The following is a 144179-nucleotide window of genomic DNA, read 5'->3' as shown; positions in this document are numbered from 1 at the left end:
TTTGTGACAAAAAGTGACGTCTGCAAAATACTCACTATACCTCTCAGCAAATAGCTTGGGGTGTCTACTTTCCAAAATGGGGTCATTTGGGGGGGGGGGGTTGTGCCACCTGGGCATTCCATGGCCTCCGAAACTGTGATAGGCAGTGAAGAGTGAAATCAAAAATTTACGCCCTTAGAAAGCCTGAAGGAAATGCCCTACAGATTAAAATGGTGGGTGTTTCATTTTTTTTTTCACACAGTATTTGCGCAGCGATTTTTCAAACACATTTTTTGGGGAAAAAACACACTTTTTAAAATTTTAATGCACTAAAACACACTATATTGCCCAAATGTTTGATGAAATAAAAAAGATGATCTTAGGCCGAGTACATGGATACCAAACATGACATGCTTTAAAATTGCGCACAAACGTGCAGTGGCAACAAAATAAATACATTTTTAAAAGCCTTTAAAAGCCTTTACAGGTTACCACTTTAGATTTACAGAGGAGGTCTACTGCTAAAATTACTGCCCCCGATCTGACCTTCGCGGTGATACCTCACATGCATGGTGCAATCGCTGTTTACATTTGACGCCAGACCGACGCTTGCGTTCGCCTTAGCGCGAGAGCAGGGGGGGACAGGGGTGCTTTTTTTTTTTTTTTTTTTTTTTTTTTGCTTTTTTATCTTATTTTTAAACTGTTCCTTTCATTTTTTTTTAAAATCATTTTTATTGTTATCTCAGGGAATGTAAATATCCCCTATGATAGCAATAGGTAGTGACAGGTACTCTTTTTTGAAAAAATTGGGGTCTATTAGACCCTAGATCTCTCCTCTGCCCTCAAAGCATCTGACCACACCAAGATCGGTGTGATAAAATGCTTTCCCAATTTCCCAATGGCGCTGTTTACATCCGGCGAAATCTAAGTAATAAAATGCTCGTAGCTTCCGGTTTCTTCGGCCATAGAGATGTTTGGAGACACTCTGGTCTCTGATCAGCTCTATGGTCAGCTGGCTGAATCACTGGCTGCATTCTCAGGTTCCCTATTGAGACAGGAGAGCCAGAGAAAAACATGGAAGACGGTGGGGGGGGCATTCCCTCCCACTGCTTGTAAAAGCAGTCTAGAGGCTAATTAGCTGCTAGGATTGCTTTTACATGAAAGCCGACCGCTTTCATGTGAATGGCATACCTGAAGACAAAAAAATGGTTAACAATAAAACACAGTAAACGGTATAGTATAAAAAATTGCATACCTGAAACATAAATATAAATATTATTATTATATAAAACATAATAACAATAAAACATTGCAGAATAGAATACAGTAAAAAAGAGCAGAACAATAGAGAGAGAATAAAGAGAGAGAGAGAGAACAATAAAACGCCAACTATTTTTTTTTATTTTATATTTTTTTTTGTGTTTTTTTTTTTTTTACACTTTTTTTTGTAACTGTAACTTTTATAACTGTAACCGGTTCCAGGTTCGGGTCTCTCAAAATGCAATGGCATCTTGGGAGACCCTGTGAAAGTGTTCCTAGTCTGTGCAATGCTGTACGCTACGCTAATACTCAACTAGTGCATGGTAGCGTTCAAAACATTCACCAATGCAAAGACCAGGATTGTCAGAACAGGAGGGACAATAATAGCGGGTATCACGCCTATATCCGTGCTTGCTGCAGACACGACATCTTTTTTGGGGGGGTTCGTTGGGTAGGGGTACTCGGGAGGACATAAAGAAAATGCCTCTCATGCAGCCAACTGCATTTGGTTGGGGATGTGAATGGGGGAAGTACAGACGCTGCAGAAGTGGTGGGTTCCCAATTAGGATTGGCGAATGCAGCAGGAAGGGCACTATGGGCACGACGGGCCTGTTTGTCTTCTTCTTGGTGGCAGCGGGACACTACTTGTGCTTGTCACCTCACCAGCTTGAACTGCACTTATGGGACTCGCCACGTCACCAAGTGTTACTGCAGTGCTGGTTTGACTACGACCGGGGTGTACTAGGCCGCTGGCGCTTGCCAGTTCACCAAAATGCTACAAAAAAAACTGTTAGCGATCACAGGGATCAGGCCTGACTCTGCAAACGCTCCAGTTATGCGTTTAGTGTTTTGTAAGTGTCAGTGATCGATCAATACTGCACTTGGGTGGGCTGGGGTGGGCTGGGCTGGTCTGGGCAGAGGGGCAAAACGCAGGTGCTAGCTGGTATCTGGGCTGATCCCACTAACACTGCGTTTTTGGGAACCCTAAACTGCTGGGGAAGCTAGTATAGATCTGATCGGATCAGATATTGATCCGTTCAGATACTATACCACTAAGGGAGGTGTACGGTGCGTGCGTGGGTGTTAGCGGTACTGGCGCTAACCTGACGCTGCCTGGGGCTGGTGCTTGCCAGTTCACCAAAATGCTACCAAAAAAACTGTTAGCGATCGCAGGGATCAGGCCTGACTCTGCGAACGCTGCAGTTATGCGTTTAGTGTTTTGTAAGTGACAGTGATCGATCGATACTGCACTTGGGTGGGCTGGGCTGGGCTGGGCGGAGGGGCAAAACGCAGGTGCTAGCAGGTATCTGGGCTGATCCCGCTAACACTGCGTTTTTGGGAACCCTAAACTGCTGGGGACGCTAGTATAGATCTGATCGGATCAGATATTTATCCGTTCAGATACTATACCACTAAGGGAGGCGTATGCTGCGTGCGTGGGTGTTAGCGGTACTGGCACTAATCTGACGCTGCCTGGGGCGATGCATATCACCACCGGGCAATCAGGGGGATAAACCTTTATTCGGTAATAAACGGTGGGTGCCCTGACACTATAAAAAATAAACAAACTAACCAGCGTCACCCGTAACAGTTATACGGTGATCACTGGTGAAAGGGTTAACTAGGGGGCAATCAAGGGGTTAAAACATTTATTAGATAGTATATGGGGGTCCCTGTCGCTATAAAACGTTGACGGCGAACCTATATATTTACCTCCCTAACTAGCGTCACCAGTGATACTAATACAGCGATCAGAAAAATGATAAACTATATGGCGTTAAACTGGCAGTAACGCACGCAAAACGATATGGCATTAAACTGGCAGTAACGCACGCAAAACGATATGGCGTTAAACTGGCAGTAACGCACGCAAAACGATATGGCGTTAAACTGGCAATAACGCACGCAAAATTATATGGCCTTAAACTGGCAGTAACGCACGCAAAACTATATGGCATTAAACTGGCAGTAACACACAAAACTATATAGCGTTAAACTGGCAGAAATGCATGCAAAACTATATGGTGTTAAACTGGCAGTAATGCACAAAACTATATGGCGTTAAACTTGTAGTAACGCACCCAGAACTATATGGCGTTAAACTGGCAGTAATGCACGCAAAGCGATATGGCGTTAAACTGGCAGTAACGCATGCAAAACTATATGGCATTAAACAGACAGTAAGGCACGCAAAACTATATGGCACTAAACTGGCAGTATGGCACGCAAAACGATATGGCGTTAAACTGGCAGCAACGCACACAAAACTATATGGCGTTAAACAGGCAGTAACGCACACAAAAATATATGGCGTTAAACTGGTAATAGCACACGCAAAACTATATGGCGTTAAATTGGTAATAGCACACGCAAAACTATATGGCGTTAAACTGACAGTAGCGCATGCAAAACTATATGGCGTTAAACTGGCAGTAACGCACGCAAAACTATATGGCATTAAACTGGCAGTAATGCACGCAAAACGATATGGCATTAAACTGGCAGTAACGCACACAAAATTTTTTTTTTTTTTTTGCATAACAGTTTTTTATTTATTGAAAAATAAATTGCTTCCTTACAATTCAGGTTTGCAATATTCACATCAAATTGTCCTTATTTAAATAAGCTTCATGTAACTTAGGAACATATAAATATCCAACCTGGTATTCACTCAAAGATAGATCTACACATACTAGACATCTCTGTTGGACCATTTCTTTTTTAATTCTCTATAGCTTGCATGTCTCCAAATGTTTATTCTAGATTCCTTGAGATGTTGTGTGATAATATAGTTACCTGACTTATGTGCTATCTTAACAATAGAGAAAAAATCATAAGGAGAAGAGGGAAAACGGAAGGAAAGAAAGATTAAAAAAAAAAAAAAATTTTAAATATATCAAGCGTGGGGAATAACACTCGCCTACTTAGATACTCCTTTCTTGACCAATCAGGGTTCATAACTGTTAATTAATTATTCATACAATATCAGTTCCGGTATTGTTTCCAGCTGTACACTCTGTAAAGGCTGACGAGTATTTAAAAATCGTCCATGGTTGCCATGTTTTATGAAATCTTTCTACCTGTTCATTGGACTGTGCTAACGTGTCTTCCATTTCATAAATTTCTGCAACTTTGTGGATCCACTCTGCAATCGAAGGGATCTTAGTGGAGTTCCAGTGAATCGGAATAAGTGATTTCGCAGCATTCAATAAATGTTTTGTAAGAGAGTGTTTGTATTTCTTTAGTGGCCAAGATGAAATGTGTAACAGGCAACAAGCCGCGTCAGGTGTTAAGGTGGTTGCTGTAATTACTGAAATTAGCTCTTTTACCTTGTCCCAAAAAGGAGTAATTAGGGGACACTGCCACCAGATATGGAATAAGGAGCCCGTGTCTGACGTGCATCTCCAGCACAAATTCGATATCTGAGGGTTCCACTTACTCAGCTTCATTGGAGTTAAGTACCAATGAGTCATTAACTTGTATGCTGTTTCCTGCATTTTAGTGCTAATTGAACACTTATGTGATAAGATGCATGCATTCTTCCATTGTTTGGAAGAGATATTTACCTGTATTATCTCGGACCATCTCCTCCTGAGTCTGTCATCTGTTGGTCTTTTAGCTTCTTGTAAGCAGGCGTAAGTTAGCGAGGTTGTTCTTTCAACCTTCTCTCCAGAGAGACACACCGACTCAAGTTCCGTCAGAGGCCTGGAAAAATTTCCTAGTCTACCTCTGCTGTGAAGATAACTTCGGATTTGAAGATATGCCCAAAAAGGCATCTGAGGTAAGTTATCTTCCTTAAGGGTGGAAAGGTCTTTAATTCCACCGTTTTTGTAACAGTCTCTGGCTAAAAGTGGTTTATTGTGACTTTGTGACCTGAGTTGAGGGTTCCTCATCCCCGGGATAAAATCAGGATTATCTAATAGCGGGGTAAGCGGTCCCGGTATAGAAGAGGTCATCTTCTCTCTATTTAGCTCATGGAACAATTTTAAAGTGGTTCCTGTTAGGGGGTGTTGTTTTAAATCAATCGGATATGCTGACCATGGTATCCAAGGCGCAAATTGCAGCTGGATAGAGTTAAGATCCTTTTCTAAGTTAACCCAATCTTTAGATTCTTGGTGGCAATGCCAATCGATAATCCTCGCGAGATGGGAAGATAAGTAATAGTCTCTAAAGTTGGGCAGACCCATCCCTCCATGCTCTTTTAGTCTTGTTAAAGTTGTGTATTTAATTCTTGGTTTTTTATGTGCCCAGATGAATCTCAAGAGCATGGAGCGTAGACTAGCAAACATACTACTTGGTAATTTAATTGGTAAGGTACGCATGAAGTATAAAAGCCTAGGGAGGACAGTCATTTTAACAATGGCTGCTCGGCCAAACCAGGAGAAGGTCCCAGCATGCCATTTGGCTAAGTCCCTTTCAATGTTTTTAATTAATGGAGGGAAATTATGTTCGTAAATTGACTCAATTTTAGGTGTCAATTTAATACCTAAGTATTTCAAGGACTTAGAGTCCCACTTAAAGGGGGAGTTCTCTACTGTGGACCTTAGTGTGTGTTTTCCGATAGAGTCACGTTCATGGCCTCTGATTTGGAGTAATTTATCTTTAGGTTGGAGATATATCCGTAGTGTGTGAACATTCTAGATAGGTTGGGAATAGTAATATGGGGGTTGGTTAGAAAGAATAATAAGTCGTCCGCATAGGCAGCTATCTTGAACTCCCTGTCCAATACCCGGAAGCCAGTTATAGAAGGGTCAGCATTGATCATTCTGATAAAAGGCTCCAATGACAATATAAATAGGAGAGGTGAAAGAGGACAACCCTGCCTCGTCCCATTAGTAATAAGGACCTTCTCGGAAAGTGTGCCATTTATTTTTAGCTTCGCCGTTGGATTTTGATACAAAGCTGAGATCCACGCCAACATCCTCGAGCCCAGACCAACATGTCCACATGTTGCCAGCATGTAGTCCCATGCCACGCGATCAAAGGCCTTCTCCGCGTCCGTTGACAGGAGAAGGCCTTCTGTGTCATGAGATCTGGCTGAGTGAATTAGGAGCAGTGACTTGATTACATTATCTTTAGCCTCGCGACCTGGCATAAAGCCTACCTGTTCTGGTCCGATCAGCTGTTGTAGAGGGGGTCTCAATCTGTTGTCGAGTATCTTTGCAAATATCTTTATATCCAGATTAAGTAATGAGATGGGGCGATAGCTTGCACACTCCGAGGGATCCTTACCAGGTTTCGGTACTACCGTTATGAAGGCAGAGAGCAAGTCTGGGGTCACTTCTCTGGGTTTGGACATGGAGTTCAATGCCCCTACCAACGGGTCTGTCAGTAAGTCTATGAAAGTTTTATAGTAAATGGCTGTGAAACCATCTGGTCCCGGGCTCTTGCCCAGTTTCAGGTGTTTGATAGCGTTTCTAGTTTCTGTTGAATCTATCGGGCGTTCGAGAGCATTAGCGTCTATTTCGTCAAGTGAGGGTAGTCCACTTTTATTCAGGAAATCTTGTATGATCTGAGTTCTGTCTCCTATCATGTCTGGTTGTCTGTGTTGTCGTGGAAGGTTGTAAAGATCGGTATAAAATGAGTGAAAGTGTTTTGCAATTGCCTCTGTGGTGACATCTAATGTGCCTTGTTTTCGTTTGATGCCCGTAATGGTGTTGCCATACTTATGATCTCGTAGAGCTCTGGCTAAAGCTCTCCCTGTCTTGTTGCCTGACTCATAATATATATATTTTTTTTAAAACAGGAAGCGTTTAGTCCTGTTATCAAGAATTTGCTGCAGTTCTTTCCTAGTGGCTAACAACTCCGTGGCGGAATTGACCGATAGGGATTGTTTGTGTAGAGATTCAAGATTGTGGATACGCTCAGATAATGTTTTCATTTCTTTTTCTCTTTGTTTTTTACGTTGAGAACCCATTCTTATCAATTCACCCCTTACTGTGCATTTGTGGGCCTCCCAGATTATGAGAGGATCAGTCTCTGGGGTGTTGTTGTGAGTGAAATAGTCTTTGAGAGTATCAGTCAATTTGGGCAGGAGAAATGGATCAGACAGTATGGAAGAGTTTAGTCTCCACATCTGAGGTTTTGGCGAAGAATTAATTAGGTCCAAGGTCAAAGCTATGGGGGCATGATCCGAAATGGACTGTACCCCTATATGGGCCTCTGTAAGGACAGGAAGGTCAGATTGTGTGATAAAGAGGTAATCCAGCCGGGAATATTTCTTGTGTGGATTCGAGTAAAAGGTGAAATCTCGACTATCCGGGTTGAGAAATCTCCAGGAGTCCACTAGTTGAAGGGAATGTAAGAGTGTTTTAATACGTTTAAGTATCCTATATCTGATGCTAGTAGCGCCATTTGAGGTGTCTGTCAAAGGATTCAGAGGGATGTTGAAGTCTCCTCCCAATATTAAACAGCCGGAGGTGAACCCCTGGAGCTGGTGAACCACCTTTTTACAAAAAGTTAAATGGGCCTTGTTTGGGAAGTAGACATTTGCTATAGTAATAGGAGTACCTTCATATTTCCCTTTTATGAACAGAAATCTGCCTTCTGGGTCAATCATTTGTTCCGTCAATTCAAAGGGAGCGTCCTTGCTCACTAAAATAGAGACTCCCTTTGACTTGGCACAGTCATTAGTAGCATGATACACTCTTGTGAAAGTTGAGTCGATGAGTCTAGGTATCTGGTGTGTCTTAAAGTGTGTCTCTTGCAACAACACAAAATGTGGCTTACCTCGCTTAATTTCCCTAAGTAGGGTGGTGCGCTTTTCTGGTATGTTTAATCCTTTGACGTTGTGAGAGATCACTGTTGGTCGGCATCCCAGTGAAGTGTATGCCATGATGAAGACTCAGGAGTGGTCCAGTCCGAGAATGTCTGAAATGTAAACTGAAATGCTAATTAGACTTCCTGTAATAAACTAACAATGTAGTTAAGTATAACTCAAAAGGGAAAGGAAGAAAAAAAAAAAAAATATAGAGAATTATGTTTTATGTCTAGATAGAGCCCTATCTAGAATTCGGTAATGGAACCAGAATCTGAATCCTTCCCTAGATTCTGTTCACTTTGTGGGGAAAGTAGGAGGTGGCTACTCAGAGAGTAATCAGTTAAATGTACTGAGAACCAACAAATATTTGTAACCTCCAAAAATATCAACTCACACAGCCTAAATATAAACTTATACTATATGCTTAAATTAATCTACCTGTTTGATCGACGTCTCCGCTACCCACCCAATCTGTGAGCGACCGAGACGTCCATCTCCTCCAAAGTGTAAAACTCTGTCGCTCTAAACCACCCTCTCCGCCCTCACCCCCTCCAGCCCACACAGATCCCCATGTGTACAGCTGGTCTCCCTTCCCAACAAAAATATAGAAGTATGGAACTTCAGTTACACTGGGGACCTCCGCAGTCGAGATGGAGTCACCTATCTAATCGTATAAGCATAACTAATATTATTGAAAAGTAAAATTTAACTTAACAGACATTAGGCCCATAGCCCAAGCTTAACATATGAGTCCAGCGGTCGCAAGTATTCTCTCTCACATTTCTGCCTTAGCTATATATTCCAAGCAGGGTGTATATTTATGAACAAAGTCAATGTAGGGTATATAATTACATTCAGAGCCAGAGCAGGGTATATAATTACGATCTGAGTCCTCAACCTCTGCATTAGCTAGCTGTCAACATTCTATGACTAAAGTCTGACTTATGTCATATCATAACTTGAGAGAGAGTTCATAATACCCACGATTCTCTTGGTCACACACGGAGAATAATGTTCCAGCTCATACGGGTGATGCGGTGGGGTTCGCTGAACTTTATCCTTCTGCTTGCTCCTGGACAAACCTCTGATTTGGTGTGCCAGCTTTGGGTCCTCCAGTCTTTTCATGCTTCATCTTTTTGGGGAGTCTCTTTTCCGGCGTGGAAAATGGAGAATGAGTTGGACTCCTATCATCATGTGGGGGCAGGGTATAGTCTGCATACCAGTCAGGGAGTTCCACTGGATCTAGTCCCAGACCTTCACAAAAATCCAGAAGATCCGATGGAGTACGTAGGATATGTTGGTGTCCGTTTGCAGAAACAATAAGTACGAAAGGAAAACGCCACGTATACTTAAGATCTCTGTCCCTGAGTTTTTCAAGTAGAGGTCGCAGGGCCCTGCGATTTTTCAGCGTGATTTGTGACAAATCTTGAAACAGCATTATGGTTTCACCGTTAAAAATAATTCTGTCATTTCTTCTAGCTTTACGCATTATGTCCTCTTTTAGTTGGAAGTTCTGCAAACAGCAGATTATATCTCTCGGGGGTGCCGTTTCTGGGCCCCTAGGCCTAAGAGCTCTGTGTGCTCTTACGAATTCAATTGCTGCATCTTCTGGACGATCTAGTAAACTGTTAAACATTCTCTGGAGGGCAGGGGCAATCTGATCGCTCTCAACTGATTCTGGGACCCCTCTGACCCTAATGTTGTTCCTCCTGCCGCGATTATCGAGGTCCTCCAGATGCCTGTTCATATCAATGAAATGTTGTGCATGGGAGACTGTAACCTTGTCCAGTCTATGGAGTTCTTTATCTCTTTGCCTCCCTGCATGTTCTGTTGCTGCTATTTTTTCTGTGAGGACTACTAGGTTAGTTTTTAGGTCTGTAATTGCTGCAGAGAATGCGGATTTTATATCCGCTGTAAAGCAGGACATGCCCGCATAAGTCAGGGGTTTGTTTGATCTAGTTTTCCCCCTACCTGTGTCCTCCTGTGCTGACTTCGAGTCGCCACTGAAATCCTCCTCGTGTTGTGCACTGCGCTGAGTCGGCGCCATCTTGAGACCGGCCTTGCTGCTGCCCGCTGATGAATGCAATTTAAACAGATCTGTGATATCTCGAGCAGCGGATGGCGGCTGTCCACGGCGGGGACGGGTCTGGGGAGTGCTATACAGCTTTCTGCCCAGCATTGACGGCTCTGAGGACGGGTATCAGGCTGTAAGGCTGTGTGATTAAGTGGAGCTCCTCTACTGTGCTTCCATCTAAGCCGCGCACCAAGCCAGGCCACACTAAGTCCCACACAAAATTATATGGTGTTAAACTGGAAGTAACGCACAAAACTATATTGCGTTAAACTTGTAGTAACGCACAGAGAACCGTATGGCGTTAAACTGGCAGTAACGCACGCAAAATGATATGGCATTAAACTGGCAGTAACACACACAAAACTATATGGCGTTAAATTGGCAGTAACGCACGCAATACGATATGGCGTTAAACTGGCAGTAACGCAATCAAATAGTGTTCAACCGTCACTACACTGAAGCTATCTGAACTGTCCCTACTCTAGCTATATACTAATGTCAAGATTACTGACATGGTCTCACTAAACTACATTGAAACTATCTGAGCTGTCCCTACTCTATCTGCACACTATGAAAAGCTGAATGATGGTCCTCCTCACTACACTCACACTATCCCTAGACTGACACTAAACTAATATTCTCCACTGACAATTGAAGCAAAATAGCACAGTATAGCCCACTAACTAATAGCACTGAACAGAGCCCTGTTCTATCTCTCTCCATGCCAAAATCACGCTGAAAATGGCTGCCATTGAAAGAATACTTTTTTACTGTGGGGTGGGAATGAGCCATGATTGGATAAAGTCATGATGACAGTGTACAATCATGACTCAGGGCACAGTTCTCTGTGCCCTGATTGGCTGAAGCTTTCACTGCTTCAGCCAATCACGGCTTGCAATGCACTGTTCAGTACCACAATGCCTTGTGGTCGGTTCGGGGGGCCGAACAAACGGTCCAACGACCCGTTTGTTCGGCTGTTAGCCGAACGTCCGAACAACGAAAGTTGGGCCCGAACTTATGCTCAGGCCGAACCGTTCGCCCATCCCTATCTATCACCTCCGACCTCCAGCTCTTTTTGGATGCATCACGGAAAACTTTTGATGAGCCTGGCAGAGTGTCTTCGGCTGCTGGGGCCCTCCTTTGTCTTCGGCAGCAAGGAAGGACAGTCGGCCAATACGCAGTTCAATTCCGTACGCTGGTCGCTGAACTCAAATGGAATAATGAGGCCCTTACTGCTTATCTGAGCATGTCAAGGATGAACTCGCTGGATGCACCATTCCTACCACATTGGATGATTTAATCTCATTGAGCATTCAAATAGACATTCGCTTCCCAGAGCGGGTCCTGGAGAAATCCAGATACAGTAATTCCCCTGCTAGCCGTCCAGTGCAGGTAGTTCAAAGACCTGTGGAACCCTCTCCGTCTTCAACTTCTCACACGTGGCAAGAACCTATGCAGCTTGGGCGAACTCGCCATACTCCGGAGGAACGTGCCCGATGCATGGGATTCGGCTTGTGCCTTTATTGTGGCGATAAAGGACATCTTTTGAACTCCTTTCCAGTCCATCCGGGAAACTCCAGGGTCTAGGTCACTCGGAGGGAGGTGATCTAGACTGATCCTTTAATTTTGTCTGCTTCCCTTGTTTCACCCATCCTGTGGCTATCCACTGGGCTCAAAATGTCTATCAACTCTACGTGGACTCTGGTGCTGCCGGGAATTTCATTGAACAATCTTTAGCTTCCGAGTTGGGCATTGCCTTTGTTGCCTTGGCTATACCCCACTCCGTGACTGCAGTAGATGGCTCCTTTTTGCCTATGAGCCCCATCCGGTTTAAAACACCTCTATTGTCTTACGCTTTGGGGTTTTGCATGGTGAGGAGATCTCTTTCCTAATTTTGCCTAAATCCTCCAGTCCCATCATCCTGGGGCTTCCATTGTTGCAGAAACACTCCCCGCATCTTGACTGGAATTCTGGACAAGTATTGGCTTGGGGTCCTTCGTGTCAGCAACAATGTAATTGGTGCTACCTCCTCCTTGCATTCCTCTGGCTGAGACCTCCACAACTCCCATGTTGCCTTCCCAATATCAGTCTTTCCGAGATGTTTTTTGCAAAAAGTCCTCTGATCGCCTTCCTCCTCACAGAGACTATGACTGCTCGATTAATCTGTTACCTGGGACCTCTCCTCCCCGAGGCCATAAGCCATGTCTGAATACATTTGGGAAAACCTGCAAAATGGTTTCATCAGGAAATCTAACTCACCTGCCGGAGCCGGGTTCTTCTTTGTAGCGAAAAAAGATGGTTCACTTCGTCCATGCATCGACTACAGGGGCCTTAACGCCATAACCGTGAAGAACAGATACCCTCTTCCTTTAATTTTGGAACTCTTTGACAGGCTGCGAGGTTCTCATGTTTTTACCAAACTGGATCTTAGAGGGGCCTACAATTTAATAAGAATCCAGGAAGGAGACGAATGGATGACCGCCTTTAACACCAGGGACGGACATTATGAATATCTTGTGATGCCCTTTTGGCTTATGCAATGCCCCAGCGGTCTTCCAAAATTTGGTTAATGAGATCTTCCGCGACCTTCTGTATGTCTGTGTTATTGTATATCTGGATAATATTCTTATTTTCTCACCAGACTTACTTACCCATCGTCTTCATGTGAAAGCTGTGCTATAGCGTCTACGGGACAATTGTCTATATGCAAAATTGGAGAAATGTCTATTTGAACAAACACAAGTTCAATTTCTGGGCTACATAATCTCATCACATGGCCTCCTCATAGACCCAGCCAAACTTCGGGCCATCTCTGAGTGGCCCCAGCCCTCTGGTCTTAAAGCCACCCAACGCTTTTTGGGCTTCACCAATTACTATCGCCAATTAATTTGTAACTACTCCACCTTGGTGGCCTCCATTACATCTCTCACCCGCAAGGGTGTCAATGCCCAGCTCTGGTCCCCTGAAGCCATTGATGCTTTCCTCAAGGCCATTGATGCTTTCCTCAACTCAAGGCAGCTTTCCTCTCCGCCCCAATTCTCCTACATCCAGACATTACGAAGCCCTTTTCTTTGGAGGTTGATGCCTCTTCTGTAGGAGTTGGTGCTGTTCTACTCCAAGCTCAGAAGGGCAAATCTCAGCCTTGCGGATTCTTTTCCATTGTCTTGGGTTCCTACTACCGATGTCTCAGCCCCACGTTTGGTGACCAGATTCCATCGGACATTTCCCTCCAAGCCAGCCCCCAGACATGTAGGGGGACCTCGTAAGAGGGGGGGTACTGTCACAGATCAGCTGCAGAGCTGATCTGTGTCTCACCTTTACTTCTGTAGGCCGGCTGGCACCTGTTGTTCCACTAACTTGTGTTCAGCTCTGGTGCACTCTGCAGCTATGGGTGTCGCCGGCTTGCCTGTTGCTTAATATATCATTCCTTCCTGCTACTTCCTGTCCAGCCCCTCATGTGCTTCTCTATTTAAATTCCTCTCAGACCAGTTCTCATTGCTTGAGCAACATTTGTTTCTGAGCTCCCTTCGTGTAACCTGTCTTAACCTGACCTCTCGTGAACTGATCTCTTGTGTACCGACTCGGCTTGTTCTGATTACGGTGTCTGCAGCCCGCCCTGACCTTGGCTCGCTATCCAGCTCTCCTTTGCTTCATCCATCAATCCTTGTCTAACAGTGTTTTCTGGTACTTCCCTAGCTAGCAGGGTGAACCCGGGGATCGTGACCTGGGGTCAGTACACAGCTAATCCCAAACCCTTGTGAGAGGGTCCCTGGCAGAATACCAGCTGGCCCTTAGACTCCACGCCCTGGGGCATCCCGTGTCACCTGCTCGACTGTGGGCTCACTGTAAGTAGTACCATGACAGTACTGGTTTGTTGCTGGACTGTGAGTGGTTATACCAGAATGATGCCTGCAGGTTTAGGTATCATCTTGGTATTATTCTTTTCAGCCAGCGGTCGGCTTTCATGTAAAAGCAATTCTAGCGGCTCTAGACTGCTTTTACTAGCAGTGGGAGGGAATGACGCCCCCCTCCCCCACCGTCTTCCATGTTTTTCTCTGGCTCTCCTGTCCCAACAGGGAACCTGAGAATGCAGCCGGTGGTTTCGCCAGCTGACCATAGAGCCGATCAGGGACCAGAATGGCTCCAATCATCTCTATGACCTAAGAAACCGGAAGCTACGAGCATTTCATGACTTCGATTTTGCCAGATGTAAACAGCGCCATTGGAAAATTGGGAAAGCATTTTATCACACCGATCTTGGTGTGTTAAGATGCTTTGAGGGCAGAGGAGAGATCTAGGGTCCAATAGACCCCATTTTTTTCAAAAAAGAGTACCTGTCACTACCTATTGCTATCATAGGGGATATTTACATTCCCTGAGATAACAATAAAAATGATAAAAAATAAAAGGACGTTTAAAAATAAAATAAAAAAGCAAAATAAATAATTTAAAAAAAAAAGGACCCCTGTACCCCCCTGCTCTCACGCAAAGGAGAACGCAAGTGTCGGTCTGGCGTCATATGTAAACAGCAATTGCACCATGCATGTGAGGTATCACCGCGAAGGTCAGATCGAGGGCAGTAATTTTAGCAGTAGACCTTCTCTGTAAATCTAAATTGGTAACCTGTAAAGGCTTTTAAAGGCTTTTAAAAATGTATGTAGTTTGTCGCCGCTGCACATTTGTGCGCAATTTTAAAGCATGTCATGTTTGGTATCCATGTATTCGGCCTAAGATCATCTTTTTTATTTCATCAAACATTTGGGCAATATAGTGTGTTTTAGTGCATTAAAATTTTAAAAAGTGTGTTTTTTCCAAAAAAAATGCGTTTGAAAAATCGCTGCACAAATACGGTGTGAAAAAAAATGAACCACCCACCATTTTAATCTGTAGGGCCTTTGCTTTAAAAAATATATACAATGTTTGGGGGTTCAAAGTAATTTTCTTGCAAAAAAAAAAAAAATTTTATGTAAACAAAAAGTGTCAGAAAGGGCTTTGTCTTCAAGTGGTTAGAAGAGTGGGTGATGTGTGAGATAAGCTTCTAAATGTTGTGCATAAAATGCCAGAACAGTTCAAACCCCCCCCCAAATGACCCTATTTTGGAAAGTAGACACCCCAAGCTATTTGCTGAGAGGCATGTCGAGTCCATGGAATATTTTATATTTTGACACAAGTTGCGGGAAAAAGACAATTTTTTTTTTTTTTCACAAAGTTGTCACTAAATGATATATTGCTCAAACATGCCATGGGCATATGTGAAATTACACTCCAAAATACATTTTGTTGCTTCTCCTGAGTACGGGGATACCACATGTGTGAGACTTTTTGGGAGCCTAGCCACGTACAGGACCCTGAAAACCAAGCACCGCCTTCAGGCTTTCTAATGCCCCGTACACACGGTCGGACTTTGGACATTCCGACAACAAAATCCTAGGATTTTTTCCAACGGATGTTGGCTCAAACTTGTCTTGCATACACACGGTCACACAAAGTTGTCGGAAAATCCGATCGTTCTAAACGCGGTGACGTAAAACACGTAACGTCGGGACTATAAACGGGGCAGTGGCCAATAGCTTTCATCTCTTTATTTATTCTGAGCATGCATGGCACTTTGTCCGTCGGATTTGTGTACACACGATCGGAATTTCCGACAACGGATTTTGTTGTCGGAAAATTTTATATCCTGCTCTCAAACTTTGTGTGTCGGAAAATCCGATGGAAAATGTGTGATGGAGCCTACACACGGTCAGAATTTCCGACAACAAGGTCCTATCACACATTTTCCTTCGGAAAATCCGACCGTGTGTACGGGGCATTAGAGTGTAAATTTTTTTTAATTGTTTATTTATAAGGTTTTGCAAGTCATACAAAAGAAGATACATGTAAAACATTAATATTTTGAAGTAATGCAGGTATACATTGTCTTTGAGAACTACAAGGCACGCATAAATTGTACAGATAAAGGAATAGCGATGTGATTGAACTGTTAACTTGAGTGGGGGAGCAATGTTCAAACCCATAAAAAAAAAGTCGGAACATCCTCCTACCTTATCCGAGAAGGAGTTGTAGGAGCTATATAAACCTACTGGATAACCACATATAAAGAACTATATAAAAAGATAAGTAATTAGCGTGCCCTTACACAAACATATGCACGTAACTGGGATTAACTAACTAGGTTCAGTACCTTCAGAACCATACATAAACTCGTCCCATGCTGACCATGTTTTAGAAAATTTCTGCTCCGTGCACTCCACTACAGCCGTCAGGTGTTCCATTCTACGAATGTCAGCCACGGTTGTGAGCAATTGTGGGAGAGTTGGGGGAGGGGAGGTAGATAACAATAGCCTAGGGATGACCCATTTGGCAGCTAGCAAAATGAAAGACATCAGTCTGCGCAGAGCCTTAGAGACACCGGGGAAAGGGAGACCTAACAAATAGTGCATGGGCGTCAGAGGGACGGGGCTACCAACCAGTGTTTCTAGTAGTTTCTGGACTCAGAGCCAAAATTGGTGAACTGGGGGACTTTCCCAGAAAATATGGTAGAGAGTGCCTACAACATTATTACATCTCCAACATTGTCTTGGGATTGCTCGATTGCAAGTGTGCAAAATATCTGGGGTCCTATACCAGTGCATTAGGACTTTGTATGCAGTTTCCTTATGAGTCACACATTGAGAAATCCTGGAAGTGTGCTCCCAGATGCTCCCCCAGTCCAACAAGGAGATATCATGCTGCAAGATCTGAGACCATTTTCTAATGTAATGGTGGCAGTCAAACGTCATAGAAACAGCCTCATGCAACATTTTATAGATGGTAGAAATCATTTGGGGCTCATAAGGACCTTTAGCGCGTATTGCCTCAAAGTCTGTTGGCTTCTCCAAGGTCAAAGAAGGGGATCTAGTGCAGAAAAAGTGTCTAATCTGCAAGTATGAATGTAGAAGATTTTGGGGAATCTGATGTGAACTTTGCAAATCAGGAAAGGTCAATAAATGTCGTGTCACTGGGTTAACAAAATGTCGTAATTGGAAAATTCCTGCCTCAGTCCATGGTAGCATATAAGGAATATTAATTAGGGGTAGAGGGTGCTACCTTACCAGGGTACCTTGATTTTGTGATATAATAAACCTCAAAGGAAAAGGGGACAAGAAAAGATGAAAGTGAAAATAAAATTAAAACCAACCCCTTATTCACTCATTTAGGTAGTGAATCTAATTGTCCAGTGTTACCTAAATGGACTGTGCTACCAGGTGAGTCTTATACCTAATATGCAGGTATACACCGTGTGGCTAATCAACATAGATTAATAAAGTGACATTTTGTAAGAATTATGACATTCCAAAAAATAAAATAAAAACTAAAAAATAGTTATAAAACACCACGGATTGAAACCTATATTAATATCCAATAATGTCCAAATGTGCTTTTATAAGAGGTGAGTTAGATGATCCCACCATTAGGCATATAGTGCAGGGCTGCACATTAGATTAAATAACCAGGTGTGAAATAAAATAAGTGAAAAGTATATTAAATAAATTTAAATTAATGTATCAAAGTCCAGTATCAAAAAGTAAAGACGTCTGTGGTAAGTGACTTTCGTGATAACCAGCTGATCAAATCCGGTGACTTGCGGTGCTCCCCCTCAAAGATCCCCACTCACCAGCTCCCTGCACCCCTGCAGGGGTAGTAGGCGTGTAGTAGCAACCAGCAGTGTGATGTGTATGGGTCCTCAGGGTCCACCGTTCCAGCTGTGAAGTATCCTTCAATGTGTCCTCATATAGAAGAAACAGGGCTCCATAGTGTGATACGTTTTAAATAGTTTATTGGCTATCATAACAGCACAAAAATAGGCAACTAAAAAGTTACTAAAATAGGAATTAAAAAAAACAAATAGTCACACAGCGTGTGTTCTTAATTCGTATGGAGAGTGCAGTGTGTGTAGAACCATCAGCTGCTGCGTTCCACACTCTCCTACTTCCGCGTGTGACGTCAGTGCGTAGCTCCGTGGAGTAAGAGTAAGAAGAACGTTGTTTGCGAATAAGGATAATATATTCCATGTGTCTAAGACGAACGCCTCTAATGTCAGGGCATTCCCATACGGCCGCAGCCAAAGGCTCTAAACTAAGAATAAAGAGCAGCGGCGATAGGGGGCATCCCTGTCTCGTTCCATTGCTGAGGGAAAATGGATGTGATAGGTGGAGCTTGAATAAAGGGGCCTGAGAATCCATAACGAGTTAGTATTGCAAACATGAATGGCCAACTAAGATGATCGAACGCTTTTTGGGTGTCTAAACTAAGTATTAAGACAGGATTTTTGTTTTTGGTAAGCAGGTCTATAAGGTCAATTGTGCGACATGTGTTGTTGCCCGCGTGTCTCGTGGGAACAAAACCCACCTGGTCTCTATGAATTAGTGCTGGCAGTAGCAGGGAGAGTCTGTTCGCTAAGATCTTGGTGAAAATTTTATACTCTGAGTTTAATAGGGCAATGGGACGGTAGTTATCGGGAAGGGATGAATCTTTACCCGGTTTAGGGATAACAGTTACAAAAGCGTGTAGGAACGAGGAGTGCGGTAATTTGCCCTGGAGTAACGAGGAGTACAGGGATAACAAATGTGGGGTTAGGGTTGGTAAAAACGTCTTGTAATAGGAATATCGAAGGCCGTCTGGACCTGGAGCTTTATGTGAGGGAAGATTTTTGATTACTTCAGTTAATTCTTCCACAGAAATAGATTGATTTAATGAGGAGTGTTGGTCTGGTGACAGTTTTGGAAGATGTACAGAGGACAAGAAAGAGTCCAGTCTGTCTTGTGAAAACTGGGCCTTTGAATCTATGCTCAAGCAGTTGTAGAGTTTATTATAATACTCTCCAAAAACTCCTGACATGGTCTGAGGACAATGAGTAGGTGTGCCATCTAATTGAACTATATGATCAGGGATGGATAGAAAAGGTCGGGGCTTAAGCCTGTGGACAAACATCCAATGCGGTTTGTCTGCATACTCATAAAACTTTTGCTTAGACCATAGCATTGACTTTGAGAATTTATTCATATCTAAAGACCTAATAGGGTTGCGGATAGCAATCACTGTGCGCAAGCGACCCGACCGTTGGGAGGCGGAGTAGCTGTGCCTCCGCAGTCCCCAGCTGGGCCACAAGCTCTGATCTCAGCTGAATAGAGTCACGCTTCAAGCGTGAGCTGGCTGAAATGCACTTGCCCCTAAAAACTGCCTTATGGGCTTCCCACACAATAGATGTATCAGAGACTGAGCCTACATTTAAATGAAAAAACTCCTCCAATTTCTTAAGAAGCCTGTCCTTGGTCGCAACATGTCGCAGAAGAGATTCATTGAGTCTCCAATGACAAGTCCTGGGTGATGTGGTGTTAAGCACCATACTCAGAGTTATGGGGGCATGATCAGACCACATAATAGGATCTATCTCTGAAGAGACTATGTTGGGTAACAAGGGGGCGGATATTAGAAAATGGTCCAATCGAGAATATAGCTTATGTGGAGGGGAGAAAAAGGTATATTGACGCTGGGTAGGGTTCTTTACTCTCCACGTATCGAAAAGATTGTTAGAACAAATTAATTTGCGAAAGGAGGTGAACAATTTAAGAACTTGGAGGGATGGAGTTTGTTGAGATAAGGCATATCTATCCATACTCGGAGACATACACATATTGAAATCTCCTCCCACGATCATGAAAGGCTGAGAAAAGGAGCGCAGCCAATCAAGAAACCAACTTGTCCCATATTGGGTGCATAAATATTAGCTAAAGTGAAGGAGGTATTCAGATGTGCACACTTCAGGAGGACAAACCGACCCCGGGGGTCCAAAGTTGAGGCTAAGATACGTATAGGGATAGAACGTTTAATTAGTATGGCCACTCCAGCCTTCCTGGACGGATCTGAGGCCATATAAACTGTGGAGAATAGTTTGGAAGCAAATTTAAAGGAACCCCCTGGGTGGAAATGTGTCTCCTGAACCATTACCACATCAGTTCCCGAGGATTTGAAATCCTTCAAAGCCAACCAGCGTTTTCGTAAGGAATTTAAGCCCTTGACTTTACAAGAAACTATCTTTAAAGCCATGTTACAGTCATAGAGTGATAAGCAAATGATATTTTAACATAACTTATGGGTAAGAGACATTCCAATCCAAGGAGGACTATAAGGTACTTATACACATCAGCATTTTTGAACATCAAGACAATGTGTGGTAAGTTTATAACCTGCAGCAAAACAAAACAACAAAAACAGGTCAAAAAAGGACCTGGTAAAAATTTGAAAGGTTTAGCAAGAGCAAAGCATAAGCAAGGAAAAATAAAAAAACAAAAAAAATTTGTTTGGGGACCAAGGCAGGAGACCTTGGACATGTAGAAGAACATGACGGTCGGCTAGATCGGCAGACTGTGGCCCGCTCCTTTAATAGCTAGACTCGAACAGTTAACGGTGTTCAAAACATAACACCACAGATTGGAGCTGCAATGAGGGCAAAAAGGAGAACAGAAGCCTTCAAAAATGAAAAGAGACATATGTGAAGGAAAAAAAAAAAAAAATAGACATAAAAGTTAGAAGCTGGGCTTACTGAGCATGTCAGAAAAAGGAAGAGAAATAGGGGAGAACTCTCCCCGCAGATACCTGTCAGCCGAGATCCTAGGTATCTGGGAATCAAAAACATGGGGGTGCAATTCAGGTAGACCTTGGGGCTTCAGGTGGGGTGTCTAGGCAGATTGGAGCGTTGTGGTGTAGAGAAAGCCTTCTGTTGTCTCCGGTGTACTGGTGTCCAGATTGCTGCGGGGGCCTGAAGGGGCTTGGAAGCCAGAGCAGGTGGAAGAAGTTGGAGCTCTTCATCTGGGACAGGTGGCAGACCCAAATTTCGAATAAAGGCCTTGCATTCATGAAGATCTCTGATAGAGTATTGTGTACCATCTTTGGATGCTGAATGGAAATGGAAAACCCCATCTGTAGGTCACTTGATGCAGTTGTAGATGAGCCGTGACTGGGCGAAGATTGCGTCGTTTTGCCAGGGTAATGGGGAAGAGATCACTGAAAATCTGGATTTTGGAGCCCCTGAAGTTAATGCGATTTTTGTTGCGTGTAGCTGCTGTTAAAGCTTCCTTACTGTCATAGTAGTGAAAACGAACCACTATGTCACTCGGATTGTATCCAGGGGGAGGTTTGGGGGCCAGAGATCTATGGGCCCTATCTAGGCGCCAGTCGATATCAGATATATGCAGGGCCATCGTGACAAAAAGGTTAAGTAGATAAGCCCGTAGTTCATTATCGTTGTTATACTGTTTCAGGAACTCCACGGTCCGCACATTCGAACAACGTTCTCTATTCTCCAGATCTTCTTGTTGAAGTTGTATTTGGGAAACTGTGTGTATAAGAAATGCATTTTCTTCTTCCAATGCATGCATGTATTGTACAGTCTCGTCAAATTTAGTTTCCAAGGTGGCAGTGCGTTTTCCAAGCTGATCAATCTCCCCCCTGAGCTCCTGAGCAATATTCCCAACCTCTTTAGCTATATTACATGTCAAATCTTGTAGAAGTGTCTGCAGTTTCAGGTCCAAGACTGCTACTGTGACTGCTTCGGTGGGATTCGTCTGCTGGGAGGTATCTCCCCTGTGAGACATACCTGGGGCGGAGGTTAATAGGTCCTTGGCATCGGTTGGTTCTGTGAGTGTATTTGAGGCCAGGGATTGCGACCTGTAAAGGAATCGCTCCATGTTTTGTGCAGACCTTGATGTCCTTGGTGGTATAAAGCCTTGATATATGTTCTTCTGAAATCCTACTTTGCCCATGTAGTGCCCGGAGGTGTCTGGAGGCAGCTAATAATGATCCTTTGGTTATGAAAGCTTTTGAAGCAGTGCAGGATCCCTTAGAAAAGGAGCGGGACCTGAGAGAGTCTATAACATGTCTTCCATTGGTGCTAGTCGCACCTGCGCCCCCTTATTTCCAGCTTTAGGTGCTCAGTTTGGTTAACTAAACTCTTGGCAGGGGGGTGGGGGGTGCCCCTTTAAGAGCCTACTGAAGGTATAATGGGAGGTAAGCTGCAGGCACAGCAAACCACTACGGTTGGTATATTAGTAAAATAGTAAATTTCTTCTTCTTATGGCCAGATATTTCTACACCAGAAATAGGGAAAGTTCCTATGTAATGCTGTACCTGGATGAGGATGATGAGACTCCAGAGGCCTTAGGACGGCTGTGGGTTGTTGGTGTAGCAGGCTGGATGTCAGGGGGCCTCAGGCAGGCCTAAGTTTGTAATAATTCCTCCTGCTTCTTCGGGAGAGCTGCTGGAGGAGGTCGGGCGGCTGTTTCAGCCTACGGATTGCGGTAATTTAGGCCGGGGGGTGATGGAGGATCCACAGTCCTATAGGCCGCAAAATGGTAACGGGCCTCAGGCCTGTATAATAGGCCGACAGAAACACTCAGGCGGGCCTCTGTGGCTTCACAGTCTGGCGGGGTTCACAGTCTGATGGCTCCCTCCGTGGACGCAGGCCCGGGGGCGTCCAGAAGCCCCGCCGCTAATCCCGCCATCCGTGGTACTTCAGACTGGGGATGGTATAGGCCTTGAGGGCTGCAATATGGCTGAGCTGCTCCGTGGTAATGAAATCAGCCACGGGTCAGACCGCAGACAAACCGCTGACCGGGTACCTCACCTCAAGCTGTAGCCGGGGTAGTAATCGTCCGTGAGTCAGTGAGATAGCGGAGGAGGCTTCTTAGGCCCCTTAGGCCTCAAGATGGCGGCGGTCCTGTGTTGTGAGCGGCCCGGGGTAAGCCGTGATCAACCGGCCGGGTCATTCAGTACTGGCTGAAACGTAAGCAGGAGCCTCCTGGGGATCCCTAGGGTAGATTTGGTAGTTCGCCCGTGACGTTTCCAACCAGTATGGCAGTGGATTTTAGTCGGGCTTGAGGAGCTCTGTGGCCACACGTCCTCCTCAGCTCGCTGCTAGACACGCCCCGAGTGTAAATTTTTTGATTTCACTCCTCGCTGCCTATCACAGTTTCGGAGGCCATGGAATGCCCAGATGGCACAACCCCCCCAAATTACCCCATTTTGGAAAGTAGACACCCCAAGCTATTTGCTGAGAGGTATGGTGAGTATTTTGCAGACCTCACTTTTTGTCACAAAGTTTTGAAAATTGAAAAAAGAAAAAAAAAGGTTCTTTTCTTTCTTCATTTTCAAAAACAAATGAGAGCTGCAAAGTACTCACCATGCCTCTCAGCAAATAGCCTGGGGTGTCTACTTTCCAAAATGGGGTCATTTGGGGGGGTTTACTGCTATCTTGGCATTTTATGGCCTTCGAAACTGTGATAAGTAGTGAGGAGTGAAATCAAAAATTTACGCCCTTAGAAATCCTAAAAGTGGTGATTGGATTTCGGTGCCCCATACGCAGCTAGGCTTCCAAAAAGTCCCACACATGTGGTATCCCCATACTCGGGAGAAGCAGCAGAATGTATTTTGGGGTGCAATTCCACATATGCCCATGGCATGTTTGAGCAATATATCATTTAGTGACAACTTTGTGCAAAAAAAAAAAAAAAAAGAAGTTTGTCATTTTCCCGCAACTTGTGGCAAAATATAAAATATTTCATGGACTCAATATGCCTCTCAGCAAATAGCTTAGGGTGTATACTTTCCAAAATGGGGTCATTTGGGGGTTTACTTTGCCATCTTGGCATTTTATGGCTTTCAAACCTGTGATAGGTAGTGAGGAGTGAAATCAAAAATTTACGCCCTTAGAAATTCCGAAGGCGGTACTTAGTTTTCAGGGCCCCGTACGCGGTTAGGCACCCAAAAATTCCCACACATGTGGTATCCCCATACTCAGGAGAAGCAGCAGAATGTATTTTGGGGTGTAATTCCACATATGCCCATGGCATGTGTGAGCAATATATCATTTAGTGACAAATTTGTGCAAAAAAAAAAGTTTGTCCTTTTCCCGCAACTTGTGGCAAAATATAAAATATTCCATGAACTCAACATGACTCTGGCAAATAGCTTGGGGTGTCTACTATCCAAAATTGGGTCATTTGGGGGGGGGGGTTTGTGGCATCTTGGCATTTTATGGCCTTCAAAACTGTGATAGGTAATGAGGAGTAAAATCAAAAATTCACGCCCTTAGGTTTTCGGGGCCTCGTACGCGGCTAGGCTCCCAAAAAGTCCCACACATGTGGTATCCCCATACTCAGGAGAAGCAGAAAATGTATGTTGGGGTGCAATTCCACATATAACCATGGCATGTGTGAGCAATATACCATTTAGTGACAACTTTTTGTAAAAAAGTTTTTTCTATGTCATTATTCAATCACTTGGGACAAAAAAATTAAATATTCAATGGGCTCAACATGCCTCTCAGCAATTTCCTTGGGGTGTCTACTTTACAAAATGGGGTCATTTTTGGGGGGGGGGGGGGTTGTACTGCCCTGCCATTTTAGCATCTCAAGAAATGAGATAGGCAGTCATAAACTAAAAGCTGTGTAAATACCAAAAAATGTACCCTAGTTCGTAGACGCTATAACTTTTGCGCAAACCAATAAATATACGCTTATTGACATTTTCTTTTACCAAAGACATGTGGCTGAATACATTTTGGCCTAAATGTATGACTAATTGAGTTTTTTGGAATTTTCTTATAACAAAAAGTAGATAGTATCATTTTTTTTTCAAAATTTCGGTCTTTTTCCATTTATAACACAAAAAATAAAAATCTCAGAGGCAATCAAATACCATCAAAAGAAAGCTCTATTTGTGGGAAAAAAAGGACGCAAATTTTGTTTGGGTACAACATTACATGACCGCGCAATTACCAGTTAAAGCAGCACAGTGCCAATTTGTAAAAAGTCCTCTGGTCTTTAGGCAGCCAAAAGGTCCGGGGTTAAGTGGTTAATATACTGCCTGAAGTGTATTAGAAGCAGTACACCACCGAATGCACTGTAGATATAGGCTACACTGAATGCAGAGTATATATATATATATATATATATATATATATATATATATATATATATACCGTATTTATCAGGAATTTTTTTTAAAATAAACCACTTTGAAGCAAAATAATGGTCAGTGAGAATCAATGCAGCCTGATTAGTGCCCATCTGCAGCCTCAATGCAGCCTAATCTGTGCCCATCTGCAGCTTCAGTGCAGCCTGATCTGTGACCATCTGCAGCCTGTTCTGCGACCATCTGCCCCATCAATGCAGCTCACAATCTCTCACAATCACTAAGCCATCATCTGTTTACTCAGCTCTCAGTCGGCAGTCACATATACAGTCCCGCCTCATCCATCGGCATTGGCCCAGCTCCTGTGATAGACAGAAAACTGGTCCAATGCCGGTGGAGGAGGCGGGACTGTGTATGTGACGTGCGAGCCAAGTTAGAGCCGAGTGAGTCGAGCGGAGAACCAAGTGGAGAGGAAATGACGGCTCAGTGATTTCCTGCGGCACTCGTCCCCCTCCTCCCACTCTGAGGTACGCTGTTGGCGTATTACACACACCCGCGATTTCCCCCCTATTTTCAGGGGGAAAAAGTGTGTGTTATACGCCAATAAATATGGTGTGTGTGTATATATATATATATGTATATGTATATATATATATATATATATATATATATATATATATATATATATATTAATACACCGCCTGTTGAGTATTAGAAACAGTACACCATGTATTAGAAACAGTACACCATCGAATGCACTGTAGATTAAGGCCCCCATGCACATGAGACGCTGTTAAACGCACGTTGAGAGGCAGTTGGACACTTTTTTCAACTGCCCCTGAACTCATTCAATGTTGTCCTATGTGTCCATGTACACAGTCTCGTTTTTTGGTGTTTTTAGGCAGTTGCGTTTAACCTCGTTTTTCCAGAAGCAAAAAAATGGGTTCAGACGCAAAAGTTTTCCACATTTCAGACACTAAACGTGGCTAAACGCCGGTACCACATTTAGCCGTTTGTGTTTATAAGCGTTTTTAAAGGTGCCCTATTTTTTTTTTTATATTAAAAGTCTCAAAAATGATGGCAAATAAAGAAAAACCATTGAAAAAATATTTTAAACAATTGTGATTGCTTGCAATGATTCATATACCATTTATATACCCTAATGAGCCCTTGATCCAATCCAATACACCACTAGCATTGCTGTTATCCGAAGTATAATTGGAATTTGACCCATATGTTGTTAGATTTGAACAAGCAACTTGTGGCAGGTGACGTGGCAAGTGGACAATCCACAACTTGTTGCAGGTGGCATGGCAAGTGGACAATACACAACTTGTGGAAGGTGACGTGGCAAATGGCAATCCAACTTGTGGCAGGTGACGTGGCAAGTGGACAATCTGCAACTTGTGGCAAGTGACATGGCAAGTGGACAATCCACAACTTGTGGCAGGTGACGTGGTAAGTGACATTGCAAGTAGACAATCCACAACTTGTGGCAGGTGACGTGGCAAGTTACGTGGCAGGTAAAGTGGCAAGTGACTTGGCAAGTGAAGTCGCAGGTGATGTGGCACGTGACGTGGTAAGTGACATTGCAAGTGGACAATCCACAACTTGTGGCAGATGATGTGGCAAGTGGACAGTCTACAACTTGTGGCAGGTGACATGGCAAATGACTATCCGCAACTTGTGGCAGGTGACGTGGCAAATGACAATCTCAAACTTGTGGCAAGTGACGTGGCAAGGGACGTGGCAGGTGACGTGGCAAGTGACGTGGCAAGTGGACAATGCACAACTTGTGGCAGATGACTTGGTAAGTGGACAATCCACAACTTGTGGCAGGTGACGTGGCAAATGACAATCCGCAACTTGTGGTAGGTGACGTGGCAAATGACAATCCCCAAATTGTGGCAGGTGACGTGGCAAGTGACATGCTAAATACAAGCACACTGCTGCTCTCTCAGCTGCTGCTACTCACTCTGGTCTCACAAAATGGCTGAAAGAGTTAAATAAAACTGTTTTTTGAGCTTGGGGAGGGTCTTATGATGTTATCTCAACTAAACGCTTCTAGACGCAAACTTTGTACGGCTAAACGCGGCATGCAAATGTGGCAAAACGGGCATTTCTAAACGCCGGTTTCAGCTCATTCAGTAGACTTTTCACCGGCGTCTCGTGTGCATGGGGCCATAGGCTGCACTGGATGCAGAGTATATTATAGTCTATGTATATATATTAATGTACAGACTGAATATAGAGGAAACACTGAATATAAAGTCTATTCTAAATGCAGAGTATATATATATATATATATATATATATATATATATATATATATACAAGACTGACTATATAAAATATATATATATATATATATATATATATATATATATATATATATCTCAAATACACTGCCACTAACTGAATAACCTGCTTGCTTAATCTAACTCAAGCTATCTCTCTGTCCACACAAACAACACTACACATGACTGCTGTGTAAGCAGCCTTATATAGTATGGGGTGTGGGTGTGGACTTAGTCCCCCTGAGCCATGATTGGCCAAAGGCATCCTGCCTTTGGCCAATTATGGCTCTCTCAGCAGAGCGCGCTGTGATTTGCCAAAACATGCAGGTCAGGTGCATGCTTTGGCCAATCATCATAGAGCAATGCACTGCGATCTTGCAGTGTATTATGGGGCATTCCACGGCACTCAAATTTCCAGCAAACGCTGTTCAGTTCATTTTAGATCAAATGAACACCCAATGTTCGAGTCAAACTTACGTTTGACTCGAACCGCTGGCTCATCCCTAAACTACAGTAAAACATATCAGAAACTCATAAAAACAGTACAAACTTAGTAATAAATTGACAAAAATTACCTATCAGAAATAAAACCATTTAAATCAAAATCTATATTTAACCCTTCAGGAGATAATACCTTTGCCTCACAAATCTAGAAAGATTCCCTCTGGCTAAGGCAATGGATATTGTCATAATAACAAGCTATTTCGCATACTCCCAATTACACCCCAAAATACTTTCTGCTACTCCTCCTGATACCACATGTGTGAGACTTTTTCACAGCCTCGTCACATAGAGAGGCCCAACAGAAGGCACCATCAGGCGTTCTAGGAGCATAAATTACACATCTAATTTCATTCATCCCTATCACACTTCTGAAGGTCCTGGAGCACCAAGACAGTGGAATTACCCACAAAATCACCCCATTTTGGATTTTGGGTTTAATACGGCTTTACGTTTCTGGTACAAGGCATAACAAAGTTATTTACAAATAAAACAAAAGGACTAAAGAAAATCAAAATAAAAAAAGTTTAAATATAAGTGCAAACAATGGAAGATGAGAAAAAAAATTGCTAGGAGAAAATGGGGAATAAAGAGTTAATTAGGGCTGATTATGGCAAACAAAGGTTAATAAGGGGTTAATCAATTGAAGATCTTAAAGCAGAAGTAAACCCATCGTTTTAAGTTTCAAAAACCAGTTACATACACGGCATGTGCCGGGAAAGCAACTGTCACATTGGTTGTGCTCTCAGCCAAACTGTCAAACCATCCAATGACTGGTGTCATAACTTAACTGATCACATGTGCAGCATCATGGCAGTTGAAGATCAAACAGAGGCCAAGATGGAAGCTTCCTTGGCTGAAAACGATAGGAGGGTTTACTTCCACTTTAAGCATGAGAATCACTCCCAAAAAAATACATCCTTAACTTTTTGGCATAAAGTTCTTTTAAATGCAGATCAAATGACTGACCTTTCACCATGATACAATTTCAGTTCCTGCAACCTCACCGCAATTTAAATTTTTATTTAAATTAATAATTCTCCTGTTAAAGGAACTCTAAATTATCAGTTTTAGATGAATATAATACAATAACAATATATTATGGAATGCAGCAAAAAGATTTCCAAAGCTGAGTCAGAATTTGTGAATGTCTAAAATCCTTAACAATATGCTTTTATATATGGAAGACACAAGTCTGGTAAAATTGGGGTTAATTTACTAAAACTGTGCAAAAGTGCAAAATCTGGTGCAGCTCTGCATAGAAACCAATCAACTTCCAGTTTTTTTATTTTTTTGTCAAAGCTTAATTGAACAAGCTGAAGTTAGAAGCTGATTGGCTTCCATGCACAGCTGCACCAGATTTTGCAGTCTCCAGTTTTAGTATGTCAACCCTACCGATAGTCTGTTTACACTATTGAAAGGAAGGATAAGGTGTACTTACTTGTTACAATGAGTTTGGTGCCAGAACTAAACACCTGATGAGGAATTCTTAATGAGGCTCCTTTTGCACAAAAGTAATTGGCAGCATCTTCATGTGTGATATTATGTATATCAAGTTGATACTTTACATTGTTTTTGCCTTTCATTTGCACTACGTGAGTAGAAAACTTTTCATGTAAAAGCTCCTCATCGAAGACAGTCTTCTCACCAACAACAGAGATAATCCTCTTAAAGGCTTCATTTGGTTTCTGGGAATACCAAAAAAGATTGGAACCTTCCTTTGCACTGCATTCAATTCGAACCTTTAAAAATTTTCCTCCAGTCTTAGTTTGAGATGGATGGATTTGCTCAATATCATTGTTTCCATCTAGCAAGGAAAGATCACAATAAATAGGTTTAAAATATAGGGATATGGCATATATAAAAATAGATATATGTCTGTGTTCTATAAATACATACATGCTGTATATAGAATTAGGATCAAAAGGTAAAGGTGCAGCATGGTGTTTGGAAAGGTTTCTCTTTGTTCTACAACTAAAAGCCAACAGTTTGTGTTTTGAAAAGCATTAGTAAACCACTTCCTATGTGTGGTCTCCTAGTTCAGGAAATCCCCAAAAATGTGTTATTAAACCCTGAGGTCTAACTAGATATAGACAATTCGTGTTAAATCCACTGTACCTCCCTCCTCCAGGTGAATATTTGTTTAAAATATTTCAAAGTAGCATTTATCAGTCCACTAAAAACAAAGTGAAATGATCCATTCATCCCTAGCTTAAACCATAGAATTACAGAAAGCAGCACCTGACAAAAACCATATAAAAGAGACCAAGATAATGTAATTGTCATTTCATCAGTGCTACAAGAACAAGATAAAAAAAAAGTAATAACAATGAGAAATTAGGTCTAGATAATGCAATATGAATACATAACACAAAATCTAGAACATCACATAACACCATAATAACAACAAACTTGTCACAACTTCAAACATCTTTACTGAGTTAGAAAATGTTAAAAGATACAAATTATATACCTACTAAAACAACTAGGAAATAATGTGGATATATAAAGTAAGCATCTATTAAATTATATATAAAAAAAATGTGTAACATTCAAGTATAGAAAATGTAGGCTGCTGAAATAGAAATATTTGGCTACTAGTACTAAAAATTTAAATACTAAAACACTTTGGGACCACACTGCTGAAAAAAAAATGAATTGGCTCCTAAATTCAATACAAAAAAAACAAAGCATGTGCACAAGGCTTCTTCTTCAAAACCTGGAGCCTTGTGCGCATGCTCTGAAACGCGTCACGGCCCCTATCCTTACATCACTTCCAGCACATGCATTCCACATGCACGGCTTGTTTCCCACCGAGGTCCCAGAAGAGCAGCGGCCATTTTGACTGGGCAATCCTATCCTTCCTGCTGGCTGGCACAGGGCGATGGGGATACACTGCCAGGAGCCCGCCAGGAATGTCTTGATAAAATGAGCCTATTATATGTCAACTTCTTGTACGTGTTTTTGACCTGTGCTTTCTAATAAACTGCTGCATTCTGCACTTAGAAGCGCCTTCCTTGTTTTTCTCTTCTCCTGCCGTAGTGCTATCTCCAGCTGTGTGAGTGTGTGTTTACATCCATACTGTACTGGCCCAACTGGCAGAAGCGCCTTATTCCCTTTCTTTGATTTCTACTCTTTGAAGAGCTACAGTATCTCACAAAAGTGAGTACACCCCTCACATTTTTGTAAATATTTTATTATATCTTTTCATGTGTCAACACTGAAGAAAGGACACTTTGCTACAATGTAAAGTAGTGAGTGTACAGCTTGTATAATAGTGTAAATTTGCTGTTCCCTCAAAATAACTCAACACCCAGCCATTAATGTCTAAACTGCTGGCAACAAAAGTGAGTACACCCCTAAGTGAAAATGTCCAAATTGGGCCCAAGGTGTCAATATTTTGTGTGGCTACTGTTATTTTCCAGCGCTGCCTTAACCCTCTTGGACATGGAGTTCACCAGAGCTTCACAGGTTGCCATTGGAGTCCTCTTCCACTCCTCCTCCTCCTCCTCCTCCTCCTGATGACCTTGTGCTCCTCCACCTTCCGTTTGAGGGTGCCCCACAGATGCTCAATAAGGTTTAGGTCTGGAGACATGCTTGGCCAGTCCATCACCTTTACCCTCAGCTTCTTTAGCAAGGCAGTGGTCGTCTTGGAGGTGTATTTGGGGTCGATATCATGTTGGAATACTGCCCTGCGGCCCAGTCTCTGAAGGGAGGGGATCATGCTCTGCTTCAGTATGTCACAGTGCATGTTGGCATTCATGGTTCCCTCAATGAGCTTAAGCTCCCCAGTGCCAGCAGCACTCATACAGACCCAGACCATGACACTACCACCACCATGCTTGACTCTAGGCAAGACACACTTGTCTTTGTACTCCTCACCTGGTTGCCGCCACACACGCTTGACACCATTCAACCATATAAGTTTATCTTGGTCTCATCCGACCACAGGACATGGTTCCAGTAATCCATGTCCTTAGTCTGCTTGTCTTCAGCAAACTGTTTGTGTGCTTTCTTGAGCATCATCTTTAGAAGAGGTTTCCTTCTGGGACAACAGCCATGCAGACCAATTTGATGCAGTGTGCAGCTTATGGTCTGAGCACTGACAGGCTGACTCCGCACCCCTTCAACCTCTGCAGCAATGCTGGCCGCACTCATATGTCTATTTCCCAAACAGAACCTCTGGATATGACGCTGAGCACATGCTCTCAACTTCGTTGGTCGACCATGGCAAGGCCTGTTGTGAATGGAACCCGTCCTGTTAAACTGCTCTTTGGTCTTGGCCATCGTGCTGCAGCTCAGTTTCAGGATCTTGGCATTCTTCTTATAGCCTAGGCCATCTTTATGTAGAGCAACAATTCTTTTTTTCAGATCCTCAGAGAGTTCTTTGCCATGAGGTGCCATGTTGAACTTCCAGTGACCATTAAAAAGAGCGAACAAAAGTCCTGGATGGCTTAACTCCAATGTAAAAATGCATATAAAAGCAAAGGAGAAGGCCTTCAAAAAATACAAGGTTGAGGGATCATCCTCAGCATTCAGACTTTATAAAGAATGCAACAGGATATGTAAAGGTGCAATTAGGACAGCTAAGAAACATGAAAGACACATAGCGGAGGAGAGCAAAAAAAATCCCAAGAAATTCTTTAAGTATGTAAACAGTAAAAAAGGGAGGACAGACCATATTGGCCCCATAAAGAATGAGGAAGGACATCTGGTTACAAAGGATGGGGAGATGGCGAAGGTATTGAATTTATTCTTCTCCTCAGTCTTCACGAGTGAATCGGGGGGCTTCAGTAACCAAAACTGCAGTGTTTATCCTCATGACACAACACAGGAAGCACCTCCATGGTTAACAGAGGAAGGAATTAAAATTAGACTTGAGAAACTTAACATTAATAAATCACCGGGACCAGATGGCTTGCATCCGAGGGTACTTAGGGAACTCAGTCAAGTGATTGCCAGACCGTTGTTCCTAATTTTTACAGATAGTCTACTGACTGGAATGGTACCAGCTGATTGGAGAAAAGCCAATGTAGCACCTATATTTAAAAAGGGCCCAAAATACATCCCTGGGAATTACAGACCAGTTAGCCTAACATCGATAGTATGTAAACTCTTGGAGGGGATGATAAGGGACTATATACAGGATTTTAGTAATACGAACAATATCATTAGCAGTAATCAGCATGGATTCATGAAGAATCGTTCTTGCCAAACCAATCTATTAACCTTCTATGAGGAGGTGAGTTGCCATCTAGATAAAGGAAGGCCTGTAGACGTGGTGTATCTGGATTTTGCAAAAGCATTTGACACAGTTCCCCATAAACGTTTACTGTACAAAATAAGGGCTGTTGGCATGGACCATAGGGTGAGTACATGGATTGAAAACTGGCTACAAGGGCGAGTTCAGAGGGTGGTGATAAATGGGGAGTACTCAGAATGGTCAGGGGTGGGTAGTGGGGTGCCCCAGGGTTCTGTGCTGGGACCAATCCTATTTAATTTGTTCATAAACGATCTGGAGGATGGGATAAACAGTTCAATCTCTGTATTTGCAGACGATACTAAGCTAAGCAGGGCAATAACTTCTCCGCAGGACGTGGAAACCTTGCAAAAAGACCTGAACAAATTAATGGGGTGGGCGACTACATGGCAAATGAGGTTCAATGTAGAAAAATGTAAAATAATGCATTTGGGTGGCAAAAATATGAATGCAATCTATACACTGGGGGGAGAACCTCTGGGGGAATCTAGGATGGAAAAGGACCTGGGGGTCCTAGTGGATGATAGGCTCAGCAATGGCAGGCAATGCCAAGCTGCTGCTAACAAAGCAAACAGAATATTGGCATGCATTAAAAGGGGGATCAACTCCAGAGATAAAACGATAATTCTCCCGCTCTACAAGACTCTGGTCCGGCCGCACCTAGAGTATGCGGTCCAGTTCTGGGCACCAGTCCTCAGGAAGGATGTACTGGAAATGGAGCGAGTACAAAGAAGGGCAACAAAGCTAATAAAGGGTCTGGAGGATCTTAGTTATGAGGAAAGGTTGCGAGCACTGAACTTATTCTCTCTGGAGAAGAGACGCTTGAGAGGGGATATGATTTCAATTTACAAATACCGGACTGGAGACCCCTCAATAGGGATAAAACTTTTTCGCAGAAGAGAGTTTACCAAGACTCGTGGCCACTCATTAAAATTAGAAGAAAAGAGGTTTAATCTTAAACTACGTAGAGGGTTCTTTACTGTAAGAGCGGCAAGGATGTGGAATTCCCTTCCACAGGCGGTGGTCTCAGCGGGGAGCATTGATAGCTTCAAGAAACTATTAGATGAGCACCTGAATGACCACAACATACAGGGATATACAATGCAATACTGACACATAATCACACACATAGGTTGGACTTGATGGACTTGTGTCTTTTTTCAACCTCACCTACTATGTAACTATGTAACTATGTATGAGAGAGTGAGAGCGATAACACCATATTTACCACACCTGCTCCCCATTCACACCTGAGCCCTTGTAACACTAACAAGTCACATGACACTGGGGAGGGAAAATGACTAATTGGGCCCAATTTTGACATATTCACTTAGGGGCGTACTCACTTTTGTTGCCAGCGGGTAGACATTGATGGCTGTGTGTTGAGTTATTTTGAGTGGACAGCAAATTTACACTGTTATTCAAGCTGTACATTCACTACTTTACATTGTAGCAAAGTGTCATTTCTTCAGTGTTGTCACATGAAAAGATATATTAAAATATTTACAAAAATGTGAGGGGTGTACTCACTTTTGTGAGATACTGTATCTGTGTTCTTCAGAGAGCATTTGACAGGCAGTGAGGAAGTGTTGTATTGTCTCCTCATTACCTGTTTTTGTTTTTTTTAAACAGGTCATTTTTATTAAATATTTTGTCAATATAAAGACAGATATACAGCAAGGTAGGAGCAACCTAAACAGATGCACCCAATGGTATACAATAGAATGCACAAACAAAAACAAACAAAATGAAATCAAGAGAAATATAAGAAAATATAGCATTTTACGGACTCAAGAGTTAAGTTAGGGTCAAACACTTAAAATAATTAGAGTACATTTGTAAATGAGAGCAGACTCAATCAGCAGACCCATCACCATCAGAAGCAGCCATATGTGCTTAATAGGGATGGGCGAACATAAGTTCGGGACGAATTTCGGTTGTTCGGATGTTCTGCGAACACCGAACAATATTCGGTGTTCTGGGCAAATTCGAAAGCCGCCGGAACACCGTTAAAGTCTATGGGATACTAACAGACCCTTCAGGACTGGTATGGATTTTAAGGGGAACCCTGCGCCAAAATTAAAAAAATAATGGCGTAGGGGTCCCCCCAAAATCCATACCAGACCCAGATTCATACCAGATGGGAAAAGTTCATTCAGGTACATTCAAGGGCCACATCTGTAGTAAACTCCACCCTGTTGCGGTCCCGATGTGGGTAATTAAGAGACAGAGGAAGAGTATTGTGCGCATTTTAAAGAGGACACTAGAACTATATTTTTCTTGTTTTTTTGTTGGTTTTTTGTTGTAATAAAAAAGTGCAGTCAGGTTTACCTACATTCTAAAAGTTTTAATCATTTTTTTCTCTCTCTCGTTGTTAATATCTGTGTACCTGACCTGCAAAAATACTTAATTACTAGTGTGGGAGAGGAGTTGTTTTTTTTTTTTTTAAAAGAACTATATATTTTTTTTTATCAGACTGCAAAAGTTTTTCAGTGCAGCTAATGTATTATTTTTTTTTAATAAAGATTCCATGCTCTCACAGTCTAAAATATAATCTAAGCTAAAAATCTTGGTTGGAGCAGCATTAAATCTGTAGTTTTTTTGTTTTTTTATTATTATTTTTACTATTTTTCTTGTTCATTTTTTATTACTCACCTCTCTTCCGTTCCTTTTCCTTCTTTAATATTATGCTCTCTAGGTTTTTCTTTTGGTTTCTATCGTCTATCTCCTCAAGATAAACTAAGACATCAGTCATATAATTTTTGTTTTTACAAATTAGGAGGCGTGAGCATTCCTGCCGTCAGTACCATATTTTACACCCGGTGAAACCAAAGTATCCCTGGACATCCAGGTCTTATGTCTTAATGTAATTCTACCTCCCAAATGTAATTCTACCTCCCCCAGTCTGTCTACTGCTTTAACTTGAGCCCCGTGAGCAGGTGTGGTGAACCCAGGGACCTGGCAATAGCAGGCAGTGTTGACTATCCCTACCATCAAGGGCCATGGATGATTGACTGTTGCTCGGTCTCTGTACCCTGTGGGGATCCCACTTTACTTGTCCACATTACACCTCTCATAAGCAATTAGTCTTAATGGCCAACCCGCTGCTCCTGTCCGGCAGTTCTCCAATAACTGTACACTGACATTCTCCTTTTTTTTTGTATTCATTCACGACAGTCCAGAGGCCCGCCCGACCACCACCCGAAGAAGCAACGACAACCAAGTCATTTTTTGAGACAAATGTGCAACCAATAAGACTCTCCTGAACTTTCCTTCATCATGCTGAAAAGTGCTCTCTCGCGGTCCGATCCAATCGGTGCAACCATTACACCGTATTAACAAGTTACAGGACTAGATATGCCAGGATCCCGCCATCGATGTTGGAGTTCCTCTCTTCCAAGGCAGAGGAGCGTGGAAACATCGCAGCACAGGCACTTATGGTCCGGATGTGGAGTCTCAAAGGCACCAGGATTGCTTTGCTGTCTCAAGTCTACCTCGATGGGTTTCGGCATGTTCAAGAAAGGAAGAGGAGGCCTCAGTGGTAGTGGGGAAGGTTTGGGGCTTCTGGACTGTTATGGGTGGGTACAGGATAATTGAGGGAGGGCATAAGTTCAAGAATGAACTTCAGGGGGAACTGATGTGGAAATATTGAGGCCTTAGTTTTTATTAACAAGGACATCAAATTTGATCACTATGAGAACTCCACAAGTTCTCTGAATAGGCACTATACTTCTGTCTTCTCACCATAAAACCCCCATTTTCTGTAAAAGGTCTATTTTAAATGCAGCCACCTGGCTTATGTGAGGGAATAGGCCCTGATGCACAATCTATTCAGACACCTCATAGGGAGGTGTTATAATAGAGTTTCCTGATGTATATCCAGCTGCTCAACTGGACGTTTGGTTGGCCCAAACAGCCTCTAGTACCAGGATCTTGCATACCAAGAGCGCCTCCACTTTTTGAGAGTGGTAACACTTTAAGAATAAAATCTCTCTGAAAAGTTTTTTCTCTCCTCCTTTTCTTAAAGGGGGGTGGGCAGAAAGGGTGTATATAAGAGAGAGGGACAGTTAAAACTGCCCTTTGGGGTCCAGGCAGCCGGGAGAGCAGGATGTCTGTGTAATGTATCCGCATTATTCTTTTGTTTTAATTATTCTGTACTTTCTTCTTTTTGCAATTGTTCTAATATACTGAAAGCTTTTGTATGTCCATTGTAGCAATATTCTCTTTGTATTACTTACTTGGTATCTTTGGAAACACCTTTGTTTATAAGGTTTTGCCATTTATCTTATAGTTGGTAATATATGATTAAAACAAGTTTCTTTTCTGTACATTATTAAGTTTAAATAAATTTGTTTCTTATTCTTTTCACAGTTATCATTCATTTTAATTCTATCTGTAATAGCTGCAACCGCATTGGTTGATTCTTATATAGACGAAAGGTTTTGATACACTAATGTAAAGATTACTGATACGGTCTCACTACACTACACTGAAACTATATGAGCTGTCCCTACTCTATACTAATGTATGTATGAATGACACAGTCTCACTACACTACAATGAAACTATCTGAGCTGTCCCTACTCTAGCTGCACGCTATGCAAAGCTGAATGATGGTCCTCCTCACTACACTCACACTAGACTGACACTAAACTAATATTCTACACTGACAATTGAAGCAAAATAGCACAGTATAGCACACTAACTAACTAATAGCACCGAACAGAGCCCTGTTCTATCTCTCTCCATGCCAAAAATCACACTGAAAATGGCTGCCATTGAAAGAATACTTTTATACTGTGAGGCGGGAATGAGCCGTGATTGGATAAAATCATGACAGTGTCCAATCATGACTCTGACAGTGCTCTGTGCCCTGATTGGCTGAAGCTTGCATTGCTTCAGCCAATCAGGGCTTGCAATGCACCGTTCAGCGCCACAATGCATTGTGGTCGGTTCGGGGGGGGGGGGGCGAGCAAACGGTCGAACAACCCATTTGTTCGGCTGTTCACCGAATGTCCGAACAGCGGAAGTTCGACCCGAACTTATGCTCGGGCCGAACTGTTTGCCCATCCCTAGAGGATATTAGTTATGAAGAAAGGTTATGAGCACTGACCTTTTCTTTCTGGAGAAGAGACGCTTGAGATGGGGATATGATTTCAATTTACAAATATCATACTGGTGACCCCACAATAGGGATAAAACTTTTCCGTGGAAGGGAGTTTAATAAGACATGTGGCCACTCATTAGGCTTAGAAGAAAAGAGGTTTAACCTAAGACTGCATAGAGGGTTCTTTACTGTAAGAGCGGCAAGGATGTAGAATTCCTTCCACAGGTGGTGGTTTCAGCGGGAAGCATCGATAGTTTAAAAAACTATTAGATAAGCACCTGAACGACCACAACATACAGGGATATACAATGTAATACTGACATATAATCACACACAAAGGTTGGACTTGATGGACTTGTATCTTTTTTCAACCTCACCTACTATGTAACTATGTAACTATGTGAAAGCTGACAGGAGAGAGAGCAAAGTGCTGCTTCTCCATTCTTTGTCCATTCACAGGGTGAGAGCGGGGAGATACCTGTAAGTGAAAGTAAAACTGCAGCAGAGAAGGATCAGGTCCCCTCCCCTGTTAGGTAGGGCTGTACTGTGTGGCAGAGCTGTCTAAATGTCAGGACTGGAAGAACAGAAATACAAATCTTTTTCCAGGTGAAACAAACTCCTGTATGTATTTTATATATGCATTTAGCTGTTTGCTTAGAGATCAGTTTTCAGCTAAAGCTGCCACCTTTAAAGCATGTCCTATACTACTTGAAAGACCCTGAAAAAGTTAAGTTAAATGTTCCTGAGAGAAAATGCTATTTGCTTGGTTATTATTTATCATTCTGACTCACTGACTTCAGTACTTTCTGATTCAATGACCTGGAACAAGTATGCAGATTAGAGAAGTTAGAAAAAGTCAGATCTCCATATCCACATAACTTTTACAGGTCACTAACTGTATGTATTGAAGCCACAAAGTCAGCATTAATGCCAAGCAATTACCATGTGCAGAATGAGTCACCAATGCTAGTCCCACCGGAGACCATTCTTCATTGAGGGGAGGCTATGACATGTGAAGTAATAAGTCAAGTCAAAGTTTTATCAAAGGTGGGCAAGGTTTGTGCAAAAGTTGGGGATATGTAGTAAAGGAGAATTGCCTGAGGTCATTGAGGAAGGTGACCAGAGCCAAGGTTCAAAACAAAAGTATGTAAAGGAGTAAAGACAATCAGATGCCAACGTCAGAGCAGGCGGAGTCCTAGCAAGGCCAGGACAAGCAAGTGGTCAGATGCCGTGAGTTAAGCAAATCAAAGATTAAGGGGGAAAAAAAGGAAAGAAAAATAAAACAGGCAAGGACAGACCAAACTACAGTATGTAGAAGACTTTGTACAGATATATACAAGAAGGATAACTAAACACACCGATTTAACTGTTCAAAAAAAGAAAGCTCAAGTTAGAAATGTTCAATAAATGGTAAATTTAACATTTATGTCCATAATCAAATCAATGTGGTTTTCTGCAGTGTTTTTGTTTTCATTTTGCCTACTAGTGCATGTACTTTGTATACTATATGTAGGGCCTGTTACAGTAACCAGTGTGCTTATGACAATTGATCTTTCAAGCCCTCAAATAGCTAGGGTCACTACTGGTCATGTTGTGATTTGTAGATTGAAATAGAGACTAAGATGACACTGTCCTCGGCGGATAGGAGGGATTAACTCTGCTTTAAATATCAAACAAGAACAGGGAAAGCACAATGTAGTACATGACTACAAACAACAAAAATGCTGGAACTCAGGATCTGGGTATAAGTATCAATGTCCAGAAATAATGGTGGAAAAAATCCAAATAATTAAAGGTGATGTTCCTATAATGATAGTAATGATGATGGAGAGGGGTCTTGGGAGTTGAACACGCACTAAGGGCTCAGCTTTTCATAAGAATGAAGCCAACTCTGGATAGCAATATGAAGAGAAACAGAAAAGCGCAATGTTTATTGTACAGTTACATAAAATATTCCAACAATTACATGGAGGTAAGGGATGAAGAGTAGTAAGGCAGGAATGTGGCAAGGAGGTTCACGGTATCATCAGCAAGAACTACTATATGAGCTGGTCACCCTGCCATTACACAGGAGTAGCTGGCTCTTCCTCCTGGTTTACCGCGGTCCCCCCGTGGCAGGTTTCCATCTCATATAGGAGTTCTTGATGACGATGTTGTGAACATCCTTGCCACTTTCCTGTCTTACTGCTCTTCATCCCTTACGTCCATGTAAGTGTTGGAATAGTACATAACTACAGGCCAACAAGGTAACGCACAGAATCATGCACGGAAAAGGAGATTGGACAACATGCTTCGTATCAGACGTGACAATATAAGTAGAGCTTTCTTAAAAAAACAAAAAAAACCATGGGGCTTACCATGTTTGGTGTCTCCTTCTGAAAATGTTACTGTTATGTAGACATGCACCCTGGCTACCAGAGAAGGAAAGTTTGAATCTCACTTGAACCATACTAGACCATATAACCTCAACATTGGAAGGGTACCTTGTGAGAGAGGGATTCAAACTCTCCCCCTTTGCAAGGCACCTTATCTCCATGTTGTCGGTACAAGGACCTCATCCCCACATACCTAGCCTAGTGGTTGTGGGGGGGGGGCTTATCAGAATCTGGAAGCTCCCTTTAAAATAATGGGGGGCCTAGAAATCCAGCTCTACCCCTATGAAAATGAAAAAAAGTTAGCTAGAATTTCTTATTATTCATTCATGAAAAATGTTAAATAGCAAAAAAACACAGACAACGTAGAAAAAGTCCTTTATTAAAAATAAATATATAAATCGTGCCCTATTATGTAAATCCAATGTCAGTCATATTGTTCAATGATATAGATGCAACACCAATCTCAATGACTTGCCAACAGGACAACCTGTGCCTCTTCTTCCACTACTCCCATGACAAATGTCAGTTTCCTGCAAGTGCAGGGATGTCACAGTGCCTGAGAACCTGAGTGATGTCACTGGGTACATATTGTCATGACCATGTGCTCAGTGATGTCACCTGTGATCCCTAACAACAATGTGAAACAATCCAGCTGGAAGCTGTCATTTAGTGGTGGTAGTGATACCTTCACTTAATTAATGATTCCTGGTGGCAGCTGGAGGTATCCCCAAACTGGCCAAATCTGGCCAATTAGAAATGTGAACAAGTTGGATTCGGGTGGAACTCATGGTCAATCTGAAAAATGTTTGACTTTCTGGAGAATGTTTTGTGAAAACATTTATAAATAGACCCCTTAATATTCTCCTTCCTAAATACTTAAAATTGAACTCCTAAAATGACCCCTTAAAGCTCATCTAATCCAAAAACAATTATACTATATTGCAGCTTACCAGTCCTCAGATGTGGTGGGTTTTTTTCACCTTTATTTTAATTTCACCTAGTGATTCTGCCAATTATGCATTTCATAATTTAGGCTGGCCATACATGTTCAATTATCTTATACGATTTTCCTTTAGATTTTCCAAAAACCATGTAATATGAGGTCAAAACTAAACAACACTTTCAATTGTATCTAATCGGGCAGGCCCTTGCACTACATCGTTGAAGGTAAATCTAAAGAAAATTGCTCCCTCACCATACTATATCTACCAAGAAGCAGCGTTATCAACCAAGGACAGGACAACCGAACACATCTACCTCTCCTTTTCTCCATAACATAGGGGGAGTTGTTCTGTAGGACAATGAAATAGCTGGGAACAATGATATTAGCAGCAAGCAGAAGCAGAGTGGATGAGTTATCAGCTCACAAGATTTATTGCAGGATCTACAAGTATTTTTACGCTCATCGAATAGATATAACAAAACACTTGCAATGGTATACTTAACAGACCAAATGAGGCCAAAGTTCATTGCAAGTTTATGCATACACTTTAACACTTAAACCCTCCCCCACAGCTCCTAACTCCTAAAATGAACCCTTATCACATATCCCTTAGCCCTACCTAAAGGTAAAACTTACTGAGCCCTTTCCTGTATTTTAAGCCCTAACACTAACCCCTATTTTTCTGTCTCTTCATCTCATCCTGCTCTGTGTTAATGGCAAGCAGTCTTGTGCTGAAATATTGAAGGACCAGAATTCCGGGACAAGGAGAAACCACTCTGATAAAGGGTTGAACACATCACAGAGCAGTGCAAGTCCCATTTATCAACTGCAAAATAATACCAGTAGGCCATGTGCCTACTCACTTATAATTATTTAAACCAGATGTCTATGAACATGACTTTCAGTGTATGTCATTACTACTGCTTTATGGTGATTAGATGTGCATTATTCTGCACACATCCTGAAGTGTTTGTGGGTTTTTTTTTTTTTTAAGAAGTTAGGTGGGATCCCTTTCTATGTGAGCTATAGCAACAAGCAACATCTTATTTTATTTTTTTTAACAGCCTGTGTTTGGGAAATACGGGTTTCTCTGTGTAAACTGTTGAGGGCCTAAGGTTTATACATAGAAAGGCATGTGCTTATTATGCTGTAATGTTTTACATTTTATGGAAAATTGGTGTTTGTGGTTACAGTAGATTGATGAACAAATCTTATCAACATGCTGCTGCTTCCTTTTTCTGATATAAATCAATCTGTATTTTATTAAGATGGTTAAAGAATAGCAAAAAAGCATTACCAGCATTTTGTGGTCTAACTGTCTTTTTTAAAACACACATCTGTTAAAACATTTTGAGACAATGTATACATAATAGCAAGAATAACATAGAAGGAGAGAAATTGGGACTTTTAAAGCGCACGCATATACAAAATTTAGAAGAATAGAAAATATTTATTGAATTAAAAATACATATGTGAAAAAAAGGGTAAAACCACAGTACATCAGTAACAAATGTCAACAGAAGTAAATTGTCTCTCTACATGTTTCGCCGTTCACATAATAGCACATTAAAATTTATTGTAATATTACTTTCTTAAAATTTTGACCTGTTATGTAATCATTGTTTTATATTGCAGCCTTGTTATGTATAGATTTCATATTTTGCACTTTGCTTTATTCCAGTGTAAAAGCTCCAACAAAATATAATTAAGGAAAATGCTTAGTTTAAAATATAATCTTTAAAGAATGATTCTATTGCTAAGTAACAGATATAGATAATAAGTGTAGCCAAGCTCTCGTAGGGGTTGCTGAATGTAGTGGTTCACCTGTCACCCTGCCCAGCCAGACATCCATCTCTCAATCACTTATGCCTTGTACACACGGTCGGATTGTTCAACGGAAAATGTTCGATGGGAGGCTTTTGTCGGAAATTCCGACCGTGTGTAGGCTCCATCTCACAGTTTCCATCGGAATTTCCGTCGCACAAAATTTGAGATCTGGTTCTCAAATTCTCCGACAACAAAATCCGTTTGCGTAAATTCTGATCGTGTGTAGACAATTCCGATGCACAATGTGCCACGCATGCTCGGAATCAAGCAGAAGAGCCACACTGGCTATTGAACTACATTTTTCTCGGCTCGTCGTATGTGTTGTATGTCACCGCGTTCTTGATGTTCAGAATTTCCGACCAACTTTGTGTGACCGTGTGTATGCAAGGCAAGTTTGAGCCATCTGTCGGAAAAAAAACATGGATTTTGTTGTCGGAATGTGCAATCATGTGTACGAGGCATCAAAGACACAGAACAGTCCATAGCTTTGTTTTTTTATTTGCGGGGATTAAACTTGGATAGGACATTGGGAATTATGGGATGCCCATGAATATTCAGTGCAAACTTTTTGGTACTTCTATATACACTCCAGTATATACACTCCAGTCTTCTCTCCAGCACAAGCACTTGCTGCACACTGCTTCTCCTCCCGCACTTCACTTGCTGCAGACTGTTACTCCACCAGCACTTCCCTTGCTGCAGACTGCTACTCCTCCAGACTAGCTAGCACCGCATGGGTAGGCCTGACACTACTTCAGCCAGACCTCAATAAACTGCCTTTTGCAGGCAGGGACCTCGGGCCTCTGTGGTGTAGAAATAGTTCAGGTGCTAGTTGTCCTCTATTCAGCTACCACTCCCAGATAGTTCTCCTCAGGCCCTGCCAACCAGCCTGGCTGCAAAGACCTCTTTCCACTGCCCTTCCCACAGTCCTCTCTTCTGGTTCTGCACCCATCTCAAACTGCAATCTCCCAGTTCTCTCAGGCATGCCTCCCCAGTCCTCCTAACTGTGCTCACTTACCAGCCCTCCCAGCTGAGACCAGTTGTCCTCCCTGGAGACTCATAGAAATGTTTTCTCCCGCTGTCCTCTCCTTGCTTGCTCATGTGCCTCTCTTTATAGGATCTCTTCACTTCCTCCTGGATGCACCCGAGCCCCAGCCTAGGGTCACCCCCCCAAGACTGGGGAGCTCCTCATGGGCCCCGACTGCCTCCACACTCTCTCACTCCAGCTCTTCCACCCGACAACTCCTCCCTAGCTGGGCTTTCCCCAGGTATTTAAGGAGGCCTGCCCCCTGACAATCCAAATTGGGGATTGGTCAGAGCTCCCTAAACCAACCCAGGCAGCTCCACCCAGGGCCGGCCCTACCATGGGACCAAATTGGCCCATGGTCCCAGGCGGCATCTACAGAGGGGCGGCAGCCGGTAGTGACAAGTGGACAGCGTGAAGGGATACAGCCACGATGTCACTAAAGCGACCCGGCCCCTGCTCTGGGGGGGGGCGGTGCGGGCTCCCTCTCACATTAGATCCAATGTCAATGCATCTCTGTGTGGGCAGCGGGCATCAACTTGGATACCAGTATGTGGCAGGCAGACCACTCCTCTCCCCTTCACATGGGTGAGATGGGGCTGCTGAGTGGAAGAGGCAGGTCATGTACTGCGTGGAATGACAGGCAGTACTGCGGTGAACGTTCTGCCTTCCTGGTGCACAGACCCGCCTTCTCCGCACTGCCTCCGAACTCCGTGTCCTCCCTGTTTCTGCGCCTCTGTGAGTTGGTCCCACCCCCTTCTCCCTTGCCTCCTCCCCTGTCTCCTCCCCTCACCTCTCCATTCAAGTCAGATGCCGCTTGTGTCTTTTCACCTCCCTCTTCGCTCACAACCGCCTCTCCCGCCACCTGTTCTCAGTCATGGCGGGGCCCACTGGGGGGATAAACATGCTGTCTAGCTGGAGCCAAAGAAGTATGACATGGTAGGAGTGGAGCAGGGGCAGGAAGAAGCGGGAATGTCAGAACATTCTGCAGTGCGGGACACAGGGCTGGTTGGTGTTCTACACACTGAGGGAGACTGAGACTTCTCCTGACCCCCCTGTACTGGGAACATCCTATATTTGGGGTTGTGAAAGGAGTCAGCATGGGGGAGAGGTGAGTCCTGGACACGCTGGGTCTTGTAGTGTACAGGCAGTAGGGGGACCCCTGTGTTCATTCAGAGACCTAAAACCAATGCCCCCCAACAGGGCTAATAAAAAAAAAATATGGTAAAAAAAAAAAAACACTGACACTGTCCTCTGCCCTACTGACACCATCCACTGGCCCACAGACACCATCACCGTCTGCTGCTTTACTGACACCATCCACTGGCCCACTGACACCGTCCACTGCTCTACTGACACCGTCCACTGCTCTACTGACACTACCCTACTGACACCTTTCACTGCCCCACTGTCACCATCCACTGCCCTACTGACACCGTCCACTGCTCTACTGACACCATCCACTACCCTACTGACATCGTACACTGCCCCACTGACACTGTCCACTGTCCACTGCCCTACTGACACCGTCCACTGCCCCACTCTGCGGTTTTTATTTTTTGCGCTATAAACAAGAAAAAAATGAAAATTTTTTAACTTGTTGCTATAATAAATATCCCCCAAAAAACTGTCATAATCAGTTTAGGCCAATATGTATTCTGCTTCATATTCTTGGTTAAAAAAATTGCAATAAGCGTATACTGATTGGTTTGCGCAATAGTGTCTACAAAATAGGGAATAGATTTATGGCATTTTTAATAATATTTTGTGATAAATTTAATTTTAGTTGTCATGATATAAAATAATGAATGTGGGTGCCTTTTTGTGGGCGTAAATTTTTTGGGGGGGTCAGCATTTCATTCTTGGGCCCAGGCAGCACAATGTCTTGGGCCGGCCCTGGCTCCACCTCTCCTCCTCTCTTTCCAGATCTTTCCAGCAAGCTCTAGAAAGAAGAGGGAGGTCTCAGTGATGCTGCCTCTGAGTCACAAGCTGCTACCCTGAGCCACTCCCAGTCCAGAAGGAAAACAAACAGGCCTAGCCACCAGCTAGGCCTGTCTAAATTTATCTACTCTGCTAGAAAATCCTCACTCTAGCACCTACCTAACTAGAGGGTGCTACCTTCGGATGGGCAGAACACTCACTTGTTTGTTTGCAGTAAAACTCCTGAACAGGGGAAGTGTTCTAACCCGAACTGTGAACCCCATTGAAGTCTATAGGAAAAAATCAAAAGTGCCTATTTTGAAGGCTTATATGGAAGTAATTGGCCATAAAAGATGTACGGGGGTCTGTAAAATGATTGTTTTTGCAGTAGCAGTGATTTTATTGATGCTTAAAGTGCAACAATACAAATGAAAAATTCCTTTAAATATAGTGCCTGGGGGGTCCCCTTAATGTGCCTGTAAAGGGGTGCATCTGTAGCATGCATGAAACATGCTGCAGCAAAAATGAAGTTTCTAAAGAAAAAAAAAAAGTCAAGTTCCATTTAAAATGACTCACGGTTACAATTGCTGCCACGACTATTGAAAAAATAAAGAAAAAAACAACGTGGGTCCCCCCCCCCCCCCCCCCCGTCCATACCAGGCCCTTCAAACAAGGAAAAAGTGTAGTAAATAAGTACAAGAAATTGCCACAAAGAGAATAAACCCAATATTCGCAAACACATATAAGTATATATATATAATCATAATCAGCTTTTGAACAAAAGTCCAAGTGAATAAATCAATAAATAGTAGGTGAAAAGTCCAACTTTGTGTGAAAATCTTGACAGTGAATAAGTGTAAGCTTGAAGTGAAGAGATACCACCACCATATACTCTGGAGGCTTACAGGAATGTTTAAACCCAAAAGAACATACGTTAAATGGGTCAAATAGGCTTGTGTAATGGAGCAGCCACTGAAGGCATGAAATCCTCTGGAAGCTGTAACGAAAACCCACGACCTTGACTGGTGTGTCTCATAAAGAGACCTGGTATACGTGGATAGCCGATTGATTTAAAGGAGGAAGAACAAAAAGGGGCACATAATGTAATTCCGTAAATTACAAATAAAATTTATTAAAAGTTAGAAGACACTCACATTTAAGTAGGTAAAACAGCGCTTTTGGTAAGTAAAATGGCGGCAATGGAGTCCTACCTTCAGGACTGGTATGTATTTGGAAGGGAACCCCACGCCAAAATTAAAAAAAATTGTGTCCCCCGAAATCCAGACCCTTGCAGCCTGGCAGATCAGGAAAAGGGGGCTGAGCGAGGCCTTGTTGATGGGTCCAAGGGCTTCTCCCCCATAAGTCTCCCACCCGTAGACCCCGACAACCACTGCCCAGGGTTGTTGGGGTCTACGGGTGGGAGACTTATCGGAATCTGGCCGTTTTTTTCTTTATTTTTTATTGTTCAGTTGTCAGCAGGGAAACCCATTGACAGCTGATGACTCATCGGTTGTTAGGGACGCCGCGCCTGGCTGTCCCGCCCTGCTCCTTAACAACCAACGAACACTGCGTCCTGATTGGGCAAAGCTTTGCCCTATCAGGGCACAGAATGCAATGAGCAGTGCCCAGTGCATTGCAGGGTGTTTGTAGGGGCGAACAACCGGGGAACACCCTTCAAATTTGAGTGTTTGGGGAACAACCAAATGTTCGGCCTGAACTGATGCTCGATCTGAACCTGTTCACCCATCCCTAATAGATAACCCTTTTTTTTAAGCTGAATTCCAGCTTTACTTTCAGTCCCGTGTACAATTCAGTTGTACTGAAATGAACTATTTTGATTTTACTGCACACCTTGAGCTTCTCAGTGTGCAGTAGAAGATGCAACAAGTCAGATAGAACATGCTAGAAGCTGCCCAATAACACCTAGCCTCTTCCTCCCCAGTTTTACTGTCTCTTGCCTGCCTCTTTTATTTATTTCTTTTCAATCATGGAGGCTCAGCATTTCATGTGGGAGTTACCTAGGGTGATTTGCATACAATGGTACCCTGGCTAGCAATTCCAACTGCTCTGATTTGACATCTACCCATCCAAGCAATTCGATATTTGCACAACTCCAGACTATTGCTTGTAACAGAACGGAGGGCTCTTGAGAAGAGTACTAAAGCAAGGTGTTGTGACAATCATTTTTACATATTATGTATGAAATGTGTAATTATCTTGATAATATATATATATATATATATATATATATATATATATATATACAGTATCTCACAAACGTGAGTACACCCCTCACATTTTTGTGAATATTTTATTATATCTTTTCATGTGACAACACTGAAGAAATGACGCTTTGCTACAATGTAAGGTAGTGAGAGTACAGCTTGTATAACAGTGTAAATTTGCTGTCTCCTCAAAATAACTTAACACACAGACATTAATGTCTAAACCGCTGGCAACAAAAGTGAGTACACCCTAAGTGAAAATGTTCAACTTGGGCCCAAAGTGTCAATATTTTGTGTGGCCACCATTATTTTCCAGCACTGCCTTAACCCTCTTGGCCATGGAGTTCACCAGAGCTTTACAGTTTGTCACTGGAGTCCTCTTCCACTCCTCCGTGACGACATCACGAAGCTGGTGGATGTTAGAGACATTGCGCTCCTCCACCTTCCATTTGGGGAAGCCCCACAGATGCTCAATAGGGTTTAGGTCTGGAGAAATGCTTGGCCAGTCCATCACCTTTACCCTCAGATAAAGGCAGTGGTCATCTTGGTGGTGTGTTTGGGGTCGATATCATGTTGGAATACTGCCCTGCAGCCCAGTCTCTGAAGGGAGGGGATCATGCTCTGCTTCAGTATGTCACAGTACATGTTAACATTCATGGTTCCCTAAATGAACTTTAGCTCCCCAGTGCCAGCAGCACTCATGCAGCCCCAGACCATGACACTCCCACTACCATGCTTGACTATAGGCAAGACACACTTGTCTTTGTACTCCTCACCTGGTTGCCGCCACACACGCTTGACACCATCTGAACCATATAAGTTTATCTTGGTCTCATCAGACCACAGGACATGGTTCCAGTTATCCATGTGCTTAGTCTGCTTGTCTTCAGCAAACTGGGGGCTTTCTTGTACATCATCTTTAGAAGTGGCTTCTTTCTGGGACGACAGCCATGCAGACCAATTTGATGCAGTGTGCGGCAAATGGTCTGAGCACTGACAGGCTGACCCCCCACCTCTTCATCCTCTGCAGCAATGCTGGCAGAACTCATACGTCTATTTCCCGAAGATAACCTCTGGATATGACGCTGAGCATGTGCACTCAACTTTTTTGGTCGACCATGGCGAGGCTTGTCCTGAGTGTAACCTGTCCTGTTAAACCAATGTATGTCTTGGCCACCTTGCTGCAGCTCAGTTTCAGGGTCTTGGCAATCTTCTTATAGCCAAGGCCATCTTTATGTAGAGCAACAATTCTTTTTTTCAGATCCTCAGAGAGTTCTTTGCCGTGAAGTGCCATGTTGAACTTCCAGTGACCAGTATGAGAGAGTGAGAGCGATAACGGCAAATTTAACATACCTGCTCCCCATTCACACTTGAATGAGTCACATGACACCGGGGAGGGAAAATGGCTAATTGGGCCCAATTTGGACACTTCCACTCAGGGGTGTACTCACTTTTGTTGCCAGCGGAGTAGACATTAATGGCTGTGTGTTGAGTTATTTTGAGGGGACAGCAAATTTACAATGTTATACAAGTTGCACACTCACTGCTTTACATTGTAGCAAAGTGGCATTTCTTCATTGTTGTCACTTGAAAAGATATAATAAAATATTTACAAAAATGTGAGGGTTGTACTCACTTTTGTGAGATATTGTATATAGAGATAAATATATATAAATGTGAGGGTTGTACTCACTTTTGTGAGATACTGTAGATATATTTAAAAAATAGCACCCCTCCCCTTTTTGTTTGTGGGTCCAAAAGTGAGGAAAAGGTGTGCACAGTCTGTTTTGTAACTTTGAACCCTCTTAGTGTCTGACATAAAAAGGTGGACGTGTGGGCATTAAGTAAGGGCAATATTATTTAACAGTGTTATCCAGGATCATATCCTGAGGAAGTCTTTGATGGCAAAACGTGTCAAATGGAAGTGATGACAGATGCAGGGAACCTGATAGTACACGGGATTTTAACCTTGCGGGACTGTGGCCATACTTGCCTGCATTTCATGACTCACTTAGGAATACGGGGACCATATTTTATTTATATGTGAACTTATGTCACTAGCACAGCCTTATAATATTGTTTCACTATATTGAAGCACTTTTTTGGGGGTTGTTGTAACATACTGATTTGACTATAATATAGCACTGTTTTTCATGTATAGCTGTTTATTTATAATTTGTGCCACCAGGGGGTGGTTCAATTTTACCAGCTGCTGTGGGTAGGGGTTTGGAGTGTGAAATAGGGCAGGGTTTGTGTATGTATACCGTGTTTCCCCGAAAATAAGCTTGGGTCTTATATTACAGTAGGGCTTATTTTGCGGGGTAGGTCTTATCATGTAATGTGCTGTCTTCTCTCCCCCTCCCTGCCTGTCAGGAATCCCCAGTGGAACCGAGTAAAAGTGCTTGTAAAATCCTAGAATCCACTCTATTACAGTATTATATAATGTAAACTGTGTATGTTTCTGTAATACAATTGTGCCAAATACCTTCTTAGAGCACCGCTTGGTGCTTCCTTGACCCAAGGTTGGCCAAGATGAGAGCTGGGAGAAGAGAAGGAGAGCAGCGGGAGGTCAGCTGAGCGCCGAGCTGCGTTGTACTGAAGGTATTTGACACAAATAGATTACAGAAACATACACAGTTTACATTATATAATACTGTAATAGAGTGGATTCTAGGATTTTACAACCACTTTAACCACTTCAGCCCCGGAAGGATTTGGCCCCTACCTGACCAGGCCATTTTTTGTGATACGGCACTGCATTGCTTTAACTGACAATTGTACAGTCGTGCAACGTTGTACCCAAACAAAATTTATGTACTTTTTTCCCCACAACTAGAGCTTTCTTTTGGGGGTATTTGATCACCACTGTGGTTTTTATTTTTTGCGCTATAAACAAAAAAAGAGCAACAATTTTGAAAAAAAACAATATTTTGTACTTTTTGCTATAATAAATATCCCCCCCAAAAAATATAAAAAACTAATTTCTTGCTCAGTTTAGGATGATATGTATTCCTCTACATATTTTTGGTAAAAAAAAAAAAAAATCGCAATAAGTTTATATTGATTGATTTGTACAAATGTTATAGCGTCTACAAAATAGGGGATAGATGTAATTTTTATTATTATTAATTTTTTTTTACTAATGATGGCGGTGATCTGCGATTTTTATCGGGACTGTGACATTGCAGCATACAGATTGGACACTTTTGACACTTTTTTGGTACCACTGACATTTATACAGTGATCAGAGCTAAAAATAGCCACTGATTACTGTATAAATGTCACTGCTCAGTTTAGGATATTATGTATTCCTCTACATATTTTTGGTAAAAAAAAAAAAAAAAAATCGCAATAAGCGTTTATTGATTGATTTGTGCAAATGTTATAGTGTCTACAAAATAGGGGATAGATGTAATTTTTATTATTATTATTATTATTTTTTTACTAATGATGGCGGTGATCTGTGATTTTTATCGGGACTGTGACATTGCAACAGACAGATTGAACACTTTTGACACTTTTTTGGTACCACTGACATTTATACAGTGATCAGAGCTAAAAATAGCCACTGATTACTGTATAAATGTCACTGGCAGGTAAGGGGTTAACACTAGTGGGCGATCAAGGGGTTAAATGTGTTCCCTCACTGTGTGTTCTAACTGTGGGGGATGGGAGTGACTACAGGAGGAGACAGATCATTGTTCCTACTTAGTAGGAACACACAATCTGTCTCCTCTCCCCTGACAGAACAGGGATTTGTGTGTTTACACACACATCCTGTTCTCGTTCTGTCACAAGCGATCGCGGGTGCCCGGCGGACATCGCGCCTGTCGGGCACACGCATCGGCTCTGGGGACACGCTGCGGATGCGCACGCCTGCAATAGTGTCTTAAAGAGCAAATGTACACCTATGGTGATTTGCGCAGCCATGCCAACCTGCTGCAGTATAACTGCAGCGGCTGGTCAGCTAGCGGTTAAACTAGGGCTTATTTTTGGGGTAGGGCTTATATTGCAGCCCTCCCCAAAAATCAGGGTAGGTCTTATTTTTGGGGAAACACGGTATATATGTATATATATTTGAACATAATTCTGACATAGTTAGGATGGGTGGGTTGAATTACAAAGGAAAAGAACAGACTTCTAAAAGAGGCAAAGCGGTGTTAACTTTAAATACCCAAATCAAACACAAGGGGAAAAAAACAAAAAAAATAAATAACAGGATTTGCTACTTTGATGATTGTAGTAAGAATAGCTTTACCTTGTTCACTAAGCTAAGTGAAAATTCACTTTACAAAGTGAAAATTCCTTAGTGAATCAAGTGACCCTGTGCTGACTTCAGTTATCCAATTATGTGCAAGCAAAAGTCACGTTTTCTTTGGGAGTAGGAACAGATATGAATAGTTCAATGCTCCCTGTAAAATGGTGAAAAAAAACTATCATTGTAACACACACACAAAAAAAGAAAAACCCAATACATATATTTAAATAAAGAACAGTTTACTGTTTTTAGTAACAGCAGTATGAATTTCTAGCAAAGTCAGCAAGTAACCACGAGAAAGCAAAATTCATTCAGTAAATAGAAAAATACATTTAAGATTACATTTATTATATTTATGTTTCCAAGTTATATAATTAAAGCAAGTCTAGATAGTTGTGACAAATTTCTCCCTAAAGGGAAATAAAGCACATTAACTGCTCGAAAGATAGCTAGACCATTTCCATAAATCAAAATACTTTTAGACAATCCTTTATTAAATATAATTCTGCATACTATTAATTGTAAGATTTTGTCTAAGCCAGGGGTGTCCAACCTGTGGCCACTGAGCTACATGTGGCCCAAGATGGCTATGAATGACTCCCCACAAAAAATCGTAAACTTACTTAAGAATGTTGATTTGCATGTACACTAAGGCTGGGTTCACACTAGAGATCGCAGCGGCTCACAGCAGGAGTCCAGTGCGTCTCTATTCACTGTTTCAGGTCCGATTTTAGCCCAAATTTTGGGCTGAATTCAGAACTGAAAAGGACCAGAAGATGCACAGGACTCCTGTGCAATTCGCATCGGAGCCGCTACGGAGATGTGTGAACTGGCTCCATAGAGAGGCGGTCACAATCTCCTGTTATGTGAATTGGATGTGGGAAAACACACATCCAATTCGCACTAGTGTGAACCCAGCCTTAGTGAACACATACAGCCCAAGAAAAATTTGACAGTGTCTCTTTACTTGACTTTTACAAGTTTTATTTTCCCAAAAAATCTCCCTCTCTTCACAGTCGTGCCTTATTCATGTCATCAGTTTTCGGCAGCACCTAGATTTGTGTGCAAATATTTTCAGGGATGAAGCACACGAAGGGCAAAATTAGAAACAAAATATCTGATGAGCACCTTGAAAACGTATTAAGAATTTCTACTACATCTATCCAACCAGATACTGATGACGTATTTTAGCAAAAACAGTGTCAAATATCACACTAGTTTTATGTTGCCCTCTTTTATTTTTGTAATAAAAAATATTACAAAAAAAAGAAGTTTTATTATGTATATTATCTATATCAGTGATGGTTAACTTGATCTGCCTGACTTTTTCTGCTCAAAAGTAATCCTTATTGTTAAGTGTATTTTATGTGTGGACCAAGACAACAGCTCTTCTTCAAATGTGGCCCAGGAGGGTCAAAATGTTGAATGCCCCTGGTCTAGACCTTTTCCAGTTTGCTGTTTTGCTATTACTAAGTAAGACACTATATTCTACAGTTTAACTGCTCTTGCTGTAAAGAACCCCTTCCTATTTTGATGGTAAACTATTTTTGCTTTCATGCAAATCTGATGTTACATTATCCTTTGCCGTATTGGAAAACACTTGATTTACTAAAGCTTTATGTTGATCTTGAATATTTTTATACATACTCAACTTGAAGTTTCTTTTTAACCTAACTAAAAAAAACAGTTATTTATGCCCTTCCCTCGTTTAGTTGTTATCTGAAGGAGCTCGGGGTTACCAGCATAGTTGTTTATCATTATCCCTCTTAAAAAAATAAATTCTTTTTATAATCAGTTGCCCAAACTAATATTTGCATTCTATTTTTTTCTGTTTTATATATTCAAATATTTATTTTTGCTTTTGCAGTCACTGCTTGACAATGAGTACTGCTGCTTAACAAATTGTTAACACTAATACTAAGTCCTTTTCAATGTATTATTTTTTCAAACTGCATTTATTTAATGTAAAAGAGTCAATGGTATTTTAAAGGACATAATGTTATTGATAGTTGCTATTCTTCCAGCTGGTCACGATTTCTCTATCATTTTTCTATTTTCTTTATCTGGCTATGGATTTTTTCAGACACAGGTTTTACATTAAGTCTTAATATATTTTTTCTAAAAGTTATTGTATTATATAATATTTTAACGACTTAGCTAGGCCTAAAAATCTGAAGTAACATCTAGGTTTTTCTATGATAATTTATAAAGTTCATCATATTGCATTTATAACAGAAATATGTTTAAAAGCTTTTTTATTGTCTTTATCTTATTTAAATGGTAACAGTTTTTTTTAACTATGTCACTTCATAAAAGTAAATTCTAAAAGCATGTTAGTACTTTGAAGACTAAAATAATAAAATTCTTCTGTAGCTGTGTAGTTCATGCTTGCTTTCTGAAAAGTCATGGCATGACTTTGGACTTAAGGAAAATCAGAAGTGGACAATACATAATGCTTTTCAGGAGTAGAACAGCATAGGTAATTTGTGCTGCTCGATATGGCATGTGATTTAAATGTGGGTTACCTGGAAGAAAAAAGAAGAAAACGATTAAAACAAAATGTGCCTGCTGAAGTTTTATGTGATGTGATATAAGAACCATGTTAGGTGGGTGATTCTTTCTCCAGCAGTGTTTACCTAGCAACAGAATAATTATAATTCAACTTATGCTATGGAGTCACCTCCTTGCTACCCTAACGCAGTAACATGTTGTTAAATCATTGCTCCCTCACTAGCAGTGATATTTGCTTCTGTTACTCAAAACTGAAACTACTATTACTACTACTTGCAAACGGAGGGGGACAACATGATGTAAGAGAAAATCTACCCATAGGAAGGGAAATTCACTGCTGTAAGAGTTATCATGGGGAAAAAGGTGTCTCCACTGAAGCTTTATCACCATTCACCAATCCTTGTTTGCATGACAACCCAAAATTTTCAAAATTCAATTGTCACAGGGACAGAAAGGGAGGTGAAATCTTCTGAACAGGGGCACAGACAGCAAAATAAACATTACAGGGTTGTTAACACTTCCCTATGCTATCAAAATAACCTAAAAAAAAAATTTGGGCTGGAGTTACACTTAAAAAATGTACCTGTTTCAACTTACATACAAATTCAACTCAAGAACAAACCTACAGAACCTTGTTTGTAACCTGGGGACTGCCTCTAATGACAGAATCACCTACCTGCTATGCTCTAAATGATAACAACTAGGCAGAGCAAGTCTTTGCAATTTTAGGGGAGATAAGCAGAGTGAGATACTGCAAATATCAGTTCTGTTTTATAACCTTGTGCTTCTAAATGCCTACAGCACTGAAAAAACAGTTGTTGTGGAACATTGAAATTATTTGCTGAACTTTGGCAAAAACAGTCTGTCCTCTACATAGCTGTTTGGAGCTGGAATTTCTGTACTTATATGTGGCTTGATGCTACAGTCAATAATGTAGGAGAGCAGTACCTGGAAGCAGTGGGGTTGATTTACCGAAAGAGTAGAGGCTGTTTATTTTTTTTAGCACATTTTTTTTATATTCTTTATGTGTATACTCACTATACAGGCTGCTCTTGCAATGTTGTGGTAAAGCCACCCTGGGTGCAACCTTACTAAACAAACCTTTATAGTTTGTAACTTCAACTCTGTGCAGCACTTTGAAGTTGTCAGAAATGTAACCACTTGTAGACCAAGGGTCTTCTAGCTGCTCCCTGCAGGATTTCAGTCAAGGCTGAAGATAACAGTGAGTATGGATATTTATGCATATTTACTTTGGCCCAATGTAACTATGCATATTCCATACCTGTGGGATCCTTGTGGAAGTTGGAAATCACCATAGTAGGCACCACTACTACATTAATCGCTGTTGTCTTCCGTTGCCTGTGCCGAGCAGCTGCCCTGTTGCTTAGTCAGCACAGGAGGCCACTCGTTCAGGTCGATTTTTATCAATTAATGCAAAACATTCTTTGATTGGACAAGGTGGAGATCGTGATATCACTGCCCCTCCTCTCCACCTCATCCAATGCAGAAAATTCAGGTTGAATTGCACCTGTCCCAAGCAAGTAACCCCCTGTGTTCACTAAGCAGCAGGGAAGCCATTTGGAACAGGACCTGGAAGACAGCAACAATAACTGTAGTAGTAGTGCCTACTACTAGTGATTTCCAGCTTCCATAGGGATCCTGCAGATATGGAACATGCATACTTACAATGGTCCAAGCTGGAGCAGTGTAACTATGCCAAATTATCCAAACCTTAACTCGAGCTTTAAAGCCCAAATCTTATGAGGTCATTCTGGAATAAGATCTTTTCCATATTGTCAGATATATGTGGCCAACACATATGGCTCCTAACCCAGAACTAGCCATCCTACACTTCCATATATTAATACATTCCAACCTAAATTCCGAGTAACAATAGTACAAATTTTACAGTTTTATTTGCAGCAAAAATCACAATTACAAGACAATGGAACTCTTCCAATCCACCCTCCCCTAGTGATGCCATTCTCACTCTCAACCATCAGTGTGAGATGGAGAAATTATTGGCGATCACAACCCTCACTAGCACAAGATTTAGAGTTAAATGAGATCTCTGGTTATCAAACCCTAAATGTACAGTTAGAGTTTGAATATGTTTATACCATGGTGACTGGCTTGTCCTACCCTTACCCTCCTCCTCCCTTCTATTTCCCTTCTCCTTCCCTTCTTAGGCAGGGTTACCTTGCCAATCTAATGCTAATCTAATCATGACTGATCTAAGGAAGGGCGCGAACAAATCACCCCAAAACGTAATCTTTGTCTGAACAGATGACTGTAAGTATTTTTTTTGGAATGACTCTACTTGCTTCGTAATCTTTCTCCAAAGATTTGATGGAATAAAGCAACACATTTTTAAGTGCAGCAACCTTTGGAACTTTACTCTTTTATATATATATATATATATATATATATATATATATATATATATATATATATATATATACAGGGGGTCCCCTAGTTACAAACATCCGACTTACAAACGACTCCTACTTACAAACGGAGGGAGACAACAGGAAGTGAGAGGAAATCTACCCCTAGGAAGGGAAATTCATTCCTGTAAGAGCTATTATGGGGAAAAGGTACCTCCACTGATGCTTTACCACCAAGGCTTGTTTCCACAACAACCCAAAATTTTCAAAATCCAATTATCATTGGGACAGAAAGTGAGGTGAAATCTTCTGAACAGGGGCACACACAGCAAAACAAACATTACAGGGGTGTTAACCCTTCCCTATGCTATCCAAAAAGCTTAAAAATATTTTTTTTGGCTGGAGCTACACTTAAAAAATGTACATGTTCCGACTTACAAACAGATTCAACTTAAGAACAAACCTACAGTCCCTAACTTGTTTGTAACCCGGGGACCCCCTGTATATATATACATTGTTAATTTGCTTGATGTATTAGAAAGTTCAGTCTACAGATATTAATAACTTTGTTATACACTTCTTCACTTTGTTTGCATTTTGTAACGCTTCAAAAAATGAAACAGTTTGCAGTGAGTAGTTTCTGAACCTTTCAAGTAAAGAAGAATCACAGAATCTGCTTTACAAGTTTAGGAGCCAAACTGCAGTTGTCCTTTAAAACTGATGTATGTTTCCTCCATGCTGAGTTGTATCAACTTAATCAACAAATCAATCAACAAACCAAGTGGAATAAAAAAATACTTTTTAGTCTTTACTAAAAAAATGGGTAAATAAAATAAGGACCATGTTACTCAAGTGATCTTATCATAGGCAAGAACTTTCCAGTGACATGATCACTCTACTGCCCCGTACACACGGTCGGACTTTGTTCGGACATTCCGACAACAAAATCCTGGGATTTTTTCCGACGGATGTTGGCTCAAACTTGTCTTGCATACACACGTCGGAAAATCCGATCGTTCTGAACGCGGTGACGTAAAACACCTACGTCGGGACTATAAACGGGGCAGTGGCCAATAGCTTTCATCTCTTTATTTATTCTGAGCATGCGTGGCACTTTGTCCGTCGGATTTGTGCACACACGATCGAAATTTCCGACAACGGATTTTGTTGTCGGAAAATTTGAGGTCCTGCTCTCAAACTTTGTGTGTCGGAAAATCCGATGGAAAATGTGTGATGGACCCTACACACGGTCGGAATTTCCGACAACAAGGTCCTATCACACATTTTCCGTCGGAAAATCCGACCGTGTGTACGGGGCATACGGGGTAAACAGGTAAGGAGAAATACTCGCTTAATTTCATGTGTCACTTCCTTACTATCTGGATGAGGGAGACGTTGCTTCCTCACTGGTGACTTACATTTTGCAGTGTTTTCTTCCACAAGGGAGCAACCCCTCACTCAGCTGGCCAGCATGGGAGTGACAAATGTAAGTAGGTAAATATTTATTATGCCGTTTTTAATGATCCTGACCATGGCAAATTTTAAAAGAGAAGTATGAGATATCAAAAAACCCCCCAAAAAAACCTTCTACTCACCTAGGTGGATGCAGCATCGTTCAAATGCTGCTCCTGTCCCCCGCCGCTCCTGCATTGAGAACTGAGCGATCAAACACCACTGATTGCTCGGTTCCTCCCTCCACTCTGAGCGTAGAGAGGTGACTGTAAGTCAAGCCTCTCTGCTCTGCCCCTCCAGCGCTCAGGGAAGTGCTGGGCTGGGGAGGGAGCAACTGGCTCAGTCTCCCAGCACCGCAGCTAAAAGGATAAGCCAGCTGCCGGTCCAGGAATCTGGGAGGATTCTGGATATAAAGTCAGGATTTTTCCCCAGCCTCGACCGACTGAGTAATGTCTGACAGCAGCTGAAAACGGGTCACAGGAGTGCAGAACAAACTGCACTCCTGTGATGCATAGGAGAAGTAGGGCCAAAAAAAAAAGCTTTGGCTATACTTCTCCTTTACCAGCCATAGGACTGCTAGTGTGGTATGGCCCTTAGACAAAGACTGTAAGACATTTTTCGAGGTCTACTGTTCAAAAAATGATACTAGAATCAAACCTCAAAAGTATTGCCTTCAGAATAATGATGAGTATAATTGCTTCTCTGGATCTATGTAAAAGATTTATTATTATTTATGATACCTGCTAAAGTTTAAAACAGAGTAAGCCCAGGTTCACACTGAGCTGTGGGAATGAAGCCGTGCGAGTTCAGCTGAACTCGCATGATTTCACTCCCGCAGCTCAGTCCCGGTTTAGGCGGCGATGTCACAGACATCTGTGTGGGTTTTTGCATAGATGTCAATGGAAATCGCACCCGAAAATCGCAAAAAGTAGTACAAAAACTACTTTTTGAAATTGGTGCCGCACCGCTAATGCAGCGTCGCACCGATTAGGACGGCGCCAATGCCGGCAATTGCCGCCGATTTGACATGTCAAATCGCATGTCATAATGCACCAATGTGAACCAGGGCTAAGACAATTTTGTATTGCAAATAGGCATAAAAAAAGCACAAAAAATACATTTATGCATTTACAGTACATTGTAGTGATGAGTAACTTAAACCTGGTAGTCATCAGATTTGTCCCAAATTGACCCCTGTCTCTTTTATTGGTGTTCAGACATCTGCAGTTTTGTGCAGATCCTCTGCCACTCACCACTAAAAACCTACTAGAATATGGAACAGTAAGAATGTGGGATTTATTTTTAATTGACATCAGCCTATTTGTTGGTTAATAATGACTTTATGGAGCTCTTCCCATCAGTGGCATACTCGAGCAGTACTTCCCAGCATACTTTATGCTTTTTATTTTACTTAAGTTTCTCTGTTATCTTCTGGCTGGTAATGTGACTCTAATGTTGCTGAAGTGGCATTGATGCACTGTGGCTTCAAGGTGTCATGCTAAGAATACATGACCATGATGTCCTGCACAATACATAAAACAAAGTTGGCCTTTATGGCTGGACATACACAGGTTTGTCCTTTCAAGAGACCTTTTGAATTCCCAAAAAAAGTAATATGTTGGTTTGGTCTTGTCTGCAGTAATGGGTTGCTCGGGTGCACTGGATTTGACCAATTTGTTTGCAATATTCTATTTTATTTTCATTCCTTATATAACAGATATACATTTTTTTTTTTATAAATCAACTTTCAGTATATTTCATCAATTATTGTTTTGATGTTCACTCTGACTTACTACAAAAATAACTATTATCTTGCATATTGGGGGTGCGCAAGAAAAAAATAATTTTAGTAGATATTCATACCTTGAATGTACTCATTTCCTGATACAGATATATTCTTCCAGCCTTCCTTGGTTGTCCTCTGATTGTACTTGCATGTATATGTACTTCTCAGGTCATATTTTGGCACTTTTATTGAGCTGCTCAGTGAATATGTGTTGTCAGTATTGTGCTTAATTTCACCTTGCTGTGATTTCACCTCTTGCTCACTGTCACCATCATTCCAGAGCACCCTGATTGCCGCAGGGAAAAAATGTTTCAGGCTGCATGTATAAATTGCAAACCCTTCTCTAGCCACCTCTATCTTGCTAGACTTAAAGATGGTCACTTCTGGTTCCTTCACAGGCTGATCTAGAAAGAACAGTTACAATACAAGTAGGATATAAATAATTAATTGGTGGGAAGTATTGAATTTGACCTCCAGGTTTTATAACATCTTGGATAAAAGAAGAAGAGGGGAGACCTCTATAGGAGAAGAGAGTAGGAAATTAGAGAAAATCTCCCCTGCAGGAACACAGTAATGAAACCCTAAAAAGGGTTCTAACCCTGAACATTCTATTCAAAGTAAAACAAAATTATACAAAAAATATAAAACGAAACCATTTTATGATCACTTTACATTTACTCACAAATGTATTTATCTGTGCTTAAATCTAGGGATGAGCCCGATGTTCGAGTCGAACGTAAGTTCGACTCGAACATCGGGTGTTCGCCCATTCGCCAAATGAAGAACATTCTAGGGCGTTCGCGGGAAATTTGAGTGCCTGCAGAATGCCCCATAATGAACTGTGAGACCGTCAATTAGGGGTGTGGAATTTAATCGCTGCATTGATGCATCGCGATTCGGGGGTCCAAGATGCAGCATCGATGCAAGCACCCTGAAAAATCGAAGTCGGGTGTGACGTCATCCCGACTTGCCCCGCCCCTCCCTGAAGTGTGCTCCGAGCGTCTTTGGCAAAATAGCTTTTGCTATTAAATGCAATTGTAATCCATTCAGTGGTGGCCGCTGTATGTGTTTTTTTTTTAAATATATGTAGCTTCATACCTCGTTTTTACTCTGTATATAATTTTATATCCCGGCGCTCATGTGACTGCTCGGTCCGGCCTGCCCCTCTCCTCTCTGTCTCTCCTGATGTCAGCCCCGCCCGCCTCTCTTCTGATCTGATAGCTACAGTTGGTGGGCGGGGCTGAGAACTCCCACTGACGTCAGGAGAGACAGAGAGACGTGAGACTGAGAGGAGAAAGATGCGGACCGGACTGAGCAGTCACATGACCGGCTCATACAGTTTTATTCACAGACTAAAAAAATGAGGTATGAAGCTGCATATATTTAAAAAAACACATACAGCGATCACCACTTAATGGATTACAGCTGCATTTAATAGCAAAAGCTATTTTGCCAAAGACGCTCGGAGCACACTTCCGGGAGGGGTGGGGCAAGTCGGGATGACGTCACACCCAACATCGATTTTTCAACTTTAATAGCAAAAGCCATTTTGACAAAAACAGTTATATACACAGACTGAAAAATAAGATATGAAGCTGCATATATTTTAAAATGCAGATACAGCGGTGGGCACTTAATAGATTTTAACTGCATTTTTTAACACTCAGGTATTTTAACAGCTGTATGTAGAGTACAAATGTGTTTGTATTCTACTTACACTGTCTCCTACATCTGCTCTGTGACATTATTTCTCCGGGCCCCCCCCAGTTTGCACATTCCACTGTGTTAACTCCTAGTGTGCTGGAAGGTGCAAACGAGGAAGTCCAGAGAAATGTCATCACAGAGACAGTACAGGAACTTCACAGGGCTGTTTGTCAGTTGTGGATTGTAATCCCTCCTGACCTCCCAGCAGCCGTGTGTGTGAATTCCTGTACCTTGTAGTACACCGGATTAGTGCACTACGTAAAGTGGAGTTCCACCCGTTTTTTAGTTTATTAAAAGTCAGCAGCTACAAAAAGGGTAGCTGCTGACTTTTAATAATCAGACATTCACCTGTCCCACGGTCCAGCGATGTGGCCGCACAGAGCCTTGCTCCTCTCCCTCTTCTCTGCGCCGTCATATCTACTGTGGGCAGTGACACCCGCCTGTGACAGCTTATGGCTTCACAGCCGGGCACAGACTGCACGAGCCACACTGCGCTCTGCCATTGGCCAGCCAATCTTCTGGGACCCAGAAGATCGCTGGCAGGGAGGGGCCGCCTAGTAAATTTTTTGTTTATTAAAAGTCAGCAGCTACAAAAAAAGTGTATCTTCTGACTTTTAATAAAAAGACACCTGTCCCACAATCCAGCGGCGTGGCCACCCAAACCCTCCATTTTCTCCCCTGCCTGTCCACGGCGCTGGCAATACTACTGTGGGCATCTGGCTGTGACAGCTTGCAGCTTCACAGCCGGGTGCGCCTGTCTCACTGCGCTGCCCTGCACAGCCAGGCAATCTTCTGGGAACTGTAATGTGTCCCAGAAGATTGCAGGGAGGAAGGGCCGCCTAGACGACCCAAGCGGAAGTGGGAGCTCGTCGGTAATCGTGATGCATCGTGATGCATTACGGAATCGAATCGTTGACCAGATAATCGTAATCGAATCGTGAGACCAGTGAAGATGCACACCCCTACCGTCAATACACTGCAAGATCGCAGTGCATTGATGACAGCTGACTGGCCAAAGTATGACCTGCATGCTCCGCTGTGAGAGCCATGATTGGCCAAAGGCAGGGGGCCTTTGGCCAATCATGGCTCAGGGGGCTGAGTCCCTGTCCCACACTATGTGAGGCTGCGGCCATACATAATGTAATGAAAGAGAGCAGCAAAAGGAAATGAAAGGAAAAGGAAAAAAAATAATTTAAAACTGCTTGTGGTTGTAATGTATTGTCGGATCACGGCCATACAGATAAAAATCATTGAAAAAACAGCGTGACCCCCACATCAAAATGTAAAAAAAAAAATGGCGTGGGGGTCCCCCCTAAAATCCATACCAGACCCTTATCCGAGTACACAACCTGGCAGGCCGCAGGAAAAGGGGGGGATGAGAGAGAGCACCACCCTCCTGTACCGTACCAGGCCACATGCCCTCAACATAAGGAGGGTGCTTTGGGTCCCCCCAAAACACCTTGACCCCATGTTGATGGGGACAAGGGCCTCGTCTCTTCCCCACAACCCTTGCCGGGTGATTGTGGGGGTCTGTGGGTGGGGGGCTTATTGGAATATGGAAGCCCCCTTTACCAAGGGGTCCCCAGATCCCAGCCCCCCTATGTGAATAAGTATGGGGTACAATTGTACCCCTACTCATTCACAAAAAAAAGTGTCAAAAAAGTAAAAATGACAGAAGACAGTTTTGGACAGTGTGCCGCGATGTAAATCCATCTTTAATCACAGCGCCGACGACCGAAAAAAAAAAAAAAACCCCATAAATACTCCGCCTCCATGGGAGGCGTCCCCGTGACTGCAGCCTGTTCATGATAACAGCTGTTATATAGCTGAGGGCGGGGCCACCCGGTGACATAAACAGGTAACCCTCCACCCTCTGATGTCATGTGAAGTCACATGATGTCAGAAGGGGTAACCTTTTTTTGGTGAATGCGTAGGGGTACAATGTACCCGATACCCATCCACATAGGGTATGTTAAAGGGGGCTTCCAGATTCTGATAAACCCCCGCCCACAGACCCCCACAACCACCAGGCAAGGGTTGTGGGGAAGAGGCCCTTGTCCCCATCAACATGGGGACAAGGTGTTTTGGGGGGGACCCCAAAGCACCCTCCCCATGTTAAGGGCATGTGGCCTGGTATGGTTCAGGAAGGGGGGTGCTCTCTCGTCCCCCCCTTTTCCTGCCGGGTCACATGCTCGGATAAGGGTCTGGTATGGATTTTAGGGGGGCCCCACGCCATTTTTTTTATTTTGGTGAGGGGTTCCCCTTAAAATCCATACCAGACCTGAAGGGTCAGGTATTGATTTTGGGGGGGACCTCCACGCCATTTTTAAAAAAAATTTTGGTGCGGGGTTCCCCTTAATATCCCCAAAGGGCCTGGTAATGGACTGGGGGGGAACCCACGTTGTTTTCTTCAATGATTTTTATCTATATTGCCAGGATCCGACAATACATTACAGCCGCCAGCAGTTTTGAATTACACATTTTCCTTTAGAAATTTAATTTTGCTGTGGTACTGTTATGAACAGGCATACTGTTGGGAGACCATGGGAGACCCCCCAGGCACGATATTTAAAGGAATATTTCATTTTTATTGTTTCACTTTAAGCATTTTTAAAAGCACTGCTCCTGAAAAAATGTCAGTTTTTAAAAATGTCCATTTTTAAAACTTTTTTTTGCGTTGATACATGTCCCCTGGGATAGGACCCAGGCCCCAAAACACTTTTTATGGCAATAACTTGCATATAAGCCTTTAAAATCAGCACTTTTGCTTTTTTCCCATAGACTTTAACAGTGTTCACGTGTTCGCACAATTTTTTTGTCTGTTTCTTATGTTCTGCTGCAAGGGGGTGGGGTGTTTTTGGCTCATTCCTACTTAAATCTGTTACATATAGGGCAAGATTTATGCTTTTACTTTATGTTTCAATCTCCAAAATGCTTGTGCAGAGTAGATTTATATATGGATAATAAAATGAATCCAGATATAAAACATGTACTCCTTTGTGACATATTCTGACAAATACACAATATAACATGCCTATGGTGATTCAATAATGACATCTGTAACATGTGCTTTGTTCACTTGAATAACAACCATGAATCTGCATTGATTATTCAGTCTCCCACTTTTTGGATTTTAGGTTCTTCATTTAGGTTTACCTAAATCAATTAGCACTACATGCCAACTTATGCATATTTCCTTGCTCTGAGGAAATCCGAGTGACGGATGAAACGCGTCAGCATGACGCCATCACGCTTCCCATAGCGTTCTCACAGACCCACCCACTAGCCCTGGAATCCCTGCCCGCAACTCACTAAGCTGTCTGAATTTACCCGGGAACTGGACGAGGGGATGATTGAATGCACTTGAATGCCCTGCATTACCCACTGCAATCTTCTGGGCCAATCTTATGTTCCTCGAACACTACCATTGGGATGGCACCTGTGACTACACGCAGGGGGACGGAAGACAGCTTGATCAATCAGCTGGAGGTGGCGTGAGTTAGAATCGGCTCCGTGATGTGAATCGGTGTATCATAGTGCCTACACTGGGTGAGATCTTACCTTTTTTGTATCCCTAGCATGGGACTGCTACTTCAATCTGTAAGCTGCATTTCACCCCTGAGCCATTCACCAAGCCAGCGCTCAGCCCGATCCTATCCTCCACGGCTCATTGCCTCTTATACCCAGGAACTTTCCTTCCCTGCTATTAGTGCCCCATGGTATTGAATGTTCGGGGTGGACTTCACAGACAAGGACAGTAGTGTCCAGTGCCCCAGCAGCAAGCGGGTCATTGTCAGGTTCTCCCTTCTCCCCCCTCTTCCTCCTGTCCTTACATTTATACAGAGGTCGTGATTTCCAGGGTGGTCACACCGCCATCCACTCCCCTCCCATTTATTACCAGCTGTTACTCTGCAATTCATCAGCACTATCAGCTCATGGTTAGATGAATCACTATAGATATCATCCTGCATCTATTCATAGGAGGTGTGCATGGTACATGTGTGTGGTGGCCATCTGTGTCTGTTCATGACAACGTTGTCAATTTTAATATCGGTGGTGGTACCTGTTTTATACAGTATATTTTTTTGATTGGTGTTAAAAGTGATTTTTCAATAAATAGTATATTTATATATTTTTGACCATTGCCTGTTCCTCCTTGATGAATTGCTTTTTTTCTTCTCCTCTTTTGTGATATGCGTTATTAATTCAGAGGAACGCACCTAGACCACGGCTTCAATGTCACTGGTGTAAGCAATTGTCTTTAATCTATACAGGCTTAGTCACAGGCTTAGTCACAACGGTACCTTCGCCTGTTGTAATTATATAACCAAGTAGAGTCATTAGTTCCTTTTTACCTCTGTGTTAGTTTGAACTCATCCATATTGTATGGAAATATAAATGTTCTTTCTAATGAAGTTTCTCCAGTCAAGAGCAATTGTTTTTAAAAGCAGAGATTAGTAGTAGCTAACACGTATTTTTTATTGGTTGAACCAGATGGACTTGTGTCTTTTTTCAGCCTGACTAACTATGTAACTATGTACAGTAATACCTTGGATTGTAAGTAACGCGGTTTACAAGCGTTTCGCAATACGAGCTATTATTTCTTTAAAATCCTGACTTGGTTTGCGAGCGTTGTTTTGTAAGACGAGCAGGATTCAAGCCTATGGAGTGTGCAGTACCACATTTGGCCAGAGGTGCGGGGGCGCCGGTGACACTTGGAGCTGCTCGGAGCCGCTCGGAGACACTCGTAAACACTCGGAAGCACTCAGTTCCCGAGTGCATCCGAGCGGCTCTGAGCAGTCACCGAGTGTTTTCGAGTGTGTCTGGCGCCCCCCACCTCTGGCCACATGCAGTACTGCATACAATAGTAGTCACTGTGGAACAAATTATTTGAGTTTCCATTGACTCCTATAGGGAAACTTGCTTTGATATATGAGTGCTTCGGATTACAAGCATTTTTCTGGAACAAATTATGCTTGTAATCCAAGGAACCACTGTATATGTAAACTGTCATTGCTGTCCTGAAAATGTAAGTTTCCTAACTGTCATGCCGATTCCTTGGCTTCTGCACTTTCTGAGTCTACTTCACTTGCATGCTTTTACCAGATCAGTGGCTCAAGGTATTTAGGTCAGAGACAGACAGGGAACTAGGGTTTTAAAAGAAGATCCACATTGGCAACTTACATATTTCTCTTGGCTCAAGTTCCCTCTAAATCCAATGTTACTATATTATAAAACCAATTATTATCTTACACTTTGTGGAATGACATGTATGATAAGTAGACATATGTACCTTCTCCTGATACAAAGTTCATTGTCCAGCGATCTCCATATTTTTCATGTTTGTACTTGCATGCAAATGTCTTTCCCAGGTCGGAGTTCATCACTTTTATCCAGCTGTTCAGTGAGTAAGTGTTGCTATCTATGTTGTGTTCAATTACACCTTGTTCTGACTCCACCTCTTTCTCACTGTCACCTTCATTCCAGACCACTCTGATCACACCAGGGAAGAAATTCCGCAGGCTACACATATAAATTGCAAATCCTTCTCTAATCACATCTTCAATGCTAGATGTTAAGATGGCCACTTCTGGTTCTTTCACTGGTTGATCTAGAGAAGACAATAAATGAGAAATGAATACATGTAATGTATTATCCAAAGTAGAACCAATATTATTTTTGGATAAGGTGTAGAAGGATGAGACTCTCATAAATTTATAAGGTATAGGACTGCAAGTAATACAGAGTGTTGTGAAGGGGCCTTGCAGCTTACGCATGCGTTTGCAAATGTCTGCTAACTAAACCCCTCTTTTTAATGCATACTGCTGCACAGGTTAATTCGGTTGGTAAGCAGATTGATTGGTGAGTTGAGCTGAGAATTTTCTCTGGTTTTGTTTTTCATGCGTTTGCCCTTCCAAGTGCTCCTTGCTGTGAAGACCAGTTTTAGAAGGGGGAAGGGGCCATGTTTTTGTTACTTGTGTAAATATTGGTGAGGGGAAACACTGGACACCTTTGCTGCCATTGTGCTATGTGCTGGGTGTCCAATGTGCCCCTGAGCCTCTAAGGAGGATTGGGCTATCTCCAGGCCCACCTGCCTTCTATCTATCCATTAGAATGCATGTGCTCCCACTGTGGAGACTCTCATAAATTTAGAAGGGTTAGGATTGCAAGTAATACAGCTTGCCGCGAAGGGGCCTTGCAGCTTACGCATACGTTGGTGCTAAATAAACACCTGTTTTTAACACATACTGTTGGACAGGTTAATTCAGTTGGTAAGCAGACTGGTTGGTGAGTTGCGCTGGGAATTTTCTCTGGTTTTGTTTTTCATGTAGAAGGCCGAGAACCATCTTTTTTTTTTTTTGTGTCTCTTTAGTCATTCAATCCCATTAGTTTAATAGCAGTTTTAAATAAAAAGTGCCAAACTGATTTTTTCCACAGCTTCTTACTGTATTTGGCAACAGTAGTGTGAATTTTTTTAACTAAATAGGATCTCTCCATATGCATCAGTCTGATCTGCAACACTTTAACCAGTTTATCCCCAGAAAGATTTACCCCCTTCCTGACCAAGCCCTTTTTTGCGATACAGCAGTACGTCACTTTAACTGACAATCGCGCGGTCGTGCGATGTTGTACCCAAACAAAATTGACATAATTTTTTCCCACAAATAGAGCTTTCTTTTGGTGGTATTTGATCACCTCTGTGGTTTTTATTTTTTGCGCTATAAACAAAAAAAGAGCGCAAATTTTGAAAAAAAAAAAGTCGCAATAAGCATATATTGATTGGTTTGCGCAAAAGTGATCGTGTCTACAAAATAGGGGATAGATTTATGGCATTTTTATTAATATATTTTTTTATTAGTAATGGCGGCGATCTGCAATTTTTATCATGACTGCAACATTGCGGCAGACAGATCTGACACTTTTGTCACTGTTTTGGGACCATTGGCATTTATACAGCGATCAGTGCTATAAAAATGTACGGATTACCGTGTAAATGTCACTGGCAGGGAAGGGGTTAAACACTAGGGGGCGATCAAGGGGTTAACTGTGTTCCCTCAACATGTTCTAACTGTAGGAGGGATGGGCTCACTAGAACATGACAGAAATCACTGCTCCCGATCACTGGGAGCAGTAGATCCCTGTCATGTTGCTAGGCAGAACAGGGAAATGCCTTGTTTATACAAGCATTTCCCCGTTCTGCCTCTCTGTGCCACAATCGCGGGCCACCGATGGACATTGAGTCCGCGGGACCCCCGGGCATGCGGGCTGCGGAATGTGACACAGCAAAGTATGGTACATTGTTTTGCGCACCTGTGCCACTTTGCCGACGTATATCAGCGTAAGCCAGTCGGCAAGTGGTTAATAATGTCTTCCATTAGATTTATAAAGTTGTTTGTAGGAAAAACAAGGACATTGCCTTAGACTTTATTTTGCTTACCACTTGCTGCCCTCTCACAGTAGATTTACTGCAAGCGGGAGGCACACCCGTATGGGTGTACTTCCTGGTTTAGCGGTGCGCATGCAATGATTATGGCTGTTCATCAGCTGATTGCTGTAGCTAAGCACAGCACAGAGCACAGAGTTCTGTGTTTACCAACAGGCAGAACTATGTAAACAAACAGCGATCTGGCTGTTTCTTCTCCCTCAGGGAGAAAAAGCCAGATCTGTGAGTAAAAGCCGCACACATTACACACATTACACTTGTTAGGCACACAGTTAACCCCTTGATGTTAACCCCTTCCCAGCCAGTGTCATTAGCACAGTGTACAGTATTATCTCAGATCACTGTATTTGTGTCACTAGCAACAGTGTCAGTCAGTTAGTGACCCTCCCAGCCAGTGTTAGCACCAGATTGCCCATCATGCTATCACAGTCACACTATAAGACGCTTATCATCGCCATTACTAGTATAGAGTCTATAGCTGCCTAAATACGAGTATATTTACCATAGTTTGTAGTTGCCATAACTTTCATACAAACCAATTAATATACATTTATTTGGATTTTTTTTATTTCGATTTTATTGGATGTGTTTTATAATAGAAAGTAGAAAGTATTGGGTTTTTTTTTTTCAAAATTTTCAGTCGCTTTTCATATATATGATGAAAGATAAAAAACTGAGTGGTGATCAAATACCACCAAAACAAAGCTCTATTTGTTTGAAAAAAAAAATAATCAATTTAATTTGCGTACAGTGTTGCATGACCAAGTAATTGCCAGTTAAAGTACAAAAACAAAAGATAATGGTCCTGGGAGTCTTGCTCAATGACATCTAAAAGGGGGGGGAGAGGTACTCACCTCCATAATAGGAGGTGGCTGATAATCTGCAGAACAGCTATCAAAAAACAAAAAAGGTACGATACACACACCCTATTGGGTAAACTTCTCCAAGATATTTATTAAACAAAACGCATAAAATTACCAGCATCATGTTCAAATCCTCCCTAACCCCCCACCGCCCATAACCCCTCCAACTCAGATACCACACCCTACCTAACCGACTTAATCTCCTCCCACCCATATACCCTACCTAATGCACATATATCCCCAAGTGGGAGCTGGTGGATATCCTCCCAAAAGGGGTCCCCCCCCCCTGGTATACACCTGCACCACAAGTATAGGCACAACCTAAGATAACCCCCAAGGAGCCAGCACCCCACCTTAAAACCTCAGTGGGTGAATGGAGTGCAGAGTTCCGCAGGGACAGATCCAACGTAATCCAAGCCAGAAACATGAGGTCCTTCAGTGCCCAAAGACACAGAAGTAATGGACAGTCCAGGGCTATTGGGTCTGCTTAAGTCACAAAATACTCAGCATAAAGATTAAAATAATTAACTGTAGATGTTGCTGGACATATATTAGTAAAGCAGTGTCAGATATAAAAACCATGCTGTGATGCTTGATTTCAATCAATGGTGGCAATATGTCCGATTCAGCCGGTTACCCGCTGAAAACAAAAAAGATGCTCTTCTTCTGATGCTGTCTTCCTCCATTGTGATGTCCCCCGCTGTCTGACATCTCGTATGTAGCCTTGTGACCTTTAAAAGGGGGTGGGCTCTCTGGGTGATGTCATTGGATGGCCACGCCCCATGGCTACATAAGAGATGTCAGACAGCGGGGGGCATCACAACAGAGGAAGACAGCATCAGGAGAAGAGTGTCTTTTTTGTTTTCAGCGGGTAGCCGGCAGCAAGGAAGAACACAGCGGCAGCGAGGAAGAAGACAGTGGTGCGGGAGAAGACAGCTCCTGAAGAGACGGTAGCGGGAGAAAATGGCACTGGGAGAGACGGCGGTGGGAGAAGGCGGGTCAGGGAGAAGACAGAGCTATCTTTTTTATTAAACACTGTCTTCTATTTTTTTTTACATTTCACTGCTTTTTTGGTGAATGGGTAGGGGTACTCATTCACATAGTGGGGGGGTTGGGATCTGGGGGCCCCCTTGTTAAAGGGGACTTCCAGATTCTGATAAGCCCCTGCCCGCAGACCCCGACAACCACCGACCAGGGTTGTTGGGAAGAAGTTCTTGTCCCCATCAACATGGGGCAAGGTGCATTTGCTTGAGGGGCAGAGCCCCCTTTGCCCCAAAGCACCCATCCTCCCATGTTGAGGGTATGCGGTCTGGAATGGTTTGGGGGGGGGGCGCTCGCTCGTCCCCTCCCTTTCCTGACCTGCCGGGCTGCATGCTCGGATAAGGGTCTGGTATGGATTTTGGGGGGATCCCACGCCATTTTTAAAAAAAATTTTGGTGTGGGGGTGTTCCCTCCAAATCCATACCAGACCGAAGGGCCTAAGATGGATGGGGGGGCGGCAATGCCGTTTTTTCATGAAATTTATTAGCTGGCAATTATTTTTTACAGCTGTCAGCAGGGAATGCCCAGCATTTCCTACACTTGCTGGTGTGTCACTGATATCAGTTTAATACTTCTATTCAAAAAGAAGTTAAGAAAACCCTAATATTGGTGATTATCGGTATAAGATTATGGGGTAGAGGAGTGTAGGAAACACAAAAACCCTTGCACTTGGGCTAGAAAATTGTGATGTGTGAGGGTAAAAACGTGTTAAGCATAGGGAAACACTGCACTGCACTGAAACCTAAACTCCCATAGACTTGAAATGTAAACAAGAGCACTATATTAACTGAAATATCTAATTTCTAACATTTTGAAGGCGCCTGCATCAATTTGTGAGTGTAAAGATACGTATGGAAATATTGAGTGACTATTACTGTTTACTTTATACACTGCATACTTTGAAATAATGGAAACAATAGTTATTTTTTGTGAGGGACACACGATTTTAGAGTTGACACTTTTACAGTTCTGTTTGTTTGTTTGCTGTTTAGCTAAACCTTCATTCTAAAAAAATGGTTTGTTGTAGTTACTTAAAAAAAAAAAAAATCTGCCACTGTGAGAAATGACTTGTAGTTCTCAACGAACAAGGAGGACACTGATTAGAGTCTTCTTAGTTCACTGACACTTTCTGCAGCTGAGTAAGAGTCTACCCATATGGAGGTATGGGCAGATAGCTGTCAGCAGTGTCTGCAGACATCTGACATTGGAACTACAATCCACTGATTGTGGGTGCAATGCTTTGTAGACTCAGGTGTAAAAAAATATTAAATGCACTTTTTTTTTTACTTGCAAAATCATGTGCATTTTATATTTCTTTACCAAAGGTAAACTTAGCAGCATTTTGCAATCAACATTTTAAATAAATATAACAATATAAAACATATATTAGCAAAACTTAACAACCAGTACTTGCAAAAACAAATACCAACAAGCTATTCTAACTTAACATTCTGTATTTTCTAATTAAAGAAATTTAGTTCTGAAAACCTAAATTAAGTGACTCATAAAAAATTTGAATTTTTTTTATCATGTTAGCAAAACTTTGCCTTCTTCTTTATTACAAGCATTTATATATTGCTGAACATTTTACTGTCCTTACATACTTTCAGATTAATTCCTGTCCTTAAGGACGGATGTAAGTATGTAAGGTTCCAAGCGTACATGCATATGTCAATTAATCTACCAACAAAGTCTTTGGAGTGTGGAAAGAAATCAATGCAAGCACAGAGAACATGGTAACTCCTTACAGATAGCATTCTGGCTGGAATTAAAAGAGAAGACACCATTGCTGCAAGACAGAAGTACTAACCCCTACGCCACTTAGCCTTCATTTTAGTTCTAGCACTTCTACTATGTAATGTAATATAATGTGGTTACAGGAAAATGTTTTTGACAGAACTGTATTGCTAAATAAAAAAATGTATTTCTTTATTACCATTAATAAACAAATGTACCTTAGCAATAAATCACAATTAAATTGTATACAATATGACTATAAGGCTGAAGTCTCATTCAATATGAAGAAAAGGCAATTTTACAACAAAGAAAAAAATAAAGGTAGTATAAATTGTACCTATTTTGTTGCAAATATATTTACAACAGTGACGCATGTTGTTGTTTATTTAAATTTGGTTATATATGGTAAACTTTTTTAGTGTAGCAATACAGCTCGGTAAAACACATGTTCTTGCATTTATATTACATTACACATTAAAAGTGCTAAGTAGGATAAGGATAATGCCCTGTACACACAGTCGGAATTTCTGACGGAAAATGTGCGATCGGAGCTTTTTGTCGGAAATTCCGACCGTGTGTGGGCTCCATTGGACTTTTTCCATCGGAATTTCTGACACACAAAGTTTGAGAGCAGGCTATAAAATTTTCCAACAAAATCTGATCGCGTCAATTCCGACCGTGTGTGGACAATTCCGACGCACAAAGTGCCACGCATGCTCAGAATAAATTCCGAGACGGAACTGCTCGGTCTGGTAAAATTAGCATTCGTAATGGATAGAGCACTTTCGTCACGCTGCAATGTTTTAAATTGTTTAATGCAGCGCACTCTCTTCTTCTTTATAATGTGAGAAGAATGAAGTTGTTTTGCTGCTCATATTCACACAGACTTCTCACAAACTTCTTTCTTTATTATTTATCGTGATTTTACGCATATAATATTTTGATTAGTCACATCTCCCGAAAAAAGTTAAATTTTTGGATGTTTTGAGAATTTTTTTTTGTTTTTATTTGTTGAAATCCTAATCTCCTGTTATTTTTTGTAATTTTTTTTTTTTTACTCCAGAATAGTTTTGGGTGTGTTTTGTGTGTCAAGTTACCACAACACCATTATTATCTTGTATTATTTAAAGGGGTTGTAAAGATAAAAATTTTTTCACCTTAATGCATTCTATGCATTAAGGTGAAAAAACTTTTGACAGTACCGCCGCCCCCAGCCCCCCCGTTTTACTTACCTGACGCCTCGAATCTTCGCTGCTCGTCCTCATTGCAGCTCAGCCTGGTCGCTGATTGGCTGCAGTGGATGGATTGAAAGCAGCGCAGCCATTGGCTCGCGCTGCTGTCAATCACATCCGATGACGCGGCGCGCCGGGGGCGGGGCCGAGTGATACAGCGAGCGGCTATAGCCGCCGGCTGTATCACGGGAGCGCGCCCGCAAGCACTCACCACCATGCGAGGGAGCTCGCATTAAGGTGGTAAATGCTTGCGGGGAGGAGCTGAAACAGCCGCCGAGGGACCCCAGAAGACCAGGTTCGGGGCCACTCTGTGCAGAACGAGCTGCACAGTGAAGGTAAGTATGATATGTTTGTTATTTTTAAAAAAAAAAAAAATTACCTTTACAACCCCTTTAATCTCAAGGAGATTGCTTGGTGTTGGTGTCTCTTGTTAATTTGACATTGTATTTTTGAAAATTACCTGCCTCCTCACAAACAAACTGTCCTTTTTGAAGGAAAACACACATAGGCAAGTATAATTGAAAAAAAAACCTTTATTAAGGGGTCCTAACCAAACAAAGAGGGAGGCAATGCTGGATAAACTGCAGAAATTGGTGAAGCCTTTGGCCCCCAGGGCACACATCAATTATTTTACTGCGAAATTGGTGGCCTGAGGAGTCCATATATAAGGGAGTACAATCTGGTCCAGAAGTCCAAGAGATCAGGAACAGCAGCAGATGACATACATGTCCTCAGGCTGTGGTCATACAAGAGCCTGAATCTTTTGTCAGACCAGACTGAACCCAGGTCATCATTCTCTGGTCTTCCTTACACGCTTCCTTCTAGGCTGTGGCTCTGGTGTTGGAGGTGTGGCAGGAGAAGGAGGAGGAGGAGGAGGAAGAGGACCATGGTTGAGCTCACAAACGTGGCTTTGGCTTGTGAGTTGGCCCCTCAACCCCTTATTTAGTGCTTGGAAGATGACATACTCACATATTAGGCATTGGCCCTCCTCCATTTCCAGCATTTTGCAGGCTGTTATGTATGCAAAGTCCTCTTGAACACTGTGGGGGGTTCTGAGGGCCGCAGTAGCCCTCCTACATAGGCCAGTTGCTGCCTCCTTCATGTTATTCCTCTTCCTGCCACTTTTTGGTTGAAGGCGGAGGGGAGGGACCTGGGTATCGGGCAGGCTACTGGGCCCGGCCACCTCCTGGCCGAGACTTTCCTGTGTATGAAAAAGGGACATCGTTTTAGTTTTTGGTTCAGCAATCACATTCAGAAATTAGGAATCCAAACTAACATAGATTTATCATCATTAATTTGACCAACATAAATATTTAGAAGAATGCTATACCTGGCTCAAGCTGGGTTCCTCCACATGTTGCTGCCTGGAAGGCCCAGGTTGGATGTCAGAAGCCTCAGCTGGGGGGGAAGGAAGCGTGGAAGGAAGATTGGAGAGTGCTGGCCTAGGTTCAGTCTGGCCTGCCAGAAAATGCAGTCTGTCATAGTACCACAGCCTGGGGACATAAATGGCATCTCCTGATCTCTGGAAATCCTGGACCTTCTTGCACTCCCTTAGATAAGTGCTCCTCATGCCACCAATTAGGGCCTTCAAATAGGGGATGTCTGCCGTTGGGATCACTGGCTTCACAAATTCCAGCAATTTATCCAGCGCTGCCTTCCTCTTTGTTTGATTCTTATCATGTGAGTGATTTGTACATATCAATGAATATGGGGATAAAGTCCCGATCATTCAATATATGATACACACAAGACACAACACAAGACAAACACTAATGTCAGGCTAAAGTCTCCTAATCTTGTGCCAATATAGGCCTCAATCTATAAGCGGTATAGGCCCAATTTTAAATGTTACCTTTGTTATCACGATCGGCGCTTCCTATCCTCCATCCTCCGCTCACAGATCGTACGTACGACACACGTGTGTTATGCTTTATATACACTGTGCATGACTGAAACTCCGCCCGCCCCTGATGTTCTTTCTAGTCTATTCGTTCGGCGCAGTGTGGAAGAGCACATGGCGGAGACAGAACAGGTGCGTGATAATTACAGCAATGAGGAGGAGGAGGAAAGGCCGGAGCCAGAAACCTCACGATCCCGGAGGAGACGATTTCAGGCCTCAAATATGTCCTTTGTGGACATGGTGGAGATTGTGGACATACTGAAGAGGGCTGACTATGATGGGAAGTATGGACCTTACCCCAACCCAAATGTCAGAAAGGCCAAGATCATGGCGAAAGTTGTGAAGAGTCTGCACTGTAATTTTGGGGCATGTCGATCCAAGGATCAAGGAAGGAACGTTCGTACTGCTCCATGTGCTTTTCTTTACTGTTGTACAGTTTAAAATGGCAACTTTCATGTTCATGGACACATTATTCGTTCGTAGGAAACATTGTTCGTTCGGCCAATAAAACACCATGTTTTGTCCAGATGCAGTTCAATATATATATATATTTTATGGCCTAATTCTCTTAAAATAATTTTGTTGTCTAGATGGGTTAGTAACTAGAATGAATTGCAAACTAGATTCTGTGTAAGGAGAGGACACTCAGCAGCTGTTTACACATCTGGACGCAGGAGCACTAGTGTGGGACACAAGAACACCCTTTTTATTAGGGGCCCCACACAGGTGCTCCAGTGTATACTATAGGGGTGTCTCCAGCTGTGAAGCTTGTACAAAACAGGTAAGTATTCAAGCTTGACAAAGGAAAAAAATATTTCTTCATCTTGCAACTCTGCCAAAACAGACAATTGTACCCCACTTCCAAGCAATGTTTCATATTCCTATTTCTGCCATCAAATATCTGTGTGCTAAGTATACCTATTTTGTTAACATAGGGGAGAAAAGACTCGGAGGACACCACTCATCAGAGGAGACCACAGACCCCCCACCTCATGAAGAAGTGGAAATCCCCCAAACCCAAGCAGAGGAGGAGGAGGGAGACGTTATGGAAATAGTCACCACAACAGGTGAGTGTCTGCGACCACAGGCTCAGGTAATAGATGGATGCCTGCATATTTATAATACATGGTGTTTTCTTATTTTATATTTTAGGTGATCGTGATGTTGTGGAAGAATATCATTTCACCAGTGAAAGTGCCCAGATCCTGATCGGGGAGATAATGGGGTGTAATAGGGACTTTGAAAACATCAAGCAAAACATCAATGATGTTCAAAACAAAATGAAGAACATCATTGATGTTTTAAGGAGAATTTAAAACCCCTAGAAATCTATAACTTATTTCTCCTTTGTGTTTTTTTTTCTGACAATTTAGAGACAATTTTGTGACATATTATAGAAAAGCCAAATTTTGAAGATGCACACACTGTGTCAACATGTGCTATCTGCCATCACGGGAGATCAATGTACGCGTTTTGGGGGTGCAACCCCTTCCTCAATAATAAAGTAGCTGAGAGGAAGGCAGTTTCAGTGCAGTCTCAAGTGCACTTGTAGTGCAAAGTGTATTTTCCTTTAGTAAATAACACACAACAGTGCTTTCTTATTTTACACAATCACGCCATTTTCAGGACTCCCCAAATTTCAGTCATGGTCATCTAAAAGAAAGCCAAGCAGTAAATCAAAGCAAATATTTGTTCAGTTTAAAAATATTTTTATTACAAAAATGTCTCAGACATTGTCTGGCATATCAATGGCCCCCCTACCCGCAAAGTATTCCATGTATCTTAGACGGACCTCGTGGTCACTCTGGGGGGGCAAGCCAGGATGGCCAGTTTCAAGCGCCATCAGGTTTGGTTCATTAATATGAATTCCAGCCTCAGGCCCAGCTGAGCCAGCATAGTTCCAAGAATTTCTCCTTAAAAAGTTGTGGAGTTTTCTGTTAAAAAAAAAAAAATGTTGTGGAAAACACAGCAAGCCAGGATGATGCGATTGAGTTTATATTCCGCCATGTGTATCGGTGTAAGAAATAGGTGGAACCGGTTGGCCATTATTCCAAACGTGTTCTCCACCACTCTTCTGGCTCTGGCCAGCCAGTAATTAAAAACCCTCTGGTCCGGGGTGAGGGTCCTCATAGGGAATGGCCGCATAAGATGGTCCCCCAGCGCAAACGCTTCATCCGCAACAAAGCCAAATGGGATTCCTTCTGCATTGTCTTGTGGAGGTGGCAAGTCCAAGCTGCCATTCTGGAGACGCCTGTAGAACTCCGTGTGGGCGATTACTCCACCATCTGACATCCGGCCATTCTTCCCCACGTCCACATACAGGAACTCGTAAGTAGCCGACACCACCGCCAACATCACAATACTATTGCACCCCTTGTAATTATAATAGTATGACCCCGAGTTAGGGGGTGGGACGATGTGGACGTGTTTCCCGTCAATTGCCCCTACGCAGTTAGGAAAGTCCCACTGCTGGGCAAAGTGGGATGCCACAGTCTGCCATTCCTGTGGGTTGGAAGGAAACTGTGGCGTCAAACAAGAAAAATAAATTAATAATTTTGCACATAAACATGGAAAGCAGATTAGACACAAACATTCTTGGCCAACATCAGTATAACATTTATTTTAGGGAGTATTTAAAGACAAAGGTATAAGGTCCACCTATCAGATTCCTCCCCCCCTCTCATGGGCCATTTTAAAAATTTAAGGGGGGAGATGTTTTGGACAGGTAACCCTCTCCACTTCATTAAGAGATGAATGCCTAAATAATGTGTGTTACTTTGGCCAGCCCCTCCTTACTTACACTATTGTCAGCCCACTGGATAGGTAAGAAGTGTCATAATACAAAGATATAAATACACACTGTACACATTTTAGCACATTTTTTCATTCTGATATTACCTATCAAGATAATAATAGGATACAAAAACTTCAAGCAGTACCATTTGAAAGTATTCAGGCAGGCCCTTGCACTACATGCTTTGGGGAATTCATCCATAAATCTGACCACAAAAGAGGTGGGTATAGTGTGTATGGGTTTAGCAAAGTCAGCAGATAGAGGATTGGTATCAGTTGAGTTAGCAGTTGGGGGGAGGGAGGGTTCCAAATGATTTTGGGACCCCCCAAAAAAAACCCTCTGGCACTCTGCCAGAACTTAAAGCACAAATCACAATTTTACACATTTTAGGGGGTATTTAGGGTAAAGCACTACTATGGAGCTGACAAAATACATTGTTAATTGAGTAGACGAGGTGGATATAGGCCCAGGAGAGCATGCTGGGGAGGTAAATGAAGGCAAATATGTATGAAGGACAAAAAAAAAAAATCCAGCATGCATGACGACAAAGGGGACATTCACAGCATATTACAATCATGGTAATTAGGGAATGAGGAAAGAAATACATTACATTATCAAACATTAAATACAATAAAATGTTGGTAAAATGATGTTAAAGGATAAAAATCTTACCTTAATATACTCCTTCTGCAGGACCTGAATGATGGCAGAACAGGTCTCCGGGATAATGATCCCCAGAGCCTGGGGGAGATGCCTGTCGAGAACCTGAGGTCCTGCAGGCTTCTCCCCGTCGCCAAGTACCGCAGGGTGGCGACTAGCCTCTGCTCTGGAGTGATGGCTTGCCTCATGCAGGTATCCTGCCTGCTGATATAAGGGGTCACAAATGGTGAAATACGGGGTCTGTCATCCTCAGAAAGTTCCTGAAATCGTCAGGATTATTCTCACGGATCTCACGGAGCAAAGGCATGTGACAGAATTGGTCACGCTGGAGCAACCAATTCTTGGTCCATGAACTCCTCCTCTCACTGTTCATGGACTGGACTTGTGTCAGACCCCAACACCAAGCCCCCGCAGAGCACGAACTCTATGATGAGTACGTACACGCAAAATGGCTAGAAAACGGTCGGCTGGTCAGAACGAAGTAACAGAACGCACTGAAGAACAGCAAGGCCTGTGAAGAGCGACCTGAAAATCAGTAACGAACGGACAAGAACACAATGGCAAGTCAATGGGAACTCGCTGCACGCACTGAAGACCAGATACAAACTCACAAGCACAAACTGAACAGCAGAAATACGATCTGAAAACCATGAGTCTGAAAAAGCGCGTATCGTCTCTCACCAAACTTTTACTAACACGAGATTAGCAAAAGGAGCCCAAAGGGTGCCGCGCTTGGTACTGAACTACCCTTTTATAGACTTGTCGTACATGGTGTACGTCACCGCATTCTTGGCGTTCGGAAATTCCGACAACTTTGAGCGACCGTGTGTATGCAAAACAAGTTTGAGTCAAAATCCATGGATTTTGTTGTCGTAATGTCCGGTCAATGTCCGACCATGTGTACAGGGCATAAGTGGCTTACCGGTTAGCACTTTTGTCTTGCAACAGTGGAGTTCTCAGTTTGAATCCTGGCCAGCACACTATCTGCATAGTTTTCATATTCTCCCTGTGCTTCCGTGGGTATCCTGCCACATTGCAAAGAGTTTGTTGGTAGGTTAATTGACATATATATGTGAACCAGGAACCTTCCTGGCCAGCACACTATCTGCATAGTTTTCATATTCTCCCTGTGCTTCCGTGGGTATCCTGACACATTGCAAAGAGTTTGGTAGGTTAATTGACATATATATGTGAACCAGGAACCTTTGCTTTTAAGTGCAATGAGGGCAGGCACTAATGTGAAAGTATGTAGGGTGCTGCACAAAATTTTCAGCACTATATAAATGTCTGTAATAAGTAAGGCAATGTGTTGCTAACACAGAATAAAGTTCTAAATTCATATGAATCACCTAATTTAAAGTGATTGTAAATGATCATGTTGTAAAACAACCCATTCAGTTTAAAATAGAAATGAAAGGTAAAACATTTTTGTACCGATATTAAAAAAATATTTAAAAATACCTTTTTTCCCTTTTTTATGAAGTGATCACATTCCCTCTGTTCTCAACTGCATGAGAGATAGGGGTAGACATGTGCAGGTTGAAAAAATTTCTTTAGTTTTGTTTTGTTTCAATTCGTTATTTAACTAAATTCCTTTAGTTGCATTCGTTACATTCGTTTTCGGGATTGGTTTAGTTTTGTATTCAAATTTGAAAAAATTTGTCCGCATTAGAAAACATTCGACTGCATTTGAAAAAAAAATCTACCGAATTCGAAAAAACTATCAGATTCGAAAACATTCTACCGCATTCGAAAAAGTAAACTATATTTAACCATTTTCCGAAATTAGAAATTCGTATAGAATTAAATTGAATTCCAATAGAAAAGATTAGAATAGAATAGAAAAGAATAGCATAGAATAGCAATAGAACAGAATAGAAAAAAAATATAATATATTATATTCTAATCTGTTCTATTAAAATTAATTCTGTACCAAATTTGAATTTCGGAAGATGGTTATATATAACATGTATATGTATATATATATATATATATATATATATATATATATATATATATAAATAAAATATTATATATTTTTCTATTCTGTTCTATTGTTTCTATTCTAGTCTTTTCTATTAGAATTCAATTTCTTTATAAATATATATATATATATATATATATATATATATATATATATATATATATATATATATATATATAAAACGATCTTCTGAAATTCGAATTTTGTATAAAATGAATTCAAATTCGAATAGAAAAGATTAGAATACAGTAGAAAAGAATGGACTAGAAAAACAATGGAAATAGAATAAGATATAATATATATATTATATCTAATTCTATTCTGTTCTGTTGTTTTACTAGTCTATTATTTTCTATTATTTTCTTTTCTAATCTTTTTTTATTCAAATTCTAATTCATTCTATACGAAATTCGAATTTCAGAAGCCATCTTCCCAAATTCAAATTTCGTATAGAATGAATTTGAATCTAAATAGAAATGTTTAGAATAGAATTAAAAGGAATAGCATAGAAAAACAATGGAACAGAATATAAAAAAATATTTTTATAACTATTGTCTATTCTATTCTATTCTAATTCGATTTCATTCTATATGAAATTAAAATTTCGGAAAATGGTTTTATATATATATGGAATGAGTTTGAATAGAAAATAATAGAAAAGAATAGACTAGAAAAACAATAGAATAAAATATAATATATTATATTTTATTCTATTCTGTTCTATTGTTTTTCTAGTTTATTCTTTTCTATTCTAGTCTAATCTTTTCTATTATAATTCGATTTCATTGTAAACGAAATTCAAATTTCGGAAAATGGTTATATATAGTTAACTTTTTTGAATTTGGTCGAATTTTTTCAAATGCGGTCCAATTTTTTAGAATTTGATAGTTTTTCAGACAGTCATGTTCTATTTTATTTTATTACATTCTATTAAATTCTATTTAATATTCTTTTATTTTATTCTATAGCTTTATTATTTTATATTCTATCTTATTGTATTTTTTAGAAAATCGATTTCTATTTGTTTTTGAATTCACGGCTATTCGCTTTTTTTCAGATTCGTTTAAATTAGTTACTTTTGTAATTCGCAAATTCGGATACATCCGAATTTCCAAATAATGAAAAATTTGTCCGAATTTCGATTCGGAACAAAACGTGATGCACATGTCTAGATGGGGTTAGGAGAAGCAGCAGCACACTGAGCTTCCCATTGAATGGTTGTGCACTGGGGGCGTGTCAGGACAAGTCTAATCATTGGAGGAGAGTACACCATGGTGTGCTCTCCTGCTTAGCTTGGTCAGTTTTTAATAGGAAAGCAAGAGGACTGGCAGGATCACCAGAGATTTCACATAAAGCAAGCAATACAAAGATAACAGGATACTCTCGTATACAAGTACATGGTACAGCAGGCACATATCAGGAATATGAAGTGCTGGGGTAACAAACACTTAAAATTTTCCTAACTAAATATCTTTAATGGGAAAACATATAATGTTAGAATAGCTTACAATAAATTGTTGATGTTAATTATTAATTTTTTTTTAAGTACTAGTTGATGACTTAAAACAGAAGTGTCCTCAAAATCCACAAATGCAAACTGTTGAAACTATATTAATATCTACTGTTTTTTGATAATACCTGAGCCATCGGAAAATCCCTTTGTACTATGCCAAACTGAAAGGCCAATAAATGGACAACTTACCCAACCTGGCAACTTGCCCACATGCATGCATCTGTAAAGCAACTTCAGCCTCCTATAAGATTCACTGGAGTCAGTTCCCACTTAAATTCATTGGCAGTCCTGGGAGCAGCAGTACACCAATTTTCTGGCACATTGACAGTCTGAGCAAACTACTTTCTTTTGTGGTGTACAGAGGTTAACTAATGACTAGGTAGCATGCATAGGATGTGGAAACAAGGCTATGTGACTCAACTATGCACAAAAGCATAGGAGCTGGGGTGCAAAAAATGGCAGCAGGTTCTCTGGGCTGATAAGTGAAAATGTGAAATATTTGGCTGTAGCAAAAGCCAGTTTGTTGACGAAAGGCTGGAGAACAGTACAATAATGAGCGTCTGCAAGCAACAGTGAAGCATGGTGGAGATTCCTTGCAAGTTCGGAGCTGCATTTCTTCAGATGGAGTTGGAGATTTGGTCAGAATCAATGCTGTCCTCAATGTTGAGAATACAGGCAGATATTTATCCATCGTGCCATACCATCAGGGAGGTGTGTGATTAGCCCTAAATTTATTCTGCAGCAGGACAATGACCTAAGAAATACAGCCATTGTCATTAAGAACTATATTCAGTGTAAGGAAGAACAAGGAGTCCTGAAAGCGATGATTTGGACCCCACAGAGCCCTGATCTTAACATCAAGTCTGTCTTGGATTACATAAAGGGACAGAAGGATTTCAGCCTACATCTACAGATGATCTGTGGTTAGTTCTTTGAGATTTAAAAACTGTGCAAGTGTACCTTGAACAATTGATGCTGTTAGGCCATGTTGGAGAAGGCTGCAGCAACAAGTAAAGAAGTAGAAAACTGCTCAGGAAAAGAAGAATAGCAGGACACCAATACATACCCAACGAGTATTTACAAAGGAACAATTAATAGGTATGCCATTTGGGCATAAAAGGACAAACACAGGAAGCCCAATCCAGGAGGATTCACCCCAGCATATGAAGTCTCTGCACTGATCCTGAGCAGTTTTTATGAGCATGGTCGATTCACTCTGAAATGTCCGCAAGAATATCACTTCTACGGAAAGGCTTCTGAGAATCTATTCCCCATATACCAGATCAATTAGATAACAGTGTTTTTGACCCCATACTGCAAAGCTGTGGGTCCATAAATTTTGCGGGTGCCCCCTTCCAGGTTGACACGTTGGAATCGTCCCCTATTGGAACGCTGCACGTATCGGCTGATCCGGACGCCACCATCCAGCTGTCCCTGCAGAGGGCTGTATCTGCATGCTCACGAGACCTTGCTACCAGGGAGGTCCACTGTTCCTGGTAAGGGTCCATCTGTAGTATCCCCCGGACTCACTGTCTGTCTGGATATCCCTCCACACCACTTTTTCTTCTGTTTCACTCATATTGGTGATTTCCAAAGACCTGTGGATATGTGATCCTTCTTTTAAAGGGACTGGTGCATCTTTATTGAACCTCTTTTGATGAACTTGACTTTTCTATTTAGTTATTTTTTCGCTTTCATCACTCAGGATATTTTGATCTTTATATGTCTATCCATCTGTGGAATCATTGAATAATACAACACCCTTGACAGCCAAGCCAAGAGAGAGGATATCATCCTGAAAAAAGCCCATTTGGCTAGTCCCGCTATATAGAGAGCACAATTCTAAATATAATATCAAGTTGTATGTCCGAAGTAGATTAAATGCAGGCAGGGACACATTAACCAGAGCAGGCAGATACCAATGCAAGCCAATGTTATATCATAGGACATTACTTAACCTCACTACACATGTAAGGTTTTCAGTACCAGTAGATAGGGCCTTAGCAACACAACAATAGAGGGAGGGAGACAAAAAAGAAGAAAAAACACACACATAAAAATTTTCAGGTCAAATATCCATTTTGCCTCTCTGCATAGAACCCTCTGATCTAAATTCCCCCCTCGGGGGTCCTCCAGGACTCTTTTCAGCGCTGCAAATGTGAAAACCTGGGGATAGTAGTTATGCCTAAATGCTATATGATGTCCAATGGGGGTGTTCAGATTCCCAACAGTAGCATAATACAGGCGGTCCTTCATACGCTTCCAAAACGGCCTTAAGGTTTTGCCAACGTAGAAAGCACCACATTGGCATAGGATGATATAGATGATTCCTTTAGGAAGACAGGTGATATGATGTTTCAATAAATGCATCCGTCCATTGGGAAGCTGAAAGGAAGAACTTTCCAACAGCAGCTCACAATAGTCACACGTGTAACATCTATATGTTCCCAATCTATCCCCTTGTTGATCTTTATGTCTAGTGTAGTGGCTTTTAACCAGAGGATCCCTAATAGATCCTGATCATTTAAAGGTGATCTCTGGACATTCTTTGATATATTGGACATCATATAGCATTTAAGCATAATTACTATCCCCATGTTTTCAAATTTGCAGTGCTGGATAGAGTTCTGGAGGACCCCCGAGGGGGGAATTTCGATTAGAGGGTTCTATGCAGAGAGGCAAAATGGATATTTGACCTGAAAGCTACAGTGCCACCTGGCCTGAACAATGTATTAAGCTTTAGATCTTTTTTATGAAGCTTGTATCTGCAGTTATGTGTTTATTATAACTTTTATGTGTGTTTTTTCTTCTTTTTGTCTCCCTCCCTCTATTGTTTTGCTAAGGCCCTATCTATAGAATATTAATAATAATAGAAGATCAAATTATATTTATAAATCTCTACTGGTACTGACAACCTTACATGTGTAGTGAGGTTAAATAATGTCCTATGATATCACATTGGCTTGCATTTGCATCTGCCTGCTCTGGTTAATGTGTCCCTGCCTGTATTTAATCTACTTTGAACATACAACTTGATATTATATTTAGAATTGTGCTCTCTATATAGCGGGACTAGATAACTGGGCTTTTTTCAGGATGATATCCTCTCTCTTGGCTTGGCTGTCGAGGGTGTTGTATTATTCAATGTATGCTCAGATGGATCTGCATGTCTTATGTGCAATGGCTGTTTTCTCCCTGTAGGTGGTGCTTGTCTCCCATTTTCTCCTATGACATTTTGTCATGTGGATGTGGGGTGACTGTGGGCATCAAGGGGAGTGTCTCTATGTTGGGGCTGTGCACCTTTGTGTGTGGATCGCGGCCGTGCTGCAGTGCGACACCCTGCGGACCGCTTGTGTTGTTGTGATCTGCCTTGGGACACAGGTGGGCGGGGCCTTTTGTGCAGCACCGTGTCATCTGAAGGGGTGAGGGTGCTTATATTCGTCTGTCTGTCATATGGCTGGCCACGCTCCACCACGATGCTGTATAAGTCATCTGACCGCATCATAATGTCACTGGCCGCGTCAGCCCTGAGTGGTGGCATGCATTGGCGCCAATTAGGGGCGCAATAAGTGTGGGCATATATAGGCCTTGGACCCATCCCCTAACTGATCACATCTCTGGGGGAAGATATACAGGCATGTCTACAGGTATGGTGAACTGTTCATTGTACCAAGCTTGCTTCAGGTTACACTGGCTTTATTGGAATATGCTTTGAATATCTGCTATACTTCTATGCTGTTGTTTGGCTTTATTTAGGTGCTGGCCATCTATGGATTGGTGCAGTAGGAGCTATGCTACTGATGACAGTACTGACAGGTCACTGATGGCAGTCCTGATGGCGGGCCTGTGTGATGGTACTGCTGGTGGTACTGACAGGTCACTGATGGTGGGCCTGTGTGACCATACTGATGGCACTACCAATGGTGGCTTTGTGTGATGTACTGATGACAGTACTGACAGGTCACTGATGGCAGTCCTGTTGGTGGGCCTGTGTTACGGTACTGGTGGTGGTACTGACAGGTCACTGATGGCGGACCTGTGTGATGATACTGATGGCAGTACTGATGGCGGGCCTGTGTGACGGTACTGATAACAGTACAGACAGGTCAACAATGGCAGTACTGATGCGGGCCTGTGTGATAGATCCAGATGGGCTGTGTGACAGATGGGCTGTGTGACAGATCCAGACAGGCTGTATGACAGATCCAGAATCGGCTGTGTGACAGAACTCTAGTGACAGGTTCTCTTTATTTGGGGGCCACATGGTGCACAGTAAGGCGTAATATAATCAGACAGACACTAAATTACTCACTGATCCCTGCTCTCTTCTCACACAATTGGTGTGTGAGGAGAAGAAGCAGGGATCTCCTAGTAAATGCTCTGATGTTTAAACTTGTGACCGGCTGTGATTGGACACAGCCAATCACGTGGTAAACAGCCAATTTTATTGTGGAGGCAAACTACTGGCTTGACCTTTGTCAAAGATATTGCTAAATTCATGGTACTCCTCTGATAAGGAGGAGAGTGCACAAGACATTAGCCACTTTCTGAAAACATGTTTTACTGCATTGTGGCAACCAGGAAAGAACCTCAGCACAAAGCCAATCAAAAGACCAATAACCACTGGAAAATTAGGTGAGGATTATCTCATGGTGAAGAGCCCATATGGCCATGGTCAACGGAGCAGTCTCATAAGTCACATGGGCAGGCTGTAGAGGTCTCCCATCAAGAGCCTCAATGGGAAGTGGAGTGGCACAAAGCGCAGTGGAATTGATTGCTTAGACACAAAGGCACTATCTATGAACAGGCCTGCAGCCCCAGAGTTGATTAGAGCCTGTGTCTTGATGGACAACTCAGACCAAGAAAGGGTAACCGAAACTAAAGGCTTATCCTTCAGGATAACTGTGTATAAAACAAATCACCTAAGGTCTGTCCCCTACAGGACCCCAGGTGCAATACCTTTCCCAGATGGGTAGAACAAGACTTCAAAATGTGAACTACGTGGCCACAATAAAGGCACGATCTATCCCTCTTCTTAAAAGCCCTCTCATCCACAGAGAGGCATATGAAGCTCAACTGCATGGGTTCTGCTTCACTGGCAGACTTGGTACCAGGAGCCATGGGAGGTGAGGGAGGCAAGGGTGGGACTGCAAAGCTCGGAACCAAATGTACAGGAGGCTTCCACAAATGCTCCTTAACCACTTCAGCCCCGGAAGGATTTACCCCCTTCCTGACCAGAGCACTTTTTTACAATTTGGCACTGCGTCGCTTTAACTGCTAATTGCGCGGTCATGCAATGCTGTAACCAAACGAAATTTGCGTCCTTTTCTTCCCACAAATAGAGCTTTCTTTTGATGGTATTTGATCACGTCTGCCGTTTTTATTTTTTGCGCTATACACGGAAAAAGACCGAAAATTTTGAAAAAAAATGATATTTTCTACTTTTTGTTCTAAAAAAAATCCAATAAACTCAATTTTAGTCATACATTTAGGCCAAAATGTATTTGGCCACATGTCTTTGGTAAAAAAAATGTCAATAAGTGTATATTTATTGGTTTGCGCAAAAGTTATAGCGCCTACAATCTAGGGTACATTTTCTGGAATTTACACAGCCTTTAATTTATGACTGCCTATGTTGTTTCTTGAGGTGCTAAAATGGCAGGGCAGTACAAAACCCCCACAAATGACCCCATTTTGGAAAGTAGACACCCCAAGGAAATTGCTGAGAGGCATGTTGAGCCCATTGAATATTCATTTTTTTTGTCCCAAGTGATTGAATAATGACAAAAAAAAAAAAAAAAATTACAAAAAGTTGTCACTAAATGATATATTGCTCACACAGGCCATGGGCATATGTGGAATTGCACCCCAAAATACAGTTAGCTGCTTCTCCTGAGTATGGGGATACCACATGTGTGGGACTTTTTGGGAGCCTAGCCGCATACGGGGCCCCGAAAACCAATCACTGCCTTCAGGATTTCTAAGGGCGTACATTTTTGATTTTACTCCTCACTACCTATCACAGTTTTGAAGGCCATAAAATGCCCAGATGGCACAAACCCCCCCCAAATGACCCCATTTTGGAAAGTAGACACCCCAAGCTATTTGCTGAGAGGCATGTTGAGTCCATGGAATATTTTATATTTTGACACAAGTTGCGGGAAAGTGACAATTTATTATTTTTTTTTTTTTTGCACAAAGTTGTCACTAAATGATATATTGCTCACACAGGTCATGGGCATATGTGGAATTGCACCCCAAAATACATTCTGCTGCTTCTCTTGAGTACGGGGATACCACATGTGTGGGACTTTTTAGGAGTCTAGCCGCGTACGGGACCCCGAAAACCAATCACCGCCTTCAGGATTTCTAAGGGTGTACATTTTTGATTTCACTCTTCACTGCCTATCACAGTTTCGGAGGCCATGGAATGCCCAGGTGGCACAAACCCCCCCCCAAATGACCCCATTTTGGAAAGTAGACACCCCAAGCTATTTGCTGAGAGGCATGGTGAGTATTTTGCAGCTCTCATTTGTTTTTGAAAATGAAGAAAGACAAAAAAAAAAATTTTTTTTTTCTTTTTTTAATTTTCAAAACTTTGTGACAAAAAGTGAGGTCTGCAAAATACTCACTATACCGCTCAGCAAATAGCTTTGGGTGTCTACTTTCCAAAATGGGGTCATTTGGGGGGGGTTTGTGCCACCTGGGCATTCCATGGCCTCCGAGACTGTGATAGGCAGTGAAGAGTGAAATCAAAAATTTACGCCCTTAGAAAGCCTGAAGGCGGTGCTTGGTTTTCGGGGTCCCATACACGGCTAGGCTCCCAAAAAGTCTCACACATGTGGTATCCCCGTACTCAGGAGAAGCAACAGAATGTATTTTGGGGTGTAATTTCACATATTCCCATGGCATGTTTGAGCAATATATCATTTAGTGACAACTTTGTGCAAAAAAAAAAAAAATTTGTCTCTTTCCCGCAACTTGTGTCACAATATAAAATATTCCATGGACTCGACATGCCTCTCAGCAAATAGCTTGGGGTGTCTACTTTCCAAAATGGGGTCATTTGGGGGGGTTTGAACTGTCCTGGCATTTTATGCACAACATTTAGAAGCTTATGTCACACATCACCCACTCTTCTAACCACTTGAAGACAAAGCCCTTTCTGACACTTTTTGATTACATGAAAAAATTATTTTTTTTTGCAAGAAAATTACTTTGAACCCCCACACATTATATATTTTTTTAAAGCAAATGCCCTACAGATTAAAATGGTGGGTGTTTAATTTTTTTTTTTCACACAGTATTTGCGCAGCGATTTTTCAAACGCATTTTTTGGGGAAAAAACACACTTTTTTTACATTTTAATGCACTAAAACACACTATATTGCCCAAATGTTTGATGAAATAAAAAAGATGATCTTAGGCCGAGTACATGGATACCAAACATGACATGCTTTACAATTGCGCACAAACGTGCAGTGGCAACAAAATAAATACATTTTTAAAAGCCTTTACAGGTTACCACTTTAGATTTACAGAGGAGGTCTGCTGCTAAAATCACTGCCCTCGATGTGACCGTCGCGGTGATACCTCACATGCATGGTGCAATTGCTGTTTACATTTGACGCCAGACCGACGCTTGCGTTCGCCTTAGCGCGAGAGCAGGGGGGACAGGGGTGCTTTTTTTTTTTTTTTTTTTCCTTTATTATTTTTTTGCTTTTTTATCTTATTTTAAAACTGTTCCTTTCATTTTTTTTTTTTTTTTTAATCATTTTTACTGTTATCTCAGGGAATGTAAATATCCCCTATGATAGCAATAGGTAGTGACAGGTACTCTTTTTTGAAAAAATTGGGGTCTATTAGACCCTAGATTTCTCCTCTGCCCTCAAAGCATCTGACCACACCAAGATCGGTGTGATAAAATGCTTCCCCTATTTCCCAATGGCGCTATTTACATCCGGCGAAATCTAAGTCATAAAATGCTCGTAGCTTCCGGTTTCTTAGGCCATAGAGATGTTTGGAGCCACTCTGGTCTCTGACCAGCTCTATGGTCAGCTGGCTGAATCACCGGCTGCATTCTCAGGTTCCCTGTTGAGACAGGAGAGCCAGAGAAAAACACGGAAGACGATGGGGGGGGGCATTCTCTCCCACTGCTTGTAAAAGCAGTCTAGAGGCTAATTAGCCGCTAGGATTGCTTTTACATGAAAGCCGACCGCTGGCTGAAAAGAATGATACCAAGATGATACCTAAACCTGCAAGCATCATTCTGGTATAACCACTCAAAGTCGTGAATGCTGTACCTGAAGACAAAAAAATGGTTAACAATAAAGCACAGTAAACGGTAAAGTATAAAAAATTGCATACCTGAAAAGCAAACATGATAAAACATAATAACAATAAAACATTGCAGAATAGAATACAGTAAAAAAGAGCAGAACAATAGAGAGAATAGAGAGAGAGAGAATAGAGAGAGAACAATAAAACGACAACTATTATTTTTTATTTTATATTTTTGTTTGTGTTTTTTTTTTTTTTTTTTTTACACTTTTTTTGTAACTGTAACTTTTATAACTGTAACTGGTTCCAGGTTTGGGTCTCTCAAAATGCGATGGCATCTTGGGAGACCCTGTGAAAGTGTGTCCTAGTCTGTGCAATGCTGTACCCTACGCTAATACTCAGCTAGTGAATAGTAGCGTTCAAAACATTCACCAATGCAAAGACCAGGATTGTCAGGACAGGAGGGACAATAATAGCGGTGTCACGCCTATATCCGCGCTTGCTGCAGACACGACATCTTTTTTGGGGGGTTCGCTGGGTAGGGGTACTCGGGAGGACATAAAGAAAATGCCTCTCATGCAGCCGACTGCATTTGGTTGGGGATGTGAATGGGGGAAGTACGGGCGCTGCAGAAGTGGTGGGTTCCCAATTAGGATTGGCGAATGCAGCAGGAAGGGCATTATGGGCACGACGGGCCTGTGTTTGTCTTCTTGGTGGCAGCGGGACACTATTTGTGATTGCCACCTCACCAGCTTGAACTGCACTTATGGGACTCGCCACGTCACCAAGTGTTACTGCAGTGCTGGTTTGACTACGACCGGGGTGTACTAGGCCGCTGGCGCTTGCCAGTTCACCAAAACGCTACCAAAAAAACTGTTAACGATCGCAGGGATCAGGCCTGACTCTGCGAACGCTGCAGTTATGCGTTTAGTGTTTTGTAAGTGACAGTGATCGATCGATAATGCACTTGGGTGGGCTGGGCTGGGCTGGGCCGGGCGGAGGGGCAAAACGCAGGTGCTAGCAGGTATCTGGGCTGATCCCACTAACACTGCGTTTTTGGGAACCCTAAACTGCTGGGGACGCCAGTATAGATCTGATCGGATCAGATCAGATATTGATCAGTTCAGATACTATACCACTAAGGGAGGTGTACGGTGCGTGCGTGGGTGTTAGCGCTACTGGCACTAACCTGACGCTGCCTGGGGCTGGTGCTTGCCAGTTCACCAAAACGCTACCAAAAAAACTGTTAGCAATCGCAGGGATCAGGCCTGACTCTGCGAACGCTGCAGTTATGCGTTTAGTGTTTTGTAAGTGACAGTGATCGATCGATACTGCACTTGGGTGGGCTGGGCTGGGCCGGGCGGAGGGGCAAAACGCAGGTGCTAGCAGGTATCTGGGCTGATCCCGCTAACACTGCGTTTTTGGGAATCCTAAACTGCTGGGGACGCTAGTATAGATCTGATCGGATCAGATATTGATGCGTTCAGATACTATACCACTAAGGGAGGTGTACGGTGCGTGGGTGCGCTACTGGCACTAACCTGACGCTGCCTGGGGCTGGTGCTTGCCATTTCACCAAAACGCTACCAAAAAAACTGTTAGCGATCGCAGGGATCAGGCCTGACTCTGCGAACGCTGCAGTTATGCGTTTAGTGTTTTGTAAGTGACAGTGATCGATCGATACTGCACTTGGGTGGGCTGGGCCGAGCCGGGCGGAGGGGCAAAACGCAGGTGCTAGCAGGGAGGCGTATGCTGCGTGCGTGGGTGTTAGCAGTACTGGAGCTAATCTGACGCTGCCTGGGGCGACGCATATCACCGCCGGGCGATCAGGGGGCTAAATCTTTATTCGGTAATAAACGGCGGGTGCCCTGACACTATAAAAAATAAACGAACTAACCAGCGTCACCCGTAACGGTTATACAGTGATCAGTGGTGAAAGGGTTAACTAGGGGGCAATCAAGGGGTTAAAACATTTATTAGGTAGTATATGGGGGTCCCTGTCGCTATAAAACGCTGACGGCGAACCTAAATATTTACCTCACTAACTAGCGTCACCAGCGACACTAATACAGCGATCAGAAAAATGATCGCTTAGCGACACTGGTGACGGGGGGTGATCAAGGGGTTAAAACTTTATAAGGGGGGTTAGGGGGGTATCCTAGACCTAAAGGGGGCCTAACACTCACTGCCCTAACACTGTAACTGTCACAAACTGACACCAATACAGTAATCAGAAAAAAAAAAAAAAAACCTGCTTGGTGTCAGTTTGTGACGGGGGGGGGTGATTGGGGGGGAGATCGGGGGCGATCGGGGGGGGATCGGGGTGTTTTGTGTGCCTGGCATGTTCTACTGTGTGTGTGTGTGTTGTGCACTCACATTGCAGTCTTCTCTCCTCGGCCCGGAACGGAAAATACCGAGCCGAGGAGAGATGACATCATTTCCTCTGCCTCTGTGTACAATACAGAGGCAGGGAAATGATCCCATTGGCTGGGAGCGATCGCGAGGGGGGGGCCACGAATGGATGGCCTCCCCCTCACCACCGATCGCCGGGGGAGATTTGCCGACCGCCGCAGGCACCGGGGGGGGTCCGATCGGACCCCCCACCCGCGGGCAGGCAAGGACGTACCTGTAAGTCCTGTTGCCTGCCCGTGCCGCTCTGTCGACGTATATAGTCGTGCGGCGGTCGGCAAGTGGTTAAAGGAAGGTCTCTCTCGGAGTCTGGAGTCAAAGGGAATGGCAAACGTGATCAACCTCTCCCGATCCGTAGGTATGTCTCGGGCTGCTATCTCATCTTTGATGTTATCTGAGTGACCATAAGAAAAAGCAGCCATGAGGGCTTGATCATTCCAAGCGACCTCTATTGCCAGAGTACGGAATTCAATGACATAATCGCAACGGCTCTCATACTCTGTTTGATGGACATGAGGCTCTTGGCAGCAGAAGTGGAGCATGTGGGAACGTCAAATACCCTTTTAAAGGAAGCCACAAACTCAGGGTAAATCAGGACAATGGGTTTTTGCATCTCCCATAGAGGGTTTGCGCAGGCCAAGGTTCTATCAAAAAGCAAAGAAATATGTTGGGAACGCATGGGGCAGCATCTTAAAGTATATACCAACCTGGTTGAGAAAACCTCTGCATTGAACTGGATCGACCCAAATCACTGGGGAAGCAGAGCGGAACCAGATATCTCTCTTATAGAGGTAATATTCGAGGTGGGGGTCTGCACAGAAACTGGAGCAGCAGCAGGGATAGCCTGCAACACAGGTTGTACCGGAACAGCCACAGTGGGAGGATCCAGGTGAGCAGTGTGAATCAGGAGTGTCTGTAACGCTATGGCAAACTGATCCATGTGGTGGTCCTGCTCATTCAATCTGGAAAAAAACAGTCTGCGGATTGCCTGCATCTTCTGAATTCATGGCCTTCGTCAGGAACCATGAATCAGACGGAGACAGAAAATGCAGTAAAAATCACACCTTTTAATATAATGATAAAAATTGTACAAATAGTAAACATAGTCAAAACATAGCCAGGGTACCGAAGCCAGAGCGGGTAGTTAGAACAAGCCAGTAAATCAGGAAGCCAGAGATCAGCTTAGTCAGAGGCAGCAGACAGGATCAGGAACCAGACAGATGTCAGCCAGGCAAGTCTTCAACAGGAATACAACAGGGAGTCTCCAGATATGTTTGACCAAGGTGAAGGCACAGAAGAAATGAACCAGGCAGGTAAATAGCAGGAAGCGGCTGGCTGTAGGCTGGACTGATGAGCAGGAAATGATCACCAGGTGAGCCACTGTGGAACGATGAGTACTGGCAATTAACTGACAGATGATCAACCTGAACACTGAGAAGGGAGGGCTGAGAGCCCAGCCCTGACAATTGGCTAATGACTGTGGAGTGCCAGCTCCTGGAGCTAGGAGGATAGAGGGACAAATACAGCCTGGAGCAGAGTATGTTTTTTTCCTAGAATACCATTCACTACCATGTGCCACACTGATAAAAACAAAACAATACCTAGAATTTTTTCTGAAACTATATCTTTATTTGTTTTTATCATTTTAATATTTATATTTATATACAGTATACTACATACTTGTGAATAAAATGGTATATTTCAATCTATATAAAGAAAATAATATTTGGCAAAATTAGTTGCTAATCAAATAAAAGAGATGGATGCTAAGGATAAAATGCTATGAACCCTATGAAGCTACTAATAACTTGACTGCCTCTTAATAAATTCATTCTCCACCTTTAACTGACTTATCTCTTTCATTGTCTTTCACCATATGCTGAAACAAAACATCAAACATGGGGTGAAAACTACTTTCAATGTCCGAGTTATGAAAGAGTTTCTCCAAAAATAAACATGTTCAGTATTTTACCACATCTCCACTATTACCTAAAATCATTCTTTAACCACTTCAATACCGGACAAGTTAACCCCCTTCCTGCCCAGGCCAATTTTCAGATTTTAGCACTGTCACACTTTGAATGACAATTACTTAGCCATGCAACACTGTACCCAAATGACATTTTTCATTGTTTCATTATAAAAATTAGCCAATAAATAATCTTTCTTCATAAATTTTGGCCAAAATTTATTCTGCTACATTTCTTTGGTTAAGATAAACCACAAACCACAGTTATATTATATAGTTTATGCGAAAGTTATTGAGTCTTCAAACTATGGTATATATATTTGAAAATTAATCAATGGGGGGGGCGTGGCTTGGAGCTCGGTGGGAATGGACACTGCCTAACTGAGCTCTGCTAGACCGCGGCACACAGAACCCCTTCCAGCCTCACAAAACTCAGTGATGCGCAAACAAGGTAGACTGCCTGCTTGCCCACAACAGCACAGGTCACTTTCCACGCCTGGTTCCCGCAGCATACCGGAGCTTTACGAGTTCCAGACTCACAGGACGAGGGGCTGCTCCGCTGCCTAGATGGCACTGATGGGACATGAGCACAGCAAGGAGGACTCACTGTTGGCTTCAGAAGACATGGTAAGAGTACACTGACCATCCCCTGTGGCTCTCAGAGATGACAACAATTGCTGCAGACATGAAAAACACACTTTCCTCTGCCATCACAGACCTGAGAGCTGAATTTCTGGCATTATCAGACCGCTTAGCCCACACTGAGAGGGCAGAAGTTAAAAGGGACAGAGCAGTTGAGAGGCTGACTACCACAGTCACATTTTGTCTATGCTGTACACCTACCGGGAGTGGAGAATGTCATTGCTGATGCTTTGCCTCGCTTTCAGTGGGACAAGTTCTGGGAGTTGGCACCTGTGGCAGATATGCAAGGGGTCCCTTGTCCCCCGGGGGTGTGCAAGATTGTCTTGGAAGCGTCTCCGGCTGGATCAGACGGTCAGTGATTGGGGCGACGTGGGCTGCCTACAGCAGAGTTTGGACCGAGTGGGGTTTGCTGTTGAAACAGGTTGGGTGTGCAGAAGGGGAACGGGAGTTCAGGTTACTGGTGTTATATTTTGTCTCCCGTAATTTGGAGGAAGGGGTGTCAGTGTCGGGTTTGGGGAAGAAGCTGATGGGGCTTGCCTTGGTTTAAATTGAAGGGTTACCAGGATTTCCCGAAGGATTTCTGGGTTAGACAAGGATGCTAGGCGCCCGGTGTCATTCGAGCTCCTGAGCAGGCTCTTTGCCCAGTTGCTTGATACTTGTTCATCGTGCTATGAAGTGGTACTGTTCAGTACGGTGTTCGCCCTGGCGTTTTTTGGGGCATTTAGGATTGGGGAGTTAGTTAGCCCTTCCAAAAAGGAGAAAGGGAGGATGGGGGCTGCGGAGGTCATCTGTGGCGAGGATAGATTGTCCATGTGGGTGTGTAAATCTAAAATGGATCAAGAGGGCAGAGGAAAATGGATACTGGTTTTTGCGATATCAGGTTCGCCCTTATGCCCAGGTGCGGCAGTTAAGAGTTTCCTCGCGATCTGTCCGGAGGTGGCAGGATCCTTTTTAGTGCATGAAAGTGGGGAATCACTGTCAAGATTTCAATTTATTTCTGTTTTCCTGAAATGTTTGAATGCGTTGGGTTTGGGGGAGCTGAATTTTTCTTCACATTCATTTCGTATAGGGGTGGCTACGGAGGCGTTAAGATGGGGGTTGGATGAGAAGGCGGTCAAACGCATTGGTAGGTGGGAGTCGAAGAGGTTTAGGTCCTATGTTCGGCCTGATCTATTGGTGGTTTAGAGGGTTATAGGTGATCTGGGTGGATGTTGGCATGGGACTGTGATTTTTGGGTGCTGATTTACTGTTATGTGGGTGTTTTTTTTTCTCTTGGAGGTGGAACACAGGGGTTGGTCTGGATAATGGGCCATTCATATGTATGTTGGGGTGCAAGAAGGGCTGAGGTAAGGCCGGAGGGCAGACAGTTAGGCATTTCTAGACGGGAGGCTTGCATTCGGTGGTTGGGGGTGCCAGGGATGCTTTGGAGCAGGATTGTTCCGGAAGTGCATCGTTTTGCATGGTTGGACAGGCCTCCGAACATTTTAGTATTACATGTGGGTGGTAATGATTTAGGCCTTAGGTCCAAGTTGGATATTACACGGGATATTAAGTTCGATTTCCTGCGTCTGCGCATGGCCTTTCCTGGGATGCTGATAGTGTGGTCGGACAGGATTGCCCGGACTACGTGGAGGTTGGCGAGATCAGTGGAGCGGGTTAATAAGGCCAGGAAGAAGGTTAACAGGGATGTCAGCAGGTTTGTGGTCAAGAATGGGGGGCTGGCAATCAGACATTTGGAGCTGGAAGTAGATACCTAGCGTTATCTTTGAGGAGATGGGGTGCACCTTAATGCTGTGGGAATCGAAATGTGGGCTTTAGGATTACAGGATGGCATCCAGAGAGCATTGAGGGTTTGGAGGTGCACTCAAGGGTAAGGTTTTACCCTTGTTTGCTGTGGCGGGTGTTGGTCTTTGCGGGTGAAGGAAGAAACCCCCAGATAAGGATGAATGCGGGACCCATCGGTGGTATTGGCCCATTGGTGGTATTCCAGCTAACGTTGGTTTAGCTGGAATTTGGTGAAAGGGTGCACTGCGGTCAATGGTTTGGTTGTCTCAGAGCTAGCATGTCAGCTGGAGGCCTAATTTTCAGTTAAAGGTACTGCAGTGCATGGTGATGATCATTATGGTAATTCTGGGGGGATGTCCTGCAAAGACCAAAGCGACTATTTGAGGTTTACCAGATGTTGTTTATAGTTATGTTAATTTTAATTGAGTTGTTAATAAATGGGGCTGCTACGGCCAATAATTTACTCCAAAATGGTGTGGTCTCCATTAATGGGGAAAGGGTAAGGGTTATGGAGTTGGGTTGGCTGGGTAAAGCAATGGGTGTATGTATCATCTGTTATACTATAGTCAAGAGAAGCCTGGAGTAATGCCAAACAAAAATAAAAGTAGGGCTTACATGACTGGGGGAACAGGGGACAGGAACAATTTTGTTAAAATGCCTCTGAGTGGAGGAAAGGGAGGAACAGGAGGAGCCAGCGGGAAGTGAAGGGAAGGAGGTCCCTCCCCGGCGTCAGTGTGAGCCGGAGGAGACAGCTTCCCACCCACCCTCCCTGGTATAGTAGGTATTTGGGTTGTCTCTCGTAACCTGTTTTCTTTCACAGAATGCTTGGATTCTAGGATGTCGTGGCAGTTGGCGGTGTTGGTCTTTGCGGGTGAAGGAGGAAACCCCCAGATAAGCAATGGGTGTATGTAGCATCTGTTATACTATAGTCATGTAGTAACAACCTCCCAACTGTGAATTTTGATTGGTTTACCGCAAAACATAAATTCACTTCATTTCTCTCCTAAAACTCACACTAGGAGATATATTCCTTATACACTCAACTCAAGTGACAACCCTCTAGAGAGTTACTAGATTACTTCTTCACTACCTTTTCTTTTCTTTCCTTTTATTTTCCTCTCCAACAATCAGGGTAATTAAGTTTTTTTAACTAAAAGGGCTGTAACATTCATTGTACTAACCATGTCATATACCTTGCTTGATAAACATTCTTTTGTGATCTCTCATAATGTCAGGGATTTAAATACACCAGAGAAGCGATTCTCGATACTCAGAGAACTTCACAAGACAAAATCAGCTGTGGTATTTCTCCAGGAGACTCACTTCAAAACAGGTATCGTACCTAGACTACATAACAAACACTACCCACATGCTTTTCATGCAACGAATCCCACATCCAAATCAAAAGGAGTTTTAATCTTATTACATAAAAACGCTGACATCGTCATCTCCCAACAACAGGCAGACACTGAAGGGAGGTGCCTATTCCTTAAAGGGCAATGGGCAGGAACCCCGATCACACTGGCAAATGTTTATTTCCCTAACACCGCACAACTCATCTTTTGCCAACATATGATTGACTAACTAATAAGTTTTGCCTCTGGCTGTATTGTACTTGGGGGGATTTCAACAGGGCCTTGAACCTCTTACAAGACACATCAGATGGCAAGTCCAGTCTACCTTACAAAAAATTACGCAAAATCAAAACACTTTTAGCCTCACTTACCTTAATAGACACATGGCGCTTGACTAATCGTTCAGGTAGGGATTACACATATTTTTCAGCCCTACTATAGCGTCTTCAAACTAAGGTACATTTTCTCTAATTTACGCAACTTTTAGTTTATGACTGCCTATCTAATTTCTTGAGGTGCTAAAATGGCAGGGCAGTACAACCCCCCCCCCCAATGACCCCATTTTGGAAAATAGACACCCTAAGAAAATTGCTAAGAGGCATGTTGAGCCCATTGAATATTTTATTTTTTGTCCCAAGTGATTGAATAATGACAAAAAAAATAATTTTTTTTTACAAAAAGTTGTCACTAAATGATATATTGCTCACACATGCCATGGTTGTATGTGTAATTGCACCCCAAAATACATTTTGCTGATTCTCCTGAGTACGGGGATACCACATGTGTGGGACTTTTTGGGAGCCTAGCGGCATACGGGGCCCTGAAAACCAAGCACCGCCTTCAGGATTTCTAAGGGCGTAAATTTTTTATTCACTCCTCACTACCTATCACAGTTTTGAAGGCCATAAAATGCCAAGATGGCACAAAACCCAGCCAAATGACCCCATTTTGAAAAGTAGACACCCCAAACTATTTGCTGAGAGGCATGTTGAGTCCATGGAATATTTTATATTTTGCCACAAGTTGCGGGAAAATGACAAACTTTTTTTTTTTTTTTTGCACTAATTTGTCACTAAATGATATATTGCTCAAACATGCCATGGGTATAAGTGGAATTACAACCCAAAATACATTATGCTGCTTCTCCCGAGTACGGGGATACCACACATGTGGGACTATTTGGGAGCCTAGTCGCGTATGGGGCCCCGAAAACCAAGCACCACCTTCAAGCTTTCTAAGGGAGTACATTTTTTATTTCACGCCTCACTACCTATCACAGTTTTGAAGGCCATAAAATGCCAAGATGGCACAAAACCCAGCCAAATGACCCCATTTTGGAAAGTAGAACTGTGCTGTATTTTTTTTCTTTTTTCAATTTTCAAAACTTTGTGACAAAATGTGAGGTCTGCAAAATACTCCCCATACCTCTCAGCAAATAGCTTGGGGTGTCTACTTTCCAAAATGGGGTCATTTGTGGGGGGGGGGGGGTTGTGCCATCTGGGCATTCCATGGCCTCCGAAACTGTGATAGGCAGTGAGGAGTGAAACCAAAAATGTACACCCTTAGAAAGCCTGAAGGCGGTGCTTGGTTTTCGGGATCCAGTACGCGGCTAGGCTCCCAAAAAGTCTCACACATTTGGTATCCCCGTACTCAGGAGAAGCAACAGAATGTATTTTGGGGTGTAATTTCACATATGCCCATGGCATGTTTGAGCAATATATCATTTAGTGACAACTTTGTGCAAAAAAAAAAAAAAAATTTGTCTTTTTCCCGAACCTTGTGTCAAAATATAAAATATTCCATGGACTCGACATGCCTCTCAGCAAATAGCTTGGGGTGTCTACTTTCCAAAATGGGGTCATTTGGGGGGGGGGGGGTCGAACTGTCCTGGTATTTTATGCACAACATTTAGAAGCTTATGTCACACATCACCCACTCTTCTAACCACTTGAAGACAAAGCCCTTTCTGACACTTTGTTTACATGAAAAAATATTTTTTTTTGCAATAAAATTACTTTGAACCCCAAACATTATATATATTTTTTAAAGCAAAGGCTCTTACAGATTTAAATGGTGGGTGTTTCATTTTTTTTTTTCACACAGTATTTGCCCAGCGATTTTTCAAACGCATGTTTTTGGGAAAAAGCACACTTTTTTAAATTTTAATGCACTAAAACACACTATATTGCCCAAATGTTTGATGAAAAAAAAATGATGATCTTAGGCTGAGTACATGGATACCAAACGTGACATGCTTTAAAATTGTGCACAAACGTGCAGCGGCGACAAACTACATACATTTTTAAAAGCCTTTACAGGTTACCACTTTAGATTTACAGAGGAGGTCTACTGCTAAAATGACTGCCCTCCCTCGATCTGACCTTCGCGGTGATACCTCACATGCATGGTGCAATTGCTGTTTACATTTGATGCCATACCGATGCTTGCATTCTCCTTTGCGTGAGAGCAGGGGGGACAGGGGTGCTTTTTTTTTTTTAATTATTTATTTTGCTTTTTCATTTCATTGTTAAACTGTTCCTTTCATTTTTTTAAATCATTTTTATTGTTATCTCAGGGAATGTAAATATCCCCTATGATAGCAATAGGTAGTGACAGGTATTCTTTTTTGAAAAAATTGGGGTCTATTAGACCCTAGATCTCTCCTCTGCCCTCAAAGAATCTGACCATACCAAGATCAGTGTGATAAAATGCTTTCCCAATTTTCCAATGGCGCTTCCGGTTTCTTAGGCGATAGTGATGATTGGAGCCATTCTGGTCTCTGATCAGCTCTATGGTCAGCTGGCGGGACCACCGGCTGCATTCTCAGGTTCCCTTTTGGGACAGGAGAGCCAGAGAAAACCATGAAAGGCGGTGGGGGGGGGCATTACACTGCTTGTAAAAGCAGTCTAGAGGCTAATTAGCCACTAGGATTGCTTTTACATGAAAGCTGACTGCTGGCTGAAAAGAATGATACCAAGATGATACCTAAACCCGCAGGCATCATTCTGGTATAACCACTCAAAGTCCAGCAACATACCAGTACGTAGTTGGGCATATATTGTAATCTTTTCTTTTCATGCAGCCTGTGGGCTGAACGAAAAAAAGAGATTGATCGGTGGGCATGCCCACCATTAGAATCCCTCCACTTCTAATGATGGGCATACATGCACCATTTTGTTTTTAACTGTGGTGGTGAAATCACCTCCTACAGTGCTGGAGTCATGGCTTTATGTATTGTGGGAGCAAACGCTGTTGCTGTCAAGATAAATAAATCCGCGCTGCAACTGAATGGCGTACCTGCTAAGCAAATGATGGTTAACAATAAAACAAAGTAACATTACAGTATAACAGTAAGACATACCATACCTGCAAAGCAAATAAAAAAAAAATTGTAAAAAATAAAACATTTTTTAACGCAATCTGTGCCTAATATATATATATGCCGAAGCATGGGGGCATCCGCCCCAAAAGTTAGGAGCAAATTGCTCCTCCTACCTGCAAAGCAAATACAATAAACATTGTAAAAATAAAACAGAGAGAACGATAGATATAGAACAGGGGTCTCCAAAGTACGGCCATGGGCCACATCCGGCCCGCCAGGCCATTTCTTCTGGCCCGCAGCTGGAGTCCCTAGTCCACCTGTTAGTTGTGGAACCTGCGCTGCATATTCGCCCCCGGCAATATGCAGCGCAGGTTCCGAAATCCCTCCCAGCATCTTACTGTGTTGGCTGCTGGGACCATGGGCATCCTAGCAGCCAATCAGGTGTTTTAGTGCAGACTTGTTGCCACCTCCCTGTTCCCGCCTCCCACCTCACTGTTAACCAGTAACGAGCATGTATTACCAGCGGGCGGGAGTCGGGAGGTGCAGCAGGTCTGCACAGCAAGTGTAATGTCTGAGACGGGCTGGTAAAGTACACATGCAAGGAGGGGGGCTGATGTGAGATGGTTACACTTGTGTAGGGGGTGGGTTGAATGGCTCTGATGTGGACACAAATGTGGGGGGGAGGGGCTGATGGCTCTGATGGGGACACAAATGTGGGGGGTTGATGACTCTGATGGGGACACAAATATCTGGGGGGTCTGATGACACTGATAAGGACACAGATGTGGGGGGGGCTGATGACTCTGATGGAAACACACATGTGGGGGGGCTGATGACTCTGATGGGGACACAAATTTGGGGGGGCTGATGACTCTGATGGGGACACAAATGTGGGGGGGCTGATAACTCTGATGGAGACACACATGTGGGGGGGCTAATGACTCTGATGGGGACACAAATGTGGGGGGGTTGATGACTGATGGGGACACAAATGTGGGGGGGGCTGATGACTCTGATGGGGACACAAATATCTGGGGGGTCTGATGACTCTGATTGGGACACAAATGTGGGGGGGGCTGATGACTCTGATGAAGACACACATGTGGGGGGGCTGATGACTCTGATGGGGACACAAATTTGGGGGGGTGATAATTCTGATGGGGACACAAATATCTGGGGGGTTTGATGGCTCTGATGGGGACACAAATGTGGGGGGGCTGGTGGCTCTTATGGGAAAACTAACATGTGAGGAGGGGGGGCTGATGGGGACACAAAATTGTAGGGAGCTGATGGCTCTAATGGGGACAAAAATATGCGGAAGGGGAGGTGATGGCTCTGATAGGGACACAAATATGCAGTCAGGGGTGGGCTGTGATGGGGACACAAATGTGCAGGGAGACTCGGATGAATGATGGTGACACAAAAATGTGGGGGGCTCTAATGGGGACACCAATTTGTGGGGATACCCTGATGAGTGATGGGGACACAGATGTATGGGGAGACTGATGGGGACACGGATGTATAGGGAGACTGATGGGGACACGGATGAATGGTGAGACTGATGGGGACACAGATGAATGGGGAGACTGATTGGGACACAGATGAATGGGGAGACTGATGGGGACACAGATGAATGGGGAGACTGATGGGGACACAGATGAATGGGGAGACTGACGGGGACACAGATGAATGGGGAGACTGACGGGGACACAGATGAATGGGGAGACTGATGGGGACACAGATGAATGGGGAGACTGATGGGGACACAGATGAATGGGGAGACTGATGGGGACACAGATGAATGGGGAGACTGATGGGGACGCAGATGAATGGGGGGACTGATGGGGACGCAGATGAATGGGGAGACTGATGGGGACGCAGATGAATGGGGAGACTGATGGGGACACAGATGAATGGGGAGACTGATGGGGACACAGATGAATGGGGAGACTGATGGGGACACAGATGAATGGGGAGACTGATGGGGACACAGATGAAAGGGGAGACTGATGGGGAAACGGATGTAAAGCCTCATGCACGCTGGAAGTTTAGCCCTGCTGCATGATGCTCCAGCGTTTAGGTGCCAGCAAAGAATACAGGAGCACCATCCAGTCCTGTTGTCAGCAGTAAGTAAAATTCTATTCTTCTACTGTGGATATATTTATAAATTATTTTTCCGGCCCGCGAATATGTGTAAAATATAGAATGTGGCCCTCGAAGTAAAAAGTTTGGAGACCCCTGATATAGAACAATAGTGAGCAGACAGTAGAGAGAGAACATAAGAGAGAGAACAATAGAGAGAGAAGAAAAATATAACCACAACTATTTTTGGCTTTTTTTATTTTTTATTTTTTTGTGTTTTTGTGTGTTTTTTTTTTCTTCACTTTTTTCACTTTTATAAAAAAACTGTAAAAAAACAGATTAGGGTCTCTCAAAATGTGATGGCCATCACATCTTTCGAGACTGTGTGGTGCTGTACCCTACGCTAATACTCAACTAGTGTGTGATAGCGTTCGAAACAGTCACCAATGCAAAGACCAGGTTTGTCAGGACAGGAGGGACAATAAAAGCGGGTGTCACGTCTAAATTCGCGCTTTCTACAGACACAAAATCTTCTTTGGGGGTTTCTTTGGGTAGGGGTACCAGAGAGGACATGCGTCTTATGCAACTGGCTTACTACATTTGCGTTGGGAAGTTGGGCCAGAGCACCATCTGGAAACAGAAGGGCTCTGATGATCTCTTCCTGGAATTTAAGGAAGGATCCAGTTCATCCTGAAGCTTTGTTTAGCACATGAGCGTTCAGCAAAACCAATTGAAATAAGTATACAGACACTTTTTTATACCAGCGTCTGGCCTTACGGGCAATTAGGTACGGCGCCAACAATTGGTCGTTGAGGTCCACCCCTCCCATATTGAGGTTATATTCGTGGACTGTCGTGTCTGCGTGAAGGGAGGAAAGAACAAAAACATTCTTATTATCCTTCCACTTCACAGCGAGCAAATTATTACATCTCAAGCAGGCTCTCTCCCCCAGCCTAAGACGGTAATCTAAAAGCCGCTGGGGAAAGCCCCGGCGATTAGATCGCATGGTGCCACATGCACCAATTTGATCTTCAAACAAGTGACTAAAAATTGGCACGCTTGTGTAATAATTGTCCACATACAAGTGGTACCCCTTTCCGAATAAGGGTGACACCAAGTCCCACACAATCTTACCAGCGCTCCTTATGTAGTCAGGGCAGTTCTCCGGCTCTACTGAACTATCTCTTCCCTCGTAAACCATAAAACTACATGTATAGCCTATGGCCCTGTCACAGAGCTTATATATCTTGACCCCGTATCTGGCATGCTTACTGGAAAGATACTGTTTCAATGACAAGCGGCCAGAAAACTTAATCAGGGACTCATCAACGCAGACAACTTGATGGGGAGTAAACAAGGCTGCAAAAACGTTGGTTGAAGTGGTTTACGAGGGGCCGAATTTTGTAGAGCCGATCAAATTCAGGGTCACCCCAAGGACGACAGAGTTCATTGTTGTTGAAATGCATGAACCACAAGATCTGCTCTTATCATGTCCTGGTCATGGAGGCAGAGAACATGGGCGTATGGTGAATTGGGTCAGTGGACCAATATGACCGCAACTCACTCTTTTTAGTTACACCCATGAGGAGGGATAGGCCCAGAAAGGTCTTAAATTCAGAGACCGTAATTGGTCTCCAATCTCTGGCAAGGGTCAGCTGGGGGTTAACGGCGATTAATTGACCAGCACACAAATTGCTTTGGTCCACAATAGATTTATAGAGATCTTCGGTGAAAAACAGCAAATAAAAATCAAGTGACATAAAATAAACTGTTTCCACCTGAATTCTGGGCTGGCCAGTGAATGGGGAAAGTACGGGTGCTGCAGAAGTGGTGGGTTCCCAATTAGGATTGGCGAATGCAGCAGGAAGGGCACTCGACGGCCTGTCTTTGTCTTCTTCTTGGTGGCATTGGGACACTACTCGTGCTTGCCACCTCGCCAGCTTAAGCTGCACTTATGGGACTCGCTACATCACCAAGTGTTACTGCAGTGCTGAATGTACGGCCAGGATGTACTAGGCCGCTGGTGCTTGCCAGTTCACCAGAAGGAATAGCGGCGCTAGTACTGGCTCTCTGCTCCATTCGAGGGACCTGCAGTTCTTGCACCTCAACGACAGCAGAAGAAGATCGGGGTCTGGTACGCCTGACCTTGGCAGAGACCACAACTCCGTCATCAGAGCTATCTGACAGGGTGCCGCTGCTGTCTACAGGTTCGTATTCTGAGCCTGAATCTGACAGATGAGTGACTTCCTCTTCACTATCTGTCATGCTCAGAAATGTGTAGGCCTCTTCACTACTGTACCTTCGATTTGCCATTTTGGGCTCTAAATTTACTGGTACAGGAGTGAGACTCACAGGCAAAAAAGCTCCTGACTGTTAGCAACTGATTCAAAGGCTACCAAAAAAACTGTTAGTGATCGCAGGGATCAGGCCTGACTCTGCAAATGCTGCAGTTATGTGTGTTGTGTTTTGTATTCTGCACTTGGGTGGGCTGGGCTGGGCTAGACAGAGGGGCTAAACGCAGGTGCTAGCAGGTATCTGGGCTGATCCCGCTAACACTGCATTTTTGGAAACCCTAAACTGTTGGGGACACTAGTATAGATCTGATCAGGTCAGATATCGATCCGTTCAGACACTATACAAGTAAGGGAGGCGTATGGTGCATGCGTGGGTGTTAGTGGTACTGGCACTAATCTGACGCTGCCTGTGGCGATGCAGACCCTATCTGACGCTAAAACCTAACTTTGATCACCCACCAGGTGATTAGGGGGTTAAACCTTTATTGGGTAAAATATGGCGGGTGCCCTGATGCTATAAAAAAAATCTAGCTAAACTGCATCACCCGTGACACTACTGTGATCACAGGTGACACGGGGTAATCAAGGGGTTAAACCTTTATGGGGGGGGGGGGTCCCTAAACCTATCTGGACCTAATACTAATTATCCTAACACTGATTAGGGTGATCGGGGGGGGTGAATTGTGTGCCTACGTGACCTGGTGTCAGTGTAGTGTTGGTGCACTTACTTGGATGTCTTCTCTCCTCTCGGTCTGGAACGAAAAGACTGACACGAGGAGAGATGACATCACTTCCGCTGTCAGCGTTTACAGTTACACAGACAAGGGAAGGATATCATTCGTCAGGACCGATCACCAGGTCCAAGCCAGATTTAATTGGCCTGGGCCTGGGTATTGATCATTTCCTGATCAAATCCAATCGTCACGGCTGGCTGGGGGGCGCGCATGCCCCCCAGCAACCCGCGCGCCCACCGTACAATCACGGTGATTCACCTGCCTGTGCCATTCTGCCGTAGTATAACTGCGGCAGACGGTCGGCAAGCGGTTAAAGAGCAGAGGATTTTCTTCTCTAAGAAGGGGTTCTTCTACGAACATGGTGACAAGACTGGGAAATTCCTAGAGAAAGCACTCAAAGACACATTACTATCGACGAACATAGCGGCCATTAAAAACAACAATGACCAGACAACACAAAACACCACAAAGATTGCTCAAAGAGTCCAAGAATACTACACCAATTTATACAGCTTACCAAACACACATAAACCTAAAGACTTATTGGTGACACGGACAGAAATTATTGACAAATTCCTTACTGACAGTGGCCACCCCACACTAAATGAAGATGACGCCCAATCGTTAGAAGAACCCATAACGGAAATAGAACTAACAGCAGCTATCAAATCACTTAAGACTGGGAAAAACCCCGGCCCAGACGGTCTGACAGCCCACTACTACAAAACCTTTTCTACTCTATTGACACCACACATGCTGAAGACCTTTAACTATCTAAAAGATCCACAAGAAATTCAGGAGGACATCTTGAGAGCACCCGTCACAGTACTGCCCAAACCCAACAAAGATCTCTTAGACTATGCCAGTTACAGACCGATCTCTTTACTAAACAGCGACTTAAAACTATATACAAAATTTTTTAGCGAACCGACTGCGACCATTACTGCACAAGCTCATAGGTCCAGAACAAGTAGGCTTCATGCCAGGCAGGGAAGCAAAAGACAATGTGACAAAAGCCCTCAATCTCATTCACAGATCTCAAACGGGTGACTTTGAAGGCATGCTACTCTCTACTGACTCGGAGAAAGCCTTCGACCGCGTGTGGTGGGACTTCTTATTCACTACTTGCACCCATATCTGACTGAAACCCCACATGTTAACTTGGATTAAGACTATCTATCACAACCTGACAGCACAAATTAAATTTAATGGGACTCTATCAGACTCAGTAAAAATCCATAACAGGACACGACAGGGGTGTCCTCTTTCACCCCTGTTGTTCATCCTCACACTGGAGCCATTGATCCGCACAGCAAATGCCTCACCATCTATACACGGCTTTCAAGTAGGAGGCAAAACCTACAAATGCGCGGCATATGCCGATGATCTTTTATTTTTCATAACCCAACCACATATTACCATGTCCAATCTATGCAACATATTTACTCATTATAGTTAGGTAACTTTAAGATCAACTATAAAAAATCAGAAGCACTGAACCTCACTTTTTCAGGTGGACACAAAACGCAACACACAAAATAACTGTAAATTTAAATACGAAAAAGGTATCCCTTACATATTTAGGTATTCAATTGACACCAAACCTAGACTCAATGTACAAACAAATTTTTCTACCACTTTTACAAGCCATAGCCAAGGACCTGGAGAAATGGTCGTTAAAATATTTCTCATGGTTTGGCAGAGCAGCCATCATTAAAATTAGAGATGAGGCGAACACCCCCCCAGTTTGGTTCGCAGCAGAACATGCAAACAGGCAAAAAATTTGTACGAACATGCGAACACCGTTAAAGTCTATGGGACATGAACATGAATAATCAAAAGTGCTAATTTTAAAGGCTTATATGCAAGTTATTGCCATAAAAAGTGTTTGGGGACCTGGGTCCTGCCCCAGGGGACATGTATCAATACAAAAAAAGTTTTAGAAACAGACTTTTTTTCGGGAGCAGTGATTTTAATAATGATTAAAGTGAAACAATAAAAGTGAAATATTCCTTTAAATTTCGTACCTGGGGGGTGTCTATAGTATGCCTGTAAAGTAGCACATGTTTCCCGTGTTTAGCAGTCCCTGCACAAAATGACATTTCTAAAGGAAAAAAAGTCACGTAAAACAAAACTACTCGCAGCTATAATGAAATGTCGGGTCTCGGTAATACAGATAAAAGTCATTGAAAAAAACGGCATGGGATTCCCCCACAGTTCATTACCAGGCCCTTTGGGTCTGGTATGAATATTAAGGGGAACCCCGCACCAAAATAAAAAAAAATGGTGTGGGGGTCCCCCTCAAAATCCATACCAGACCTGAAGGGTGACCAGGTGACCCCGCCCCCCTCTGACTCTACAGGGAAGACATAGGGGTGTCCCCGTGCGTCAGAGGGGGGCGGGGTCACCCGGGGACACCACCGTGTGGCCCCGCCCTCAGTTATAAAAGAACTGTCACCTGCAAGGACACGTTATACGGTGGGTGTCTCCCATGGAGGCAGGTCGGTGAGACTTTTTTTTTCTTTTTCGGTCCGTTGGCGGAGCAAGAGAAGAAGAAGACTTTGTGGGACATTTTTATTTTTTAATTTTTTAATAAAGGACTTGCCCCAAGTTGTGTCTTTTCATTTTTACCATTTTGACACTATTTTTGTGAAATGGTAGGGGTACATATGTACCCCGTTACCATTTCACACAGGGGGGAGGCCGGGATCTGGGGGTCCTCTTGTTAAAGGGGGCTTCCAGATTCCGATAAGCCACCCACCCGCAGACCTCCACAACCACCGGGCAAGGGTTGTGGGAATGAGGCCCTTGTCCTCATCAACATGAGGACAAGGTGCTTTTGGGGACTACCCCAAAGCACCCTCCCCATGTTGAGGGCATGTGGCCTGGTACGGTTCAGGGGGGGTGCTCTCTCGTCCCCCCTCTTTTCCTGCGGCCTGGGGGGGAGGTATGGATTTTTGGGGGGACCCCACGCCATTTTTTTAAATTTTTGGCACGGGGTTTCCCTTAAAATCCATACCAGACCTAAAGGGTCTGGCATGGATTTTGAGGGGGACCCTCACGCCATTTTTTTTAAATTCTGGCACAGGGTTCCCCTTAATATCCATACCAGTCCTGAAGGGCCTGGTATGGAATTTGGGGGGACCCCACACAATTTTTTTTTTTAATTTTGGTTCAGGGTTCCCCTTAATATTCATATCAGACCCAAAGGGCCTGGTAATGGACTGTGGGGGAATCCCATGCATTAGAGCCGCGAGTAGTTTTAAATTACTTTTTTTCCTTTAGAAATGTCATTTTGTGCAGGGACTGTTCTAAACACGGTAAACATGCGCTACTTTACAGGCATACTATAGACACCCCCCAGGTACGAAATTTAAAGGAATATTTTACTTTTATTGTTTCACTTTAAGCATTATTAAAATCACTGCTTCCGAAAAAACGACCATTTTTAAAACTTTTTTTTGCATTGATACATGTCCCCTGGGGCAGGAACCAGTTCCCCAAACACTTTTTATGACAATAACTTGCATATTAACCTTTAAAATTAGCACTTTTGATTTCTGCCAAAGACTTTTAAAGGGTGTTCCGCGGCTTTCGAATTTGCCGTGAACACCCCAAACTGTTCGCTATTCGGCGAACGGGCGAACAGCCAATGTTCGAGTCGAACTCATGTTCGACCCGAACATAAACCTCATCCCTAATTAAAATGACGATCCTGCCCAGAATCCTGTATTTCTTCCAAACCATTCCTATCTTATTACTTACAAACTTCTTTCGATCACTACACGCCATGCTCAGAAACTTTCTCTGGACATCCAAAAAAAACGCACATAAGTCTATTATTACTCACCAGAGATAAGCAAAGGGAGGCATGGGATTTCCTAACTTTAAAAATTACTACCTAGCCACACACTTCACTAGAATTATAAACTGGACATGTCATGCAGATAACAAAGATTGGGTGATACTAGAAAATACCATGGGCTCCATACCTGTGTCATACTCACCATGGATCCATACTCACCATGGATCCCTTGGGATTTATGCCTTAAACAACTAAAACAACATCCCCTTATAGGGCTAACACTTAAAAATCTACAAACAGTGATCCATATAGCTGACTTAACCACATCACCAGGCCCACTAACACCACTGATCTCTAATCCAGATTTTCTACCAGGTATGTGCAGATTAGCTCAGCCGTTTACCAATAGAGACTCACCACTCTTGGTCACACATTGTCTTGCAGGTAGCAAAGTCAAACCAATTTCAATGTTACAATAGGAATTGGACCTGCCATCCTTAAATCATTGGGTGTACCGTCAAATACACGACTACATCCTGAGTCACCAAAGACTTAAACACTTTACAAGACCTCTAACGCCATTTGAGACTGTCTGCTTCATGGCCAACACATCCACGAAAAACATATCCTTAACCTACACCTGGTTGCAGACCTCCAACCTTCAGGAAACCAACAAACATAAAATGTTCTGGGAAACAGATTTAAACGTGTCCTTTACTAATGACCAATGACTACAGGCTTGTGTGTTTGCCCACAAATGTGCAATTAGCACGCGACTACAGGAAACCTTGTTCAAACTTCTAACAAATTGGTATAACACACTGACCAAAATACATTAATGGTTCCCTGCCGTTCCTAATCTCTGTTGGTGCTGCAACCAGGAGAAAGGAACCCTACAACATATTTGGTGGGAATGCATCTTGATTCAGCCCTTCTGGAGCCGAGTAACCAAAATCATAAAACAAATTACTGACACAAAAATCAACCTAAACACAGCATGCCGCTTATTGCACATCACCAATTGCTCATTGAGGAGATATAAAAAAAATCACTGATGAGATTCCTACTCACAGCTGCAAAAGCGGTGATACCCAGACACTGGAGAAATACCACCGCCCCTTCGACAAAAGAATGGCTAGAAGAGGTACGCCTTTTCTACAAAAGGGAAGAGATCAGGACAATAGCCCATGAAAAAATAGAAAATTTCAATGACACATGGCAACCCTGGATCATCTTCAAATATTCCTCAGCATTTGATTCTTTGATACAAACATGAAAAATGGTCAAACGTAAGACTCTGACTCACTACTATTCTCTCCTTACTTTATTCAATCTCTTCTTCCTTCCAAGGTGTCACCCTCTCGGGGTGGACATCCTTTCTCTCTCCTTTTTACTTTGCCCTCTTGAGCTATATATACCTATTTAGGGTATTTCTATGTCCCTAAAACACACAGCTAAAATAACGAAGGAGTGGCTTCACAACAACTCTGTGACTGTTCTTGAATGGCCCAGCCAGAGCCCTGACTTAAACCCAATTGAGCATCTCTGGGGAGACCTAAAAATGGCTGTTCCCCAACGTTTACCATCCAACTTGACATAACTGGAGAGGATCTGCAAGGAGGAATGGCAGAGGATCCCCAAATCCAGGTGTGAAAAACTTGTTGCATCTTTCCCAAAAAGACTCATGGCTGTATTAGATCAAAAGGCTGCTTCTACTAAATACTGAGCAAAGGGTCTGAATACCATGTAATACTTCATTTTTTCTTTTTTTTAAAAAATCTGCGAAAATGTCAAAAATTCTGTGTTTTTCTGTCAACATGGGGTGCTGTGTGTACATTAATGAGGAAAAAAATGAACTTAAAGCAGGGGTCCACCTATCTATCGTTTTTTTTTTTTTGAGTTCATTCACAAACTTTTCTTCTCAGCATTACATACTCACATATTGTGTGTAATATGTCCGCCTGTGTCAGATTTCGTCGGAAAGAATAACTTATATTATTCACTGCAGGCGGTTCCCATCTTCATTGTGGGGATTTGAAGCCCACAAGCATTTATTTCCTGGATGCGCTGTGCTCCCAGCATTCACCGCTCGTTCCCGCACATGCTCAGTGGCATCCTGGGAAGCCTGAGACTAGCTCCCAGGAGACTGTGCGGAGTCTGAGAGAGGCTAGAAACACGCCTACTCCCACAGGAGGAGAACCAGGAAATGCAAAGAAGAATAGAAAAATAAAAGGTAATTACGGCGATTTAAATTTTTTTAAATGGCATGTCAGCATCTAGGCAAGGAAGAGAATACATACAGATATTGTTCAAAATTTGGGTGGAACCCCGCTTTAAATGATTTTAGCAAATGGCTGCAATATAACAAAGAGTGAAAAATTTAAGGGGGTCTGAATACTCTCCGTCCCCACTATATATATATATATATATATATATATATATATATATATATATATATATATATATATATATATATATATATATATATATATATATATATATATATATATATATATATATATATATTACATACACACACACACACACACACACATACATATACATACATATACAATATGTCATAAAAGAGAGTACACTCCTCACATTTTTGTAAACATTTTATTATATCTTTTCATGTGACAATACTGAAGAAATTACACTTTGCTACAATGTATAGTAGTGAGTGTACAGCTTGTATAACAGTGTAAATTTACTGTCCCCTCTAAATAACTCAACACACAGCCATTAATGTCTAAACCTCTGGCAACATAAGGGAGTACACTCCTAAGTAAAAATGTCCAAATTGGGCCCAAAAGTGGCAATATTTTGTGTGGCCACCATTATTTTCCAGCACTGCCTTAACCCTCTTGGGCATGGAGTTCACCAGAGCTTCACAGGTTGCCACTGGAGTCCGTTAGAGACCTTGCGCTCCTCCACCTTCCATTTGAGGATGTCCCACAAATGCTCAATAGGGGTTATGTCTGGAAACATGCTTGGCCGGTCCATCACCTTTACTCTCAGCTTCTTTAGCAAGGCAGTGGTCATCTTGGAGGTGTGTTTGGGGTCGTTATCATGTTGGAATACTACCCTGCGGTCCAGTCCCCGAAGGGAGGGGATCATGCTCTGCTTCAGTATGTCACATTACATGTTGGCATTCATGGTTCCCTCAATGAACTGTAGCTCCCCAGTGGTGGTAGCACTCATGCAGCCCCAGACCATGACACTCCCACCACCATGCTTGACTGTAGGCAAGACACACTTGTCTTTGTACTCCTCATGTGGTTGCCGCCACACACGCTTGACACCATTTGAACCAAATAAGTTCTATCTTGGTCTCATCTGACCACAGGACACGGTTCCAGTAATCTTTGTCCTTAGTCTGCTTGTCTTCTGCATACTGTTTGCAGGCTTTCTTGTGCATCATCTTTAGAAGAGGCTTCCTTCTGGGACCACAACCATGCAGACCAATTGGATGCAGTGTGCAGCGTATGGTCTGAGCACTGACAGGCTGACCCTCCACCCCTTCAGCCTCTGCAGTAATGCTGGCAGAACTTATATGTTTATTTCCCAAAGACAACCTCTGGATATGGCATTGAGCATGTTCACTCAACTTCTTTGGCAAGGCCAGTTCTGAGTGGAACCTGTCCTTTTGAACCACTGTATGGTCTTGGCCATTGTGCTGCAGCTCAGTTTCAGGGTCTTGGCAATCTTCTTATAGCCTAGGACAGGAATATGCAATTAGCGGACCTCCAGCTGTTGCAAAACTACAAGTCCCATTATGCCTCTGCCTCTGGGTGTCATGCTTGTGGCTGTCAGAGTCTTGCTATGCCTCATGGGACTTGTAGTTCTGCAACAGCTGGAGGTCCACTAATTGCATATCCCTGGCCTAGGCCATCTTTATCTAGAGCAACAATTCTTTTCTTCAGTGAATAATAAAAATTTAAACTCGCGCTGAATGATGAAAAAACAGTGAAAATTAAAACTAAAACAGCTGCCACACACAAAGTGCTACTCACTAGAAATGTAAAATTATGGAAATGTGGCACTCGCAAATGTTATTAAAGATGTGTGACTAAGTGTAGATGAGTACAGATGTGAATATACAAAGCAAAAAACATATAAATATATAAATAAAGTCCAAATAAATGTGCTGAATGTTCTAATCCGCAATGAAAACAACTTTTGAAGTGCAATGGACCACAGACGCTCCAGGACTTTTCAGGTGCAGAAACGCCACCCCCACATGTGTCCCCACTCACCAAATGGCGATGATCCCCAGCTTTGCTGTCTGGTGGTCACTACAGGCTTATGTGATGGTATCCAGAGAAGCTCAGGAGTGGTGTTGTGCACATCAGATCAATAGGATTTCTTGTTGGAATTTCTCAGCAGAATCACCAGGCACCAAAAAAAGGATAAAAAAATGGAACTATAAAGTACCGTTTAAAAAGGGATTTATTCCATACACAAATGGGTACTTACAAAATAGCTGATAAAAACAGGCATGTAAAGGGATTAGAGATGGATCCGAAAGCTGTTCATGGCGTGCGTTCCAGAAACCAGGAAGTGCGTTCCAAGGAGCAGGAAATGACGTCAGTGCCACCGGAAAACCGTCGACATGTTTCGCCAACCTACAGGGCCTTATCAAAGACCTAATTCCCGGCCCACGTGAAAGTCTTAAATAGAGGAAAGGAGGAAACATCCCCCACACAGAGGACTAATCACCATCAACATGGGAACCATGCTGATGAAATGAAAAAAGGTCAGTCCCACAGAGGCAGAGCACAGCCACTGGGAGAGACCAAAAAAGTGCAATTAGCAATCTGCAAAAATGATTCCAAGGACTAGAGACGTCGGTTACAGCTAAACCATGGAGCTCACTGGGAATACATTTACATGCAAACATTTTTTACGTTAGAGCGAGAGCAAATATTCTAGCATTAAACCTCCTCTGTAACTCAAAATTGGTAACCTGTAGAAATTTTTAAACGTTGCCTATGGAGATTTTTAATGGTAAAAGTTTGTCGCCATTCCATGAGTGGACACAATTTTGAAGCTTGACATATTGGGTATTGATTCACTTGGTGTAACATTATCTTTTACAATCTAAAAAAATTGGGCTAACTTTACTGTTGTCTTATTTTTTAATTAAAAAAATTGTATTTTTAAAAAAAAATTGTGCTTGTGAGATCGATGCGCAAATATGGTGTGACATAAAGTATTGTAACGACCGCCATTTTATTCTCTAGGGTATCTGAAAAAAATATATAATGTTTGGGGGTTCTAAGTAATTTTCTAGCAAAAAAAATGATTTGAACTTGTAAACACTGAGTCTGAAAAATAGGCCCGGTCCTTAAGTAGTTAAAATATTTACAAAAATGTGAGGGGTGTACTCACTATTGTGAGGTACTATATATATATATATATATCTATATATAGATATATCTATATCTATATATAGATATATATAGATATAGATATATCTATATATATATATATATATATCACCATATTACTCATTTATGTTATATTGTTTGCTATTGTGACATCTGTGACCACAGCTATCATATGGTACAGTGGGCTGTGATTGACCCTGTACCATGTGATCACTATGACCAATTACAGAGATCACATTAGTAAGCAATGGCTAAGAATGACATTGTTTACAACTGACATGTAATTTCTGTAATTGGTCACAGCAATTACATTGTACCAAAGGTGTGCACAGAGGCCTGGCACAAGGTTCAATGTTCCGTTGGGTCTGGTGGACACAGCTGTGACAAATCACGCCGCTGCAAGCGAATAGGAGGACGTCATATGAACAAGAGAGAACCTGCCAGGCTGTATTATTATAATAGGTCAGATGGGAAGTGGTTAAAAATAATGAACATAGATTTAATAAGTCATCGGAAGTGACCTAAACATGCTTAAGTGTACCACTTAAAATAATTTCAGTCCAAAGGTACCATTATTGTCCTTCATCCTTAAACTAAATTCTCTCAAACATGAACCATTTTAATCCTTATGCTGCTAGCATTAGTAAATAGATAGGAAGGCATATTATATTTACTTGCTTTATGCTTTTTTTAAAAAATATTTCTTTAGTTGCTTCCTGGTTTCTGGCCTGGGCTAAATTTGATGTCATACATCCCAGAAGTCTGCATGGGATTTTTCTTTTCCTTTCATTGGAAGGAGAAGCTTTCTTAGCTACCTGCCTGCATGCCTGAGCTAAGAACAGATGGATTCCTGGAAGTAAATTCTACCATAAATCATCTGTCCTTGTTTAAGATGGCCATGGCTAGAAATGCTAGGGGGGGTTTCAATGTGATCTCTCAACAAAATAAATCATGGTTGGGTAAGTGTGTTTTGAATTTAAAAAAATAATAATGAAATCGTGTTTTGTAGTTTGTGGTGCTCAATTACAGTTTAGTTCCACTGTAAGCAGGTTGCTCCACCTTTAGCATTATTTGTGTGTATTCAAATGTATGGCTATCTTAGGCAATAAATCATAGTCCCTGAAGAATCATAATTTCAGCAGATCTAAACACCACCCAAATTTGTACATTTCACTCACATAATACTGTGCACCCAAATCATGCACACAATTAAAAGCATGATGAAGTCATCTATGGGGTAACACGTAGGGTGAAGCGCTGGGAGTTTGACAGTAGAGGCTGCCAAAGCTGCAGTACTAAATTCATATGACTGCTTGCTTTCAACTGTGTGCACAATTTGGGTTCACAGCATTATGTGAGTGAAAATGTGATATTTAACCTCTTGCCGACCGTATACTGTATGGCTCTGCTTGCGCTAGATCACGCACCTAGTTGGTGATCCGGCACTTCTGGGTTTGGGGTGCTCTGATTAGACACAGTGGGAGCTAAATAGCGGGTACAGCAGACTCGATGTCGACCGGCACCCACTGATGCTTCAGTACACTGATACAACCCCTGGCAAAAATTATGGAATCACCAGTCCCTGAGGATGTTCCTTCAGTTGTTTATTGTTGTAGAAAAAAAGCAGATCACAAACATGGCCAAAAACTAAAGGCATTTCAAATGGCAACTTTCTGGCTTTAAGAAACACTAAAAGAAATCAAGAAAAATAATTGTGGTGGCCAGAAACAGTTAGATTTATAGAACAAGCACAGGGAATAAATTATGGAATCACTCAATTCTGAGGAAAAAATTATGGAATCACACTGTAAATTTTCATTACAAACACTAACACCTGCATCAGATTAAATCTGCTTGTTAGTATGTAGGTAAAGAGGGTAAATCATCACGCAGTGTTGCACAAGATGTTGGTTGTTCACAGTCGGCTGTGTCTAAAACATGGACCAAATACAAACAACATGGGAAGGTGGTTAAAGGCAAGCATACTGGTAGACCAAGGAAGACATCAAAGCGTCAAGACAGAAAACTTAAAGCAATATGCCTTGAAAACAGAAAATGTACAACAAAACAAATGAGGAACAAATGGGAGGAAACTGGAGTCAACATCTGTGACCAAACTGTAAGAAACCGCCTAAAGGAAATGGGATTTACATACAGAAAAGCTAAAAGAAAGCCATCTCTAACACCTAAACACAAAAAACAAGGTTACAATGAGCTAAGGAAAGGCAATCGTGGACTGTGGATGATTGGATGAAAGTCATATTCAGTGATGAATCTCGAATCTGCATTGGGCAAGGTGATGATGCTGGAACTTTTGTTTGGTGCCGTTCCAATGAAATTTATGCAGACGACTGTCTGAAGAAAACATGCAAATTTCCACAGTCAATTATGATATGGGGCTGCATGTCAGGTAAAGGCACTGGGGAGATGGCTGTCATTAAATCTTCAATAAATGCACAGGTTTACATTGACATTTTGGACACTTTTCTTATCCCATCTATTGAAAGGATGTTTGGGGATGATGAAATCATTTATCAAGATGATAATGCATCTTGCCATAGAGCAAAAACTGTGAAAAAATTCCTTGAAGAAAGACACAAAAGGTCAATGTCATGGCCTGCAAACAGTCCGGATCTCAATCCAATTGAAAATCTGTGGTGGAAGTTAAAGAAAATGGTCCATGACAAGGCTCCAACCTGCAAAGATGATTTGGCAACAGCAATCAGAGAAGGCTGGAGCCAGATTGATGAAGAGTACTGTTTATCACTCATTAAGTCAATGCCTCAGAGACTGCAAGCAGTTATAAAAGCCAGAGGTGGTGCAACAAAGTACTAGTGATGTGTTGGAGTGTTATTTTGTTTGTTTGTTTTTCATGATTCCATAATTTTTTCCTCAGAATTGAGTGATTCCATAATTTATTCCCCGCACTTGTTCTATAAATCTAACTGTTACTGGCCACCACAATTATTTTTCTTGATTTCTTTTAGTGTTTCTTAAAGCCAGAAAGTTGCCATTTGAAATGCCTTTAGTTTTTGGCCATGTCTGTGATCTGCTTTTTTTCTACAACAATAAACAACTGAAGGAACATCCTCAGGGACTGGTGATTCCATAATTTTTGCCAGGGGTTGTAGAACGGTGGTCTGCTTATGTAAACAAGGCAGATCGCTGTGCTGTCGCTACAGAAAACATGGATTCTGTGTCTCTACTAAGCATGCCTTCTCCTAGTACAAACATCTCCCCACAGTAGTAAAGCACATGTCAGGCACACATTTAACCCTTTGATCACTCCTGATCTTAACCCCTTTCCTGCCAGTGTCATTAGTACAGTGACAATGCATATTTTTAGCACTGATTACTGTATTGGTGTCACTGGTCCCCAAAAAAGTGTCAACTGTGTCAGTATCCTGACAGTCTGCCACAATATCGCAGTCCCGCTATAAGTCTCTGATCGCCACCATTGCTAGTAAAAAAAAAAAATATCCCATAGTTTGTAGGCGCTATAATGTTTGCACAAACTAATCAATATACGCTTATTGGGATTTTTTGTATATAGCAGAGTACATATTGGCCTAAATTTATGAAGAAATAAGATTTTTTGCATTTTTTTTATTGGATATATTTTATAGTAGAAAGTAAAAAATATCGTTTTTTTCAAAACGGTTGGTCTTTTTTTGTTTATAGCGCAAAAAATAAAAGCCGCAGAGGTGATCAAATACCACCAAAAGAAAGCCCTTTTTGTGAGAAAAAAGGACATTTACTTTTATATGGGTACAGCGTCGCATGTCTGCGCAATTGTCAGTTAAAATATCATAGTGTCGTATCGAAAAAATGGGCTGGTCATGAAGGGGGGTAAACTGAAGAATTTATGATGAGCACTATGTAGCATTTTCTTCCTCCAGAGGGTTGACAAAGAGAGATGGATATTGAGGAAGCAACTATCCAAGGAAGCTATCAATTCATATTCATATTCACTTGATTGAAGCAACTCTGTGGAGTTCTATTTTGGCAATTGAGCGTACCGATTGGAGTCATGTATAGAACCGATTTATATATGAACAGTTTTGTATATCACTGAGCACAGACATTCTCACTATTGTGATTATATGTTATTTGATTTTTATGTTCATGTCACTAATATTTGATTTATGTATAATTATATTTATTGGCTATTGATAAATATACGATGGTCTTTATTTATATTCACTGTATTATTACATTGCATTGTGTTAGACTAGTATTTCACATTCACTATTTGTGCAGCACAGTTGATGTGATTTATTTCATGTGGATGAGTCTTTGATTATTTTTTTGGTGCTAGCAGCTTTACTTTGGATTTCATTGCCATGGGAATGTCCTATAAAAAAAGCAGAAATTCTATAGTTTGTTAGCCAAAGATGCTTTACACATTTTGAGAATTCAAGTCTAATTCATCAGACACAATAATCTACATAATGTCCAGGTTTGTTGCTTATTGATGAGCACTTTTGCGGGGTGGCTGTGGTGGCACACAGTGCAAGTCTGTAAGGAGGTCATTATGGGCAGACAAATCTCTCTATTCTCCATCTACATGGCCGGCCTGCCTGCCAGGTGGGGCAGCTTATCACTAATTTATGTATGTTATTGGTATATTATATATTGTTATTCATTATTTTTTTTGGAATCATTTAGGAAGCATATGAGAGATATCAGATAGGCTGGGGGTTAATGTTCCTCTTTCGCCTTGGAAATGCTTGAATACACTGCCTCCTTACTATATATATATATATATATATATATATATATATATATATATATATATATATATATATATATATATATATATATATATATATATATATATATATATATATACACATATACACTGTATATAGCAGATGTAAACCGAAATATATAGAATATGACAGCATACATGTTTGTTTTCTACATATTACACACTATGGCATTGCTCTTGTAATATTTTATTTAATTTCAACATTTTATATTTAGAATATAAAATCTGACTTATGTTGGTTATTGTGTCTAAAGAAATGGCAAAATGCTGAACACGTTTTTGGCTAACCATCCATAGTTACACAGTTACATATTTCATCATGAGTACCATCATGGACAACAGTATTGGATTGGCAGTGGAAAAATATAGTAGGACTCTCGGTATGGCTCTGGACAATCCACTGAGATCTGCTGCTGAGCAGAGCTTGCATGACTCTATGGAGGATGGATCTGGATCATTGAGACTACTATTCCATAAAATGGAAAGGTCAATGATCTAAGAGATGAAAGCTTTTTGGGATAGAAAGACTCTCAGAATATTTGACTTTAGAACGGGTCCCACGAGGACTGAGGATAAAGAAGTTTCTGATGTTTGAGTTGATTGATGATAATTTGAGAAAGCAATGGACAGATATACTTACCAAATGCTCATTTGAGCTTATGAGAGCCATCATCAACTCTAAAACAGATAAGATTGATAATCTGCAACTAGAGATTTCCAGCATTAAAACAGAGATCCTGCCATTTAAGGAGCCCCCATTCTTCAAAGAACTTGATTCCAAATTGAGCGACAAGTTGGATCGAATTAAATGGGATATCATCAGTAATAAAAAGGCAAAGCTATTCCGTGATCAATTTGATTATTAAGCAAATACATGTACATTTGGAAGAAGCCGCAGTTTCAGTAAAACATCTAGCATTGCGGAAAAGCATGTCAGTTTTTCCGATACTGAAACAGAGGTGCTGGACTACACACCGGATCAGATTTGGATTCATCCATTGAGAACACTACCAGGAAAGATGCACAGCTATCTAATGACGCCCATTTAAACACATCGCATGGCCCTCAATCAATAAAAGAAAAAGGGAAAAAGTTATCCCATGTAAAAACAAGGAGAGGAGGCAGGAGGAAAAAGCGTCTACAATTTAAGAGGTCAACAGCAGAAGAGCCTTTAATGTATCGAATCTATTGCAGAAAGTGCTCACACCCTCAGATGTTTCGCTGCTTTCCAAAGGTTTGAACTTTTGCCCATTAAGACACTTTAATGTGTTTCAAACAGTTTTGGATGTTAACAAATTCTCTCGTAATTTAACTGTACGTAAACATTTTTTTCAGGATTGCCAAGATGATGTGTTGTCTGGGGTGTCTGGGGATGTTTCTTCTGACACCACTTTTGTTGACATGTCTATATGTAACAATTTTGAGGATTTGTGCGCTATACAATGTCTTGAAGAGCTGCAGAGTGAATCTGCTTTTGCACATCATGGGGAACATGTTCCACCTATACAGGCTCCCCTTGAATTGCGATCGGATTTTTATCTGATCAATTCCATGGTTAAATGTTTGGATTTGTTCCACATTTTTTTTGAAACTCACTAGGCCGGCCCTACGCTCTAACAATGGAGGTTATATTCATAATGATAATCTCACTATAGAAGAACGCAATGCGTTACAAACACTCAGTGTGGATACCTCTATTGTTATTAAAATGTCAGACAAGGGAGGTCTAGTGGTTGTTCAGGATGCCAACATGTAGAAGGAGGAAGCTCTCAGACAATTGTCAGATCAAGATGTGTATCAGACATTACCCAGTAACCCCACTGTTAAATTTAAAAGCATTTTACACACACTTGTGGAGAAAGGGGTGCGTTTGGGGGTACTGTCGAGGAAGGAGGCCTGATACTCCGATCATGTCTTTTTTTCATCACCTTCCAAAAACCCACAAAGGTCTTACCCCTTTAACTGGACGTCCAATTGTTGCTAGGATTGGATCTCTCAACGAACAACTTGGTTGTTGGGTTGATTACCAGCTACAACCATTAGTCAAAAATCTCCCCAGTTATCTTAGGGATACTAAACAACTACTTAACAATATGGATAAGATGACATGGGAGCCTGGATATGTGTGGATAGTCTGTGACTAGGGATGGGCCGAACACCGCCCGGTTCGGTTAGCACCAGAACATACCAAACAGGCCAAAAATTCGGCAGAACACACGAAAAACCGTTAAAGTCTATGGGACACGAACATGAATAATCAAAAGTGTTCATTTTAAAGGCTTATATGCAAGTTATTGTCATAAAAAGTGTTTGGGGACACGTCGTTTTTTCGGGAGCAGTGATTTTTTTTAATGCTTAAAGTGAAACAATAAAAATTAAATATTCCTTTAAATATTGTGCCTGGGGGGGTGTCTATAGTATGCCTGTAAAGTGGCGCATGTTTTCCGTGTTTAGAACAGTACCACAGCAAAATAAAATTTCTAAAGGAAAAATTGTCATTTAAAACTGATCGCAGCTATAATGAATTGTCGGGTCTCGGCAATATGGATAAAACTCATTGTAAAAAAGAGCATGGGACCCCCCCAGTCCATTACCAGGCCCTTTGGGTCTGGTATGAATATTAAGGGGTACCCCGAACCAAAAAAAAATAAATTGCGTGGGGGTCCCCCTAAAATCCATACCGGGCCCTTCGGGTCTGGTATGGATTTTAAGGGGAACCCTGCACCAAAATAAAATAAAATGGCATAGGGGTCCCCCCAAAATCCATACTAGATCCTTATCCAAGCACGCAACCTGGCAGGTCACAGGAAAAGAGGGTGGACGAGAGAGCACCCCCCTCCTGAACCGTACCAGGCCACAGGCCCTCAACATAGGGAGGGTGCTTTGGGGTACCCCCCAAAGCACCTTATCCCCACAACCCCTGCCCGGTGGTTGTGGGGGTCTGCGGGCAGGGGGCTTATCGGAATCTGGAAGCCCCCTTTAACAAGGGGACCCCCAGATCCAGGCCTCCCCCCCCTGTGTGAAATGGTAATGGGGTACATTGTACCCCTACCATTTCACAAAAAAGTGTCAAAATGTTAAAAAAAACAAGACACAGCTTGGGACAAGTGCTTTGTTAAAAAATAAAAAATAAAAATGTCCATTCATCTTCTTATATCTCTCCGCCGACGGACCGAAAAAGAAAAAAAAAACCCACCACCGATCCGCTTCCATGGGAGGCTCCCACCGTGTGACGCTTCATCGCCTTTGACAGTTTTTATATAACTGAGGGTGGGGCCACCCGGTGACGTACCCGGGTGACCCCGCCCCCCCGATGCACGGGGACTTTACCATGGCTTCCCCGTGGTGTCAGAGGGGGTCGGGGCCACCCGGCTATATAGAATCCTTGACTTTCTGCAGACGGGGTCAGAAATGAAGCTGGCCTTGAGTACTTTCAAAGGGCAGGTCTCGGCCTTATCGGTATTGTTTCAACAACCACTTGCTTCGCATTCTTTGGTCTGTAGTCTTTTTCAGGGGGTAACACGGCTTAATCCCCTGGTTAGGTCACCCCTGAACCCTTGGGACTTGAATTTAGTTCTGTTGGTGTTACAAAAACATCCTTTTTAAGCCGATAGGGCATATTCCCTTGGTCCTTTTGACAAGGAAACTAGTTTTTCTGTAACCATATCCTCTGCAAGAAGGGTATCAGAGTTGGCTGTTCTTTCTTGTAAAGAGCCATATTATTATTCACAAGGATAAGGTAGTATTGCGTCCTCATCCTAACTTTCTACCGAAGGTAGTGTCAGGTTTTTATCTAAACCAAGATGTTGTTCTACCATCATTTTTTTTTCAGGACCCTGTTCTATGGAAGAAAAATCACTACATTCTCTTGATGTGGTGAGAGCAGTCAAGGTCTACTTAAAGGCGACTGCTCAGATTCAAAAAATGGATGTTTTGTTTGTGTTGCCTGAAGGTCATAAAAGAGGACAGGCAGCATTACTATTTACTATTATTTCTAAATGGATTATACAACAACATGGATTGTTCAAGCTTATGGTTTAAAGAGGAAAGTTCCACCTTTTCATATTAAAGTGCACTCCACCAGGGCTGTTAGTACTTCCTGGGCAGTGCATCACCAAGCCTCCATGACTCAAATCTGCAAGGCCGCAACTTGGTCTTCATTCCATACATTTACCAGATTCTATAAAGTAGATGTAAAAGGTCATGAGGATATCGCCTTTGGGCGCAGTGTGCTGCAGGCAGAAGTATAAGTCCTCTGATCTCAGGGTGCCCTACTTTTGTGTCTCCCTCCCTTGTAATTTCAAAGTCATTGTTTCTAATTTTTAGGGACTTGTTAATGGCTGGAAGGGTACCACTGGATTGGCATAGGGGCAATGTGGTGCCCATATTTAAAAATGGATCTAAAGTCGTGAAGATACCGGAGAGTTTAATAAAAGACCACATAGACCAGTTCTTGCTGCAAAAAAATATTTTAAGCAACAGACAGCATGGATTCATGAAAGGCAGAAGTTGTTAAACAAACCTGATTTCTTTTTATGAGGAGGTACCGTATTTTCCTCTCCATAAGATGCTCTTTCCCCCCCCCCAAAAAAAGGGGGGGAAATGTCTGTGCGTCTTATGGAGCAAATATTGACCAGCCCCCTCCAGCCGTCGTTGCCACCGCCGGCGTGTTAAATACCGATCGGCTTCTCCTGGCAGGGGTGTACCAAGGAGGGCAAGGGGCGGTCCGCCCCGGGTGCCACACATGGGGGGTGTTAGTGGCATTGCTATTGGGGTGCGCTCCGCACCCAGGTCGAGTGACACCCACCAGAGGTGACACCATCCAGAGTGTGGCGAGAGCCCTGGCTGCTCCCTTTGGTAGTTTTTTTTTTCAGCCGGCACATTCCTGGCGCCGTGGCGCGCACTAGCCTGATCGTCTGTCACTGTGTTTTCTTCCTGCTCCTCCCACCACTATGTAATTATGTAACTATGCACTGGTGACAGTACGTACAAAAAAAGTGAATTACATTTTTTGATTCTTCATTTTCCAAAAAATTACAGTTTCAAAAAACTTTCCATGCATCTTACTAAATACCTTGGACTGTCTACTTTGCAAAAAAGGTGCCATTTGGGGGATATTTGTACCCTCCTGGCATTTTTGGGAATCAAGAAATTAGATGGGCCATCAGTACATCAGGATTGATCAATTTTCAGATATACAGTGGCTCACAAAATTGAGTACACCCCTCACATTTTTGTAAATATTTTATTATACCTTTTCATGTGACAACACTGATGCAATGATACTTTGCTACAATGTAAAGTAGTGAGTGTACACAGTGTCGGCTGGTGCTCAAAATTTTTTTTGGGGGATGCAAACAAACTGAAAAATTCAGAAAAAAAAACATCAATTGCAGCCTCACTGTGCCATCAATTGCAACCACTGTGCCATCAATTGCAGCCACTGTGCCATCAAACGCAGCCACTGTGCCCCATCAAACGCAGCCACTGTGCCCCATCAAACGCAGCCATTGTGCCATCAATTGCAGCAACTGTGCCAATTAAACGCAGCCACTGTGCCTATCAAACACAGCTACTGTGCCATCAAATGCAGCCACTCTGCCCATCAATTGCAGCCACTGTGCCCATCAATTGCAGCACCTGTGCCCATCATATGTAGCCTGTGTGTCCATTATATGTAGCCTGGGCGCCCATCAATTGCAGTGCATGTGCCCATCATATGCAGCCTGTGTGCCCATCATATGTAGCCTCTGTAACGCATCATATGTAGCCTCTGTAACGCATCATATGTAGCCTCTGTGCCAATCATATGTAGCCTGTGTGCCCATCATATGTAGCCTGTGTGCCCATCATATGTAGCCCGTGTGCCCATCATATGTAGCCCGTGTGCCCATCATATGTAGCCTGTGTGCCCATCATATGCAGCCTCTGTGACCCATCATATGTAGCTGTGTGCCCATCATATGCAGCCTCTGTGACCCATCATATGTAACCTGTGTGTCCATCATATGTAGCCTGTTTACACTTACCTCATCCTGGTGGCGGGTGATGGCGGCGTGCTGTGAGACATGCAGCAGATTACGGCTATGTCCTCCATGGCTCTCTATCCTCTCCCGTTCCGTTCCTCTACTCTCTTCCATTCCATTAGGTGTTCCATCAGGACGCCTGTGCCTTCAGCCAATCAGGTGACGGGTATTAGATCCATGCCTCCTGATTGGCTGAGAGGTGGTTCAGTGTTAGCAAAGCAAATATTCATTTGCTTTGCTAACCCAACTTTTGAAGCATATTAGAGCCTATGGCTCTAATCAGGTGCATCAAAACCCCCCCGCCACTATAATTCAGGGGGTGTCTACAGCGGCCATGGATAGATTTATGCAATGCATGAATCTATCCGTTTTACACAGAGAGGGGTGGCTGGAGAGAGGGGGCAGTGCCCGTGCACCCTTATGAGTGTACAATTTGTATAAGTGTAAATTTGCTGTCCTCTCAAAATAATTCATTACACAGCCATTAATGTCTAAACCGCTGGTAACACAAGTGAGTACACCCCTAAGTGAAAATGTCCAAATTAGGCCCAAAGTATCAATATTTTGTATGGCCACCATTATTTTCAAGCACTCCCTCAACCCACTTGCGAATGGAGTTCACCAGAGCTTCACAGGTTGCCACTGGAGTCCTCTTCCACTCCTCCATGATGACATCACGGAGCTGGTGGATGTTTGAGACCTTGCATTTCTCCACTTTTCCTTTTGAGGATGCCCCACATATGCTCAATAGGGTTTAGGTCTGGAGACATGCTTGGCCAGCCCATCACCTTTACCCTCAGCTTCTTTAGCAAGGCAGTAGTTGTCTTGGAGGTGTGTTTGGGGTCGTTATCATGTTGGAATGCTTCCCTGTGGCCAAGTCTCTGAAGGGAGTGATCATGCTTTACTTCAGTATGTCACAGTACATGTTGGCATGCATAGTTCCCTCCAGGGACGGACTGATAACTCATGGGGCCCCCGTGCAATAGGAGATTATGGGGCCCCCAGGCAATCAGAGATTATGGGGCCACACAGTATACACACACACACAGTATACAATCAGACAGTATACACATACATGTACACACAGTATACAGAGACAGATGTAAAAAAAACACAGATTTATACACACTGTCCCTGGTTTTACTGAGGCTGACAACCCTGATGGGGCCCCCTAGTAGTCCAGGGCCCTCGGGCAGTGCCCTAGTGGCTCAATGGTCAGTCCGCCCCTGGTTCCCTCAATGAACTGTAGCTCCCCAGTGCTGGCAGCACTCATGAAGCACCAGACCATGACACTCCTCCAAGACACACTTGTTTTTGTGCTCCTCACCTGGTTGCCGCCACACACGCTTGACACCATCTTAACCAAATAAGTTATCTTGGTCTCATCAGACCACAGAACATGGTTCCAGCAATCCATGTCCTTAGTCTGCTTGTCTTCAGCAAACTGCGGGCTTTCTTGTGCATCATCTTTAGAAGAGGCTTCCTTCTGGGACAACAGTCATGCAGACCAATTTGATGCAGCGTGCAGCATATGGTCTATGCACTGACAGGCTGACCCCCCCACCCTTTCAACCTCTGCAGCAATGCTGGCAGCACTCATACACCTTTTTCCCAAAGACAACCTCTGGATATGACGTCTTTGGCTGACCATGGCAAGGCCTGTTCTGAGTGGAATCTGTCTTGTTAAACCGCTGTATGGTCTTGGCCACTGTGCTGCAGTTTCAGGGTCTTGCCAATCTTCTTATAGCCTAGATCATCTTTATGTAGAACAACAATTCTTTTTTTCAGATCCTCAGAGAGTTCTTTGCCAAGAGATGCCATGCTGACCCTCCAGTGACCAGTATGAGAGAGTGAGAGCAATAACACCAAATTTTACACACCTGCTCCCGGTTCACACCTGAGACCTTGTAACACTAGTGAGTCACATGACACCAGGGAGGAAAAATGGCTAATTGGGCCCAATTTGGACATTTTTGCTTAGGGGTGTACTCACTTTTGTTGCCAGCGGTATAGACAATAATGGCTGTATGTTGATTTATTTTTAGGGGACAGCAAATTTACACTGTTATACAAGCTGTACACTCACTACTTTACGTTGTAGCAACGTGTCATTTCTTCAGTGTTGTCACAGGAAATGATATAATAAATGATTTACAAAAATGTGAGGGGTGTACTCATTTTTGTGAGATACTGTATATACCATAGTTTGTGGACTCTATTTATTTATTTACAAAGTTTTATAAGAGAAACATTTTTTTTTTCGTTTTTTTAATTTATTTAGCAAAAAAATGAAAAACCTATTGGTAAATAAATATCACAGAAAGAAAGCTATATTTGTGTGAACAAAATGATAACAATTTAGTTTGGGTACAGTGTTGCATGACCACACAATTGTCATTCAAAGTGTGGCAGCGCTGAAAGCACTGGTCAGCTCAGTAGAAGGTCAGCTCAGTAGATTATTTAAAAAAATAACTGGATGCATTCCTAAATGCACAAAATATAATTGAATACTAACATGTATAGGTAAAAACACCAGGGATTTAGGCAATATCCAATTGCCTCCTGGAGGATCGGGAAATGTTTTTTTTTGCCTCACTGGATCAAATGGATCATTCTTTATTGTTTTTTTTTTCCTTCTTTTGGATCAACTGTGGGTAAAGGATTATGTGAATTGAGGTTTTCTATATATTTTTTTTCTATTGTTTTTTTCAACCTATGTAAAGTTTGTAACTATGTAACACTGAATTAGTTGTCATTGGCAAGAAAAAAAGCAATGGATAATTAGAGGCATTGCCACCCCTTTTTAACATCTTTGCCACTATCACAAAGGGCTGCCTATAACGTCTAGGCAAATACTAATTAAAATGGCTGTGTATAGGCCATATTATGTATTAAAAAGTACCTTTCTCCCAAATATAATTAAACTCATTGGAGACATGTCTTGGTGACACATTCCCTTTATATTAGACCATATACTGTAGCTATAAATAATAAATGATTCACTATAACCTGCCCTTCCCTCAAGTGAAATCAAATAGCAGCACTAAAATAACAAAAAAAACAAAAAAAAGGTATATATGTGTATATATATATATTAATAAAGCTAAAATGTGACAAACTATTAAGTATTACTTAATTGTTATCAAAATTCATACAGTATATATTAAATAAATAGCATAAAAAGTCCAATAAACAGTGACGTAGTGATGTAAGTGATGATTCATACAATAATATGATATAGATCTTCAGTAAAAAAATCTTCCACCACACCGCTGTGAAATGTGATCTCCACTCCCCTTCAGCGAGCAAACTCACCAGCTACTTTTGCCTTACACTCTCGTGTTCGGCTCACAGGCTATTCCCACACAGTAGGGGGCACAGTGATAACCTCCACTCAATCCCTGTTGGATGTCCAGAGTATATATACAAGCGTACTCTCCACATGAAAGAAAGAAAAGCGATCCAATAGTGCAGTAAAGCAATAAACTTTAATACAAGCAACACTCTCCTCCACCATTGAACTCACATTTCATAAACTTGAATCAAGCAAAAAAGCACAGCAAACATGGTCATCACCAAAAAAAAACACTCTCCAAATGATGAACGGACGTATGGTGGTCACGGCGGACCCAGGCAGCTAGGTGCTCGGTGACACTCTCACCCGTTCCCCCGAGTCTCCTGGAGCCGCTTCCCCGCTTCCTCGTATGGCGCTTCCTGTCACAGCGTCCTACGTCAAGCGCGTCAGATTGCCTCGTAGCCACGCCCCGACATGTTTCGTCACACGGGACTTATTCATGGGATTGGCTAAACTATCTGGCAATCTTTCTTAAATACCCCCCTCTCCTATGACGCGCGGCAATGATGACACCGCGCCTGCGCACTACCTGTGTCTCCGCTCGCACCATACGTGTACATTGCTTTGTGTGCAAAGATCAACATACATTTAAAATCATCTATTACTGCAAACGTTAAGTATGCCACTATACATCAACAAGAGAACTGATTGGTAAATCCGCAAAGCCATCTGTGGACAGTGCAGATCACCAATCATACTCACGTGTGTTCTATATTGCAGGTATAAAGTGACACTTTATAAAACATTATATTAAAATTATAAAATTTTAATACTGTAAAAAATATTAAAACTGAATGGTTGAAAAAATAAAATAAATAGTAAAATAAAGAACTTTACCCATTACGGTCCATCCCAGATTATTATATCTCCTGGGCACCCTAAATGAACCCCGACGACACACATTTCTTATCTCAGATTCCCTTTCTGAAATTACTAAAGTGCAATCTGTTATCATATCCAGTCTGTCACTCCCACTTATAGGTGATCTCATAATTGCGTTGATGTTGTAGATTCTCAACCTATAAATATTTAAAATTAGGATGACATGTATAGAAGGACCTCAACTGTTCTCTCAATAATCATTAATAAAACAGTTGAGGTCCAATTCTATATTTAAACCCCCAGGGAAAAGACATCTAAAAAGGTATATCCATCGGGTTTCTCGTTGAGAAAGATCCCTTATTCTGTTTGAGCCCCTCCATGATGGATATACAATGTCTATCCCACAAAACTGTAGTGCACTGGGGTCCTGGTTATGATATTCCTTAAAATGGAGGGACACGCTGTGATACCTAAAACCATTTTTTATATTGGTTAAATGCTCAGAAATACGGACCCTCAGTAGTCTTTTCGTGCGTCCTACATAGAACAGGCCGCATGGGCACCACATCAAGTACACCACGAATGATGAATTACATGTGATGAACTCCTTTATTTCAAATGTCTCATTTACTCGATTAGTGATGCTCTTCGTGCTCCTGCTCCTGTTTCTCACTGTTCTACAACATATGCACTTATTACACGGAAAAAAACCTTTTAGATTGATTTTAATTGATGGTCGGCCTGGAGGGTCAAGAATTTTTCTTACCACTTTGTCTCCAAAGTTGGGGGCCCTTCTGTAAATAAACTTAGGGGTTTCTGGTAACATCTCTCCTAGATGTCGATCCCTACGGAGTATGTACCAATATTTTTTGAAAATGTTCTCTATCTCTCTGTACTGGCTATGATAGTTCGATATAAAGCCCCATTGATGTTTTTCCTCAGATTTAATCCTTTCTTTATTTTTCATCTGAAAAGCAATGTACACGTATGGTGCGAGCGGAGACACAGGTAGTGCGCAGGTGCGGTGTCATCATTGCCGCGTGTCATACGAGAGGGGGTATTTAAGAAAGATTGCCAGATAGTTTAGCCAATCCCATGAATAAGTCCCTTGTGACGAAACATGTCGGGGCGTGGCTACGAGGCAATCTGACGCGCTTGACGTAGGACGCTGTGACAGGAAGCGCCATACGAGGAAGCGGCTCCAGGAGACTCGGGGGAACGGGTGAGAGTGTCATCGAACACCTAGCTGCCTGGGTCCGCCGTGACCACCATACGTCCGTCCATCATTTGGAGAGTGTTTTTTTTTGGTGATGACCATGTTTGCTGTGCTTTTTTGCTTGATTCAAGTTTATGAAATGTGAGTTCAATGGTGGAGGAGAGTGTTGCTTGAATTAAAGTTTATTACGTTACTGCACTATTGGATCGCTTTTCTTTCTTTCATGTGGAGAGTACGCTTGTATATATACTCTGGACACCCAACAGGGATTGAGTGGAGGTTATCACTGTGCCCCCTACTGTGTGGGAATAGCCTGTGAGCCGAACACGAGAGTGTAAGGCAAAAGTAAATGTATAAGAACCAGTGCGCAAAACCACAATGTGAGTGAAAGAATTTTAAAACTGATGGTAAAATACCCGATAGAGAGCCGCCAACATAGATAGGTCCACTCAGTTCCCCCAGAATAAAATATTAAATAAAGATATGTGGCGCTATTCCATCAATCAGTAACAAATTAAGATGTGAGATGAAGTAGGCAGAGTGAGCTCCACCTCATATAATGAATGCCAGGAAAAATTATTTAAAGCCTAGGAATAAATGTCACCATACAAGAGTAAATCAGAAAAAGGAATCAGTTCTGCAATATGGGCTGACTTCCCAAACTCGATGATCACCAAAAAAAAAAAAAAATCATACACAAGTGATAACTAGTATCTCACAGGCAACCACTGGAGATTGAATAACTTCTAGTGCTAATAACAAAATAAGTGAATCTTCAGCGTGAACTGAAAAATAGATGTAATGGACTGGCATAAAGTGCAAAAAAATTCCTAAGGTCAGCAAAGATATTCATATAATGCACAATAAAATGAATTCCAAAAATAATAATAGTGCAATCATGCCATAATACACTAGTGTAAAATAAATGAAATAATGTTAAATAATAATGTATATTGAATTAGTAATTTAAATAAATAAAAAATCAAATGCGATAGGACAGATAATCCCACCACAGAGATGCTGTCCCAAACGGTGACAATAGTGCAATATAGTCCATACAAAAGGTGCAGTAGTGATGGGTGATTTCCACAAAAAAACAGTCTTTGAACACAGTGCAAAATGTGCAGTGACTGATGCTTTTCTTCTATGCACGTTCTAGTGCATCTCCCAGGTGTTTCCCCCAGCCTCTCACCTCCAGCAGCGGCCCCCAATGGGCCAAATAAAGCGGGTAGATATTCTAGGAGAGGATGTGTTTCCTGCAGCGTGTCTTAAACATCAAATGGGTCTGTCTCTCTGCAATTCATCCCAACAGCTCCCAGCACTCTCAGCGATCCCAGCGGTTATTTAAGAACAAAGGAGAGGTCTCATGGTGCAGTAATTAAAAACACATTTATTGAACATTTATATCCAGTGGTTGCCTGTGAGATACTAGTTATCACTTGTGTATGATTTTTTTTTTTTTTTGGTGATCATCCAGTTTGGGAAGTCAGCCTATCATATTCACAGATTCACTATTTTTGTCACCTGATGAGCGGTAGCTGATATATTTATTTCACTAAGCACTGAGTCAGTTTATTATTCAATTGCTGGTATTCATTTATATATTTTTTCTTCATATTGCAGAACTGATTCCTTTTTCTGATTTACTCTTGTATGGTGACATTTATTCCTAGGCTTTAAATAATTTTTCCTGGCATTCATTATATGAGGTGGAGCTTACTCTGCCTACTTCATCTCACATCTTAATTTGTTACTGATTGATGGAATAGCGCCACATATCTTTATTTAATAAGGCAAAAGTAGCTGGTGAGTTTGCTCGCTGAAGGGGAGTGGAGATCACAGCGGTGTGGTGGAAGATTTTTTTATATCATACTATTGTATGAATCATCACTTACATCACTACGTCACTGTTTATTGGACTTTTTATGCTATTTATTTAATATATACTGTATGAATTTTGATAACACTAGAATATATTTTGCTCTTAAGTGAGTAATACTTAATAGTTTGTCACATTTTAGCTTTATTAATATATATATACACATATATACCTTTTTTTTGTTTTTTTTGTTATTTTAGCGCTGCTATTTGATTTCACTTGAGGGAAGGGCAGGTTATAGTGAATCATTTATTATTTTTGCACTGTTTGAATTTTAAGCGGCAGCTGTCAGTGAGGTTTAGATCTGTAAGTGCAGCGTTTGGCACATAGGAAGGGGCGGTGATCCTGTGGACCATATTAAGTGATACTGTAGCTATAGGTGGCAAAAAGCTGGTGGCAAAATTATCTGCTGGCATGCGCTCAGACAAGTGTAGCTGCAGAATACTTGCACAAATGAAATGCACAGCATTCTCTACACTAGCTAGTGTGTCACTGACATCATTCCAATACTTCTGTTCAAATAGAGGTTTAAGAAACCCTAATAACACATAGTATTGGTAATTCTTGTTATAAGGTTAGAGGGTAGAAAAGTATGATGTGCAAGGGTAAAAAAAAGTGTAGAGCATAGGGAAACACTGCACTGCACTGCACTGAAACCTATAATCTATAACCTATAAATCCCATAGACTTGAAATGTAAACAAGAGTACTATATTAACTGGAATATTAACCTCCCTGGCGGTATGATTATTTCTGATTTTAGGTGCTGAAAGCGGTACAATTATTTTGCACAGAAATTTGGCGTTTTATATTGTAGGCCTGTAATTCTTAGGAATAGTTCACTTGAATCTGTCCAAACAAGAGTCTAGTAGACATCCCGGGTATGATAAAGTTTGAAAAACGAAATAAAAAATTATAATATAATAAATAACTATAAATAATTATAACAAATAATAATATAATAATAATAAAAATTATTCAATAATGTAATCAAATCAAAAACACTGAAATTTGCTCAGTTGCAGAATTTTAGCTTTTGTTACTTTTAGTGTTTGATGACGGATCTCCTCACAAATCACTATCGCTCAATTCTGCAAGTGATTCTAATTTATTATCGCTTTTTTCTAGCTGCTCTAAAACCACTTTTGATGTAAAGAGACAGTTTTGGTTGCTATGGACAATCTCCAGTTTCCTGGCAGAAAGAACAGTTTTATATATATAAAACTGCATGCAGGACACTGGACAGACCACTAGGGACAAAGGGGATGTGTAGTTATTTGATACAGTACTGTAATCTGTAAGATTACAGTATGCTGTATCTATACTGTGTGTTTCACTTTTGAATTTACCGCCGAACTCCGTCCCCGTGCGTCGCAACGCTCGCAGGGAACGGAGCTCGGCACTGTGAATCGAGCGAGACACAGCGGCTCGCCGATCACAGCGGGGAGACCTCGCAGGATCCAGGGGACAAGGTAAGTATGCTCTTCCTGGATCCTGCGATGCAAGCCTGAGTCTGGCTCGGGGTTACCGCTTTTGGTATGAAAAATCCAACCCGAGCCAGACTCGGGAATACCGCCAGGGGGGTTAACTGGAATATCTAAGTTTTAACATTTCAGTGAGCCTGCATCAATTTGTGTGTGTAAAGATATGTATGGAAATATTGAGTGACTATTACTGTATACTTTGAACACTGTATACTTTGAAATAATGAAAACAATATTTCACATTTTTGTGAGGGACACAGGATTTTATAATTGATATTATAGTTCTGTACATTTGTATGTGTGTTGGTTAAAGAACATTTTTCTTAGCTAAACCTTTACTCTAAAAAATGGTTTGTTGTATTTACTTCCATATTTACCCATATTTAGAGATCTGTGAATGAATGAACTACAAGCCATCTTCCACAGTAGTAGACATGGGTGCAATATTTTGTAGACTCCAGTGTAAAAAAAAATAAATAAATGCACATTTTTTTACCTGCAAAATCATGCGCATTTATTCTTTTTCTTTTATAGGGCAGGTGAACTTAGCCTTAACCACATGCCGCCCGCCGGCTGTCATTTGACGGCCAGGCAGCACGGCTCTCGTTCTGGGAGGGCGTCATATGACGCCCTCGCCTTCCCGGCCCACCAGGGGGCGCACGCGCACTGTCGGCAGCACCCGGCGTGTCACTGGGGACCCGATGCACGTGCCCGGCGGCCGCGATGTCCGCTGGACACCCGCGATTGCCCAGTAACACAGCAGGACCATGGATCTGTGTGTGTAAACACACAGATCCAGGTCCTGTCAGAGGAGAGGAGACCGATGGTGTGTTTTCAGTACAGAGGAACACTAATCGGTCTCAACCTCTTGTGAGTCCCCTCCCCCCACAGTTATAATCACTCGCTAGGAAACCCCCTAGTGTTAACCCCTTCCCTGCCAGTCACATTTATACAGTAATCAATGCATTTTTATAGCACGGATCGCTGTATAAATGTGAATGGTCCCAAAAATGTGTCAAAAGTGTCCAATATGTCCGCCGCAATATCGCAGTCATGATAAAAATCGCAGATCGCCACCATTACTAGTAAAAAGAAAAAATAATAATAAAAATGCTATAAATATATCCCCAATTTTGTAGACGCTATAACTTTTGCGCAAACCAATCAATATACGCTTATTGCAATTTTTTTTACCAAAAATATGTTGAAGAATACATATCGGCCTAAACTGAGGAAAAAATTTGTTTAAAAAAAAAAAAATTGGATATTTCTTATAGCAAAAAGTAAAAAATATTGTGTTTTTTTCAAACTTGTCACTCTTCTTTTGTTTATAGCACAAAAAATAAAAACCGCAGAGATGATCAAATACCACCAAAAGAAAGCTCTATTTGTGGGGAAAAAATGATAACAATTTCATCTGGGTACAGTGTTGCATGACCACACAATTGTCATTCAAAATGTGACAGTGCTGAAAGCTGAAAAATGGCTTGGGCAGGAAGGGGGTGAAAGTGCACTGTGTTGAGGTGGTTAAGGAAGCATTTTGCATTAAATACATTAATATAACAATATAAAACATACATTAGCATAACAAAAATTAATACTTGACAAATGTATTAATCCCACAAATTTATTGTAAGCTATTCTAACTTAACATTCTGTGGTTTCCAAGTTAAAGCTATTTAGTTCTGAAAACCTAAATTAAGTGACTTAATTTTTGTCATGTTAGCGAAATGTAGCCTTATTTATTAAAGGCATTAATACAGTGCTGAAGTCCCTACATACCTTCATATTAGTCACTGTCCTAAGGCTCGGATCACACTAATGCATTTTTTTTATGCATTTTTCATTTTGCAGAAATGCAGGGAAATTTTTTAACATGGGTTCCTATGGAATAAGTTCACATCAATGCATTTTGTGCCTCTGCATTTTTGGAAAGGGTAGGAGACTTTTTCCCGCAAAATGCAGCGTTTTGCATGTAATAGAATTCAATGGACCTGCATCCAAAATGCAAGTAATGCGTTTTTACCGCAATTTTGCCTCACTTTTGCCGCGATTTGCGTTTGGCTTTTTTTTTTATTCCTTTTTTTACACTGCATATAGCTGGTTGCTAAGGAGGGGGCTGGGTCCTTAACAACCGATGAGTCATCAGCTGTCAGCTGGCTTCCCACTCAATGTAAAAAAAAAATGCCGGCTAAAAAAAAAAAATTGTGAATAAAAAACAGCATGGGGTCCCCCCCCAGTCCATACCAGGCCCTTGGGTCTAGTATGAATTCAGAAGGGACCCCCACACACCAAAATTTAAAAAAAAATGGCGTGGGGGCCCCCCAAAATCCATACCAGACCCTTTTCCGAGCATGCAGCCCTCAACATGGGGTTCTGCGTCCCCTACCCTAAAGCACCTTGCCCCCATGTTGATGGGGACAAGGGCCTCTTCCCGACAACCTTTGCCCGGTGGTTGCCAGTTGTTGTCGAGGAAGAAGTACACCGGACAAAGAAGACAGAAGAAGAGTGGAAGAAGAAGCAGGGGGAGGAGGAGAAGAACGGAGGAAAAAGAGGAGAAGAAGAAGATTTTTAATAAAAGACTTGTCAAAAATGGTCTACTGTATTTTTTAATGCTACACTACTTTTTTTTTAGTGGATGGGTAGGGGTACAATGTACTCCATAATCATTCATATAGGGGGGGCCGGGATCTGGGGGCCCCCTTGTTAATGGGGGCTTCCAGATTCCGATAAGCCCCCCGCCAGCAGACCCCGACAACCGCCAGGCAAGGGTTGTCGGGAAGAGGTCCTTATCCCCCCCTGCCCCAAAGCACCCATCCCCCCATGTTGAGGGCAAGTGGCCTGGTATGGTTCAGGAGAGCGAACAAGACAAGGAATTGGTCGCACACTGGAACTCCAAATTATCTCAATGTCATCTTTATTATTAAAAGGGTCAGACAGATACCTGCAATGGTAGAAATTTCACAAGCGATAGCTTGCTTGTTCACAACCCATGGTTAAGGAGGGGGGGCGCTCGCTCCTCCCCTCCCTTTCCTGACCTGCCGGGCTGCATGCTCGGATAAGGGTCTGGTATGGATTTTGGGGGGACCCCGACGCCATTTTTTTAAAATTTTGGCATGGGGGTCCCCTCCGAATCCATACTAGACCCAAAGGCCTGGTATGGACCTGGGGGGGGGAACCCCACGCAGTTTTTTCTCTCAATTTTTTTTTTAGCCGGCCTTAGCAACCAGCTATATACAGTGTAAAAAAAAACTGCAAAAAGCAAAATCACGGTAAAAACGTGTGTCCAAAAACCGCAAAAAGCACTGCTGAAAAGCTCAAAAGCAACATCGAGCCTAAGGCCCCATTCACACTAGCGCGTTTTTTGATGCATTTTGCATTTTGCAGAAATGCACGGGAATTTTTTAACATGGGTTCCTATGGAACATGTTCACATCAATGCTTTTTTGTATCTCCGCGTTTTTGGAAAGGGTCGGGGACTTTTTGGCTGGATTCACACCTATGCAGTTTTAGTGCTTTTTGCATTTTGCAGATTTGCACTACAGTCCATTTAACATGGTTTCCTATGGAACACGATCTGTAGTGCAGATATGCAAAATGCAAAAAGCACAAAAAATGCATAGGTGTGAATCCAGCCCTTCTCATGCAAAATGCAGCGTTTTGCATGTAATGGTTTTCAATGGACAAGCATCAAAAACGCAAGTGCACCTTTTTTGCAGCGTTTTTGATGTGTTTTTGGTGCGTTTTTGGTGCGTTTTTGCCGTTTTTTTTTTTTTTTATTTTTTTATTTTTTTGTAATTTTTTTGTAAGACTGTAAAAAAAAATGAAAAAAAAAAAAAAAAAAAAACGCAAAACGCAAATCGCGGCAAAAACGCGGCAAAAACGTGGCAAAAACGCGGCTCAAAAACGCGGCAAGCATGAAAAAAAACCCTCCAAAAACGCTCAAAAGCAACATGCATAGGTGTGAATCCAGCCTAAGGCTGGATTCACACCTATGCATTTTTTGTGCTTTTTGCATTTTGCAGATTTGCACTACAGTCCATTTAACATTGTTTCCTATGGAACACGATCTGTAGTGCAAATCTGAAAAATGCAAAAAGCACAAAAAATGCATAGGTGTGAATCCAGCTGCAGCTGTTCACGCCAGATGCAGTTCAGTGCATTTTTTTCAGCACTAAAAATGCATGCAGTGTTTTCCATTTATTCTAATAGCTATAGTTCACACCAGTGTAGTCAATTCCAGTCAGTTTTCGGTTCGTTTCCAATGCAGAAAAAAAAAAGTAGAGTGTGCTGCACTTTTTCTGCACAGAACTGCACTGGCACCTAGCAAATTGTAACAAAAACGCACTGGAACTTTGTGTGATGTAAAATGTAAGCAAAAACTGATCCGCAACCTATCTGGAGTGCATTTTTGTGGTGTGAACTGGCCCTAAAAATGCATGCACAGTGTTTCTCATGTATTCCAATAGCTCTAGTTCACACCAGCGCAGTCAGTTCCAGTCAGTTTCTGGTGCAGAAACTGACCGGAAACTAACTGGAACTGACTGCATTGTTTTTTTAGTGCAGAAAAAAAAATCTACCAACAAGTCCTTGGAGTGTGGGAGGAAACCCATGTAAGCATAAAGATAACATGGAAAATCCATGTAGATAACATTCTGGCCAGGATTCAAACTGAGGACCCCTTTGTTGCACGACAGAAGTACTAACCTCTAAGCCTTCATTTTAGTTCTAGCACTTCTACTGTGTAATGTATGTGGATATAGGAAAATGTTTTTGCCAGAATTGTATTGCTAAATGAAAAAAATTATTCCTTTATTATATAATCAAATGTTACTTAACAATAAAAATGCATCTCTATTAAATTTTGCTTTGCAATAGCGGCGTCCTCAATTGAATCTTGGCCAGGACTCTGCATAGAGTTTGCATATTCCCACTGTGCTTTTGTGGGCTTCCTGCCACACTGCAAAGACTTCTATCAAATAAAATCCCAATAAAATACATATATATTTTTGGTTGTAACATGAAAACATTTGGAAAATTTAAAGGGGTATGAATACTTTTTCAAGGCACTGTGTGTGTGTGTGTGTGTGTGTGTGTGTGTGTGTGTGTGTGTGTGTGTGTGTGTGTGTGTGTGTGTGTGTGTGTGTGTATATATATATATATATATATATATATATAGTTTTTATTCTATAGCTGTAGCATAATAATAGTTTTTAGAAAACATTTCTACAAGGTGCAAAATAAAAGCTAGTGCTAGCTCTCAAGAGTTGACCAGTAACCATGAAAAGTACAGTTATATTAGACTGAGGCCGGGTTCACACTTTTACAAATTGGATGTGGCTTTTCTCGCATCCAATTCGCATAGCAGGAGATTGTGGATCTCTATGGAGCCAGTTCATACATCTCCGCAGCAGCTCTGGTGTGAATTGCACAGGAGCCCTGTGTGTCTTTTGGTCTGCTTCAGGTCTGAATTCATCCCAAAATTCAGGCTGAAATAAGACCTGAAACGGTGAATGGAGATGTACCGGACTCCTGCTGTGAGCTGCTGCATTCTCCAGTGTGAACCCAGCCTGAGGTGAAGTCCGGCGTACATGTAAAAATATCATAAAGTAACTATACTTTTCAATTTTAGTAACATTTTGAGAGTTAGGACCACACTTTACAGTAGAGCCTTGGCGAGGCAGTGTGCCTTCCACATATATTTGCAAATGTGTGCAACTAAAATTTCTGTTTTCAATGTAAATTGTCAGTTTTATTTGTAGGCTAACCATTTGTTTTATTTGCAGGCTAATTGGTAAGTGTGCTGGGAAAGCTTTTGTTTGTTTGTGCTGTGCAATACCCTTCCATGCACACCTTACTACAAAAGTTAATCATAAATTGGTGTGGTCTCCATTTATGTAAATAGATTTGACAATTTAAAATAGATTACATTAATCAATCAATACAACTATAATATATTATATTTAATATATAATAATATAATATACGAGGGGCCTTCAAAAAGTTTCCGCACTTTTATACTTTCTTTGGAAACAGTGAGGGAGGGGGGAGTTTTGCTAATGGCATTAAAAAGTTGGTATGACGCTGGGAAAAATACATCGCAAAGGAAGGTGACTATGTAGAAAAGTAATGTAATTTGTTTTTTTTTTTAAATCTTAATAAAAAGAGTTAAAAAAAGTGTGGAAACTTTTTTGAAGAACCCTTTTATATATAAGGTAAACATAAATCATTCTGAACGGTAAAAGTATAAAATATTAAATACCACAGCAAACTGACTTTCTTTATCAAAGGGTTTAAAACAAATTTGAATTCTATCCACAATTTCAGAATCTGAAATTATAATTGGAAAAATATAAATGAAAAAAATGTAAATCGTGAAACTTACTTGAAATGATCACTTGTGTCCCTTCCCCGAAGTTTTTTCTATAGTATGCACTGTGATTCATAGCTTACTTAAATGTAACAGCTGTGTAGATGCAGAATTTAACATATAAGAGAACATAGGGTATCTGGCTTTTGATTTCACTAACTATTGGAACTTGCAAAATATTTATTTATTCAGTTAGTTATTCAGTTAGTTAACTGAACACCTCACTCAATAGAAGCAATATTTCCCCAGTTGGTGTACAGTCCCTTTAAGGTGCTATTCATACAAATGTAGATACAACAGCAATGTATTATTAATAAGGTTAGGGTAAAAATATGAAAAATTAAGAATAAAAGCAATCAAAGATCAGTAAAAGTCCATATACTGTATGTGAAATAGAGTGCAAAAAGCCCCAACGTT

At 42.1% G+C, this 144179-nt stretch overlaps 1 protein-coding gene and 1 gene segment (V, D, J or C); both read right to left on the bottom strand.

Annotated features, from left to right (window-relative positions):
• Nucleotides 1-29810, bottom strand: part of LOC141144624 (immunoglobulin kappa light chain-like) — a 54522-nt gene extending 24712 nt beyond the window's left edge. Inside the window, exons 1-2 of the mRNA XM_073630493.1 lie at nucleotides 29723-29810; nucleotides 29265-29630 (exon numbers count right to left, since the gene is read on the bottom strand). Of these exons, the coding sequence (XP_073486594.1) occupies nucleotides 29265-29630; nucleotides 29723-29765 (409 nt within the window). The 5' untranslated portion in view covers nucleotides 29766-29810. The remainder of the gene's footprint in view (nucleotides 1-29264; nucleotides 29631-29722) is intronic.
• A 23012-nt stretch (nucleotides 29811-52822) lies between these two features.
• Nucleotides 52823-143838, bottom strand: LOC141145978 (Ig heavy chain C region, secreted form-like). The segment is given in 4 exon segments: nucleotides 52823-55287; nucleotides 60976-61302; nucleotides 67896-68213; nucleotides 143778-143838. Coding segments are annotated over 4 exon segments (828 nt in total).
• Between the last annotated feature and the right edge of the window lie 341 nt (nucleotides 143839-144179).

Source organism: Aquarana catesbeiana, linkage group LG05, assembly GCF_042186555.1.
Source record: "Aquarana catesbeiana isolate 2022-GZ linkage group LG05, ASM4218655v1, whole genome shotgun sequence".
NCBI lineage: Eukaryota > Metazoa > Chordata > Amphibia > Anura > Ranidae > Aquarana > Aquarana catesbeiana.
Note: the sequence above shows the minus strand (reverse complement) of the source record. Positions and strands in the feature narration are given on the sequence as shown.